General features: G+C 50.8%; 8 protein-coding genes across 17 annotated transcripts; 5 read left to right on the top strand and 3 right to left on the bottom strand.

Moving 5' to 3' along the window:
* The first annotated feature begins 22,148 nt into the window (after positions 1-22,148).
* CXCR5 (C-X-C motif chemokine receptor 5) lies at positions 22,149-33,380 on the top strand. 2 transcript variants are annotated; one of them, XM_065945382.1, is made up of 3 exons: positions 22,149-22,205; positions 26,866-26,871; positions 32,138-33,380. In XM_065945382.1, exons 1-3 carry the CDS (start codon positions 22,149-22,151, stop codon positions 33,197-33,199), a joined length of 1,125 nt encoding a protein of 374 aa, XP_065801454.1. In that variant the 3' UTR covers positions 33,200-33,380. The 2 variants fall into 2 exon arrangements, with proteins under 2 accessions (XP_065801454.1, XP_065801453.1); XM_065945381.1 differs by lacking the exon at positions 26,866-26,871 and having other exon boundaries at positions 32,132-33,380.
* A 1,373-nt stretch (positions 33,381-34,753) lies between these two features.
* Positions 34,754-63,262, bottom strand: BCL9L (BCL9 like). Of its 6 annotated transcripts, none has more exons than XM_065943884.1 (11): positions 62,493-63,262; positions 56,234-56,289; positions 50,375-50,574; positions 47,674-47,775; positions 46,045-46,430; positions 45,194-45,313; positions 41,948-42,158; positions 41,708-41,792; positions 39,324-41,607; positions 38,593-38,874; positions 34,754-38,156 (listed from the first exon to the last, which is right to left on the bottom strand). In XM_065943884.1, exons 4-11 carry the CDS (start codon positions 47,697-47,699, stop codon positions 37,063-37,065), a joined length of 4,488 nt encoding a protein of 1,495 aa, XP_065799956.1. In that variant the 5' UTR covers positions 47,700-47,775; positions 50,375-50,574; positions 56,234-56,289; positions 62,493-63,262; the 3' UTR covers positions 34,754-37,062. The 6 variants fall into 6 exon arrangements, with proteins under 6 accessions (XP_065799956.1, XP_065799955.1, XP_065799954.1 ...); XM_065943883.1 differs by having other exon boundaries at positions 50,375-50,522; XM_065943882.1 differs by lacking the exon at positions 50,375-50,574.
* A 22,353-nt stretch (positions 63,263-85,615) lies between these two features.
* Positions 85,616-87,404, top strand: UPK2 (uroplakin 2). Its single transcript, XM_065943895.1, has 5 exons — positions 85,616-85,691; positions 86,170-86,304; positions 86,490-86,628; positions 86,816-86,886; positions 87,268-87,404. Exons 1-5 carry the CDS (start codon positions 85,616-85,618, stop codon positions 87,402-87,404), a joined length of 558 nt encoding a protein of 185 aa, XP_065799967.1.
* A 7,182-nt stretch (positions 87,405-94,586) lies between these two features.
* On the top strand, positions 94,587-104,127 carry FOXR1 (forkhead box R1). Its single transcript, XM_065946132.1, has 6 exons — positions 94,587-94,647; positions 101,545-101,619; positions 101,714-101,958; positions 102,200-102,426; positions 103,401-103,639; positions 104,099-104,127. Exons 1-6 carry the CDS (start codon positions 94,587-94,589, stop codon positions 104,125-104,127), a joined length of 876 nt encoding a protein of 291 aa, XP_065802204.1.
* Positions 104,128-114,677: 10,550 nt separating this feature from the next.
* On the top strand, positions 114,678-122,380 carry CENATAC (centrosomal AT-AC splicing factor). The gene is made up of 11 exons (XM_065945485.1): positions 114,678-114,845; positions 114,988-115,151; positions 115,546-115,644; positions 118,082-118,148; positions 118,224-118,286; positions 118,606-118,670; positions 118,822-118,927; positions 119,987-120,017; positions 121,787-121,876; positions 121,954-122,086; positions 122,171-122,380. Exons 1-11 carry the CDS (start codon positions 114,726-114,728, stop codon positions 122,244-122,246), a joined length of 1,014 nt encoding a protein of 337 aa, XP_065801557.1. The 5' UTR covers positions 114,678-114,725; the 3' UTR covers positions 122,247-122,380.
* On the bottom strand, positions 122,344-124,180 carry RPS25 (ribosomal protein S25). 2 transcript variants are annotated; one of them, XM_065945488.1, is made up of 5 exons: positions 124,002-124,180; positions 123,673-123,768; positions 122,943-123,126; positions 122,495-122,593; positions 122,344-122,425 (listed from the first exon to the last, which is right to left on the bottom strand). In XM_065945488.1, exons 1-4 carry the CDS (start codon positions 124,002-124,004, stop codon positions 122,499-122,501), a joined length of 378 nt encoding a protein of 125 aa, XP_065801560.1. In that variant the 5' UTR covers positions 124,005-124,180; the 3' UTR covers positions 122,344-122,425; positions 122,495-122,498. The 2 variants fall into 2 exon arrangements, with proteins under 2 accessions (XP_065801560.1, XP_065801559.1); XM_065945487.1 differs by having other exon boundaries at positions 122,344-122,393; positions 124,002-124,179.
* A 111-nt stretch (positions 124,181-124,291) lies between these two features.
* Positions 124,292-127,579, top strand: TRAPPC4 (trafficking protein particle complex subunit 4). Its single transcript, XM_065945486.1, has 5 exons — positions 124,292-124,678; positions 124,857-125,031; positions 126,109-126,212; positions 126,840-126,966; positions 127,235-127,579. The coding sequence occupies exons 1-5, from the start codon at positions 124,504-124,506 to the stop codon at positions 127,311-127,313; spliced, it is 660 nt and encodes a 219-aa protein (XP_065801558.1). The 5' UTR covers positions 124,292-124,503; the 3' UTR covers positions 127,314-127,579.
* Positions 127,580-128,233: 654 nt separating this feature from the next.
* Positions 128,234-134,584, bottom strand: SLC37A4 (solute carrier family 37 member 4). Of its 3 annotated transcripts, none has more exons than XM_065945482.1 (10): positions 134,472-134,584; positions 132,974-133,314; positions 131,915-132,147; positions 131,362-131,605; positions 130,724-130,882; positions 130,391-130,476; positions 129,804-129,917; positions 129,541-129,606; positions 129,041-129,179; positions 128,234-128,933 (listed from the first exon to the last, which is right to left on the bottom strand). In XM_065945482.1, exons 2-10 carry the CDS (start codon positions 133,119-133,121, stop codon positions 128,767-128,769), a joined length of 1,356 nt encoding a protein of 451 aa, XP_065801554.1. In that variant the 5' UTR covers positions 133,122-133,314; positions 134,472-134,584; the 3' UTR covers positions 128,234-128,766. The 3 variants fall into 3 exon arrangements, with proteins under 3 accessions (XP_065801554.1, XP_065801555.1, XP_065801556.1); XM_065945483.1 differs by lacking the exon at positions 134,472-134,584 and adding an exon at positions 134,337-134,459; XM_065945484.1 differs by lacking the exon at positions 129,541-129,606.
* Between the last annotated feature and the right edge of the window lie 3,724 nt (positions 134,585-138,308).

The following is a 138,308-nucleotide window of genomic DNA, read 5'->3' as shown; positions in this document are numbered from 1 at the left end:
TGTCCATAGACCATATATCTAATATTTAAAAGCTATAAGTAAAAAAAAAAAGAAGCTATAAGTCAATACAGGGAACTGAACTGTATTCAATATTGTGTATTAACCTATAATGGAAAAGAATCTCAAAAAGAATAATACATATTCTTTTTTTGACATATATTATTATATATATAGTTATATATGTATGGTTATTAATATATATATATATTTAGTTTTATACATGGGGCTTTCCAGTGGCTCAGACAGCAAAGAATCTGCCTGCAATGCCAGAGACCTGGGTTTGATCCTTGGGTTGGGAAAATCCCCTGGAGAAGGGAATGGCTACACACTCCAGTATACTTTCTTGGAGAATCTCATGGACAGAGGAGCCTGGCAGGCTAGAGTCCATGGGGTGCAAAGAGTCAGACACAACTGAGTGACTAACACTTTTCACTTATCGGTTTTACATATATATATATATATACAGACATATACACACATATATATACATATATACTTTTACTTATTTAATTTTCTTTTGATAATTTTCTTTTTTATTTTTTTAATTGAAGTATAGTTAATTTACAATGTTTTATTAGTTTCAAGTGTACAGAAAAGTGATTCAGTTATATATATATATAAATACATATATTCAGTTTTATATATATACATATATATACTCAGTTTTATATATATTCATATATATATATTCAGTTTTATATGTATAACTGAATCACTTTTCTGTATACTTGAAACTAATAAAACATTGTAAATTAACTATACTTCAATTAAAAAATAAAATTATCATTTGAAAAGAAAATTAAATAAATAAGCAGAAGTCATAAGTCAAGCTAAGAGACTTATTAGATAAAATATAGTCTATCCTCTGTGCCTAGAGATTATCACACTAAGTGAAGAAAGTCAGAAAGAGAGACATATACCATACGGTATCACTTACATGTAGAATCTAAAATATGACAAAAATGAACTTATCTATGAAACAGAAACAGACTCACAGACAAAGAGAACAAATGTGATTGACAAGGGATGGGGGATGGGGAGTGATGGTTTGGAAGTTTGAGGTTAGTAGATGCAACTATTATATATAGAATGAATAAACAACAAGGTCCTAGTGTATAGCACAGGGAACTATATTCAATATCCTGTGATAAACCATAATGGAAAAGAACATGAAAGAGAATAATGTATACCTATGGCTGATTCATGCTGATATTTGGCAGAAACCAACACAATACTATAAAGCAATTATCCTTCCATTAAAAATAAATAAACAAAAGTATATATATATATATCTGTGTGTGTATGTGTGGATCACTTTGCTATATAGCAGAAACAACATTGTAAATGAACTATATGTCAATAAAATACATTTAAATATGTATGTACATACATATAGTCTATCCTCCTACCTTGAGAAATATACCTTCAGAACAACCAGGAGGTCCTGGCTCTAATTTAGAATTCCTGGACTCCTTAGAGTTTCTCTCCAGAATGTGGAGGTTCAGGCAGGGCTGGCCTCTCTCCCTTCTAACCCCACACCTCCGCCCCATCCAGAACAGGGTCTCGGGGGCATGCTTGCGGCCACCTCAACCAGCACATCTAGGTTCCACTACACACCCAAACTTCAGTCACTATTGGCCACTTTTCAGGCCTAGGGATGCACACAAAGATGAGCCAACCTGTCCTTGGGGTGATGGACCCAGGAAAGAGGCCCTTGAAGGCCGTGGAAGAGGGTGAGGGGCACTGCAAAAGGAATTCTAGGATCCCAGGTACATGGACTTGAGGGGAGAAGCCTGGTGGACACATATTCTCTGCTTCCTGTAGGGAAGGGCAGAGCATGGGAGGGCCACAGCAGGGGCCTCTAAAGTGCAGGTGCAAAGCTGGAGTCCCCCGTGCTCCTGTCTTAGCACGCCCTACACTCAGTGACTCTTTATTGACCATTTACTACAGGCTGGACACTGTGCTGCGTACCAAAGCTGCTGTAGACAAGAAGACTGGGTGGTCCCTGCTCTCAAGGAACTTAGACCATTCCAGGGAGGTGAGCAGGAAAGAAAGGAGAAAACAGATAGCAAATATTTATACATTCGGGGGAAAAAACACTATGAGAGAGGGAGCTGCTTGGGCTTGGGTGCAGGTGACCCAGGCTGAGGAACAGGGAATGAGAAGCCAGGGGAGAAGCGGGGAGAGGGAAGAGTGCTGAGTTCAGATGCAACCGAGGACAGGCCAGAGTCAAGAGGGGGTTGTGGAGGGAGGAGAAGGGGGAGCGTCTGAGGATGAGGCGGGAGGTGGGCAGCGGCCAGGCCACATGCAAGAATTTGGATTGTGCAGAAAGAGCATTAAGAAGGGAGAGACTTCACTTACACTTTAAAAGTCTCACTCTCACTGCTGTGAGGAGAAAGGATTGTGGGGTGCAGAGTGGAAGTGGGGAGACCAGTTAGGAGGTGGAGGCGGCAGCTCAGGGAGAGACAGTGGTGGCGGGAGTAAGATGAGGCTGCGGGGAGGGAGATAAGGCCCCAGACAGAGGCCGAATCCAAATGCCTTGGTGATGCTCAGAGGCAGCTGAGTTTGAGGAAGAAGAAAGCGTCAAGATTGAGTGTCCTCTTTCCCTCGCCGTCACTGACATGTCTTGTTTCAGTCACAGCTGCCTCTTCCCCACTAAAACCCTCTGATGGATGTTTTAAAAGGCTAAATAGCCAAACCTGTTAACATGTGCCTCTGTGACATTTCGGAGAAGACAATGGCACCCACTCCAGTACCCTTGCCTGGAAAATCCCATGGACAGAGGAGCCTGGTGGGCTGCGGTCCATGGGGTCACTAAGAGTCAGACACGACTGAGTGACTTCACTTTCACTTTTCACTTTCATGCATTGGAGAAGGAAATGGCAACCCACTCCAGCGTTCTTGTCTTGAGAATCCCAGGGACGGGGGAGCCTGGTGGGCTGCCGTCTATGGGGTCGCACAGAGTCTGACAGGACTGAAGTGACTTAGCAGCAGCAGCAGCTGTGACATTTCCCCCATTCTTTTCTTTTCTTTTTTTTTTTTAAAGAGTTTACTGTGAGAGAAGGAGAAATATATTATGACATCCCTTATATGTGAAATCTAAGAGGAAATGGTACAAATGAACTTACTTTCAAAACAGAAAGAGATTCAAAGACTCAGAGAACAAATTTATGGTTGCTCGGGCGAGGGGAGGGAGAGCTAGGGAGTTTGGGATTGTCAAGCACACACTGCTATATTTAAAATGGATAACCAACAAGGGCCTACTGTAAATTCATTATATCATTTTTCTTTTTTTTTATTAATTAATTTATTTTTGGCTGTGCTGGTTCTTTGTTGTGGCACGGGCTTTTCTGTAGTTGCAGTGAGCAGGGGCTACTCTTCATCAGAGTACACGAGCTTCTCTTTGCGGGGACTTCTCTTGTTGCAGGGCATAGGCTCTGGGGCACAGGCTCAATAGCTGTGGTGCACGGGCTTAGTTGCTCTGATATATGTGGGATCTTTCTGACCCAGGGGTTGAACCCATGTCTCTGCATTGGCAGGTGGATTCTTTCCCCTGAGCCACCAGGGAAGTCCTTATCTTTTTTTTTTTAATATTTATGTATATATTTGGCTGCACTGGGTCTTAGTTGTGGCATGTGGGATCTAGTTCCCTGACCAAGGATCCATCCTGGGCCCCATGCATTGGGAGATTGGAGTCTTAGCCTCCGGACCACGAGGGAAGTCCCTATCCCATCGTTTTTTAATTCTCAAGACCTTTCTCAGTTCAAAACTTTATATTATTTAGCTATAATTTCTTTTCCTTTTTCAAATTGGAAATTAATCTTACAAGGTAGTATTCTTCAGACTGTTGATGGCTACTCATAAGTATTGTGAGGTCAGCTTATTGGGTAGGGACAAGAATTTTCTTTCTAATAGGATAGACTAGGAGTAGAATGGGATAGGATAGAACAGATCAGAGTCCATCTAACATAATAGGGATAAATATTGCTTTATGATCTGTTGTTTTAATTATGAATTTATATTCATGAGTGTATTTACTTGGCTGAGATGTCTCACATATTTCTTACTGTGGGTCATGGTTTGAAAGCTTCTTTATAAACTGTAATGATATGATCTATCATTCAATTTCTTTTACCATTAATATTAATATAAGTCCTCCTTTAGTATGTGCTAAATTCTAGTTCAGGCAGTCAACAAATATTTTTAGCACTTAGCATGTGCTATACCTATACTGCATGGGAGAATGAAACAACAGTTAATAAAAATATAATACTTATTCTCACTCCCAGAGCTTATATAAATACTGAGGTATGTTTTTTAGTTGTCTATTCTGTTCCACTGGTCTTTCTCTGAATTCTTGCTCCAGTGGCACAGTTGTTACCATTGTACTTGTTCATTGAACAGCTGTTAGGGCTAAGCATTGTGCTAAGTGCTTTGCATCCAGTTGATACTCAATATTTTAGCTTGTGGAGAATGGATACCTGTATTGTGTACGGCTGAGTCCCTTTGCTATCCACCTGAAACTATCACAGCATTGTTAATTGGCTCCTTGTGTGCTCAGTCATGCCAGACTCTCTGCAACCCCATGGACTGTAGCTCTCCAGGCTCCTCTGTCCAGGGGCTTTCCCAGGCAAGCATACTGTAGTGGGTTGCCATTTCCTCCTCCAGGATATCTTTCAGATCCACGGATCACACTCATGTCTCTTGTGTCTCCTGCGTTGGCAGGCAAATTCTTTACCACCGTGACACCTGGGAAGCTCCAATATAAAATAAAAAGTTAAAAAAAAAACAATACTCTAAATGGTATTCTTCTCCCCACTCTCCTGGATAAGGGCATTGAGGCTACAGGATGTTAGAAATCTTTCCAAAGGCGCCTATATTAGTCCATTCACGCTGCTACAACAAAGCACTGCAGTTTGTGTGGCTTAAGCAGCAGAAATTAATCTTCCCACAGTTCTTGAAAGTGGAGAGTCTAAGATCCAGGTTCTGATGGAGTCTGGTTTCTGGTGAGGACTCTCCCCCTGGCTTGCTGATGCCCTGCTTCTTGCTGTGCTCTCTCGTGACCTCTCCTTCGTTCTCGGGCATGGAGAGAGAGAGACAGACAGATCTCTTCCTGGGTACAGTCACATTGCGGGTTAAGGCTTCAACATGTGAATTTTGGCGGGACACCATGCCACAACAGGGACACGTCCAGGAAGTGGTAATAGTCGCTGTTGTTCAGTCGCTAAGTTGTGTCTGACCCTTTGCGACCTCTTGGACTGCAGCATGCCAGGCTTCTCTGTCCTCCGCTATCTCCTGAAGTTTGCTCAAGGAAGGAAACTCAAGGAAGTGGTACAGCCAGATTCAATGCCTGGTCTGCTTCCTCCAGAACCCGAATTCTTGCTTATCACCCATTTCTCTCTGACAGGGCAAATCTCATCTCACTATTTTTATTTTCTTAAAAGAAAAAAAAAAAGCTATTCTTGGCCCTTTATTCTTTCAGATGAACTTCACAAATCTCTTTGACACATTCAGCGGTGGTAAAAACAGACGTCTTCACACCACTGAGTCGCCCCATCCAGGAATGTGCTACGTGCTGTCTGTCAGGGAAGTCACGTGCTTGTCTTCACGCTGGTCTCGCGCACATTTCTTGTCAGGGGGTTTTCTGAGGCGATTTTATTTTTAGTTTAGTGCTTCTCAAACTCTGATGTGCATACCATCACCTGGGAATCTTGAAAAGCAGACTCTGAGTCAGCAGGCCCGGGGCAGAGCCTAGGATTCTGCTTTTCTAGCAAGTTCTGGAGTGATGCTGCTATGGTGCTGGGGCCCACACGCTGATCACTGAGACTGTGGTTGTGCTATTTGGAATGGGATTATTTAATCTAATATTTTAGAATCTGTTACTATGATTCTCTAGAAAAGCTAATGATTTTTTTATTTGGCCAGTTTTGCATATCCTTCCCTCCTAGAGTCCGGCAGGCTTGCTTGTTGCTGTGGAGACCAGATGGAGCTGCCAGGGTCAGCAAGAGGGTCTAGGGAGAGGGAACCATCACTTTTATGCTAAAATAAGATGTATGGCATCCATGCCTGGAAGTCTAGGTAACTGGGACCAGTTGCCTGGCAGCAGCCACCCTCCCACCCTCACCTCTTGTGATATTACCCTTCCATGTGATTTAGACTCAGACCTAGCAAATTGTAGAGCTTGGTAGAGAGTCCAGTAGGTGCTCAACTTGCTGGGTGAATTCACTTGCTGGGTTAATGACTCTGGGGCAATCCTATGCCCCACCCTCAATAAACTATTCTTGCTGAGGAAACTGAGGTCCAGAGGGAGATACCGTTTGAGCTGAATTATGGGCTTGATGAGCATGAGAACTCAAGTTCTTGACCTCTACTCAGAAGTCCACCTTGCTCTGGGCCTGAGAGACATCAGAGAAGCTCAGTCCAAGATCAGAACGCAGAGCTGAGAAGAGGCCTTCAAGATCATCTCACCCAGGGCGTCCTAACCAAAGCTGTGTCAGAACCATCAAGTTCCTGGCTGGGCCTCACCCCAGCAGAGTCTGATTCAATAGGTCTGTTGTGGGTGATACAGACTCTGAACAGTCCCCAGGTGGATGAATCAGGTACGGAACCAGCTTGGGAACAACTGTCCTGACCCAATCCTCTTGTTTTACTGAAGAGGAAACTGAGGCTGGGAAGGGAAGCAACTTGCTAATAGCCACACAGAACCATTATGTAGGAATCACCTTAAGACCCAAGCTTCAGGAAATTGGAACCATATCCAACCATGGGCTTCCTGATTGGGAGAGAGGGGAGGGGAAGGGTTGCAGGGTCCGAGGCTGCCTGGGCAGCTAGACCTGGCATCCCATTTTTCCAATTACAGTAGCAGTCAAAAAATGTTTGTGTGAGAGGAGGAAAGCCCGGTTGTTTAAGGACTTTAACTTGAGAGATGTTGGGGCTTGCCTTGTAGCTCGATCAGTGAAGAATCTGCCTGCAATGCAGGAGACTCTGGTTTGATTCCTTGGTTGGGAAGATTCCCTGGGGGAGGAAATGACAACCCATTCCAGTATTCCTGCCTGGGAAATCCTATGGACAGAGGAGCCCAGTGGGTTACAGTCCATGGAGTTGCAAGAATCACACACAACTTAGCGACTAAACCACCACCATGGCAAAATGATTTTAAAAAAGCAGAGATCTCTCAAAGCAGAGAGTCAACAAGAGATTTCCTATCCCAGCTCTGTCACCAATTAGCAAATTAGTTAGCCCAAGGCTCAGTTTCTCCAGCCGTGCTCGTGACTAGAACCCACCCACATAACATAGAGGTTAAGTGCATGGTACTTAGAACCAGACTGGCTGGTTCAAATCCCAGTACTGCTGCTTATTGCCTATGTGACTTTTGCCAAGTTGTTTCATCTCTTTATGCCTGAATCTCATCACTTGTAAAATGATGACAGGGCTTCCTTGGTGGCTCAGTGGTAAAGAATCTACCGACAATGCAGGAGACACAGAAGTTGAGGTTCAATCCCTGGGTCGGGAAGATTCCCTAGAGGAGGAAATGGCAACCCACTCCAGTATTCTTGCCTGGGAAATTCCATGGACAGAGGAGCCTAGTGGGCTACAGTCCATGGGGCCACAAAAGTTTAGGATGCAACTGAGCGACTGAAAACAACAACAAAATAGTGACAATCATAGTCATTTCCTCAAAGGGTTTTTTTGTGAAGGTTAAATGAATGAATGCATTTCCCTGACCTCTGAACCTTGTGCCTTAGGCCAGAATCATTTATCTCTTCTGCTACACTCACTACCTTTGCTTTAAATACCATTGGATTCCTTCCAAATTTACATCTTGAGCTCCTTCCTCTCCTCTGATCTCTACATTTCAATACCCAGCTGCCTGATAGACTACTCCTCTTGGACATCTAATCGGTATCTTAAGCCTCACATGACCCACACTGAACTCTTCATCTCCCTCCCTAAACCTGCTTTTTCCAAGGTTTTCTCTGTCTCAGGTAGTGGCAACTCCACGCTGCCCCATTAGCAAACTACATCAGCCCTTCCTTCAAAACACACCTGGAATCCGACCACTTCTCACTGCCTTCACTATAACCACACTGGTTCATGTCACGGTCACCTCTTACCTGGACTAGTGAAATAGCTTCTTGGTGTCCCTGCTTTCATTTTTATTCTCCTCAAGCCTATTCTTTTTTGTTTTTTCATCCCCAAGTCTACTTTAAAAACTTTTTTAAATGTTATTTTTGCTGTGCTAGGTCCTCATTGCTGCACACGGGCTTGCTCTAGGTGTGGGGAGCTGGCTTCTTACTGCAGTAGCTTCTCTTGTTGCGGAGCACAGGCTCTAGGTACATGAGCTTAGTAGTTGCGGCTTGCGGGTCCTAGAGCTCGGGCTCAAGGGTTGTGGTGCAGGGGCTTAGTTGCTCCGCAGCATGTGGGATCTTCCTTGATCGGGGATCGAACCCACCTCCCCTGCATTGGCAGGTGGATTCTTATCCACTACGCCGCCAGGGAAGTCCCTCCAAGTCTAATCTTAACATAGAACCCAAGGAAAGCCTATTTTAACTAAGTTTATAAAGGTCATATTATGATACTCTTCTGACCCAAACCCTCCAGTACTTCCCAGTTCAGTGAAAAGTGAAAGTGTTAGTTGCTCAATCATGTCAGACTCTTTGCAACCCCATGGAGTGTAGCCTGCTTTTGTCCATGGAATTCTCCAGGCAAGAGTACTAGAGTGGGTAACTATTCCCTTCTCCAGAGGACCTTCCTGACCCAGGGATCAAACCCAAGTCTCTTGCACTGCAGGCAGATTCTTTACTGTCTGAGCTACCACGGAAGCCTCCAAAAGTACTAACTAGGTCCCACCCCTGCTTAGCTTCTGAGGCCAGACGAGATCCGGCACGTTCAGGGCGGTATGGCTGTAGACTCCCTGTTTAGAGTCAGACTCAAAGTCCTTGTAGGACCTATGAAGTTGTATACAATCTGGTCCCACCATCTCTGCTGTCATCTTCTTTACACTTTGCTCACTTTACTGCAGTCAGACCAGCATTTTACATGTTCTCACACCTCCGAAACTTTGTATTTGCTAGCAGAGGCCTGGAACATTTTTACCCCAAGTTAGCCTCTTGGTTCACTCTTGTAACCTTCAAATCTTCACCCAAAAGTCCCCCTTTAAATGTTATGTATTTCCTGGCAGCTCCAGCCCTCCCTCTCCTCCTTTCCAGCTTTACCTTTTTTAATAGTACATGTGTCCTTCTCACAAACTATTTATCTAATGCACTAATTTTCTTATTTATTTTGCCTATTTTCTGTCTTTCACCTTTAGAAAGTAAGCTCTGTAAAGACTGGGATCCTTGTCTATTGTGTTCACCGCTACATCCTAAAACAAAGCCTGCCATACAGTACTGAATACATTCCTGATAATAATTGTGAATACATTTAGTTAATATCTAGTCACTCCAGTTATTCTTTTATCATTTTGGAAACAGTAAGAGTCTGGAAAAGAACAATTTTAAGCATTGACATTTCTTGCTAAAAATTTTACAAACAATACTTATGAGAGCATGCTAAATGAAAAGGCTACAAAATCACACAGATACTATGATTTCAAATTTGCAAGCTATGTAGAAGAAAAAGATGGGGCACAAAAGTTGCATTAGTTTTCATTGTAACAGTACAAGGAATTTCTTGCTATTTTTCAATTTCTTTTAAAATGTCTTAAAATATCTTTTAAGATGCCTTTTAGAGACATCTAAAACAAAAGTTTGACTTACTGAAATAGGAACAACATGACATCCTTTACAGAAAAATGAAGCAAAGCTTACCTTATCTTTTCAGCAGTACCTGGAACAGGTCTGGAGAGAAGGGAAAGCATATTTTTTGGTCTTGATCATAGGGCTTTTTCTGTAAATCATTTATAAAAAAACTGTAAAATAGCTGTATACACAGTGTTCATATACTGTATAATTAGATTTTAAAAATAAGCCTGGAAGAAGCCGCTTTAGAAAAAAAGTCTGGTCCGTAGAAGAGACTCCAACACGAAACAAAACTCCCGTCCTTTAAGTCCTGAAACCAGGAATGCAATTTCAGTTAAAAAACAGTGGGTTCGAGTCCCAGCCCGGGAGTTCAAGTCCCAGTCTGAGTTTTGGCTGGGTTCAAGTCCCATCTGAGGTGTGATGGGTTTGAGACCCAGTGTGAGCTGTACGGTTTCACAAGGGTCCTCTGACCAGCAGCTCAGTGACCTCTGGACAGCAGCAAGGCAGGTTTCTTCCAGGGCGCACCCACACATGCCACATCCCGTGCACTCGTCTCAGATTACAGAAAGGAGACCCTCATCAGTCTTCTGTGCCGCTGGTCCCAGAACCTTCTATGATGTGTTCCAAACCCGGCCCATCTCACAGAAGGAACTGGGCGCATGTGAAACCACGGAACCCAGACTGGGACTTGAACCCATGATCTTCTAATTACAATCACTCACCTGGTCTCAGGACTTAACAAAGCTCAGGTTCTTGATGTCTCATCACAGAAAGAATGCAGTGAGAGACTAAGTGATAGGTAAGAAGTGGATTTATTTAGAGAGAAAGACTCCACAGAGTGTGGGCGAGAGGTACCAGGGTATGAGCTTGTCAGTTTTTATAAAGGTGGGTAATTTCATAGGCTAATGAGTGGGAGGAGTAGTCCAGCTCTTTTGGGGGAAGGGGTGGGGATTTGCAGAACTGGGCCACCACCCACTTTTTGGCTTTTTATGGTTAGCTCAGGACTGTCACCTGTGGGTGGGTCATTCAGATGCTAATATATTACAATGAGGATATAAAGAGGCTCAAGATCATAGACGTGAGAGCTGGACCATAAAGAAGGCTGAGTGCTTTCTTTGATGAATTGATGCTTTTGAGTTGTGGTGCTGGAGAAGACTCTTGAGAGTCCCTTGGACAGCATGGAGATCAAACCAGTCAATCCTAAAGGAAATCAACCCTGAATATTCATTGGAAGGACTGATGCTGAAGCTGAAGTGCTAATACTTTGGCCACCTGATGCAAAGAGCTGACTCGTTGGAAAAGACCATGATGCTGGGAAAAATTGCAGGCAGGAGGAAAAGGGATGAGATAGTTGGATAGCATCACTGACTCAATGGCCAAGAATTTGAGCAAATTCTAGGATACAGTGAAGGAGAGGGAAGCCTGGTGTGCTGCAGTTTCCGGGGTTGCAAAGAGTCAGACAGAGCTTAGTGACTAAACAACAGCAAGGTCCACTGGAAGTCAAATCTTCCGCCGTCTTGGACCCAGTTAGTTCTAACCAGTTCTTGTCATGTCCTATGGCTAGGATATTCTTTTAAAGGTTGCGCCCTGCACCCTTCCCTCCTGTTTCACATGGAAGTTGTCAAGGCCAGTTTGGGCTCCTTCTGCCCTATCCCCAGGCACCTCCCCAGCCATTGTCTTTCCCCACTGCTCAGCCTGAGGAGCCCTCTCTGCTGCTGACCAGGGCTCAGCCTCCCTGGACAATCTCCAGGACAGAGAACTCTACAGCTGTGCAGCCTTGGCCAATGTCCATTTTCTGGGCACTGCACTGATTCATAAGACTCAGTGACTTGTGGCTTTCTCTTCCCCACCCTAGACCCGATAAGGACAAAAAGCATTGTTTCTTTTCCGGCTCAGCCGTCAAGCACAGGGTGACTGCCCTTTCGCACAAGCTGAGCCTCTCTTCCACCACTGCCTCCACAGCCTCCCCTCGGCTTCTAGCCAGAAGCCCTGGAGGGTCACAGGGCTGGATCAACCACTTAGAGGAAAGGAATTTCTCTGCCTGAACCTGAACAACCATAACAGCAACAGCTTACATTCCTTTAGTTTCTAGAAGTAGGATTTTAGATTCCAGAGGCTAGTGACTCAATTATCATGCATGTGTTCATCCATTATTCATCAAACCTCTATGGACTACAAATTCCACTGCCCCGTGTGCCTGGCACTGTGCTAAATCATAATCTAGCAGGACTCTTGTGAGGATGTCTCTACTACAAAGAGGAGTAAGGCAAATGCCTCACTCACCCCATCCCACCTAAAAGAAGCAGTTAAAAAAAAAGTCACTTTCACTTGGCTAAGAGGTCAATGACTTTATTGAATACTACTGTTTTCCTATATTGATCATATATTTATCCTCACAATAAAAATTTGAGGTAGGTATTAGGTCACTTGGGCTCAGCGGGTAAAGAATCCATCTGGAATATGGGAGACACAGAAGACATGGGCTCGATCCCTGCGTTGGGAAGATCCCCTGGAGAAGGGCATGGCAATGCACTCCAGTATTCTGACTTGAACAGAGGCCAGAATCCCATGGACAGAGGAATATGGCAGGCTACAGTCCATGGGGTTGCAAGGAGTCCACGATTGAGTGACCACACATGTAAGATCACTTGCACAAGAGGAAGAAGGCAGAGACTTTCCTAAGGTCACACAGCTACTGAGCCTGTGTTCTTTCTCCTGACCTTGCTGGCAGTCCCAGGATAAACACTGCAGGCTTAGTCCACAGAAAGACTCAGGGAAAGCCAACCCTCGGGGACCCTACCCAGACTTCCCACCTCTCCTCCAATGGCCACCCTCTCATACCCTCTTCATTCCTTCGTTCAGTGAGTCAGTCAATCAAAGACAATTACTGAGCACCTACTAGGTGCAAAGCTATTTGGGACAGTGGGGAAATGGCTCATAAAAGACTTGGTCACCAAAAACTCTCATAGCCTAATAGAAGAGTATACATAAAGAATTATGATGCCAGGTGAAAAGTAAGAAATGTAGATAAAGTGCTAGATCAAGTTCAAGGAGGAAAAAATTACTCTGATTTAGGAGAATCTTTGCAGAGAAGGGGCCCTGAGATGGGCCTTGAGGATATTCAGTTTTGGGTCCAGCAGAGATATGGGGAGAGGACTGCTGAGATTAAAGGAAACACATTCAATAAAAGGTGGAGGCAGGAAGGGGTGGAGAAAGGAAGGGGAAAAACTACAGGAGTCTGTGTGGTTGGAAGATGATGTGCCTAAAGGGTAATAGCAGGCTTAAGTTTTAGAAATAGACAGTGGAGGGACTTCTCTGGTGGTCCAATGGTTAAGAATCTGTGCTTCCAATGCAGAGGGCGTGGATTTGATCTCTGGTAGGAAACCAGATCCCACATGCCATGTGGCATGCGCCGCACCTCTAGAAAAAAAGAAATAGACTGTGGACATTCTCTAAATATTTACTACCAGAAAAACAGTACATTTGGGCCAGATTACAGAGACCAAAATTGCCAAATTACAGAATCTGGTGCTTGTTTTCTTGCTAACAGGGAGCCATTACGGGATTTTCCCAGCATCCCCCTTTGATGGGTAAGGCCAGGTGTCTGCCCCGTCTTGGCCTCTCCCAGCCTCCTCCTCAGCAGCTGGAACCACAGTGTCAGCAGCCCTGTCCCCCGCTGCTGTGTCATCGTTTACTCTCTTTTAAGTGCCTGGCCCACACCCAGCAGCCCCCACACAGCAGCCCAGAAGGCTTCCTTCCTGGGGCAGCAGGGCCGAGTCATTTGGAAACCTCTCTCTGATGAGCTCCGTGATCAAGGTGCTGATACGGCAGGTGGGCCTGCCTCACCGTGTCCCCAGTCTCGGAGGTGAACGCGGCGGTGAGTTTCGTTGGCCCATCACCTCCGCCTCGGCCCGGTTCACTTTCACTGCTGGAGACGGAGACGGAGAAGGTGTGATGTGGATGCCTTTGACGATGCCCGCTCACAGTCCTGCTTCTCGTTTCCTGCCTTTGCCTTTCAAGGCTGTTCTGTCCTGCCCACCCCATTCTGGGCCATCCCAGGTCAGACCCCTAATCTACCCCCTTACTGACCACAGTTCCTTGCTCTAGCCTCACTGTAGAGGCTCTGAGAACGTGTAGACAGGGAAAATGAACTTTTTGCCACTTTTCATCTCCTCTAGAACAAGCGGGCTAACTGCCCCACTGAGGGCTGGTTCATCTCTTGCTCCTTGGAGGGCAGAGCACTGGCTCTGGAGTCAGAAGAACTGACTGAGCTTCCTTTCCTACTGGATAGACTCAAGCAACTCATGAGACTGTCTGAGCCTTGGTTTTCTCAGGACATAAACATACTGTTGACACTACGTGTAATTAGATAACTAGTAAGAAACCACTGTACAGCTCAGGGAACTCGACTCACTGCTCTCTGGTGACCTAAATGGGAAGGATGATCCAAAAAACGGAATGTATGTACATGTATAGCTGATGGCTATGGTTTTTCCAGTGGTCATGTATGGATGTGACAGTTGGACTGTGAAGAAATCTGAGCGCTGAAGAATCGATGCTTTTGAACTGTGGTATTGGAGAAGACACTTGAGAGTCCCTTGGACTGCAGGGAGATCCAACCAGTCCATCCTAAAGGAGATCAGTCCTGGGTGCTCATTGAAAGGACTGATGCTGAAGCTGAAACTCCAATACTTTGGCCACCTCATGCAAAGAGTTGACTCATTGGAAAAGACCCTGATGTTGGGAGGGATTGGGGGCAGGAGGAGAAGAGGACGACAGAGGATGAGATGGCTGGATGGCATCACCGACTCGATGGACATGAGTTTGAGTAAACTCTGGGAGTTGGTGATGGACAGGGAGACCTGGCGTGCTGCGATTCACGGGGTCAAAAAGAGTCAGACACGACTGAGCGATTGAACTGAACTGAACTGAACTAACAGCTGATTCACTTCGTCTTCCCTGGTGGCTCAGGGGTAAAAGAATGTGCCTGCGATGCAGGAGACACTAGTTCAATCCTTGAGTCAGGAAGATCCCCTGGAGGGGGAAATGGCACACTCCAGTGTTCTCCTCTGGGAAATCCCATGGATAGAGGAGCCTGACAGGCTACAGTCCATGGGGGTCACAAGAGTCGGACATGACTTAGCAATTAAATCAACCACCACCATAGCTGATTCACTTTGCTGTACAGTAAATACTAACACAATATTCTAAAGCAACTATACTCTAATAAAAATTAATTTAAAAATAAAGTAAAATAAATAATTAAAAAGTAATTGAGAAAAAAAAAGAGCTGAAGAACTCCTGGCTGGTTTTCTCCACAGGCTTTAGATAAGGTCCTTCTGAGACAAAGCATGGGAAAGGACTTCATAAACTAAATTAATCTGGGAGTGTTCTGATTGCCGTTATTAGTTTGCAGAGATTGAGTTCACATTATTGTTCTCTTTCTGGGAATCTTGTTCCTTTCCTTCAGAGCACTTACAGACTTTTATAAGATACTATAACTACTGAGCAAATTGTTGGCTTGTTGACTGCCGACCTCCTCTCCAGAGTGTAAGTTACGTGTGCAATCAGCAGAAATCATGTTTAGGGTTGTTTCTTTTTATTTTCCCAGTATTGCGTGCAATGCAAGCCTAAAAAATAATGATTTGAGGACCCATTACCCATCCTCCCAAGAGATATCTGGGAGTCTAGTCTGTCTTGTTCCCTGCTTCACCTTGGCATATAGCAGATGATTAAATGTTTTTTGGAAGCTGAAATGACCAAACTTCCTTAAATTCCATCTTTGTTGTGAAGTTCTGTTGCTGAAGAAGCTATTACATTTCCCAGTTTCTCCATCTGTGATCCAAATGCCTAGACAGGCTCCCTGTGCCTCCTCAGAACCCACCTTCCCGGCCTCTTGTCCTTCTCACACATCTTCCTTGGCTCCAGTCCAGACAAGCTGCCCACCATCCTCTCCCCAAGATATGCTTGTACCCACCTACGGACCTCTCCTGGGGCTCAGGCATTCCCCATTCCCTTCCCTCAAAGTCCTGCCTAAACCTCCTTCCTTTCCAAGCCACTTTAACAAGTGTGTGTGTGTGTGTGTGTGTGTGTGTGTGTGTGTGTGTGTGTGTTTTGGCTGCACCAGGTCTTAATTGCAGTGCACAAACTCTTAACTGCAGCTTGTGAGATCTAGTTCCCTGACCAGGCATCAAACCCAGCCCTGTCTGCGTTGGGAGCACAGAGTCTTAGCCGCTGGACCACCAAGGAAGTCAGAATGTGTGTGTTTAATAGCAGTTTGTACCTATGCAGGATTTCTATTTGGAAAAAAGAGACATTTTACATATATGATATCATTCAAGATAAATAGTAGCAAGGTTGGCAGTGCAGGCACTTTATAAGCATACAGATTAGGAAGTTAGGCTCAGAGAAGTTTTATTTGTAATTTCTATACTCAGGGAGTGTACTTAACTTGTGGATGCATTAAAGCAATTTGGTGGATTGAGTTCCACTGAAGAAAAACAGGAACAAGGAGAGGTAGACTAACAGACTGAGAGAGAAGCAGAGACAGAGGCGAGAGACCCAGAGGGAGGTGGGGAGGAAGAAAGGAAGGGTAGAAAATATGAGTATGTCACACATACTAAGAATAAGTAAAGAATAAGTATTATTTGGGAAACATGTGTGTGTGTACACATGCCAACAAGTCTGTGATATAAGACATATTTCATACTGTGGGCCACGGTCAAAGTGACTGGGTTACACAGTGTGCTGAAGGGTTAACCAGAAGGACTTAAGCTTCACAAGTTCTTGTGGAGGCCGAGATGGACAAGAAAGGGGCCAGAGATGGGAGCCATGACCTAAATTTCAGCAGTGCCAGCTTGGGGCCCAGGGAAGCCAGTGCTCTGGGGGAAACCATCTGTGGGTTGTGGTTCCTACTGTGTGAGGTGAGTTGTTCTAGAGCAGTGTTAGTGTGGAGAGGCTGAGAGCCGTGCTGAGCGGGTTGGGCTGTGTCAAGGCCAGCCATCTCCAGGTGCCAATGCCATGTAGCCTAGGGCAGCAGTTCTCAAAGTGTGGGTCCCAGGCCAGCAACATCAACATCACCTGGTCACTTGTTAGGAATTCGAATCCCCAGGTCCCATCCCAGACCTCGGGAATCAGAAAACCTGAGGGAGGGCCCAGCCATCTTTTTAACAAGCCTTCCTGGTGACTCTGAGGCAGGATGTTTGAGAACCACTTTCCTACGGATGCCCTGTTTGGCATTCTGTATTTTATGTGTCTTGGAATATCTAAGCAGATCTGGTCTAAAAGCAGACTTGTTGAAAAATGGAAATGCTGGGCCTCCAGTCCAGGCCTTTTGCTACAAAACCTGGCTTTCTTTCCACAGTTTACACAGCATATTCACACACAGGACATGTAAAGGAATACTAGGTATATACTTCCTACATTGTACCTTCCACACTGCTGGACTTGGCCTGCACTGGGTTCAAATGCATGCATGTATGTTGCTTTGAAGATGTTCTCAAGTTACACGTGTAGATGAATGTGCAGACGGGTGCATGCTGGACAAGGTGCCCCCAGCGCAGAGCCTGAATCCCACCTCCCTCCATCTTCACATCGCCCCTCTGGATGGCGCTCAGCCGTGCTCAGCATGCAAACACCTGATCCAGGCACCTGACGCCCTCTCTAACCCTGGCCACAGAGCCCGCCCCAGACAGAAGTTTCCCAGACACGCTCAAGGCCCCTATAACCTTGAGGCAACCTTGATGTACCTCCCCAGCACCTGCAGCTCATTTCCTCCCCGCAGGACTCCTACCTGTTACCTAATGAGAGAGGAGCTATGCGTGGGTGCTGGCTCCAGCACTGAGAACCTTCACCACCCCACTTCCTGTGTTGATTTTTATTGTGCTTTTGGGTCACTGGTGACTGAGTGAGCTGTTAACACTCACAACTACTTCCCACTACTGCCTGAAGCTCAGTTTCCACATGTGTGATAATGTGATAAAAATACCTAACACATAAAGACTGTTCAGAGGACCATAGGAAATGATGTGTGCGAAGAGCTTAGCAGTTCATGGCACACAGTAAGTACCTGATAAACAGCCCATAAATTTAGGTGGAATTTTCCCCTCAGATGATCTGTCCTTTGCAAAACTGAATCTCTGAGAGAGGGTTGTGTGGTCTGGTGGAGACACTCCCGGGTTTGGTTTCAGGCCCTGTATCTTTGCCCATCACTCTCCCTGAACTCACAAGGGAGGAACTGAGGCTCTGTTTCCTCATACCTCCCCCCCCCCATAAAGTATGGCCACTTTATGCATTACCTGCACAAGGAGTTTTGAGGATTAAATAGAGTTAAATGTGAAGGTAAGGATAAAGGTTAAGGAAAGCGAAATATTAAAATTGTGTGACTTTGTAGATTGGTAAATACTGTATGAAAGTTACTGTCCTATCCTAGACAGATACCCAACACTTCCTTGGGCTGATTTGCTAGGTGGGGACCCGTGGAGCTTTGTTCTGAACTGCTGGGGGAGACCCAGAGAAAGAAGAGAGCAAGATCTCAGTCCAGGTCAGAGAGGCAGCATCCCAGGATAGTGAAAGAATAGGGGAAAACCCCAACCCATTCCTTGCCCCCAGACACTCTGCTGCACAACTTAGCTTTTCTGTGGAATATAGGAAATGAGCTCCAAGACAAGTGATGGAGTCTAATATCGGAAATAAAGAGAAGCAATTAATCCATGAACTGTGAAGCAAAAATCACTGAGAAAAATCCGACTGAGCTGGTATTAAGCCACCATTTTGCCTAAGGCAGACACAAGTCTGCTCTTGTCAGAACCATCAGTGGTTGTTTTGTTGAGAAGACTGGAAAACAACACTTCCTTGGGTAGGCTACCCATGGGTGGGGACTGGGATCCCACGTGAATAAATATAAGCAAGTTGCATGCTGAAATGAAGTTTGGGCTGCCTTATCTGGAAATGTCCCCCTCACACACCGGTGGAACTCCTGCCATCTCCTCTTTAAAATCAAGGGGTCACAGGCTAGGCACTGCCCTCTCAATTCTAGGGTGCTTAGTCTGACTTTATCTGTTTGAAGATCATCTTTTCTCCTAGAGGCAGTTACTCTCTGACCTTCTAAGATAACATTAGAACTCATAGTCAGCAGGTATTTATTTATTTAGGGCAAACCCAGCTGACCATCAAAGGTCAGTGACTGGGACAAGTGGGCCCTGGGCACCTGAAGTATCTCCCAGCATCTGGAGAGATGGGAAGGGCCATCTGGATGGCCCAAGATGCAGAGTAAGTTAAGGGACTGCAGAGGAGTTCGGGAAACAGGCACAGGTTTCTCGTCTCCATGAAACCCAGGTCAGTCACTGAGAAGTCAAATGGCTTGCTGCCCACAGCATCACGGGGCAACCACAGCCATAGCCTGCTGCCACATCTGAGGAGTTATCCTGAGACTCTTACCAAATTCCTCTTCTGAGCCTGCCACACATCAAAGTGAATGGAAAACCCTGGGAAGAATAAGCGAGAAGGCCATGAGAGCAATTCCTACCTTGTCCAATGTACACTCCAACCTCCTCCATCTTCTTGCTGCTGCCGCGCCACCCACCCACCCCCCCCATACCATCATCATCATCACCACCACCTTAACCACACCCATTGCATCTTGAGTAATTATTTCCACACACTTCTTCATGCAGTCCTCATCATCTCCCACACCCCCTACCTCGCACTCTCCCCTCCAAGCACATCAGGTCACTCTATCCAACCCTCCAGAGTCTAGCTCATGTCCTTCTTCATCCATGAAATCTTCCCTGACTTTTGAGAATGGTAGGTCTCTAATGGCATGAAGCAGGCTTCTGTTTTTGGCATTGTTCTGTCAATATTTCCCATCAGGACTTAGATAGACCCAAGGATAGCAGGCTTATCTAAGTTAGCATCATATCAACAAAGGACTGAATCAGGATTTCAAGTTTCCCTTTATAAGTTGAGATGATGGACTGTGTGTGCGTGCTAAGTCACTTCAGTCATGTCCGACTCTTTGTGACCCTATGGATTGGGGCCCGCCAGGCTCCTCTGTCCATGGGATTCTCCAGGCAATAATTCTGGAGTGGGTTACCATGATCTTCTCCAGGGGATCTTCCTGACCTAGGGATTGAAACTGCATCTCCTGCGACTCCTGTTTTGTAGGTGGATTCTTTAGTGCTGAGCCGACAGGGAAGCCCGATGATGGATTGAAACCATTGAAATGAAATTTGTTAGGCATTTTGTCAAGGGGAATGGGAGCCCCCTAGAAAGACCATTTTAATTGCAGCTATGTAGTATGGACAAGAAAACTTATCTTCCTGTATCTTGTCCTAGTGAGATTGTATCAAGACCATTAACCAGAAGTCACACAGAGGTCAAAGAATAGATTGATTAAGTCATCCTGTATTAAAACACAATCTCTTGAAAGGACCAAACTTCTCACCCTTGTTGATGTTTGACTAATACTGGGTGACCGTCTGATGAGGATGTAGTGACAGGAAACGTGAATTTGCTGGAGGTGGGGGAGGGGAGAATAAGAATGGAATGGTTGCTCTTCCCTTCCTATTCCTACATGATTCTGGACATGTGTGTGTGTTAGTCACTCAGTCGTGTCTGACTCTTTGCACCAAGGACTGTAGCCCACCAGGCTCCTGTGACCATAGGATTCTCCAAGCAAGAATACTGGAGTAGGTTGCCAATTCCTTCTGCAGGGGATCCTCCCTGGCCCAGGGATTGAAATGGGTCTCCCACATTGCAGGCAGATTCTTTACCAACTGAGCCACCAGGGAGATTCTGACCAGTTTCCTTAGAGTAGCACAAGCTAAATGGAATATATCCATGGACTGGAGGGGCAGATACTGGGATGGGGGACTGGAAGAATGGGAAGCACGCAGGCAACACTGGAGCAACCCCCTCCTGATGATTTCAGGAACGGAAATGCAGAAGAGGAACTCTGGCCCCTTGTCCTGAAATTCTTCCTCTTTCAAAAGCTGTTAACTGAAGGCACTGAATGGAGATTGAGGAAAGAAAGACCTCAAGACTAAATAGAGAGGCTGAAGACTCCTCCGATTGTTGAATTCCAAGGAAGACGTATCTGTTGGGGATGATGTGGGGGAGAGAAAAGGGGAAGATGCATATGGAAGAAAAGGAGAAGGAGGACACTAGAACAAGTAGAATCCCAGCAAATGGCAATTTGGCTGGAAGGGGAGGATGAGGTGGGACCAGAAAGAGCACATCATGTGTAGGTGCCTCTGTGTGTGTTCTCACTGATTCTGGATCACTGTGGACCTTTCCTGGAAGAAAAAGCACAAAAGTGAGCCTTGGAGAAGTTGATCCCTGTCTACAAAGGAGCTTCTTAAAGGTAGGGGTCCACAGAACCCTTCAACTGCCCTTCAACTCAGGGTAGAGTTGAAGGAAAGGAAAAGGGTTCTGACAAGCCTGTAAGAGCAGCTGCCTGGTGCATTAGAGATAGTACTGAATATGGAGTCAGGAGGCCTGGGTTTCAAATCCTAGCTCTGCCACTGGTTACCTGTAGGTCCCGAGCATCAGGGTCCTCCCCTGTAAAAGTCTACTCTAGCTGGGAAGTCTATGACATTTACCATTTATGTGCCAACCCAGTTCATTTATAGCTGGAACATCATTATTTTTGAGTCAGAAAATGACTCTTCTGTGGCTGTTTTTGTGCTTGGTGATTCGGGTAATTTCATTTTTGTCTGCCAGTAATATTATAGTGTTGTTCCCTTTGAAAATTTCTAACCTATCTCTTTTGAACTTGAGCTGGAAAGGGAAGGGGTTTTGCCCCTGCCTGGACAAAAGGATGATGGCAAATAGGGTGTCCCAGTCTGCCTTGGGCTGAGGGGTTTCCCAGGACCAGGGACTTTCGGTCCCAGGCACTCTGGAGGCTGGGTTGCCATAGTGGTGAGAAAGATGAGGGCTGGAGGCAGCTTGGAGGAGGGGGCCTGCAAGAGCTCACCTCCTGTTCCCTTTCTACGTGGAGTTTCCCATGAAGCACCTCTGACCAACCGGTGTGGCAGTTTTCATTACCAGGCGTAACTAACTCCCTGTTGGGAGGCTGGTGGAGATAAGGGAGGAGAAGTGAGGGGCAGCCTTCAGACCAGTCATAAGCCCCACCTGAGATAACTATTGCCAGGAAAGAAGCTGAAATGCTTGACTAGCACTGATGCTGTGGGGATTTTCCCTTTTTCTTCAAAAAAACAGAAAAGACCCAGTGGAAAAAAAAAAGTGATGAGTTGTGAGACAGGCTTTGGGCGCTATGCAGCCCCAGGAGACAGTGCGCAGTTCATTTGTTTAAATTTGCAGCTGACGGCTGCCACCTCTCTATAGGCTCCAAGCGGAGAAGCTCTCAAAATCAGAGAGTGGCCAGTCTGCTGACATACGGCTACAACCATGAACTACCCCCTCACCCTGGACATGGACCTCATGAACTACAACCTGGAGGACCTGGTGAGTACAGACAGGTCGCCCAGGAATTCTAAATATCCTGGGCCCGGGGCCCAAGGGAAGATGGGATAGTCCCTTCTCACAGTGGATCGGCAGACTCTAGACAGGCTCCCTGGCCCCTGCCTTTTAAGGTTTGATTTCTCATTCCATGGATGCAGCAGATAAATAGAGCTTATGGTTTACATAGACATCCTTTATTTAAAGGGAACTGGAAGGATGGGTTTAGGTCTTGCATCCTCCCTGGCATGTTCTGGGACCTAGAACAAGTCACTTTGCCTCTCAACTCTTCAATAGGATCTCCTCTTCTTATCCCTTAGGGCTGGAATAAGGGGTAGGTGGGAAAGCATGTTGGAACTTTTCTTCATGTCCAGAGGCTGGCACTGCTAGCTGACCGATCAGTGTATATTTAGTCATCTCTTGCTATATGATTGTCTTTGGAGCACAACAGTCTCTCTTGGGTAGAGAAGTTGAGAACCTGGTGTTGGCCCTTAAATAGCTTACGGACTAGCCAAGAAGTAAAAATGACTCACTGGAAGCTTGTAGACAAGGATTATGTGCTTAAACTGAGGAGATGGTTGGCAAAGGAGAGGACCCCAGTGGGCTGGGGCAGGTGGTACTGAGCTGGTATCAAGTGCATGGAAGAATCTTGTGTTAATCCTAGAAATGTCTTAGAGTATGTTGTGGTCTCCCTTTGAAGACTGGGCTCTCTAGAGACAAGGTATTCTTGGGTGGGCTGAAAAAAACAGTCCCCGGCATCACTCTCTCACACCCACCCACGCCTGTCCTGTGAAACAGAGGAGCCCAGTTGGCATGGTCATCACTGGGTCCACGAAAGATGTATGTAGGGGACCACTCAACCAGAGACAGGAGGCATCTGTGTGAGGGCAGCAGAGGACGGTTTGTACGGATCTTTTGGAAACTTTCTTGTGGCCTTTTCTCCCTTTACCCCATGGCCAAGGACACTTCTAGGGGAAGAATTTCTCACTCAGTCTGGATTGGATCATGAAAGGTCCAAACCCTTTCTCCTCTACCCACCAGCTCTCCTGGCCCTAAACGCACCCTGAGATGATCCCTGACTCCCTCTCGCTCCCCTGACTGGAGTCTATACTGTAAATCCATCAACTGTGTTCCCACACTTGCTTGGAAAGTTCTGCCTCTCACTTGCCTAGACCCCAAGACTTGGAAGTATACGTAGAACGTGGGGAGGTGGGGGAAGGGCTAATTACCCAAAGTCTGGCTTCTCAGATCCTAACCCCCAGATAAAAGCAGAGTCAGAACCATCAGTCTGATCAGACCTGCTGCTTAATTTGTGGGACCCGATGCAACCCGAACATGTAGGTCTCCTATTAAGAGATCTGATGCAACCTAAACGTGTAGGGATCCTATTAAGAATTTCAAGACTGTGACAACAGAGCACCAAGCCATGCATGGGGCTCTTCTAAGTGCTGGGTGCTGCGTGCCTGTCCTGGTAGCACACCCATAAAGCTGGCCCTGAGTCCAATCAGATTAAAACCCCACAGCCCTGACAAGGCAACGTGCTCTCGCCCTGGCCCCCAGCCCTGGCCCCTGGCCTTCCCTGATTAGGTTACAGGGCATCTTCCTTTGCCCACAGCTTCAAGCTGACCACGAGCCCTGACCCAGTTGGATATCACAGTAACCAACTCGAGGCCTGGCTGGTTCTGGCTTCTGAGAAACCTCAAGAGTTCCCCTAACAGCACGCCTCACTCCACTGCGTGACCTACTAGAGACAGGTGGTGGCAGGGGGCAGGGGGACAGTGGGGCACGTCCCACATACCAAAGAAAACCCATAGGCCAGGGAGAGAAACCGGTGACTCACTTCATGTCATACCTCAATTGGGTGGTCTCGGGCCAGGGAACCCAGTGGGCCTGAACCACCCCAGCCCCATCAGAGTCAGGCCAGGAGCCAGGAATCCCAGGACTGTCCGGGCCCTGGGCTCATCTTTAGCCAGCTCCTAGTGCTTCATCCCACCTATGCTCACCTCCTGTATATTCTCTCTCTAGGGCTGTTGTCTCCTCAGAAGCACAGACCCTCTCTCCACCCCACCCCCTCACAGCAGGACCTTGAGCAGTTTCGACAGCCTCCCCCACAGCCTCCCCCACACAGGGGCCCTGGGATGTCAGGGTGCCAGAAGAGTCTTGTATGCACCTGCCTCTCACCAAGTGTGTGCTGATTCGTGCTATTCTGCCGGGGGTCTCAGCTCCCCATCTCCCTCTGGAGTTAGTCTGGCTTCTATTCTTTTTGTTTCCTGTTCCCTTCCTTCTCCTTCTCCAAATCAAGCATCAGTTCAGCTTCCCAGAACCCTGAGTTCTAGACTCCAATGCTGGGTTAAGATCAGTGCAGGGACAGGGGGGCTCTTGGCCATAAACCAAGTGTTGGCCATCCTGTCTTCCCTCCCTCTTCTTGCATCTATTTTAAACATCTATCAACTGTTTAAAATGTCCATTTTCTTGAGATGGATTGCTAATTGCCGTGAATGGAGGATCCAAACGGAAGACATCTAGATAGCTAGGTGCCAGAAACAAGTAGCCAGGTCCCTGGAGTGGGCACGCCAGGGACCCATCCTGCTGGGATGGCAGATCTAGGCAGACCAGGAAAAGCCTCTATCCACAGGAAGCTGGACCTGAAAGCATGGAGCCTCCTCTAGATAGAACTAGGACTTGAGGCAGCTCCAGGAGCTGGTCATAAGCTGCATCTCCAGCCCCACCCTGCACACCAGTCATAGAGTAGGGGGAGGCTGGCCCAGCCCCAGGGCCTGGATTCCCCGACCCCTCCCCAGGGATGACCCCCACAAATTATGACTTCAGCGTGATCAGAGCATCACAGGATGCAAAGGCCGTTCACACGCACTGTCCCATTTCATCAAGGAGGTGTCAAGAAGAGGAACCAAAACCAGTTTAGGCTGTTTCTGGGGTTTACCTTGGGGGAGGGGAGGCTCACCCCCCTCCCAAACCAATCAGAAATTCCCAGAGGAACCCCAGTGGAAGGGGCCCCGCCTGGGGGTGATTGGCAGGGTCCGATAAAGGGGAGACCCAGGGCCAGCCTGGGGAGGGGTCGGTGTGGGAGCAAACCTGGACTCAGGCACACAGACCACAATCTCCATCAGGAATTCTTGCCTTCAGGGACGAAGCAGATTGTGACTGGTCCACTCCTCTGGCAGATTGGCTGAAAAAGTGGCCCTGAACTGGCACTGAAAATCAGGACATAAGAATGAGTCTTTTTTCGGGAATGATGGGACAAAATGTTTCCAATCAATACTAATTCGGGATGTGATATCCTGTCCCTTGGACAATGTGGCTCTGTCCCCAAAGTGTAAGTTGATTTGAGGTACCAAGGGGGACCCACTGAAGCCTAGAGACTCAGCACAGAGGTAGAGGTAGCTTAAAGTCTCCACCCAGAACCACACCCAGAGGAGTGTCTTGTTCCTCATGGCCAAAACCCTCGGGTGGAGATGGAAGAATAGCCTGGCAGGGCACTCTTGAAGGCTGGGGGTTGGGAAAGGGGGGAGATGTGACAAATGGCAAGCCAGAGTCTCAGATGGTCTTTAGGGAGTGTGGGCTCTCTAAAAGAAGAGTGGGTACAGACCTCCACCCTTGCCCCTCAGCCCAGCCTCCTTCCTCCAGAACCCCCACCAGATCCCTCAAGCCACTGAAAGTTAGAATAAGAGACGGCCTGGCTGGCCCCACTCACGGCTCCTGACTCTGGCTTGGGAATGTCCAGCCAGGGACATAAAAGGAGATGGAGCCTGTGTGTGCTCCCCACACCTCTTACAGTCAGTATGACTCAGGCCCTTGGAGCCCTGGGCTTGGGCCTGGACTAGCCAAGCCCTCAGCAGCCCTGCCCCCTTCCTGGGGGCTGAGAAGCAAAGTTAGGCTGAGCCATTCCCTCCCTGCAGGCCAGACAACCTGGAGAAGCAACGACTCCCAAGCAAATGAAGATAAGGCTGAGAACCAGCTCAGGGCAGAGCATGACAGCCCGAGATGTGGAGCGTCTGTGAGCTGTGAGCAAGGCACATCTGAGAGCAGCGTCCAGCCTCCTTTCCAGGGCAGGAATGCCTTCCACACACTTGGCCTCAAATATTCCTCTTCCTCCCAAGGGCCCCAACCCATTGTTGAATAGCTAGAACCTGTTAGAAGTTTCTTTCTCCTTTGACTGAAACACCCCTGACCACAACCTCAGCCTGTTCCTCCCGGTCTACCCTCTAGAACCTCACACAATAAGTCCATCCTACCCTCTTGCCATGGGGGCTCTTTACAGTCCTTGAAGGAGCCGGCTCTCTTTGACTCAAGTCTTCTCTTCCATGGATGCCACAGCCAGCGACCTGGAAGCTTTCTCCCAGGGTGGGGATTTCCACACCCCTTAACCAGTGGTCACCCTGGTCCAGCCCAAAGGAACTGGGTTGGTGGCAGTTGCCCACCTACAGGTTTCTGTTCACCTAGATAAGGTAACAGGAGCCCTCCTGGCAGCCACATCAGTCTGTTGACTCATCTGAAGCTTGCTGTCAACAAATTCTCGGGTCTTTTTTCTCATAAACATTTAAGTCAGGTCTTCCCTCATCTGTCCCTGAAGAGTTAAAGTTTGAAACTCCATCTGGGTCTCTACATTTTTCCTGATCAATTTCATCTGGTCAGTTTGGGCCTCTAGTTCTGGGTTGTAGAGAGCTCTGCATTGTCTGAACATGTCCCCGAGCTGTGTCACCCAGGACAGGGCTGAGAGTGAGAACAAAGAAAGGATCCAGGGCAGACCCTGGGGAGGGTCCCAGACACCGACCCCCATCCCCGCCTGCCTGCTGACACAGAGACCCGTCAGCAAATGTTTGTGAGCTTCACACAGGCGAGGGCAGGGCAGCAAGGTAGCCTCATTATTTAAACAAGTCAGATGGGGCCTGGGGGCCTTAATTATCCAGGGAGAGGCCTGGGTCCCACAGGGGATCCAGAGGAAGGAAAGAAGGGCGGAGCAGGGGAGGAAGAGTAACATTTGCAATCCCAAGCATTTTTTTTAAAATTTGTATTGATTCATTTTTGAGTGCGCTGGGTCTTCATTGCTGCATGGGCTTTCTCTAGTTGCAGCGAGTGAGGGCTACTCTGGTTGAGGTGTGAGGACTTCTCGTTGCGGTGGCTTCTCTTGTTGCAGAGCATGGACTCTACTGCACTTGAGCTTCAGTAGTTGCGGCTCGTGGGCTCAGTAGTTGTGGCCCACAGGCTTAACTGCCCTGCAGCCTGTGGGATCTTCCGGGACCAGAGATTGAATCCATGTCCCCTACACTGGCAGGTGGATGCTTAACCGCTGGGCCACCAGGCAAGTCTGCAACCCCAAGCACTGCAATCTCACCCTCCCTTCTCCTGGCACCTCAATACCAGGACACAGAATGTTATATCCCCACTCCTGCCCCTCCCCACTGGTCATAGCAATTTTCTACCTAGATTCCTGGCTCTTGGCTCAGCTTCATCCCAGTCACTGTGTTTTCTTGCCTCCTTTGAGGCCTGGTCCTCAGGCTTTGTTAAGCTGCTATCCCCTGGGCACCTGCTCATGCTACATGCTGTCATGGCCCCACCTGGCTCATGTCTGAGACTATACAGGGTACACACCTCTGTCAGAGGGTGTGTGTGCCTGAGGGCTGTGGGTTCCAGAAACTTGTCATAGCAAAGAATAAGGCCATATCACCCACAATGAACTCCCTCTGGGTGTGAGTCTTGGGGGGCCCCTCCATGCCCCATTCCCCATGATATTCAGGATTCCCGATTTCTGATTTCCCGCTGGACCAGAGTCAGCCTTGTGCGATTACCTCTGTCCATGATTTGGGGAAGGGTAAGGGTGCCGGATCCCCTGGCTGTGGGAAATGGTTTAACACGTGCCACTCCCGGGCCCCAAAAACCATCTGTTTGACACCTCCTGCTGAGCGGTATCGCAGCCTCTCAGCACTCCTCAAACCAGCTTCCTCCATCTTCTCCTCTCTGCCTGAGCATTCTGAACAACCAACTCTCGGCAAGAAAGAAGAGACAGTCCCCCACTCCCCTAACTACCTACTCCCATGTGTGCATGCTAAGTCACTTCAGTTGTGTTCGACTCTGTGTGACCCCATGGGCTGAAGCTCACCAGGCTCCTCTGTCCATGGGATTCTCCAGGCAAGAATACTGGAGTGGGTTTGCATGCCCTCCTCCAGGGGATCAAATCTGGGTCTCTTACGTCTCCTGCATTGGCAGGCAGATTCTTTACCACTAGCGCCACCTGGGAAGCCCTCCCTCAACCCCCTACCCCAGCCATCCTTCTCTAAACCTGGTTCAGGAAATGGGGGCTCTGGGGTCCAAGGGACACATCTCTCTGTGTTGACTTTAACCCATCAACCTAGATGCTTTAGCCAGAAGGTCTTGAGTGGTCCTGGGCCAGGTAGGCTGGCTGTACTGGGCGGTGGGACCGCCAGGCTCCCACCACGAGGTAGATGGAGTCCAGCCCAGTCCCACTGACTGCCAAACCCTGCACCTCTGCTTCTGTCTCCATTGCTTTGTTCTACGTGAAGACAGCTCATCTCACTGCTTTCTCCTTAACTCCTGCTGAATTCCAGAATGAATCAAAGGGTTGTATTCAATGACGATGTTGGAAATAGCTCCCAGTATGGATAGAGAACTCGATAGGCTTGAGGCTGTCAAGAATTTTGGAAGGAGGCAAGACCTGAAGAAGGGTAAGAAGGAGTGTCTGAGTCTCTGCTGGGGCACAGAGAGGAACTGCCTTGAAGTCCTGGAATATGAGGGTCTCTGGTCTTCTTTTGAAACTGCTCTCTGAAGCCCATCTGGCATGTGCAGAACACACGGCCTTGTAAGGGGGACACAGAAGGCCTGCCTCCAGGAGCTCGCCCTGTACCGAGGCCATGGACATCCCGGCCTTAAGTGATGTAATAAAGGCACTTGTGACAGAAGAAGAGAGAATGTACTGGGAGGGCCCAAAAGCTTGTTCAGCTTTTTCTGTAAGACAGTACAGAAAAACCTGAACAAACTTTTAGGCCAACCCAATAATTCCAACCAGAAGAGTTAGGAAGGACATAGGAAGGTGGGATTGACTGGGGCCTTGACAGAAGCATAGAAACAGGTAAGCTTTTGGAAGAAAGGACTCCTCAGCACAAGGAAGAATTTTAGAGAGAGGACTATATTGGAGTGATGGGGGCAGACAGTCAGGAGAGGACTCTAAAGGAGAGGAATAAAGCTATGAAGAGGAAGAGAAGAGGTTTGAAAGGTCAGGGAAATATACATTTTGCAACTATGTAAAGGTCCTGTAGGGGAGTTTAGACCTCACCCTACTTCCCACGTGCTACTAGCAGCAAAGAACCCACCTGCCAATGCAGAAGACACGAGACGTGGGTTCGACATGGCTTCTTCTTCCTTGGAGAAGGGCAGGTCGGGAAGATCCCTTGGAGAAGGGCATGGTAATCCACTCCAGTATTCTTGCCTGGAGAATCCAAGGGACAGAGAAGCCTTGGAGAAGATCCCTTGGAGAAGGGCATGGTAATCCACTCCAGTATTCTTGCCTGGAGAATCCAAGGGACAGAGAAGCCTGGTGGGCTACCGTCCAGAGGGTCACAAAGAGTCAGACACGACTAAATTGACTTGGCACACTGATACTGCAAGCTTATGGCTTTTGAATGAAAGCAGAAGCAAATTCTTAAACAAAATCTAGTATGTGAAACACTGCATGTGACAAGGGTGTCCTGATTTCAAGGAGGCTCTCTCCTTGCCCTCCACCCCATCCCTGGTAAAACCTGCAGAGAAAGTCATGGACTCGTCCTCTATGGGATGCCCTCCAATTAGTTCTGAAATTGAGGGATGTAAGGTACACATCTCTCCCTAAGAAAACATACAGATAAACCTCATCTGGTTTTGAGCACTGCATTGTAGTCTGCTGTGTGAATGCACGCATGTTGGTGTCTTCCAACCTTCTATTGATGAACTTGATCCCAAACATGACTTTTTCTTATAATTGACTTTGCTATTAAATAAGACTAACACATTTTAAATCAACTATACTTCAATAAATTTTTTTAAAGTATGAAACTGGGAAAAAAAAAAAGATAAGAAAATCACTGCTTAGAGGTACCAGGGAACAGTAAAAGATTTTAAGCAGGACACTGATGTAATGAGGTTCGTGAGTTCGAAAACCCATCCTGCCCTCTGTGTAGGAGCTGGACAAGAGTGGAGAAGTTGGTGGGAATGGGACTGTGGGGAGATTCAGGCCTGAGCAGGAGTGTGAAGAAGGGCTAGGGCTTTGGTAGAGGATGCTGAGATTGGGGCAAGCCTATGGCTCTGCCACTAAACTTATGTATCCCCCCAACCCCTTCTTCCAGAACCACCCGCCCCAGGAACCAGAAGGAAAGATCCAGGCTGGAGAATGGGTCTTCCCAACCATTGAGAGCAAGTGGATGACCCCCAGCTGGGGTCCTGGTTAGCAGTGCAGCCACCCCCGCTTGTGGGGAGACCCTCACACTCCAGGAAGGAGGGCACCCAGAGCCTGGGTGCCGAGTCCCTGCTCCCATCCTCTCTCTCCCAGGGGTTCATCATTTCTAGAAGTGTCTTTTTGAGCCCACATAAGTTGGTTATGAGTGGTTTTGAAATGCCGTGGAGCGGGGTCTGTTTAGGGGAGGGGTGGGAAGAACAGAGCTGGGAAGTGAGGAGGAGCAGGTGCAGGGGGACAGCTGTGAGTGAAAGGTATGAAAACAGGCACCCTGCCTTCCTTTGCGGTTTGCTCAGTAAACAACCTGAGTGCTGGCAGGGGGGGTGGGGGGGGAGGAGTGAGCTTCCGGAAACAGAGTGGGCACATGCCCTTCACTTGGAGCCCTCCCCAGCCACCCCCCACCCCCCTGCTGCAGGTATCCACCCCCACACCCCGCCACCACCCTCGTGCCTCCCTTACTTCCTCCTATCGCTCTCCTCTGCCTCTGGGCTCTCTGCTTCCGAAGTGAGAAGGGCGCAGAGCAAGGAGTGTGCAGGTGACAGGGAGTAGCAGGCAGGGCAGCCCAGGCAGTGCCGTGTATTGGTGGAAGTTACATCAACATGGGTTCAAGCAGACCTGTTCTCTAGCAAAACATTGGTGAAACAGAGATATTACATACCTGAGCTTGTTGTGCATGTTAAACAAAACAAGAGGCTCTCACAACAATTTCAGTTATAAGGAAGGCACTCAGGAAGAAGGGGACAAAATGAGAGGAAGCCAACAGCCCATATCCGCATCCACCCCTTCAGCAGGACCCTGGGCTTTAGTAGGGCTTCCCAGGTGGCTCAGTCGTAAAGGACCCACCTGCCAATGCAGGAGCCACAGGAGATGCAGGTTCCATCCCTGGGTCAGGAAGATCCCCTGGAGAAGGAAATGACAACCCACTTCAGCACTCTTGCCTGGGAAATCCCATGGACAGAGGAGCTATACAGTCCATGGGGTCACAAAGAGTCAGATGCAACTGAGCAACTGGGCGCACACGCATGCAGGCTTTAGCACCCCCTGTCCCGTCCAGAATTGGAACTCCTTATCCCAACCAGATTCATTCCCCAAACGGAAGTCCTGATCCCAGACCCCCAAGCCTGCAGCCTTCCACACCTGAGGACTCAGAGATGAGAAATGACGCTCAGGTGCACGCCCTCCAGAGTCCATGTTCCCACACCACGTTCTCTCCTTTAGTCTTCGTCACTACCCAGTGAGGGATGTTTACAGATGAAAACTGAAGTTGGAAAAAGCAAAGTGATTTGTTGGAGGAACACGAAGGGAAACTGGGATTTGATTTGTGGGCAGCCTGGGGGTGCAGGGACAAAAGCAGTTAGCTTGCAGGGTTGCAGGGGAAGGGAACAGGATAACTCTACCAGGGAGTCAGGATCCCTCTCCGAGAGGAAAGACTGGTTCTCAGTTTCTGCTCTCCTGTCTCCTGTCCTTGAAGTACAAGGAATTAGGGAGCTACAATGACAGTACGGAGACCCCCATAAAGGAAAACCACGTCTGCCTCACCGTCGAGGGGCCCCTGCTGACCTCCTTCAAGGCCGTGTTCATGCCCGTGGCCTATGGCCTCATCTTCCTCCTCGGTATGATGGGCAACATTCTGGTCCTGGTGATCCTGGAGCGTCACCGGCAGACGCGCAGCTCCACGGAGACCTTCCTGTTCCACCTGGCGGTGGCCGACCTCCTCCTGGTCTTCATCCTGCCCTTCGCCGTGGCTGAGAGCTCCGTGGGCTGGGTCCTGGGCACCTTCCTCTGCAAAACCGTGATTTCTCTGCACAAGATCAACTTCTACTGCAGCAGCCTGCTCCTGGCCTGCATTGCCGTGGACCGCTACCTGGCCATCGTCCACGCTGTCCACGCCTACCGCCACCGCCGCCTCCTCTCCATCCATATCACCTGTGCGACCATCTGGCTGGCGGGCTTCTTCTTCGCCTTGCCGGAGATCCTCTTCGCCAAGGTCAGTGAACCCCATTACAATGACTCCCTGCCGCACTGCACCTTCTCCCAGGAGAACCAAGCAGAAACCAACGCCTGGTTCACCTCTCGCTTTCTCTACCACATCGGAGGATTCCTGCTGCCGATGCTGGTGATGGCCTGGTGCTACGTTGGGGTGGTTCACAGGCTGTGCCAGGCCCAGCGGCGCCCTCAGCGGCAGAAGGCGGTCAGAGTGGCCATTCTGGTGACAAGCGTCTTCTTTCTCTGCTGGTCACCCTACCAAATCGTTATCTTCCTGGACACCCTAGCGAGGCTGAAGATGCTGGGCAGCAGCTGTGAGCTGGACAGCTATCTCTCCATGGCCATCACCATGAGCGAGTTTCTGGGCCTGGCCCACTGCTGCCTCAACCCCATGCTCTACACGTTCGCCGGCGTGAAGTTCCGCAGTGACCTGTCACGGCTCCTGACCAAGCTGGGCTGCACCGGCCCTGCCTCCCTTTGCCAGTTCTTCCCCAGCTGGCGCAAGAGCAGCCTCTCGGAGTCAGAGAACGCCACCTCCCTCACCACCTTCTAGGTCCCAGCCCCCTCCCCTTTGTTCCTGCTTTCCTTAGGGGCAGGCAGAGATGCTGGGATCATAGGAGCTGGGATCCGAAGAGCTCGCCTTGGCCAGTATCCTCATATGGGGCAGCTGGAGGAACCAACCCCTCTTTCCAGGACATCCTTGCCGGCTCTTCTCCCAGCCCCACATCTAGGCTGGGGTCCAGGGAGGGGACCGCGTCCCAAAGGCAGAGCCAAGGATACCTGTGCCCTTGGACTGAGAGGACCACACTTGCCTTCGCTCATCCTATCCATCCAGAGCTCAGGGAACAACTTTTACTTCTGCCCCTGCCAATAGGGAAAGTCACTCCCCTTCCAGAACATAGTCTATCATCTTATGGACCATATACCTCCACAACCACTCATATCTCCTCACCTCACCTGCCAAAAGAAACTAGAAGCTGAGCACCAGGGGGTGGATGGAGGTTAAAGCCAAAGAAAGGTCAGTTGGCAACAGAGCGTGTGTGGCCTTGACATGTCTCGGTGACTAAGAAGCCCACACATTCTTTCAGGTCACCAGCCCTGCGGTGTTCTGACCAGGCAGAAAGCTCAGGCTGACCCAGTCCACGTGGCTGCCTGGCTCTGTTCAACATGGCGCTGGGCCAGCCCCACGTCACTGGGCCCTGGGAGGTCTACAGACTGAGGGCAGACTCCAGGCACCCTCGGAGACCAGCCAGCGTCCTAGAGAAGATGTAAGGGCAGCCGAGAGGAGCCCAACCAAGGAAAGGAAAAGACTCTCCTTCCCCAGCTCCAAGGAGGCCCAAGTATTCACCAAAGCCGGCTGTCTTCTCTGCCCAGGGCAGAGAGCTCCCCGTGTGGTCCAGGGCCCTGGTGGGTCTGGGAGCTGATGGGGAAGGAGAGAGATGCATTCCCTCCACCCCTCTCCCCGCAAATTATGCTGCCAGAGAAACCCCTGGAGCCACAGAGAGAATCCGACCACAGCAGAGGGGGCACTTAGCCAAGAGTCAGTAGAGAGAGAGACCTCCTGAGGAGAGAGACAGACCTAAAGTGTCCCTGGGGGTCAGCTCACCCAGCCCCCTGCCTGCAGGCCGGGCCATCTCTCTGGGCCTCAGTGAGAGCTGAGGAGCACCCCCTTGGGCTGGGCAGTGTGACAAGCAGGCCTGGGCAGGGAAGTCCCCAGGCTCCAGGAAGCTGAGCCCTGCCCTGAGAGGGTACTACTCAAATGGAACCGGAGGAAGAAGCTCCGCACCTGTCCTGCCCCTGCCCCCTGCCTGCCACCCAGGGAGGGCTCTCCTGCCTCCTCCCCGGCCTCTGGCCTGACCAGATGGGACATCAGGGACTTCTGCACTTGCCAAGGGCACACGTTGGCTGCTCAGGTCCACTCAAGCTCGTCAGCGGAGGTCCCTAAAGAAGCCTCTCTGCAGGGAAGATTAGATCTATAACCCAGGGGACTCTTGTCTTCATCGTGGAACAGTGGAGAACCCTGGGGTCCCCTGTTCCTCCCAGCCTCCAGTAGTAAGCTGGGCAGTGGAGGAGCCAGACATGAAAGAAGAAAGCAAGAAACTAGATGTTTAATTTTGTCTTTTTAATAAAAAGGCACCTATAAAACAGGTCAATACAGTACAGGCAGCACAGAGAGCCCCGGAACAAGCCTAAAAATTGTCTCAAAATAAAAACGAAGAAGATGTCTTCACATATTGTATTTATATATTTATATTTATATATATATATTTATATAATGGTACAAAATGGCTGGGGGAGTGGCCACGGATGGAGGGAAGCTGGCCTGGAGTTCACCTTGGAAAGCTAGCCTGGTGGCAGAGGTGGGAGAGGGACGGGGGGAGGGCGTCAGGCCCTTTTCAGTTTGACCCGTCTCTCCTCTGGGCAGGAAACACTTAAAAGAGTCGGCTCGGGGAGTCTTGGGTCAGGGGTGGGAGGCTCAAGGGCACGGGGCCCAGGTTGGACACAGGGCGGGAACACGTCTGGAGGGGCGGAGGGCAGGTGGCCCCTGAACCCAGAGCCCCAGGCCCTGGCCCTCCGGAGAGGGGCTGGGGGAGGCAGGAGCCCACAGCCAGCCCTGGAGGAAGCACGTGACCTGGCCGATGGGGGACTGAGGACAGCACCAGACTGGGAGAAGCGAGGACAAATTCCCTTTGTATCACAGCTGCCAAAGGGAGAACAGGCCCCCTCAGGTCAGGAAGGCCAGGGGCGGGCCATGGCAGAAGACACCTCGCAGAGAAACGGCCCTGGGTCCTGGAGGCGGGCACGGAAGGCCTCAGCCAGGGAACTGCCCCGCCACCTCACAAGGCAGGGAAGGAAGTGAGAAAAGGAGAAGTGTTTTACTCCTGGGGCCAAGCGGGGCGGGGGCAAAACACCCAACCGTGTATGGCTTCAGCTCTGACCAGAGGAGGGGGGAGCTCTTCTGGGAAAGGGCTGGGGGCTGACTGGAAGGCAGTGGCTGCGCCTGGGTGGGCAGGGAGCCCCGAGCTCTGGGCAGAGGGACCGTGCCAGTGAACCGGGAGGCAGAGAGACGCGGAGGACGCAGCCCTGCTCCGCGCCGAACACTTTCTCCATTCTGTCCTCAGCAGGTGGAGGGAGACAGACTGACTGGGCCTAACCCTTTTCCTTCCTCCTCTGGTGATAGGAAGTAGGTGGCAGCCTGGGGAAAGAGTCAGGGCCCTGGGGGCTACCTGGCCCGGAGCCACTGCAGCAGAGGATGCTCGCGGCCCCCAGGCTACCCCTCCAAGGCTCCACACCCGGGGTGGGGGCCACCTGCTCAGCCTCTGCCTCGTCCTTCTTTCCTTCAGCCCAGACTGGGGACCAAGGACTTCAAGTTCTGGCTTAAGATGTAGCAGCAGGGGACACCAGACATCCACAGCTGGGAAGCCAGGGCCCCCGTGTCACCTGTGTGGGGCTAACACGTGTGCACCTGCACACGCTCTCCTGAATCACTCAGCAGCAGACAGGCTGCCGCCCTGGGAGGTCTCAGCCCTGCTGGGGCCCACCAGGTGGAAGCCTAAGGTGGTCTGACCTCAGTTCAGGTGTGGGGGTAGTAGCTATGTCATTTCACCGCTGGAAGAGGGCACGGGAATGGTATCCTTTCTGGACCTAGAGACACTGCCCTGCAGAGGGTAGGTGTGTCAGACTGCATGTCCCTGGGTCCAGGGGAAATGGAAAGGGCAATCATTTGAAGGGGCGGGGGGTGGACACGGGGAGGGTTTCTTTTATCCTTTTTTTTTTTTCTGAGTGACTTCTATCAAAACACAGAAATACAGCACACGCACAAACCGGCACAAAAGCGCAGCGCTCTATTTACAGCTACAGTTGGCGCCTGCCCACCTGGCCAGCCGCCTGCAGGTTGGGGTGGGAGAGGGGGTCAGCCACAGCAGGAAGAGGAACCGAGGCAGGAGAAGACAGAAGGAAAAAAATGGGGTGGAGGGGGGCAGAGAAACCAAGAGGAGGAAAGTGAAGCTCCAAGAGGAGAGAGCAGTGGGATGGGGAGAGAGAAGACGGGGAGACTTCTCTCCTTCCAATCCAGCCAAGGATTTGATACAGGGATATAGGATACAGGACTCGGACAGCAAAGCTGAAGAGGGTGGGTGCAGAGAAACAGGAAAGGCTCCATAGGACTTGGGAGGAGAAGGGAAGCGGCGGTCCTGGCGGCCAAAATGGAACCAACCCCACCCCCAGATCCCCCACCCCACTCTGCCACTTCTCATAAGCTGCCAGCACATCTGGTTTCCACAAATGCCGCTCCCTACACAAGCCCCCTCCTCCCCACCCCTTGACCCAGGCCATCCCAACACTGGAGGGGAAGAAACTTTTTTTCAGGTTATCATATTTGCAACATGGCCCCAGTTCCAGCCCCTCGCCGGCCCGCTAGAAGGGCAGGTTGGCCATGCCGCCCGGGGCTGGGAGGTAGCCCATCTGGCTGTCCAGAGACACACTGCGCTGCCGCAGGGGGTGGGACACCATGAGGTTCTGCTGGGCCGGGGGGCCCAGGAGGGAGCCTTGCGGGGAGAGCATGTGGGGGGGCTGGCTATAGACCTCACCCCCCACGCCCCGCTGCTTCATCAGCATGAAATTCTGCTGGGTCATGAGGCCCTGCGGGGGGGACATGACCCCCTGGTGCAGGCCGTGGGGCACCATGCCCTGCTGCGGGGGCACACCTGTCCTGCCCAGCAAGGACATCTGTCCGGGGTGGCACATGGACATGTTGAGCCCCCGCTGGACGCCCTGCTGGCCCGGGAGGTTGGGGGGCCGGGAGGGGGTCTGTTCCGCCATCATGTTCTGCAGGTTCATGAGATGCAGATTGGGGGGCTGGGCCTTGGGGGGGTGGCTCTCGCTCTTGGGGAAGTACTGGAGGGTGCTGCTTGGCTTCTCCGAGGGGATGATCCTGGACAAGTCGAACTCGGGGATCCCCGTCGGGGTGGGCCGGATCACCTCGCTCAGCTCGGGGTCATTCAGCACTGATGCCACCCCGGGGAGCACGCCCGGGGGGTACGCGTCGCCCATGCGGCTGGCCATGCTTTTGCCCATCAGGTGCTGCTGGGGGGGCATGGGGCCTGGCGGCTGGCTGGGCAGGTCCTCCGGGGGCAGGGCCATGCCTGAGGGGTAGTGCTGCTGCAGGCCAGGGCCCCCACCCCCGCCCCCACTGGGGGCCAGGGCACCGTGGGGCTGCTGCAGCCGAGGGGGAAAGGGCATCATCTGGGAGGAGCTGGGCACCGGCCCGCAGGGGGCGCTCAAGGAGTCTGGGGCCCCCGGAGCCATCATCATCGAGTTCTGAGGGGGCCCCCCTGTCCCCTGTGCGTTGGGGTGCAGTGGAATGTTGGAGCCCAGAGGGGTGGGGGAGGGCAGCATGGCAGGTGGGGGCTCATGGGACAGGGGCTGCTGGCCTGGCAGGTTCATGCCCATGGGGCTCTGGGCAGCAGCTGAGTTCAGGTGCATCTGGTTGGGCTGGTTATTGCTGATCCCTGCGGGGAAAGAGAAACAGGGATCAGGAACTGGGTGCACCCAGCTGGGGCAGATTCCAGAACTCAGTCCTTTCCATGCCCCAGCCAGGTTGGTGCCAGGGATGTCGGCTTTCATCACTGGCCTGCCCTAGCTGCGAGGGCAGGGACTCGAGGCATTTAGGTGAGAAGCCAAGAGAAGAGACCCAAGCTCTGGCCCAGTTACCCAGGGACACATCAGTTGTTGTTGGAAAGACCACTCCAGTGTGCCGGGCTTGGTTTCACTGAATGACCAGTGGGAACTGTGTCCCAGGACATCACACCCCCTGATGCCCAGGGCCCTCTGGAAGCACAAAAAAGCCAGCGTGACCACAGGGGCGATCGCTGGCCATGGCCACTCTTCGCCCTCCCAGAGCCCATGTGGGCTCTTCTCCATGGGACCCCCTCCCTGTCCTCGCACCTGGCCCAGAGCCCTGCGGTGGTGCCGGCGGGGGTAGCAGGGGCCGGTCGGGCAGCAGCTCGTCGTCTGAGGTGGCGATGGTCTTGATGGCATTGTGGTAGAGCGGGGTGGAGCTGGGCATGGCGTACTTGGACATCTGGGACATCATCAGAGACAGGGGGTTCTGGGATGGCGTGGGGTCTGGGGAGGAAGTGAACGGCAGGCTGGGGTTCACAAGGCCGCCGGGGGCGTTGGCGGGAGGCGCTGAGGAGCTGCTCCGGGGGCCGCTGGGCGGGAGGGCACCTACAGAAGCGGGAAGACAGAGAGAGCAGGGGGGTGGTGACTGGGGAGGCCGGGATGAATTTGGCTGCTCACACTGCAGCTTTAGGAAGAGGTCAGCTCCCAGACCTCCACCTGACTCCCAGGCACAGGTGTCCCGTCCATTTGGGTTCCCCCATGATCACTACAGCCCACCGGCAGTTCCTGTAGTCTCAGGGCCCTGAACAGAAAGGAGATCCTAAATATGACACTCCCTGCTTGAAATCCCTGCTAGATGGACATGGTGCTCCCTGTGAAAGCTCACACATGGCGGCCAGTGGCTGCTCCTCCAGCAGAGGCATCCCACTTCTGGGCCCCAGCACAGACCCCTTAACTCACTCACTCACACACACACACACACACACACGCCGGGCAAGAACACACCCACCTGGGAGGCGAGTCCAGGGCCCACCTGTCCAGCCCCATTGACTCACCCTGCTCCATGTTGCCCAGGGTGGTGGAAGAACTCATGTTCAGAGGCGGCTGCTTGTTCTGGGGGACTCCAGGGCTGGGCATGGCTGTCTTGGGTGAGGCGACCCAGCCTGGAGAAGGCACCGCCATGGAGGGAGACTTGAGCCTGCTGGGTGAGCCAGTGGGCGAACGGACGCTGAGGGAGGAGCTGAGGACCTGGGGCGACTTGAGAGGTCCTGGCGGGTTGGCCGAAGGCAAGGGCACCATCTGTGAGGGAGTCTGGGGTGACTTGAGGTTGGCGGAGGGCGAGGTGACCATGGGTGAGTGTACCTGGCTGAGGGTGGGCGACTTCAGGTGCCCCATGCCCGGCGAGCCCATCTGATTAATACTGATGGTGAGGTCTGAAGGCCGTCTGCCCAGCCCCCGGTTCGGGGCTGAATGCACAGAGCCCGGAGGATTGGACGCAGGAGGCAGGGGCATGTGGCTGAGCCGGGTGGTACCCACGTTTCCCATGGGCATTGAGCTCTGGTCGGGGCTGAACATGTCTTGAGTGTTGCCCATGTCCTGGGGCATGGCTTGGTAGGGTCCCTGTCCCCCGGAGAATCCTTGCTGGCCCTGGCTGGGAAACTGCGAGGGCATAAGCATCTTCTGCGGGCCTCCCATCATTCCACCGCTGTTCTGGGCCCGCACCCGGGCCATCTCCTCAGGACTGAGGCCCTGAGGCCCCATCATGTCCCCAGGGCCCCGCATCTTCTGCGACATCAGCATCTGCTGCTGCGGGGTCATCTGCACGTTCAGGTTCATGTTCATGTTCATGTTCACGTTCATGTTCATGTTGAGGTTGCCGGGCCCCATGGGCGGGTCCACCTCTCTTAGCCCAGACTGCCCCATGGGGGGGCTCAGGAGGCCCCGACCTCCGGCAAACTCCATGCCCATGGGAGTGCCCGCCAGGCCCTCGCCGCCGGCCATTTGCCCAGGGAACATGGCCGGATCCATCTGCCGGTGCGCCTGCATCATCCGCTCCATCTCCATGCCCTGCCCCATGCCACTGCCGGCCATGCCCAGGGGCCGCTGCATGCCCACTGACCGCTTCTCCAGCAGCTGGTGCCGCAGCAGCTCCTCACGAACCCGAGGGGTCATAAATCGCTCTGCTTCACCCTGCCCACCTGGGTAGGGCACCGCATTCTGGGCAAAATTGCCGGGCCCCCCCATAGGGGGCAAGTCTTCGGTCCAGCCCATGCCTGGCCTCACAGGCCTCTGCATGGCATTCATGGGCACCTCCATGGGCATACCCTGCATGCCCCCAAACCCTGGCACCCGCTGCATCTGGTTGCCTGGGAAACGGGGGCCGGGGAAGGGGGGTCCAGCCCGGACCTGCATGGGATCTTGGACGTCCATGGGCCCCCGCAGCTGGGCGCCCATTCCAGGGGGCCACTGATCCCCCGGCTTGCTGTGGTAGGGGGGCGGTGGCCCCCTCACCATCATGCCCCCCATGCCCATCATGTCCTGCAGCGCGCGGCCCCCGTGCAGCCCGATCTGCTCCTCCTTCCTCCGTTTCTCCTCGTAGTACTCTTCCTGCAGCTTGCGCCAGGCCACCTGCTCGGGGGTCAGGCTGTCCTGGCCTAGCCTCTGCATCATCACGTTCATCTGCCCCACGTCCCCGCCCGGGGGGTGCCCCGGCACTTCATGCTCCAGCGGGGGGCCCCCGAGGCTCTGAGTCTGCGAAATCATGGACTGCAAGGGCTCCTCGTATTTCTTCAGCCCGCTGGGCGGGGCCGTGGGTGGCTGCTGGGGCACGGGAGGGGCTGGTGCTGGCGGTCCCCCCTCACCTGCTCCTCCGGGGGGCCCCTTGAGGAAGGGCTCAGTCTCCCCGCTGCGGAGCAGCAGCCGCTCAATGTCTCGAAGCGTCTGCAGGGAGCGCTCCCGGTGCTCCAGCTGCTCCTTGGACAGGCCCTCCGAGCCCACCAGGCTCCGCTGCCCATTACCGGTGGGGGCCTCCCCGAGCAGGGCGGGGCCGGGGGTGCTGCTGGGGTCTCCTCCAGGAGGCAGCGGGTTGTTGGCGGTGGAAGCTGTAGGGGTGTTGGGGTGGGTCCCCCCGGTTCCGCCGCCCGTGCTGGCAGCTCCCACTGAGTTGGGCGTCAGGTCCTGACTGGCATCCTCAGGAGGCCCCTCAGAAGGCAGAGCAGGGGGGGCGCTGCCCGGAGCTGGGGGTGGCGGTGGCGGCAGAGGTGGAGGCTGGGACTGAGGGGTGCCTGCTGATGGCGTGCTCAGGGGTAGCGGTTCCGGGGTGGGCGGCACTTTGGGGGCCTGCGAGAGGACAAAGGCAGACCCATGAGATGGGTCAGGGGAGGCTGTGGCCAGTCCACTGCTCATGGAGCCCCGTGCCTGGACCGGGCGACACACTCACCTGGTCCAGCTTGGCCCGCGGCACGTTCTGCTGGTGGTAGGCGAGGATGGAGTCGGCTCGGCCCTGCAGCACAGCCTCCGCAGCCCTGCACAGGAGGGTCAGGCACAGCCAGCTCAGAGCGCCGGGCAGGACGGAGCCCTCCACCTCACCCACTCCACCCCCAGCCAGCCCTGAACCCCCGCAAGCAGCCAGGACCCCGGGCTGAGGGGTGCTGGGCAAACAGTTGCTGGGGCCACTTACGTGTTGGCCAGGTGGGTGGTGAAGACATACACAAACTGGGAGGGGGGCTTTCCGGGGACACCGCCGCCTCCGCCCCCGGGGGCATCAGGCCGAAGGCCAGGCGGGGGCCCATGAGGAGGGCCTGGCGCGCTGCTCTCACTGAGGGGCAGTTGGGGGGCTTGGCCGGGACCCAGCTGTGGGGCCGCCATGGCTGGGTCTGCTACATTACAATCTGCACAAGAGATGAACAGGAAAGAGGCCCAGGTTTAGAGAGGAAAGCCAAGGGGAGCCCCCGCCCCGCTGTCGCATCCCAGAGGTGCCCAGGGACAGAGAGGCTCATGCCCACGGGGTCATCTGGTGCCACAGTCTGGCATTTTCTCTAGTCTAGCTTCCAGAGACTTGCCCGAGTCCAGTCTTTGACAAGGATGGCAACTGTGCGGATCGCGTAAAGAAGAGACGGAAACCAATAGGCCCCCAGGTGCCTGGCGCGCCCTGACTATGCCTCTGGAAGTGACTCCACCTTACCATCACACCCTGGGAGGAAGGAGTCGGTGCACTCCACTCGAGAGAGGAGGAAACAGCCTCGGAAGGGCGAAAGCACTCCCCCAAGGTGACAGACAGGTGGTGCAGAGCCCTGCACTTGGCCCGGCTCCTACCCCTCCCGTGGTCTGTGCAGCGGGTGTGTGTTTATATGTGCACGCTGGCCAAGTGAGGGAAGCAGGCAAAGAGCTCGTACAACTGATGGTCCAAAAGCTGAATGATGTTCATTTTAGCCTTACCACTAACTGACTGGCAACCTTATCAACAAGATACTTCCTCCCTCAAGGAGTCATTCCTTCATCTGTAAAATGAAACACTAAACTCTAGTCCGGCAGGAATGGGGAGGGGCTGGCCAAAGAAATGTACTTTTACAGCAAATTCACAACTGTGCCACAAACTAAAAAAACTGAGGAACAGAGAGTTACAAGCACCCAACACACTGGGTTCATTCCCCGGGATAGACTGGCCACCCACAGCACTGAGGGAGATTTTCATCCACGGTCACCAACTTGACAGTAAGTCCTAGCCTAGAAAAGATCTACACTTGGTCATTACTGCTTCCCTTGTGGCTCAGCTGGTAAAGAATCCGTCTGCAATGCAGGATACCTGGGTTCGATCCCTGGGTTGGGAAGATCCCCTGGAGAAGGGAAAGGCTACCCACTCCAGAATTCTGGCCTGGAGAATTCCATGGACTGTATAGTCCGTGGGGTCGCAAAGAGTTGGACACAACCGAGCGACCTTCACTTCACTTGCTCATTACTGGGTCTAGTGAGTGGGTGGGCCCTTTGCCACCAGTACACGTGTGGCCCGCAGACAGCGCCAGGACTTACTATTCCAAGTGGACTCCCTTGAACTGGGGAAGTAGCCACTTTCCCACAGCTCAGCGGCAGGCTCCTATCCTTGCAGAAATCTGCTCTGACTCTCCTACCTCATAACGGCCCTGATCTGGACCCTGTCCCTCCAATTTTACATAGAGCCAAAAGTTTAGGGGGTGGGGGACCTCACCAACCTCAATGTGTGAGGGCTCTCCTGGAGAAGAGGAAGATGCATATTCAATACACAGAACTAGGACTCCTGGGGAAAAGCTATAGGGAGAGAGGCAGGCCTTGTTTTATTCTTTCTTTCTTTGTTCTTTCGGCTGCGCCACATAGCACATAGGATCTTAGTTCCCCGACCAGGGATCAAACCTGTGCCTCCTGTGTTGGAAGTGCAGAGTCCTAACCACTGGCAATCACTGGACCAGCAGGGAAGTCCCCGGGCTTTATTTCAATATGAAAACTTCTAATACAATGACAACAACAAAAAAAGCTAACACTGTTCTAAGTGTGTTGCATGTATCAACTCATTGACTCCTCATAACAACCCTAAGAGGGAAATATAATTTTTACAGATGAGGAAACGGAGGCCCTTTTCCATCCTTATACAAATGATAAGTAGAAGATCCAGGATATAATCCAAAGGGGGTCTGATTACACAGTCTGCGCTCTTAACTTCTACATTAACTTCTTAACTTCTTCTTAACTTCTGCCCTACCATTAAAAAGAACTCTTCAAGAATCTAATATCAGTATAACTAAAACAGTAACTGATTGCCGTGGTACTCGGTATGGGATATTAGCAACTTCTTTGATTTCCTTGTGTCTTCATGTTTCTACGATGGTACAGCCTAGTTGTTGTAAAAGTGAACTGAGGAGGGTCTGTTCTATGAAGCAGTGTCTACCCCCATCTACCACAGAAGGGTTTGGCCAGGGTTTCTGAACCACTAGTCAGTCCGCTGGGGGGCAGGGGTACTGGGACCAGGTGATGTTTAAAGTACTGGCAGGCTGACAGGCTGTGTCTGATCCCAAACGCCATCTCCACAGACATGATCTACTCCTTCTAAAAACATCTGCTGAGTCTGTCTCCTCTTTTGCTTCCTAATAACACCTACCTCACAGCACTGCTATCACAATTAAGTAAAACAAAGCAACAAAGTGTCCGGCATAATTTCTCTTCTTCCTTTCTACAGTCCCAGCCTTGGAAAAGTTCCCAGTGTAACTCTGGGAAGTTCTCTGACTAGTTCTTAAGCACTGAGTTGTTGCTCCCCACACACAGATGCAAGTGTGGAGGAAAAGCATCAGATCAACATGCACAGGCTTCCCAAGGGCAGGAGTATGTCTGGTTCTCCCCCATCACTTGTGCAAGGCCCAAATATACACTGATCAGTGCAAGAATGAGAGAGGTGGGCGCCCACCCACACCCACTCCTCGTCTTGGTGATGAGCTCCAGAAGTCAATTAGAGGTTAGGGAAGGGCGCCAGAGGCACACCCAGACTTCTTTAGCATAGCTTTGCAGGGTCCAGCCAGCTGTCCAGCTCCCAGGGATGCTGAACCCTCATTGCCCTCCCTCTACTGACCAGTAGGTGGCAGCAGAGGCCAGGAAATCACGGGAGGAGGTGTAGCCAGTGTGGCTGGAGAGGACACCTAAGGTTCCATCTACTCCACCCAGGTCCCTAAGGACAGGGGGCTACTGAGCACCTGGAAGGCGGGGATTGAGCTGTCAGTGCCGGGAGGGACTGAGTCAGAGATGGGAGAGGAGGGGCGGAGGAGCCCAGGCTCCTGAGTCCTTGCTCCTTTTGGCCCAGCCTGGGTCCTCGAAAGCCCTAGGTGAAGAGAGGGAGGCTCCCTCAGGGCAACTGTTCCCCGGGGACGCCATGGGCCACAGCATCCTGGCAACGATGGGCACTCACTGTGGGCGGCCCCAAGGGGCTTGTCGTCCTCCTCGCTGTCCGGACCTGAGCACCATTCGTCCCCGCTGTACGGCTGCTTCCGCTCCAGCACACAGCGCCGCTTACTCCGGGGTGCCACCTCTGCCCAGGCAGGCAGGCAGGGGTCAGGGTGAGTGAGCGAGTACCCGCGGGGGCCGGTCCTCCCACACCCGGGGGCCTCCCCAAGCCCATTCCCCCAGATGCCCCCCTGCCCAGGGGGCACTGCCCAGGCCACAGGCCACAGTGGGCACTTTGCCAGCCCCTGGCCCCCACCATAACACCATTTGTTTCTGATTTCTCTCTACAGCCTGGCTGCCTGTCTCCCCTCCCCCACCCAGCACCAAGCCCAACGTAATCCCCAACCACAACTGGTTCTAATTAGGGCTGGGGGGGAGGGGGAAGCTGCTGCTACTCTTCCAGGCCCCAGTGCCTGCTCCCACCAGCTGGAACACCAGGAGGTTCCTGGGAGGTGTGTGGGTCCCCACCTCACCCCAGAGCACCTCCCACCTCACCCCAGAGCACCTCCCGTTTCCCTTCTGGGGGCTTTGGTGGGAAAGCAGGAGAGGCCTGAGGCTGACAGACACTGACCCGACGGGAGGCCCCATCACTCTGTGTGGCCCTAAGGATGAAACATCTCCACCCAGTCCTGAGAGAATGAGCAGATGGGTGGGTATAACCGGGGTAGGGGGGGTGTGGGGGTGGTAGAGAAAGAGGCTGCCCCTGCATAAATGCTGTGAGGATTAGGCCAGGGGTGCAGAAAGATCCTCTCCCAGCCCCTGTGTGTCTAGGACGGTGGACGATGCTGGGGTCTTAGGCATCAGGAAATGGGGTACCTTTGGCCTCTGAATCCAGGGATGGGGTCCCAGCCTCTCGCTGCTCGCCGGAGTCCACAGACACGCTCCGCTCCCTCTTGACCTTGCCCTTGAGCGAGCTGAAAGGGGGTACCCCTGCCTGGGGGTTCTTCAGACTTGAGTTGCTAGGTGAGATCTGGTTGGCCTTGGCCCCATGGTTCCCCGCCCCCACGCCCTTCGAGCCCAGGTTGCAGGTGGGTCCTTGGTTCACATTCTGGTGCTGAGATTGGGCCCCGCCATTCCCTGTCTTGCCATGATTGGTCAACTTATTTTCTGGGTGCATTGGCTTGGCTGGGGCAGGGGGGCAGTGGCCGCGGGGGGACAGCGGCGGGCTCCCTGGAGCTTCTCTCCTCCTGGGGTGGGGTAACCTGGGAGGTGGAAGAGACATGAAAAGTTAATCGCAGTGCCAGGGGTGTAGCAAGCCTGGATTTTCATCACCCCATCCTGCCTCACCTAATGGTTGGGGAGGTGGGAGCTGAGTGGCATCTTTAAGACCACCAGCTATCCCCTATCTCCCTCCATGGCTCCTCGGACAAGGGCTGATGCCCTTCTCCACTTGGGGAATGAAGATGGGGCAACCCCTCCACCCCTCCAGTCCCCAAATGAAAACCCGGGCCTTATGTTGGCAGAATCCAACCCGGCCCCTAAGCCCCAGCATCCATCAGACGGCAAGCCTCCATGGCAACCCCCTCCACTAGCACCTGGCCAACTCTTAAGCATTCTCTCTTCAAGGGTTTGCTGTCTTCACACTCCTTCCAAGGCCCCCCAACCTCAACTTCCATGTGTCCCAACACCAGCAGGGAAGGAACCCAGGACCTGGGGGTTACTGCTCCTGGCCCAGCCCCATTTCCCCTTGCGGAAGTGGGAGAAAGCACACCAGACTGTGGTGCCCACTGGTCCAGACAGTTCCCCAGGGCAGGAGGGGAATGCCTTTAGAGGGTGCACCAGCAGGTCTGGCCGGCAGGCAGGAGCAAGAGGAAAGGGGGAGGGGACTGGTGCATGGAGCAGACTGAAACCAAGGATTCCTGCAGCCTAGGCTGCGGGCCCTTTAAGCTCCAGCCCGCTCCCCCCACCGCCTCCCCCTCCCCGGAGACCTATTAATAGCCGCTGGAAAGATCACATCACGGGAGAGGATATTTATCCCCCCTCATTCCACACCAGCTCAGATTTATTTCAGCTCTGCTGTCCTGCTGCTGCCGCCTGGCCCTGTCTGCCGGCTTCTCCCGGGGAAGGGGAGGGAGGCAGGCACCGCCCCTCCAGCTCCCACCCCCAGCTAGACCGAGGCCAGAGGGCGCCAGCGGACCCGACAGCGGGGCCGGCGGGGGTCTGCACAAACCGTTTTTAAGAGGAAAGGACTGGAAGGGACTAGAACTGCAAGCTTAGCTGCTTGCCATTCCCTTCTGTCCCCTGGGCTCAGGCGCTAAAGCTGTGGGCTCCTGCCTGGGGGCAGGCATTCCGATTCTGACCCCCCTTTAGCCCACCGGTGGCCGAGAAGCCAGGTACCCAGGGGGTCTTGCTCTCCAAGCCTGCACGGTTCAGCCCCATCAACACTGGGCCCATCCCTTCCCCTCACTCCACACACACATCCCGCCCTCCACGACACCCACACACCTTGTCTTGTTAGCCAGGATCCTCATGGCTCCCACACACAGTGGGGCTACGGCCCCTGTGCGTGCCCAGGGCCCAGCCAGGTACTCGGTACTGGAGCAGGGACTGCAGCAACAAGCCCCAAAGAGAAAACTTGTGACTTGGGGAGGGGGTGCGAGGAGGGGAGGGGAGACGGGAGGACCCAACAGCCCTGGGACTAGGGTACTGGACAGGGTAGGGTGGGAGCGGCCGGGAAGGATTCCAGGTCGGGGTCTGAATCCATCCCTCCCGCACTTTACCCTCAGGGAGCTTGCAGTCTCTAGCAAGGCCCCCGGGGCCGCAGGGGCAGAATTCACTAAAAAGATACATTGCCAAGGTGCCCGCGTGGGGCGGCTGAGAGGTCTGTCAGGCCCCTGGGGATGGGGGGGGGGGGGGACTCCCGCCCCCCCAGGCACGCCCCTCACCCGTGGAGGGGGCGGGGGAACCCCTGGCGCCCCGCCCCAGCGCTGCGCCCTGCCCCCGGGCGCCGGGGCGGGAAGGGGGCCGGGGGTGGGGGCGATGCCCCGCCCCCAGCTCAAGGCCTAGCCCGTGCCCATCCCAGCAGGCCCGGGCGGGCAGCGAGAGGCCTGGCGGGGCCTCGGGGCTGCAGCTGGGCTCTTCTGGAGACCAGTAACGCTGGCTCAGATTCCTCCCCGACCGCAAGAATGCAGGAGCCTCCCCTCCCCCCGCCCCGGCACCCCACCCCGCCCCCTCCGGCAGAGCCCGAGCGCAGAGGCAGAGCGAGCGAGGGAGCGACAGAGCCAGCGAGCCGGGGAGCGGGCCACAGGCAGGGCTGCAGCGTGCCTCTCCCGGCCCCGCACGCGCCGCCCCGACAGACCCACGGCCAAGGGCGGCGAGGGGCCGGGCGCGCGCCGCGGCGGGGCCCAGGTTCAGCTTCGCGCCGGGCGCCGCCAGGCAAGAGCCCCGGGAACCCACCAGCACCCGAACTCTAGACTCACACGCACACACACACACTCGCAGCTCACACGTGGACGGGGAGACAAAGACACGCACGGAGCCCAGGAAACTAGAGGCGCGCTCAAACGCCGGCCCGCGGAGGTGTGCGGGATGGCTAGGGAGGCGCCGGCCGAAGCAGGAGCGCAGAAATAGCCGGGGGCGCACGTTTCCAGAGGCGGCCAGAAGGCAGAGAGGGGGCGCGTCGACTCATTGGACAGATGAAAAGACTGAGGCCCGACAACAAGGGAGCCATAGAGAGCTGAGCCCGGTAGTGACAAAGGAACACACACGGGGTCAGAGATACACCAGCCAACAGACTTACACAAACACGGAAGCCTCACCCGACTGCCCCCGGTCCCGTCCCCCCGCCCCTCCCGCAGATCCCAGGAAGGGGCGGGGGGGCGCGGGGGAGGAGCCTTGGGCCGGGAGCTCCGTCCCGGTGACAGGCCCAGCCAGACACCGGGGCACATTCCCTGGCGGGCTGCTGCAGGCCGGGCTGGGACCTAGGAGGCCCTGTGGGACACCAGGGACCCTGTGGGAGTCTCACTCTAACTTAACCCCAGGGCACATTGGCCTTCTCAGCGGAAGATTGCTCCGGTTCCAGGCCTGGCTGAACAGCAGCCGGCGGCCAGTCCCCAGGCCAGTCACGTCGGGGGAGAGATGCGGTGGAGGGCTTAGGGGCAGGCCCATGACTGACAGGTGTCCCAGGCTTCCCCCTTCCCCACCTCGCTGATCCTCAAAACTACCAACCACCTGCCACGGCAGTATTTCTATCCCCATTTCACAAAGAGGAAACTGAGATCTGGGAGAAGGAAGTCAGAGGCCCCTGGGTCGCATGACCATTACATGGGCCTACCAAGACCCTGTTCCCCCGGTGTTTCCCCCACACTGCAGTGTCCTCCCCTTCAGTCATGACGGCGTGTCTGTGCCTGCATCAGACAGATGGGCTTCCAGTAGGGCAAAGGCTACCCACTTTCCTTTCCTCTGTTTACAGCTTCAAATATTGGGGCATTTAGCAGTTTGGGAAGGGGCTGTTAGAAAATTCATCCTCTCCAGGGTACTCAGTGGGGCCAAGGCTCCTCTCCAGAAGAATCTTTGAGTTGCCCTCCTTTCTAGGACTCCACCCCCTCGCTCCCACCCAGCAGGACGAGCTGAGTCAAGTACAGATGAGTCAGGACTTTCCCATCTCACACCTCCCCCTTTTGCCCCTCAGCAGCCTGCCCCAGATCACAGAGACCCTCCTGCTCTATGTACTTAGAGTCCCCGGAAGAGACCTGGAAAACCCTGGGGATGGGGCAGGAACAAAGTGAGGGGGGCTTCCTGGCACCAGGCCAGGAGCCCCTGAGGGGGGTGAAAGGGATGCAGCTCTGCGAACACAGACCCGGGCTCCTCTTAGGGGGTGGGGTGGGGTGGGGAGCAGTGACATGCTTACAAACAGGGAGGAGGTGCCAGTCACCCGAGTGAAGGGCCAGGAGCAGACCCATGAGAATGGAGCCCAGGAGGCTGCTGAGACAAAGCCTGCCTGAGATCTTGCCATCCTGGTGAAACGTGGGGGGGCAGGCCGGGGGCGGGGAGCAGTGACCTAAGGGTCAAAGTGGACCTGACCTCAGCTGGGGGAGGGAGACCAGGAAGGCTTTGATGGATGCCCAGGACCTCCAAGGTGGGACAGGCCAGCTCCCTGCTCAACACAGAACTGCCACAGGTATAGCACACAGCAGTGGCCACTTACCTCTGTTCAGCGGCTCCCACCTTGGGAGCCTCTGCTTGATTTGCCTACCAGCACACCAGTCTCAAAGCCCAGCTCCAAACCACCCCAAAGAGGCACTGAGAACACTGCTTGGAGGGTCCATGCTTCCGCAGGCAGTGGACAGACGCCTCTAGAGAGGAAATGGGCAGCTAGGAACCCTGTGTGGCTGAAAGAACAGAGACCTGCTGGGAGTATTAGGGGTGGGATCCTTGGCCACTGGCCTAGGGAGAGGCAGCACCCAAGACAACAAGGTTCTGAGTCCCCTTTCTCCAGGGTCCCTAGAAGCTCTCCCCTATCACCCAGGTCACTTCCTCTTCCTGAGGTGGTGACTCAGCGGGGTGGGGAGGTCAAGGATTCCTAGCCCAGCAGGAAATCTGCTCAAGAACCAAGGTGTTGCTGGGGACCCTCTGTGTGGGGACTTCCAGGGTTGGGGGGCCTTCCCCTCAGCCTGGTTCCTAGCAGTTCTCCCCACTTCCCCCCACCTCCTGCCAAAGGAGACCATGCAAATCAACCATTTTTGTCTGGGAGTTTCCAGCCCCACCCCACCTGAAGCCCCAAGGTGATGTCTGGCAACCCCAGCCCTGCTGGGACATGGAAATTCCTGGCCCCAGACCCTCCAGTCTGGGGTCTTTGAAGGGCGCTTCAGGGGTGAGGGGTGGATTCGGCCCTTGTGGAGACCACCAGGCTAAGTAGCATTGCCTAGACAAGCTAGAGGTCGCCTCACTTGGCTCCCGTAGCCAGGGCCCCTGTGGCCAGGCCTCAAGAAGCAGTCACAGCCTGGCAGTGGGGTGCCCCCAAAGGCTACTGCCCAATCCCTGGCTGCTCCCTCCCCCCAGGGGGGAGGCGGGGGAGGAGGTGGGGGGCACAAGGAAACAAGACAGGGCAGGAAGCCCAGGCAGGCGGCGGGCACTCTGGGCCAGGCACAAACAGCCAACACAGGAAACCACAGCCCACCCCCGCCCACCCCACCCGCTCAAAGCTCTGGGAGAAAGGAGTGCCAAAAGCCTGGTACCCCAGCGGGGGCAAGGGCCAGGGGTTAGCCCGGGGCAAGGGAGGGGCAGAGGCTCTCCAGCCTTCTCTCGGCCCCAGACCCCACCTGGGGAGGGGGAGAGGAAGCCGGGCTGCCAGGGAGGGTGCTGCCTCTTTAAATCCACCGAAATCCTGAGCTAGGCCCAACCCAGCTCTGGTTTCACAGGAAGGAAAGGCGCTCAGGAGCCAGTAGGGCAGGAGGTGGTGGCTGGAATTAGCCCCACCGGCCCAAATATATCTGGTCTCCGCCTGCCACCCCTCTGGCACTTCCTGCCCCCTGGCACCTGCACCGCTGTGGGGGTGGGAGAGGGTCTTGGGGCTACTCCCTCCCCTGTGGGGGACCCCGGGCTCTCCAGGGGCCCTGTTGCTGCGGACACGTGGTAGGAGGTGGTGTCTCCAGCCCGATTCCCAGAAGAGACGAATGGACAGGGCAGCTCCCTGGGGACCGTCACCTGGCCTCTATCCTCCAAGGGGTTAATCGGACCCTTTTCTGGGGGGGGATTAGGGGTGGCCCAGGAACCTCCTCCAAACTGCCTGGCGGCTGGGAACAATGGGGCCATTGTGGGAGTTGCGGAGTGCGGGCAGACTGCTGGCAAAGGCAGCGCACCAGGGGCGGGCCCTCACCCAGAGCCCGCCTGCCCGCCGGGCTCTCTCCCCCAGGTGCTGCCCGCGACAGAGACATCCTCCCAGCCCTCACCTCGCCAGCCGGCCCCAGACTCCTGGCACCGGCAGTACCTGGAGGGCCCTCCAGCCCTGCCCACGTTGCCATCCAGACTGCCATGACCCTACAGGAAGCAGGGGCATGTGCACCAGGACGGGGTGGGGGTGGGGGCTGACGAGACAGGATGTGTGCCTGTGATCCTCCTGCAGGGAAGACAGGAAGGCCACATGGGGTTTCTGGTGTCAGTCCTGGCACCCTCAGGCCAGAAGGGCTTAGGGGATTCTGAGAGTGGTGACAGGCAGGGCCCCCTGCCCCCAGGCCTCAGTTCCTAGGCTCATTTCAGACCTGCTCCCTGAGGAGGCCTAGCCCTAGCAGCCTTGCTGCCCTCTGGGGCCACGACACGGCAGGCAGTGAGTGATGCAGTGGAATGAGAGGTGGGTTTGCAGTCCAATCACATCCCACCAGCTCTGAATGACAGGACTTTATCCATCCCTTCAGCCCTTAGAGCCTCAGTTTCCTCATCTGCAGAATGAGGATCAATGTATCAAGTGAGATGCTAATAGCGAAACTAGCCAACAGAATGCCTGTGCCATAGCCCTCAACAAACCACCTCTGGCCATGATGCCCCCTTATTTACCCCCTACATGGCACCCAAATCCATGGGCATTTGGTAAAGATGGGCACTGTCGAGAGATTTGCTCTTGATGGCTCAGTCGATAAAGGATCTGCCTGCAATGCAGGAGACCTGGGTTCGATCCTTGGGTTGGGATGATCCCCTGCAGAAAGGAATGATTACCCACTCTGGTATTGCCTGGAGAACTCCATGGACAGAGGAGCCTGGCAGGCTGTAGTCGATAGGGTCACAAAGAGTTGGACATGACTGAGTGACTTTCAAGACATTGGGCCCACAGGCATCATCTCAGTGGTATCAAGTACAAAAACTTGGCTCCTCCTCTGTCCTCACAGAGGCCAGGTCCCTCGGGCGAGAACTCCTCTGGGCCTCACTGGGTTTATCAACATTCAAACCCAGAGCCTGAATCCAGAGAGCAGTTATCCACTCTCTTACCCTCAGGGCTGTCTCAGAACCCCAGGAGAAAAGCAAAGGGGAGTTTCCTTCCAACAGTGGCCACATCCCCTCCACCAGCCACCCCAACCCCTTGGCAGTCTCCCTTCAGGGTCTAGGCTGGGAGGAAGCAGGAGCCTACTTTGTTACCATGGGCCTCTTTAAAGAGTGGAGGGTCTGAGAAGGTAAGAAGAGCAACTGGGACACGCAATTCTGAAAGTAGAGATCCAGAGAGAAGACCTATCCTCTTCTCAGCTAAAGAGGCCTGTCCCTCTTGGGGTGGCTCCACAGCCCCCAAAGGGTTAACAAGGCCCTAAAAATAACCTGCTCCCAGCAGGACCCACTGATTGGAACCCTCCAGCCATCTGTTCCCATTTTCTCCTGTTCACATTGGAACATATGAAACCAGCCCCAGAGCCCCAGCCCGATCCCAAAAATAGCCCCAGCCTGCCCAAGGAACAGGCCTCAGGGGCTGGGCAAAGGCAGCATGGCCGGCCCAGCAGTCAGGCATGGCTCAGGCCAACACTGATGCCTCACTCCCAGGCCCATGGAAGGGAAGAGATTCCTCTGTTCCCAGAAAGAAGTGGTGAGTAGAGCCAGGGGCTCCAGCCCACCTGCCTTGGTACCAGGCCAGAGAAGATCCCCAGGAGTCCTGGAATCCCAGGCACTCTGCCATATCTGATCACTTTTACTCCTGAGAAGACCAAACCACGTGTCTGCAGAGCTTCCCTCCTGGTAGGCATGCCTGCTACCCTGGATCCTCACCCAGAAGTTCCCAAGCCTTAGCCCCTCCATCATCCCACTCTCATCCCAGGGCCTTTGGGAGCCTTGCTCACCCAGAGTCACTCAGCATTCTCCCCTGGCCTGCCCCAGGGCACACAGGGTTGAAACAGAACATTTCCCAGCCTTGCCCACATGTACTCATGTGGGCTACCCATGCATGGGTAGCAGAGGAAAGGGTTCCGGGGTTGTCCTCTGGATGCTGATATGACCCCACCCCTCCTCTGGGCTTCAGGATGGACTTCCTGCCCATCTGTGTGCAGCAGGTGCTGGGCCTGCCCATCTGGGCTTCTACACATATCAGAGACCTTGGCATTGCCCCGCCACACTCAGGGAAAATGCCGTGGGCCCCAAGGCAGGCCTGACAGCTGCCATCCGTGTCACAGCTCCTCATGCTACTCTTCTCCCCAAGGAAGGTCCCGGACCCCTCAGGCCAGGAAAGAGAGGAGGCAGCCATTTAAGCCACTGAAGGAGTGTGTCTTAAGGGCTGTTCAGCCTGGTAAAGGAACAGAGCTGCAGGAGATGGGATGGTGGGAGGGGTGTTGAAGCGGATCTGAGCTAATAGCTTGGGGGAGGAGGGGCTCAGCCCTGAGAAGTGCTGGGCGATGGGGAGGCAGGCAGGCCCTAAGCCCTCAGACCCTTCTCCAGGCCCACAGCTATTTCCCAAACTTGCAATCATGATGCCTGCCAGCACCAGCAGTGGGGAAACTGAGGCAGCAAGAAGGTGGGTCTGGAAGGCTATTAGAATCTAGGAATCTCAAGCATTGGAAAGGCTGTTTCTTCCCCACCCCTATCTCTCCCTACTAAAGCCTCTGGGAGGACCAGGAGTTCCTACGACTAATAATAATTAGGAAAATCTCTAATATTTATTGAGCATTTACTCTGTAACGTCAAGCTGCTAATCACAGCCATTATCTAATTTAATTCTCTAACTTAGTACTCTACAAGAAAAGTCTCTTATCCCCACTTTACAGAGAAGAAAACCAAGGCACAGGGACATTGAATGACTTGCCTAAGGCAGACAGTCCAAACTTAGAAGAGTCAGGATTTGCACCCAGATACTCCAGCCATTTGCTCTTAACCATTTCACAATACAGGTTCGCCCTGGTGCCTCACTCCCTCATTCCAGACTCCCTCCAAACCTGAAGCGCAGCAGGTCCTAGCCAGAGGCCACAGTTCCTACTCAGGGACGAGATCAAAGAGAGGCCACAACTCCCCGCCCCCTCTACCTAGGTGCCTGGCCCGCTGGGGCTCTGAGAGTAAAGTTCTTAGGCCACCCCAGCCCCGCCCACCCCCAACCTGTCACCCGTCACCCATCCAGTTCCCTAAGAGTCTGGGGAGGGAGCCCAGCCCAGCAAGTTACCATGACAATAGCACAGGCCCCTGCTGAGAGGCCCAGAGGCTGAGGAGTCTGTGGCCCCTCCCACTTCGCAGGTGGGGGTCAAAGGTCAAGTGGGACTCCACTTGTGATGGGTGGAGTCTCAGCCCCGCCCCCCACCTGCTCGGCCACACCTGGCCGCTGCCCCCCAGTGTTTTCACTGCCTGATTGGAAGCAGGACCACTTTCCCCCCAGTCCCTGGGTGGTGGTTGCCTCCAACAGGGAGGGTGGGGGGATTCGAAGCCCTTCCCTCCTGAGGACAGTCTAGAAGGGCCTCCTCCCAGTCCTGTACTTTCTCCAGCTTTCCCTAGTCTGGGATCCTACAGGCGTGTTTGTTGTGAATTCAGGGAGTTGTTGCTAAGTAAGGAAGAAAGGGAGGGAGGGAGGAGGGAAGGAGGGGGTGGGGTGGCAATAGGGAGAAAGTGTGCGTGTGCCTGCGTGCCTGCATGTGTGCGTGCCTGCGTGCCTGTGTGTGTGTGTGTGTGTGTGTGTGTGTGTCTAGGAGCCAGGACAGAAACCACGTTACTGTGGCTGGTGGCCACCCTGGCTTTGACTCAGCCAGCTCAGGCCAAAGCCAGCAGGCAGGGGGTAGCAGGCACTTGGGATGATCAGGAAGGAAACCATACCTTGCCCTCCAGGGGTGACTGGGCTGGGGCTCCCCACCACCTACCCCGGCTGGGACTTTCACTGGGACTGCGGCTTCAGCACTTTAACCCTTCCTGCCCGGGCCCCGCCCCCATCCCCACTGGGTCCCAGGTTGTAAGCTGTCAGCACCCCCTCCTCTGGGGGAGGAGAATGAAAGGAGAAGTAGGGGCAGAGAGCCAGGAGGAGGGCGCTCAAGACAAAAAGCCAAGCAGGAGGCTCCGGCAGAGGCAGGCAGAGCTGAGCGCAGAGGGTGTGAGGACACACACAAGCACACAGACCTCTCACCTCGGGATAACGCGTGTCGGGCTCGGGCTCAAGGGTGTGATCGGGGCTGGGGCTCCCTGTGGAGAGAGGGTCACAGCTCGAAGCCCCGGGCCAGCAATCTCTACCCCTGCTCCTCCCAGAACCCCAGCCCCACCCCCCCGCACGCACACCGCTAAGCATGTACACAGACGGGCTTGTAGCTCCAGGAAGTCCCGGAGCTACTCGGACACCACCCCCCCTCCACGGCTTCTGTGGATTGGCCGGGAGCCAGGCCTGACCCAGCCGCCCCACCGCACGGCTCCCCCTCCCTCCCCTGGAAGCAGGAAAGGAGCAGGCCCTGGAGATGCCTTAGGGCTCAGCCCCAGGGTCGGGGGTGGGGTGGGCAGGACTCCCCCGTCCTGGCCTGAGGACTTGGGTGTGAGGGATGGATGAGAGGAGGCCTGAGGACCCCAGCTTCCAGCACCCGCCACCCTGGGGTTATCCTGTGTCAGGGAAAAGAATGGCGTGTGTCCTCTGTCCCTGTGTGGCCTCCCTTGTCCCCGGAAGACTCCAGTCCTGGGGACCGGGCCTAGCTGGGAGGGCCTGGAGGGAGAGAATTGGGCTTAGCAGTTCAGCAGGAGGGGGCTGGGTGAAGCTCCCACAGGCAGGCAGGCGGGAGGGAGGCTGGTGGCTCGGCTCAGTTTGTACTGGGGGTCAAAGGGGAGTTCTTTTCCGAAGAATTCTGGGACAGAAGCCAACTAGAGCAAGCTGCTAACTACCCCTCCCTCCCTCTCTCACTGCAATGGGGGGGGGGGGGGGGCGCTGTCCCTGCCAACCAGACTTAACCCTCTCCAGCCTGTGGTGTGCCCAGGGCCAGGACAGGGGGTTTGGGGAGGGGACCTCCTGCTGGGCCCAGCTTCCCATTCTAGGTGGGGAAGCGTAGCGTGCCTGCCAGAACATGGGACCACCAGTCCCCATCTGGTACTGCCCTGTCCTACCATCACCTGGGTGACTTTTCTGGGCTCATCTCCTGAAGGTGTCTGCAGTGACGGGCGTGCAGGTCTCAGAGACAGAGATTGAGAAACAAACTGAAGATTCCTTGCCAAGGCCCTCCCCCTGCTGGGTCACTGAGCACTGTACCAACCTGTGCCCTTACCCCTCCCCTCCTCCCAGAGGCCATGGGAAGGGGGGTTAGAAGGAGACAGCTTCTCTCTCTGCTCACCTCTGCTGCTGTCTCCATAGGCCCTAGACTCCGACAACCAGCCCCTGCCCCAGCCCTCTTCCTTTTCACTGACTTGCTACAAGTGCTTCTAGAAGAAAGTAGTCAATTATAGCCTGAGGTCCCAGGATGGGAAATTGAGTCATAGCAAGGCATCAGGGTTCCAAGTGCCTGTATCCCGTGCAAATATGACCATCACAATTTTAGCTTTGGCACAAAAAAGAAAGCAAGCAAGCTCCCCCTAACAACCTCTCATCCTGTAGAACACACGATAAAGGACTGTAGAACAAGAAGGACTTCTCAGGGTCAAGGCTACAATGGCAGCTGGCCCCATACCCAATGCTTCATATTTGTGGGGTGGTATAACCCCCCAAGAGACCAGGCCCCTCTGTCTTCTGCTCAGGCTGGAAACATGAGTGTCTTGTTTTGTTTTGCTGTCTGCCCCTAACTAGCAAAGTCAACTTTTCTGAAAGCTCCCAGGTCTGGTGAGGCTGGCTGTTTCTTGTCTCCAGTGAAGCAAGCTACCCCAAGGGCGGAGGTGGGGGGGTTAAGTCCCTTCCCCCATCCCTTTCTGGAGAGCACTGGGCCTCCCTGTCACAATCCCTCCGATAGCACCAGGACAAGAAGAGGGTGGACTGGGAGCATCAGACCCCTTGAGATGCTGGGTGGCTGGGGAGGGCAGAGGAGGAGAGTCCAGCTCTAGGGACAGTTTATCCCAAAGTCTCCCCACTGCACACTTTCTCTCCAAGGACCACAGAACTGCCAGAAGCCTTGGCCTCCCTCCAGAAAACCTCCCTTTCAAAGGACAGAGGACTTCATGTCCCAGGGAGCTGTGGGGAGACCTGTGGCTACACCCCCAGACGTGTTCTGAGGGAGGAGGATAGAGGCGAGAACAGAGTGCGCTGAGTGTGTGCATGTGCACACACACACACACACACACATGTGTATCAAAGACACAACCCCAGGCACACACACTCCTCAGACACGTGTACCTGGGAGAGAAACAGACGCAACCCCCAAACACACACAACCAAGATACCTCTTTAAAATAACACAAACTCTCCAAAACTGACTCCTTCAGACACACAGAGGTGCCCACACTCATAGAGAAAGCCCAAGGGGGCCCAGGAAACACAAATGACGTCGGCTGGTCACACAGAACTGCTGACAGAAGGTAGACCCACATTGGGATACACGCACGCACACACACACACACTGAGTAGTATGCACATGGCCATGTGCTAGCACAAACTCTCTCTCTCTCACATACACACACACCCAGGCAATGCACAGCATGAAGCCAGATTAGAGCACTAAATTCTGGGCTAGTGGGGAGGAGGGGAGTCAGAGGAGGGTGGAGAAGTGCTCAGGGATTTCAAAACAATCCTGGTTTCGAAATGCTGGAAATGCTGGATTCAGGGCCATTCTCAGTTGAGGCTGGGGGTGGGGGGAGGGGAGGAGGAGGGGCAGACAGGCCAGCACAGGGCCACCAGCCTGTGGGAGGAGGGACTTGGACAGAGGGCATCCCGGCCCCCGGGGATGGGGACTCAGCCAGACACCAAGGTTAGGAGGGGCAGGTGGCCAGGGCCCAGCTGGGAGGGCCGGGGTGGAAAGGAGGCGGAGAAGGGGAGGCCTCTGCTCCAGCCACTGCCTGGAGAAGTCGGAAGGCAGCAGGGAAACTGCCTGGGCCCTCCCCGTCTACCTGGGGGCAGTGGTGGCCACCTTCTCCCTGGCGGAGTGGCAGCTGGTTCCCCTTGGCTGCCGGCTAGCAGAGCCCCAAGGCAGGCCTCAAGCTACGGGGTAGAGGGTGTGGGAGGACAGCAAGGGCCTGCGGAGGGTCAGGGACCCTCCTTGGGACCCAGGGCCGCCCCCCCCCCCCCCCCCACAAAACACACACTCAGGGCAGGGTAGGGGACATCTCCCAGGGAATCCGGAGCTTCTCCCCTCTCCATGGGGAGGGCCAGCCCTTACTTAGGAGGCTGAGGCAGTACTACAGACCCCCACACCCAGGAAGTCACCCCTCTCCTCCCAGGGCACCAGAATGTCCTTACCGCCCCTCCCCCAACCCCCAGGGAAAGTCTCTCCCAGGGAGGGGCGGTCAGGCCAGGCTGGGGGTGGGGCTCTGGAGGCCCGGCCCTGGCACCCAGTGGAGGAAATTCCAGGCAGTAACTCCAGGCTGCCTTCAGGGCGGCAGAGTGACCGGCAGCGGATCCAGCGCTGTGGCTTTCTTCACCTCACCCCTTCGCTCCTAGCTCTGGCTACCTGGCCCTCCAACTGGGGGTTAGAGGGTAAGACCTGGGGAAGCTTGGCATACCCTGGAGGAACCTCTAGAGGAGCCTCAACTGGCCCCTTGGCCTGTCAGAGCCTTCGGGAAACAGATCCGTGGGGGGACAGCCCCCGCAGTGTGGCTGCGGGTGGGCAGCTGGCGGGGCTGGCAGGCAGGGACACAGATGCCAGGTTAGAGCAGCCAGGCGCTCAACAGGTTGAGCCAGTCCCTGGAACAACCAGCCCCACCCTGGGGAGAGCAGGCCTGGCAGAGGCTCCCTGCCCGCGGCACCCAGCCTGTACCCGCTTGGCTCCCACGGCTGCCCACTTTCCCACGGTGTCATCCCCTCTGCCCCCTCCCCCCCCAAGTTAGCAACCTAGCAGAGTCCAGGACTCCTGGCACCAGGAAAGGGTGCTGTTTTCCGGCACCCCTGGGTGCCCAAGCTCTCAGGGTGCCTCACTACCAGCAACCCAGGAGCCCCCAGAAGAGTCAACATGGCATCAGGCCAAGGAGAACCCCCAAGCACCCCCCACCTCCTTGGAGGCCTCTTCCAGTCCTGGGCAGACTGGACACCCAGACACCCTGGCTCCCCGCAGCTGCCCGCCCAGGGCACTGGGACAGAGCGGCAGCCTGTGGCGCCAGAGGCCTTGCAGAGGGCCCCCAGTTCCCGCCTTGGACTCCCTGGAGGTGGGGCTGCTGTTCTGGGTGGCTCCTTCCACTCCTGCCAGAGCTGTCTGCAACCCTGGTCCTTTCCTTCCACCCTACTCCTGGGCTCCACAGAGCTCCATCCCAGCCCCTCCCCCTGCAGGCAGGCAGCCCCCTTTGCAGGCATCTCCTTTAATCTAAAGCAGGTGCCAAGCATTCCAGCCCTTGCTGAGTCGACACTGCCACCCACTAGGCCTGTGCCCAGAAGGCTATTGCCCTGCCTGTTCATGGAAGTTGAGTCCCCAGCCCAGGGCTCCTGTTTAACTCACGTACCCAGAAGTTGGGAGGAAGAAACTATCCAGAGAAAGCATGAGTGCCCAACACAGACTCAAAAAGCAAGTTCACTAGGTCCCACATCATCACTGTTGTGATCACAAACACTAGCCCCTCTCTGGGACTCTATCATCTCTTCCCACCTGGACCCTCAACCTCAGTACCTGGAGACTCATCCTGAGTCTCCATATGGCCCTCCAGAAGCTGTGTCCAGCTTGAGAGCCCTGATAGCCCAACCACAGGAATTACTCTGTATCCAAGACTATATATAGTCTCCCCTTCAGGAGAGAATTCTCCCCAACATTAACCCCTGCCCCACCCCAATCTGGAGCAACACAGGTTAGCAAAGAACCTCCAGAGGGAACTGGCCAGAAGGCTGATCTTCCAGGCCTGGTGCTCTAAGGCCAAGGAACCTGATCAGCTGAGGGAAGGCAGCACCATCCGTCCTGATACCAGACCTCCCTGCCCCTTACCTTTCTCTCCCATTCTCACTCTGTCCTGAGGCTTCTATCAGCAGGCACCTCAGAGCTGATACCAGAAAGACAGGGCCTGAACATGCTCTTCCCCTGGGGCCATGAAATCACGGTCCTGACCTAGAGAAGGCAGCCAAGCCAGTGCTGGGGGGGCAGCAGACAAGCCAGGCAGCCCCAGCCCAGAAGAAGTGGCTGATCCTTGGAGAGGCTGAAGATGGGGGAAGAGCAAGGGGAGCGGAAGCCCACCCACCCTGCAGGTCTCATTCAGAGAGCTGACCTCCTCCAGAGGCATCAGCAGGGTTACAGCAGACACTGTGTGAAGACAGCTTTCCTAGGTAAAACAGGAAACCAAGGCCAAAGATCAAGGGGGCCTCCAAGTCCCTTTCCCAGGGCTCAATCACATGCCCAGCTCACCTCTCCCAGATTAACACTTTTCCTCCCTGCATCAGAGGCCCCCCTAGACACAGACACAGACCCACACCCCAAGTAGCAGACAGACAGAAGGAGGAGGGAGGAGGGGGTGTCAGAAAAACCCGGAAGGAAGGAAGCTGGACAGACAGACAGAAGCTGATCCTGGCTTCCCTGCTCCAGAGAGACACCCTCCGAACTCCCTGACCGTCAGGGACACCCTCTCTCTCAGCTCCTAAGAGGACCTCAGTGTCCCCCGAAACCAAATTCCAACAGCCCTGGCACAGGGCATACTCCAGCCAAGCAAGAAGCCCTAAGCCTCCCTTCTCTTCATCATGTTACTCTCCCAAGAGCTCTCGGGACCAAGGCAGGCGCCATCCCCTCTGAGCCTATGCAGAGACACCTCCAAGGAACTGTGTGACTGCCCCACCCCCCAACCAAGCCCACACCAGAGTCTAGGGGAGACTTCTCTAGTCACAGCCCCTGCTGCTCCTAGACAGTGCTTGGGGGCAGAGGGGAACCCCCAGCAATCTCCAATCCCAGTGCACCTCCTTCCGGAGGATCCTATCAGCCAGGAGAGGAGTGCTGGGGGCTGAGACCCAAGGGGTTGGTGAGCCTGGGAGGGGGACTACATCTCCCAGAAGCCCCCAGGGCAGGGTTGCTGCTCCAGCTGGCCCAAGGCCGGCCTTGTTCTCTGCGCTAGGGTGGCAGGGTCCCCTGGCTGCCCCTAAGCCCTCCCCACTGTGCTCTGGGGCTGCCAACCTGACTGGGGACCCAAGAGTAGCCTCCGCTAGCCCTGGGGGCGTCTCCCACCCCTTACACAGCCTGAGGGTGCGTGCCAGAGGGCCAGAGACAATCAAAGTGTGTCCCCCCTCCCCAGTTCGAACTGGATCTCCCTCCTCGCGCCTCAGCTGGCCTGACAGGACTTTTCGCCCTCGATCCCAGTCCACCCCTCACCTCGCGCGGGTCGGGGGTCCTCACGCCAGGCCGGAGTTGGACGCCATGACCAGGTCAGGGTCGGTGGGTGGATTGGGGTCCTCCTGCTCGCCAGTTGGAGGTGCGGAGGAAGGCGGGCAGGTGGTGATCTTTTGATCCTGGACGCCTTGATCTCAATACCAGCCCGGCCCTGGAGTGGGTATCCGGGGGTCGCTGGGAGCCTGGGTTCCTGCCTCCCAATCGCGGAGCATGGTCGTGGGCGCCGGGCAGCGGCTGGAGAGCGCGCACACCCGCCCGGCTCGGGGCTCGGGGCTGGGGTCTCGGCCCCAGCCTCACGGCTCCGGCTCCTGCTCCTCCTCCCTTCCTTCCTTCCTTCCTTCCTTCGCCTCCTCCTTTCACTTTCCCCGAGGCCCGCGGGGAAGGCGGGCGCGGGGCGGGGAGGGGTCTGTCTGGGCGCTTATTGTTGGTCGGACGCGGAGGGTCCGGGTCGCAGCCCCCGGGCGGCGCGGCGCCGGGGAACCCTGGCGTGCGGGTGTCCGGCCGGCTGGCTCCGGGCGGCGGCGGTGGTGCAGCGGCCCCGAGTCCGGGGCATGTCCGGCCACTGGCTCCGCCGCTCGCCGCCGCCTTCCCGGGCTCCCCTGCGCTGCCGGAGCCTCGCTCGCCCCTCCACTCGGCTCCGCTCCCCAGCCTGAATAAGCATCGGGGCTCTCTGGCTGCCTCCTTCTGCCTTCATACCAGAGCCCGGAGAGGCCCCTGTCAAAATAAGAGCTCCCCCATCTCGCTCGCCTCCTCGCCCAACCCGGCTCCCCCAGCCTCCCAGTGGTCTGACTCGGTAAGGCGCCCGGCCGGCTAGCGGGAGGCTGGTTGGCCGGGGGGCGGGGTGGGGGCTTCTATCCCTCCCTCCACCGCATTCCCAAGGACTGGGGAGGAGACGTGCTAACATCTCAGGCTGGGGAGAGGTTTGACAAGCCTACCTGCCTATCTACAGTGATTGGAAGCAGTGGGAGTTGCCTAGACCTCCCCACCCCACAACACACACACACACACACACGCACACACACACGCGCACACACACGCACACACACACACGCACGCACTCCACTAGGTCCCCTCTTCATTGTACCCACCCACATTCATTATGTGCTGAACATCTCTTTATTCACTTTCCTATATACTCTTTCCTAGTAGACCATGAGGTCCTTGAGGATGTGGACTGAATTTTTTCATCTCAATCCTCAGCAGAGTGCAATGTGGATACTAATAAAGTGTTTGTGAAAATGAAACCTTTGTTTTCCCAAAAGAATTCTATCCCAGTCTCAGAGTGCTAGGCAAAAACACCCAAGACCCTACAGGAGAATAGATCCAATGAAAAAGAAGTAAAGGACTTTGAAAAAGCATTTCACATAGGTTATATCAGTGTTTGTCAAAAACCTGTGGGAAAGATGTTATGGCCCCAAGACACTGATGAGGACACCAAGGCTTGCATTAGTTAAGGACTTCCTCAGGGTTACAATGATCGATCGAAAGTGGCAAGCTCAGGACTAGAGTTTGGGTCTCTTTATCCCAGGGTACTTTCCCTGGATCCCACTGTCCCCAAGCACCCAGAATTAATACCAAGAAGGAATAAGCATGGACACTTCAGAAAGGAAGGACACTAGCAAGCCCTTTTGCTCATGCTATTTGATTCCTCTGAGCTCTCCCCTGCCCCTGACCTCCTACACTTTTGACCAACTATTACATCTACGTCACCCAACTGAGTACCTACTTGCATGTTTTATCTTGACTCTCCTGTGTGCATGTCTAGTTGACCCAAAAGATTCTTGAGGGCCCAGACCATGCCTTCTTTGCCTCTACATAAACCCACAGCACTCAAGTGCTGGGTTCATAATAGGGATCCAGTAAATACTCACTTGATGGGTTGATGGTACCTGGAGTTGAGCACTGAGCAAGGTCTGGGGAGGCCCAGGTAAAAAAGGGGGAGAAATCCTGAGAGAAGATAACACTCCCTGTGGGTGCCTAACGTTGACATTTACAAAGCATTTTCATATACACTATCTCTTGATTCTGCTTTGAGCCAATCAACAAAACTTTGACAAATGTCTATTATCTGCTATGCTAAGATCAAGCTGGGTCAGGGATTGAATCATCACAGCTCTATGAGGTAGGTATTATTCTCTCTTAAAGGAAAAGAAAACTAAAGCCCAGTGAGGCTCAGCTCTGGTATAAAAGATCTCAGAGCCTAGGATGGTACCTGACCATAGAAGTAGGGTTTCACCTCCTCTCCCCTCTCTAGGTCCTGAGGGTATAAGATGAGCCACAAGACAAGAGGGTTGTTTCTCAAAGAGGATTTGCTTGTTAGAAGGAAGGGTCCATTCAGTTACTTGGGTCAGTTTCCCATTTACATACGTGACAAGACACACGGGCTTGTGATTATCTATTTGGCACCACGCGGCTTCATAGCAGGTCCAGAAAACAATGTTTGTAGCAGGGAGTGATGGCCATGTTGCAAGGGGTCAGTTAATTGTGGCACACGGTAAGTTTCAGTGTATTCGGCACGTCCCGTGGAGCAGCCATGTAGAGCACTCCCTTGGGTGGGGCTGTGACTCATTGCCCCAGCGTAGGTTCCAGGTTGGGATGCGGAGCCCCAGCTCTGGGCAGCCACGAGTTCTGGGTGGAACCCTGGAGTGAGCGAGGAGGAGGAGGCCCGCGGCCCATTGCTGGAATAGAGTGGCTCCCTCTACTGGCGAGTTCTGGGAATCACCGTGTGTTTTCCCGTAGCTCTGTGTCACTGTGTCACGAGGAGTGTCACAGGTGTGTCAGCGAGTGTCGGTGGAAGTTCGGGCATGTTCGTTGTGTGAGTGCCTGTTCATTCGTGGTGCAGTGTGGGTGAGCCAGCGTTACGCGGGTCGGTTTCTGGAAACACAACGTGTACACACAACCACATTTTGTAATGCAATTGATTTTTGGGGTGGGGGTAGGGGGTGGGCGGTGTTAGGTCTATTGATTATCTGGGATTTCTACATGGGATGACGAGGACGAAAGGACCCTCCAGCTGGTACTCATCGCCGACCTCGGGCAGGTGGGAGGAATTCTGAACTAGGGAAACAGTTCCTGGGAAGGGACTCTAGCCCCTAAGCTACGAAAAATCCAAGAAAGGGTTAACTTTGAACCCCCCACAGTGACTTCAATCATTGGCTCAGGGCACTGTCAGTCAGATTTCTGGGGCGGGGCTTGTGGGGGCCGCCTTCAGACTGCCCAGCGCCCCTCACTTGCCCCTAGACCCCCAACTTGGTTTCACCTCTGGGCTGCTGCCACACCCCCCACCTTGATGAAGACACCTTCCTGAGCCCTGGAGAAGGAGCGGATCTGGGCATCCTGGCTTCTCCACTCACTCCAGCTGCCTGGCTTCCTGATAGATGGTGATTATTATATAATAGACCTGCTGGACAGAGCCGTGCCAGAGCTCGGAACACTCTGCCCCTCCTCGAAGCCTGCCCCAGGGCCTGGCACCAGCAGCACAGGGCCCGCCGCCCAGCTCGACCGGCGCCCCCGGCACCTCCTTCACTCCGGGGCGGGAGACCCCTGGGCCACCCTCCCTGGTGGCCTTTGGGGCCACGTCCTGGGATGGGGCGGGCGCCCAGCAGGTCTCAGGGTTGGCCCGCGGAGTAAGGTTTTACCAGCGCCTCTCCAGAATTGTGGGACCCACTTGGTCCCTTCCAACCTGAACTTGAAACTTGGGGGCCAATAGAGGTGGGGATTGGGGCGCATGGGCCAGGGTCGGATTGGGGAAGGAGTTTGGAAAACGTGCGGGGGGCAGGGAGAGAGGGAGGCTGGGAAAGGGGGCCGGCAGGGGCAGTGGGGGAGGGACTCTTATCCTGACAGGGCTCCCGCCTTCCCCGACTGGAGGGTTTGGAAAAACTGAGCAGGCAGCCAAAGCTTGGCTGGAAATTCTGCAGCCCACCCTCCTGGGGACACAAAGCTGCAGGGTGGAGGCAGGGCTGCGGGGAGAGAGCACGACCCCGGGGAGGGCAGGGCCTCTTTTGGGGCTGGGGGCCCAGGGGCCAGGTCCCTGGGGAGGGGGTTCCTGGCGCTGTCTCCCTGCAGTCTGCTTACCCTTGTCCTCTACCCCCTCCTTCCCCCTCCTCCCCCTCCCCGGCTCCAGCCTTTGCAGATTGCGGGCAGACTTAACTCCTTGAGCGCCAGCCCGGTGGACTCTTAGGTGGTGACGCTTGTGAGGGAGGGCAAGAGGGAGGGACTCCAGACCCCACTCCCACCCACGGCTTAACATCTTATGGTCCAGAACGCAGTCTCTGGAACTCGGTCTTGTCAGAGCCCTGGAAAGCTGCCTAGTCCTCGAAAAGCGACCCACAAAAACCGGCACCTGAGAGCTGCGTAACCCAGCCCGCTCTCAGGCCAAATCTTAACTGTCTTACCCTCCCCCGCCACCCTAACCCTCGGTGCCTCTTCCTCCTCCCTTCGGCCGCCCTCCCGCCGCCACCCCCACTAGTTGCTGCAAAGAGCCCTGACAGATAGAAGGCTGCGGGGAACCCGGAAGTCTGGGTGCCGTGGCGGCCTCGGCGTTCTCCTCATCCCGCCCGCGAGGCCCCGCACAGGTGACCGCAGCCCGGGGCCTCTTTGGATTCCAGAGGGCGCCTTCACCCATCTTCAGGAGTAGCTACCCAACCGAGGCGGGGAATGCTAGCCTCCCCCAGCCCCACCTAGGACAAGAGCCCGAGGAGCCGGAAACCCTGACTTCACTTCCACCCTAGCCCCTCTCCTAAGCAGCACTTCCTCCGCCGTCAGATTTGCGCGCCCAGTTCGGCCACGGAAGACTCTGCCTGAAGGCAGTGCCTCAGTCTAGGCAGGAAGGGGTTAACGGAGCTTCCAGGCGCCCTGTGAGAGCCAGGTGAGGCACCGCCCATCTTGGCCTTCAGGTGAGCGAGTGGGGTAGCGGAGAGACGCGGACCTCGGGGCTGCTCTTTTGCCCCCTGGTGGCTAGACCTGGACTAGCAGTCTCTGGCAAAAGATGCGCTCAGGTGGGGATTGGTGGAAGGAAAAGAAAACTTTGGAGACTGCTCAAATACTCCTGCAGGAACAGAACCTTCGGAGAGACAGAGGATCCTCTGGGGAGGCTGGTGGAGCTTCCACAATCCCTGCCATGCCATCCCCACTTATCAGGCTGCCTCAGTCACTTCCAGATGTTTGCCCTAGGGACTCTACTTGTGGGTCCCAGGTGCTCAGACACCTGGAGCAGGAAGACACCCTATCCTGCCAGAGTCTCAACCTAATGAAGGGGGGGGGGGGCAGTAGAGGGAAGCTGTCCCTCATCTTTTCTATGCTCCAGGCCTTCCCAGAACACCCTGCAGTCTGCTTCCCTCCAGACCCCAGCAGCAAAAGCAGACCTCTAGCCAGGCTTCAACACTCCCATCAGCTACATGATCCCCCATCAGTGTCCCTCCCCTCAAGCTCAGTTGCCTTCAGATTTCTCCCCCATAAAGGAGGCCTCTTGATGGATTCGAGGTGCTCACAACCATTTCCTCCTATCGCAGGCAGGGCTAACGCCCTTCCTCCCCTCTACCCAGAAACCCTCCCAGGTTACCGAAGGTTGTGACCTTCAAGGGTTCCTGTCTCCTTTTTTCCCCCTAATTGCCCCACTTCCTTCCCTCTCCCATTTCCCATTATCTTCTATCTAAGACTTCCTTTCCCATAAGCAGTTCACCTAACCAAGGACAATCCCCTCCTACTTGGAGGCTATGATATCTGACTCCTCCAGGAATCCTTCTCTAACATCTACTTATTTGTTCAAAAACTATCTATTGAGGACTTCCCTGGTGGTCCAGGGGTTAAGAATCTGAAGGCCAAGGTAGGGCACATGGGTTTTATTGCTTGTCGATCCCTGGTCTGGGAAGATACCACATGCAGCGGAACAGCTAAGCTGGTGCACCACGACTACTGAGCCAGTGTTCAGAGCCCTTGCTCTGAAACAAAGGCCGCCGCCGAAATGAGAAGCCCGCCGACCACAGCTACAGTAGCCCCTGCTCATCAGCCAACATGCGCAGTGGCAAAGACCCAGGCCAGGTAAAAATAAAAATGAATTTTAAAAATAAATAAGTTTTTTAAAAAAGAGAGAGAGCGCCAAGGCTGCATTCCCTAACAATCCATTTCTATTAAGTTCTCCAAGTTCCAAAAGAAAGGAGACTGGCCTGAAAGCCAAGAGCATATGACCTTGGACTAGTCAGCCTCATCTCTGGACCTTAGTTTCTTCAAAAAACAAGGGAGTTGGATGAGCTTATCTGCAGGTTCTTTTTTTTATCAGGAAGATAGTGGTTAAATAGCAGGCTTAGTTTGTTCAGAGAAAAACAATCACATGGCTCTGGCCAGCTTGGGAATAGAAGGCAGAGTTCATAAGCCTAGGAGAGGCTGGCGGAGGCAGGGCCCAGAGAAAGCCACTCGAGTCACCTCCTACTCCTCACTTCCCAGGTCGCCTGGCAGTTGTGAGTCCTGGGAACATTTAATTCTTGTCATCAACTCAAAGCAAGCGCCTTTCTGAGGTTGTGCTAGGAGGGGTGAGCCCTGGGTGACAGCACCCCCTAAATATCAATATAATGCAGCTGCATTAATTTGCTCTTCCCTCACTCGGCCATGTCCAACTCTTTGTGATCCCCTGGACTGCAGCCTGCCGGGCTCCTCTGTCCATGGGGATTTTCCAGGCAAGAATACTGGAGTGGGTTGCCATTCCCTTCTCCAGGGATCTTCTTGACCCAGGGATGGAACCTGCAACTCCTGTGTCCCCTGCATTGCAGGCAGATTCTTTATGATCTGAGCTATCAGGGAAGCCCATGTAGCACCATAGAGCTTTTATTTTGAAGAGATAGGATGTTTAGAGGTAAGGAAACTGAGGCAGAGGGTGGTAAAAGGACAGGCCAAAAATCACATGGCTGGTGAGTGACAGCTGGAAGGGTTGCCCGGGTCTCCTCATTCCCAGTTCAGACTCTTTCCACGACACCACTGCAGCACTTGCTTCCAACTTTCCATTGGACTTCTTCCTGCATCTGGCTCATTTCCCTGTGAGGCCATAAGATCTGGGAAGGCAGGCTTGGCCTCCTTATCTGGACGTCCCCCAGAGCCTGGTACATGGCTCTGAACAGAGGGAGGGGTGCTCAGAACTCCCAGTCTCCCAGCCGCCCTTTCCTTTTCATCATGACCCTATTTACATGCACGTAGGTCTCTGACTCAATCTAAAAAGGCATCCCAGGATTGCGGACAGAGCCTTGGGCCAGGCATATTCCCAGGCCTAAAACCTGCTCTGTGACTCTGAGCAAGTTGATTAACTTCCCTGGGCCTCATTTTCACCATCTGTCGAGACCTATAGCAAATTCTAACTCTTGGAGCATTTGTAACTTGAAATCTCAGATTATGATGTGTTTTTAAAAGCTATAACTCTGAGATAGGGTAAAAGCTTAACCTTTCTGCCTTTTTGGGTTTCCTCAGTGGCTCAGATGGTAAAGAGTTTGCCTGCAATGCAGGAGACCTGGGTTGAATCCCTGGGTCAGGAAGATCCCATGGAGAAGGAAATGGCAATCCACTCCAGTATTCTTGCCTGGAAAAATCCCATGGACAGAGGAGGCTGGCAGGCTACAGTCTATGGGGTCTCAAAGAGTCAGACACAACTGAGCAACTAACACTTTCACTCCACTTTCTGCCTTTTTGTAGGACCCCATAACCCCAGGACTGTCTGCTCTGTCCGCAGAAACTAGGTGCTGCTTGATGCAGGCACTGATACCATGACACCGTGCCAGGTCTTAGGAAAGTGACAAACTTGTAGCCTTGAGTATATTCTGGGGTCCCAAATAACAAGAATAATTTCAAAAAGGAATCACAATTTTTACTTGTATCTTTTTTTTTCCTTTTAAAAAATTTTTATTGGACTATGGTTGCTTTATGTTATTTTAGTCTCTACTGTGGCACTACTGGTAAAGAACCTACCTGCCAATGCAGGTTAGATGTAAGAGACTCCAGTTTGATCCCCGGGCCAGGAGGATCCCCTGGAGAAGGGCATGGCAATCCACTCCAGTATTCTTGCCTGGAGAATCCCGTGGACAGAGGAGCCTGGTGGGCTACAGTCCATGGGGGTCACAAAGAGTCGTACAGGTCTGAAGCGACTTAGAACAGCACTGAACAGCAAAGTGAATCAGCTGTATGTATACACATAGCCCCTCCCTTTTGGACCTCCTTCCCATTCAGGTAACCACAGAGCATTATTTACTTTTATCTCTTGAAAGTGATCCAGTTCCTAACCTACAGCACATCTTGTTCACATTCCCTTTCCTTTTCTTTTCTTTTTTTTCCCCTTTCCTCTTCTATTCTGCTAAACCTTGCAACAGTTAAATTGCTCTCTGCAAACCCTAAATCAGCCCCCTTCTCTGCCTCTCTCTGTTCTTTGTATTCAAAAAGGTTTTCTGTCTCTTTCACCAGTCACCTTCTTTTTCCTTTTTCATAGAGTAGCTTAGCCTCTCCGGTTTCATTATTTTCTTTTTTCCTTCACCCATTACCCAGATTCTCCCTAACACACATGAAAGTGTGTCTCCTGCCTCTCTAGTTTATCTGTCACCTCCTATTCTCCCAGCTCTATGTTACAAAAGCCCTGAGCAGGCCACAACAAGATTTCCAACAGCAAGTGAGGGATAAAATTATCTCAGGGGTGAGGGGCTGCAGGGCAGAGGGCGTCTGAGAACAGTCATTGGTTAATAAGTTTTTATCCTGTAACAGATAATAAAGGCACTTGCCCTAAAGGAGCTTATAAAATGGGGACAACTAAAGAACAATAAAAGATGCTAAATCATTAAACCATGTGGGGTTGATGCAACCAGTGCAGGTTGCATCCTTTGGTAGACATGGAAGAGAAACAAGAAACTGACCTCAGGTGCGGGGGAGCACAGCGGCCTCAGTGAGGGGCGCAGATGGAGCTGAAGCAGGAGGAACACAGATCCTGGTGGGAAGGGGTCTCAGAGACCAATTACCTAGCTCTAATTCTTTCTGATTCTCAACTCTGTTAACATCCCAAGCAAGCAGTTTATCAGCACCTTGATGAAGATCTCCAGTAATGGGGCAGTCCATTCCACTTTTGAACATCTGTTTTTCCTTCCTTTGAGCTGAATTCTATCTCCTAGTGGTCTCTATTCATTAGTCCATGAATTACCTCCTCGCCCTCCATATATCTAAGCTCTAATGATTTCAGACTCTTCTTTTCTCCGGCCTAAACATTCCCAGTTCACTAATGTTTTGCCCACAATGACACCCGGCCAACTTAAAGTAAAGTAGGACTGACTATCAATCCTCTCCTTTATTCCAAAAACTATACCTCTACTAATATGGCTTAAACTTGGGTTCACTTTTGGTGACCATGTTACGCTGATGACTCAGACTGAATTTACTAAACCCCCTGATTCTGTTTTACTTGAAATGCCTCTAAGACACGTGTAGTCTGTGTGTTGCTGAGATCTTACACAGATCTCTGATCATTTCATCTTGTTAGGTTTTCCTGCCATTCTACGCATGGAGATGATATTTGGATCCTTACCCTGTCTTTCAAAGCATTTACTATACCTCGAGGTTTACCTCTGTGAAATGTGAAACTATATTTTCATATACACTATCTAAAAATATTTAACAGGACAGAGATGAAGGCGAGTCCTAAAGCAAACAAATGTTTCTGGTTGATACCAGTCCATGTCATACTGAGAAGCAGAAAGATCCAGGGTCTTGTAGGTGGAATGGGTCAGATCATAATGAACCTCACAAGCCTAACAGAAGATTAAGAAAGTCAGAAGGCTCAGAACCAGAACAGATTTTTTGAGTAGAAGAGTCACATGGAAGCAGACTATAGGTATAGCAACAGAATAAAACACTAACTGTGGAAATCCACAGATCTGGACTTGAGTCCTACCTAGCCTTATTGCTTACTAGTTGTAGAACTTGGACAAATTAACCACTCTGAGCATCAACTCCTTCTTCTGTAAAATGATACCTACCTTATAGATTAGGGTGAAGATTAAATTAAATGACATATATGAAGAGCCTAATACATAATGGTTGTTCAATAAATCAGGCTTCCCAGATGGCTCAGTGGTAAAGAATTCACCTGCCAATGTTGGAGACGTGGGTTTGATCCCTGGGTAGGGAAGATCCCCTGGAAGAGGAAATGGCAATCCATTCCAGTATTCTTGCTAGGAAATCCTATGGACAGAGGAGCCTGGCAGGCTACAGTCCACGAGGTCGCAAAGAGTCAGACATAACTGAGCATGCACACTCAATAAATCAGGTAGAGAAAAACGGAGAGAAGAAAGCCATGTTTCAGATGGGTTTGGTTTCTAAGAGGAGACTATCTTTCTAGGAGGCCCAGGAGAGAATGAGGCTATAGGGAGAGCCCCAAATGACTCACTGGGCACTTGGTCTCAAGTCCTTTAGACGAAAGGGTATAGGGATAGAAGCAGATTCTCCTCTTACAAAGAAGAGTTGATACCTCTTGATCTCTAGCTACATATGGAGGATGACAGAGAGAGGACTCACAGGTAGCACTAATGTTTTTATGCTGGGTTGTCATGAGTAAGTACTGTAAGGAGGGGTGATGGTGTTCAGAAGACCATGGAGTGAGGTCTCTGAGGGTGAGTTGGGAAGTGAACGAAGGACTGTACCATGCAGGATATCCCAGAGCCACACTGATTCTGTTTGGGACAGAAGAAACTGTCTGATCCCGTTCCCCCACTCCCATTTCCTCCCCCCTGGTCAGAACTGAATAGAGATGAGACCTTCCATCCACTTTCACATCATTGACCTCTGTCCAGAGCTCACTGGAACCCATAAGTGTGTCCCTCCACAACTCTCCGCTTTTCTACCCTGATGTCAGAAGGAACTCAAGCTCTTGTCCAGCCAATAGACTCTAGCTTGTTGCTACAATCCTGGACTTGAGAAGGACAAGATGAAGGGGAAGGTGTAGAGACAGGGGTAGGCAGGGACAAAGTAAGCTGCAAGAGAGAAGCAGAAAAGCTGAAGGGGTGGGGGGGGGAGTGGGGTAAAGGTGAGCACCATAGGTACAGAAAAAGGCAGACGGATAGAAGGGAAAATGAGACTCAAGGAGGGGGCAGAACAAAAGATTTGCCGAGAAACTGATGAAGTGCAACTGAGAAAACTGTTTCCATGGTGACAGGTCCAGAGGAGGGAGTAGGAATATAAATCGGATTATGAGTTGGGGGGGTGGAGAGCGGGGGTTGCTCAAGACCCAGAGGCAGTGTCCCCACCTCAGGCTCTCCCCACCAGACCTCCCTAACCCATAGGACTGCCTTTCTCAGAGGTCTTGGGGAGCGAGGAGCGAAGGAGGGCCCCAGGCGCCCCCCTACCCCGGGCCTCCTCGGATCTTGGAGAGTTCTCTCCATTGACCCTAGTTTCTGTCATTCTACCTCTTCATCAGAGCCCCACAGTGAAGAGGGGAGGGAACTTGTTTTAAGCACCTACTATGTGCCAAACACTGTGTTGGGCACCTCAGGCGTTATTTCATTCCATCCGCAGCGCAGCCTTTGGAGGTAGGTTTGATCGCCTCCACTGGTAGGCAGGAAACTTCGAACAAGGCCCCAAGCTGGCAAGCAGCAGCCGGAGTGGGGCGCAGTGGGGCCCATCTCCTCCAAAGCCATTTGCTCCCTTCCTGGCCCACTGCCTACCTTGCAGAACCTATGTCGCAGTCCCTGGCTTTTCCTGCACCCCCTTGGGACTGGACGGGGCAGGATGGGCGCCGTTGAGGGTGGGGAGGGGTGGGGTAGATGAGTTAGGGGCTCTCATTCCGTTCGGAGAGACAGAGTTGGGGAAACCGCAGGCAAATACACCACAGCAGCCAGACTCTGGGTTCAGTGGGAGGCGCTGGGGTGCTCTGAGCGCAGGGCTGGGGGAGTGGGGAGGAAGAGCTGAGGTGGGGAGGACCGTGGGAGTGGGGGAAGCGCAGAGGCCAGACCATTTCCGGCAGTGCTGCGGAGGAACTCCAGCGCGGCCACGTGGGGAGCCGGGGAACCGGCGGTCTCGGTTTGCAAGTCTCTGAGCTAGTGAGCCAGAGGGACCCGGGGCTGGTATTTGGCTGCAGGTCCCTGCAAGTGAAGTGCATGGAGGGGGCGAAGTGGGGCGCGGCTCCCCTCCCCCTCCTTCGGGCTTCTGTACAAATAACAGTTTTGCAAAGGGCACCGTACCTGATGCGCATATTAAACAGGGCCTGGGGAGGTGGGAGAAGGCCAAGTCTGGGGCTGTGGCCTGGGCAGTTCTGCCAAGACCACCCCTCCCCCTCAGGAGGGTGCCCTGGGACTCAAGGGGATTCTGGCCCTCCGGCCCACCTGGCTACCTTGAAACAACTCTCTCTCTGGGGGCTGGCTTGAGCCACACCCTAACCAGGAAGTGTGTGTGTGTGTGTAAAATGTGTGTGTGCTTGTAGTGACTCCAGCTTGTCTCTGAGCTGGAGATCCCAGGTCCCTGCCCCCCACCCCTGTAGAGAAGGTTGAGGAGGGGGACCGGGCAGGGGCGGGCCTGGGGTGGGGGTGGGGACGGAGGTAAAGCTTCCTCCTGAGGCCTGAAGGGAAAGCTGATCTAGATCAACCCACTTCTGTTGCTTCAATTCACACCATCTCTTCCACAAGCCACCAACATCCAGGATGGCCCTCCTGACCCTCCTTCCCTGTTCCTATCATAGGTTCCAGACCCAAAAGAGTGTGGACTGCAGGGGGGCGGGGGGGGGGTGAGAAAAAGAGCTTCTTCCATGTCCTCCTTCACACCTGCCCTCCCCAGACTGTCTGGTCAACCAGCCCCTCGCCGAGCCTCAGACCCAACTCCTCCCAGACCTGCCAGCCTTCAACACCCTCGTGCCCAGCCCCGTCCCTCTCACTCAAGAGTCCCCTAGCCTGAAGCAGTCCCCATGACTCCTACTTGCCACATGCAAAGAGCACACGTCATGGCTCTTTATTCGCTGAGCACCAGCTAGATGGGGAACATGCCTCCTGGAAGTGTTCTCTTTTCTGTTACTGGGATACCTCTCCTGGCTCTTCTTTTTTCCTTTTGGGAAGCTTCTCAGTCTTCTCAGTTGGCGCTGAAGGTAAAGAACCCGCCTGCCAATGCAGGAGACAAAAGAAACTCAGGTTCAGTCCCTGGGTCAGGAAGATTCCCCCGAGAAGGAAATGGCAACCTACTCCAGTGTTCTTGCCTGGACAATCCCATGGACAGAGGAGCCTGGCAGGCTACAGTCCATGGGGTCGCAAAGAGTGGGACACGATTGAAGTGACTGAGCGTGCACGCACGCACTCAGTCTCCTTTGCAAGCTCCTCTGTTCCTCTGCCCATAGTATTGGTGTTCCCTAGGTTCTCTCCTTGACCTTGTCCTCTTGCTTGGCACATCCTTCTCTCCAAGGCTGCAGCTGTCACACCTGAACTGACAACCCTTGGGGCTCCAGAACACGCACCCGCCCACCTTCCATACACCTCCACCTGGGTGTCCTCCAGCACCTCAGCTCAGCAAGTTCAATGATCTCCACCCTCTTCCCACAAATCTGCCCCTCCCACCCCAACACATGCCCAGCTAGTGACACTGCCATCCTCCACCCAGCTGCCCCAGCCAGGACCTGGGAGGCATCCTTAACTCTGCTCTTCACCCCTCTCCACAGCCTTCCCAGCCCAACCATCACCCCCAAATCTCCTCTTCTATCATCTTTTGCCTGGAATCTTATCTCCACAGCATGTCAGAGACGTCCAAAATATCTCCCAGCTGTTCACCCAACAAAATCTCTGCATTGCAGCAAAAGCCATCTTTATAAGATACAAATCTGATCATGATGCTCTCCAGTTTAAAATTTTTCAGGGGTTTCCTTTTAGCCTTAGGATAAAATTGCTTAGAACTTTCCTGGTGGTCCAGCGGTTGACAGTCCAGCTGCAATGCAGGGGACATGGGTTCAATCTCTGGTCCAGGAAGATTCCACATACTTTGGAGCAACTAAGCCCATGCGCCATGACTACTGAAGCACAAGCACCCTTGGGCCAGAATTCCACAAGACGAGCCACCGCAGTGAGAAGCCCCTGCACCACAACTAGAGTAGCTCCCATTCGCCACACTAGAGAGAGCCCACCTACAACAATGAAGACCCAGCACATCCAAAAATAAAGAATATTTTAAAAAACTAAAATTGCTTAATGGGGCTTACAAAACTTCTCATCTGGTCCCAGTTACTTCTCCAGCGACTCTCTCAAAATCCACTCTAACACGCCCCCACCCTGCCCCCCACTGATGGGCCCATTCCCTAACCTTGGTTCCTAACAGCCTAGAACAATCTCCCCTCCCCACTCCTCCCTCACAGCCTTTACACTGCTAATTCCTACTCAACCTTCAGGTCTTCACTTAATCACCACTTCCTCTAGGAAGCCCTTTATAACTACCCAGGCCCCTTCTGTGAGGTGTCTCTTTGGCAAGTCACTTAAGTTCTCTGACCTTAGATTCCTCATTAATGAAATAAGGAGAGAGACTTCCCTGGTGATCCAGTGGTTAAGACTCCCCGCTACCAGTGCAGAGGGCTCCAGTTCAATACCTGGTTGTGGAACTAGATTTCATATGCCACAGTTAAGAGTTTGCATGCCACAGATAAAAGATTCCTCATGATGCAGCTAAGACAAGGCACAGCCATGTAAGTAAATATTTTTTAACTATTTAAAAAAAAATAAGGACAATAATAATAGAGGTTATCATGAGGATTAAACAAGAAAATAAACATAAAGGATTTAGCACAGTGCCTGGCATGTTGTAAGCACTCAGTAAATAATAGCTGTTACTATTACATCTTCCACTAAAACCCTGATACAGTGAGTAGTGGCCTCTTCAGTTTCTCCCACTGGACCATAATTTAAGGGAGAACAATGTCTTGTTCACCTCTGAATGTCCAGCACTTAGCACAGTGACTGATGCAGAGGCATTTAATAAAGATTTATTGAATAAATTAATTCAGGCCATGATTATTTCTTGTATGGATTAGCTTTCCTTCAGCCTAAGGAGAGGCTTAATTACCCCACAATCAAGCCTCCACCTACTCTTTCAGTAATTTTTCTACAACTAGAATGAATTATTCGACTTCCCTACTGAAACCCCGTCGGAGGCTCCTGCCGTCTGTGGAAAAGGCAGGGCAGTTGCTCCCTCACCTGTGCACCCACTCCTCCCAGGACAGACCCTCCTGCCCAGGATCCCACCCACTGGCTGCACTGAGCCCCTAGTTGCTTCCACACCCTCCAACCTTTCTGCCCCAGCCTCAAATACCTTTCCAACGTCCTATGTCCCAGATGACACAACCTGGGGACTCCAGGGCAAAGCTGGCCTCAGAGGTGTATATTGTTTGGCTCACAAAGTGCATTTTCCTAATATATATTTAGCTTAAAATTTGAAAATATGATCATTTTACCAAAAAATTCAGATTTCTGGCTTCTCCTGAAAAAGTGCAGAGGCGTGACCATACTATGTTCCCCCTTCCCCAGATCAACTCTTTCAGTAGATGGAGCTCATGTTGCTACACTCTCTCCAGTTGGCCCCACCTGGTTTTACTACTTCTGTTATCTGCCTGGACCCTGGAGACACTGGGTCTGCAGCCCCTGCCAGCCTCACAACACTTTGATCCCATCCAGCTGCAGTGAAGACCTTGGCTCTGTCTCCTCAGCAGCCACCTAGACAGCCCCCGTCACCTGGTCCACGAACCCCTGCTCCTTCACTTCTCCCACGCCTTGTTCTGCCTTGACTTCACTGCACACCTGCTTCTTCCATCCTCTTTCCTGTCCTATCTATTGCTCCTTCTCGAAACCAGTCTAGGTCTTTTCTCCATCCCTTCACTCTTGCCAATACCCTCAACTTTCCATGCCTTGAAAACCCTAATCCTGAGTCACTACAACCAGACAGTTTTATCATTTCTACGCTCCAGCTGTTGAGCAATTTGAAAAACTCCCAACATGTCAAGGTCTGTATGATGCTTAACAGTATGTGTCAACCAGGCTGGGCCATGTTGCCCAGATATTTGGTCAAACCATTATTCTGGATATTTCTGTGATGGTGTTTTTTGGATGAGATGAACACTTAAATTAGTGGATTTTGAGTAAAGTAGATTCTCTCACAATATGGGAGAAGGTTGAAGGTTCTAATGTAGCAAAGGTGACCTCCACCCTCTCCCCACTAGGAGGAAGGAATTCTGCCAACAGACTGCCTTTGGACTCCAAAATTGCAACTCTTTTCCTGAGTCTCCAGCCTGCCAGCCTCTCCCATCAGATTTTGGACTTGCCAAGGCTCCACAACTTCATGAGCCAATTCCTTAAAATAAATCCGTCTATATATACACATCCTGTTGGTTCTGTTTCCCTGGAGAACCCTGACTGACACAGTCCGCGCCCCTGAAGACCAGTGGTCCTCACTCTCAGCTGTCTGTTTCCTCCAAACAGTCTTCCTCAGGCTTCTTGGTAGCTGTGTCTTCCTCTCCCCCAACAGCTCTTCGGGCCCCAAACCTCCCTCCCCCATGAGCTTTCTCCTTTCCAGGGAAAGCAGAGACATTCAGGAGGGAGCTCCCTTAACTTTCTTCTTTCATCTCCCAGCCTTTCCCAACCCGTTTCCCCCCACCCCCGCCCCCCACCAAAGGTATAAGATTTCTCTGCACCATTGCTCCTATTCTCTTCTCTGCTGGAAAGTGTCATTCCTACCGCCACAGGCCAATACCTCCACTTCTAATCTGAGTGCCATCTTCTCCCTCCTCCGGGAGCCTCCCCGTAAATTATACCTTCCCTTCTCTTTATCTTTAGTTTATGTTTTAAACATGCTTTATTCTATTTTATTTAAAAAAATTTTTGGCTGCATTGCAAGGCATGGCATGGCATATCATGTGATATCTTATTTCCCCAACCGGGGATCAAACCTGTGCCCCTTGTATTGGAAGCATGAAGTCTTAACCACTGGGCCACCAGGGAATTCCCTCTTCAACTTTAAAAACAAAACAGATGAGATTGTTCTGAACCCACAATTCCCTCCGGTTATCTGTCTCCTTCCCTTTGCAGCCAAGTTTCTTCAGAGAGAGATCTACACAGTTCTAACTCCACCTACTCCCAATTATCCCTGAACTCTTACTATCTGGCTGCTGCCCCGCTCACCTGCAGGAACCTACTCCGAAGGACACACAATACCCCTCAAGATGCTAGGCCCAGGGACATTTTTTTTTAAAATATTTATTTATTTGGATCTGCTGGGTTTTAGATGTAGCACTCGGGCTCTCTAGGTGCAGTATGTAGGATCTACTTCCCTGACCAGGGATGGAACGCAGGCCCCCTGCCTTGGGAGCATAGAGTCTTAGCCACTGGACCACCAGGGAAGTGCCCCAGGGACATTTTTGAGTCCTGGACTTCAATCCTGACCGTCATACCATCTGACACTTCCTTTGCAAAACCATCTATCCACTTTCTCCTGGTTCTTTTCCTAAGGCTCATTCCTCCTTCATCAGCTCCTCTCCCTCTGTCTGTCCTTTAGACACTGTGTTCCCTAGTATTCTGTACTTGACTTTCTTATCCTTCCCTTCCACCATGGTCTTCCAGGACTCTTCTACATTTCTGCTTTTTAAAAATTTTTTATTGTGTGGAGTCTTTGTTGCTGTTGTGGGCTTCCTCTTGTTGTGGCCAGTAAGGACTATTCTTTGTTGCAGTGCAAGGGCTTCTCATTGTGGTGGATTCTCTTGTTGCAGGGCACGTAGGCTTCAGTAGTTGTGACTCACAAGTTTAGTTGCCCCTTGGCATGTGGAATCTTCCTGGATCAGGGATCAAACTAGCATCCCTTGCATTGCAAGGCAGATTCTTAACCACTGGACCACCAGGGAAGTCCTTACATTTATGATTTTAGCCATTGTCCACCTTCCCTTTCTTCATCCCAGACTTCTCTCCTGTGCTCCAGACTTATATACTTTCACTTCACTTGACTTCACATGAAAATGTCGCTTTCATCTGACTTGCCCAAGATATTGGTGAAAAAAGTGAAAGCGATAGTCGCTTAGTCATGTCTGACTCTTTGTGATCCCATGGACTGTAGCCTACCAGGCTCCTCTGTCCATGGAATTCTCCAGGAAAGAATGTTATCAAGTCTTGCATAGCTGCTAATCTCCAAATTTAGTGGCTTATAAAAGCGAACATTTACTCTGAGAATCAGGAATCTGAGTAAGACAGCCAGTTGTCTCACGAAGTTTCAGTGAAGGTGTCAGTCTGGGCCACAGTCACCTGAAGGACTGACTGGGTCCGGAGGATCTGTCTCCAAGCTCGCCCATTCACATGGCTGTCTGTTGGAGGCCTCAGTTCCTCCTTGGATCTTGGCAGAAGGCCTCAATTCCCTGCCACGTGGACCTCCCCATGGAGGTGCTCCCATATCCTCCAGGGTGAGCAATCCATGAGAGCAAGGGGGAAGATGCAACGCCTTTTAGGACATAGCCTCAGAAGTGACCTACTATCATTTCTGTCATATTCTATAAACCAACCCTGACACAATGAACCAGTCTCTTACCTGCTGCCAATCCATTCCCACACTGTTTCCAGAAAGATCTTTAAACAAGTAAAACTCCTCACAGGCTTCCTGTTTTCTTCAGCAAAAGAATCAGGCTCCTGGCTTCCTTGGTGGTCTAGTGGTTAAGAATCCGCCTGCCAACGCAGAGGACACGAGTTTGATCCCTGGTCAGAGACGATTCCATGCCACAGAGTAACTAAGCCTGTGCATCACAACTACTGAGCCATCACTCTAGAACCTGTGCTGCACAAGAGAAGCCACCGCGATGAGAACACAGCACAACTGCAGAGTAGCCCCTGCTCGCCGCAGCTAGAGAAAGCCTACAAGCAGCAACGAAGATCCGGCCCAGCCAAAAATAAATAAATCTAAAAAAAAAAAAGCCAGGCTCCTCAGCATAGCTTACCAAGCCATTGGTGGCCTAACTGATGGCTAGAGCTCTCACCATGTTCGTCCTTGAATACGTCTTTCTAGCCAAGATGTATTGTTCACAGCTCCAGGAGGTGTCGGGATAATTCACTTCTTTGAGTCTTTTCTTGTGCTGTTCCCTTTTATTTTGGAATATCCCTTTCCACTTAGGAAGGCTAACTCTGCAACCCTCCAAAAAGCAGCAACTTGAGAGCAGGAGTTGTGTCTTGTCATCTCTGTATTTCATCACCTGGTGTAGTACCCACCATAGAGATGTTGTTCAACAGATATTTATTGAACGAATAAGTGTGTGAGCAGACTGTTCCCTTGTGCCTGGTACCCCTTCGGTACGTGTGTTACAGCTGATCCACCACAGTCACTCACCCCCACCCCCGTCCCAGACTACCCTTCCTGCCCAGCCACCTCCTTTGCATCCATGTGTGCATGCTCAGTCGCTCAATCATGTCCAACTCTTCACAATCCCATGGACTGTAGCCCGCCAGGCTCCTCTGTCCATGGGCTTTCCCAGGCAAGAATACTGGAGCAGGCTGCCATTTCCTCCTCCAGGGAATCTTCCTGACCCAGGAATTGAACCCACATCTCCTACATTGGCAGGTGGATTCTTCACCACTGAGCCACCTGGGAAGCCCTTACATCAATGACATAGTTGGAAAAGCAAATTCTAAATTCTATCCCACCTCATTTTTTGCTCACTCTGAGACCTTCAGAATGTTATTTATTGCCTCTGAGCCTCTAGTCTTCTTCTGCACCAAGGGTTAATAAAGAAGAGAGGATAAGATAAATTACTTAAATTAATATTTATTGAACCAGATACAGTGCTAGGCACTCTTAAATAAATTACCTTGAGTGATAGTCATAGTATCCTGATGAGACAGATTTTATACCCTTTCTATGGAAGAGAAAACTGCAGCTCAGGGTAGTTAGGTAGTTAACTTGGTCAAGGTCAGAAAGCTGAAAGATTTGAAGGAAGTGGTTGTGTCATGGGCAATATTAGAAAAAAAAATAAAGAAGCATCCAGTTACATTCTATCACTGAACAACTGAGATTTTCTTACTCTGACAGCCTTTTCCAGCCTCATATCTCAAGGACAGATGCTCTACCATTCATCATTGGACCAACACTTGGTGAGCTCTGCATCTGACCTCTAGACCCAAGTCGCCAGGGTTTCCCCCGGTCTGCTACTATAGATTCTGACAGTGGTCTCTACATTCCTTTTGCGACTTTATTTTTAAAGCATTTTTACATCTGTCATATGTTGCTAGACAGATGGTAAGGAAAGAGTCTTCCCATTTTATAGGTGAGAAAATTGAGGTTCAACGTGACTCACCTAAAGTTACATGGCAGTGCCCCTCAGAGGTTGACATGCCCATGGAACCAAGTGGACATGTTCTTCTAAGTGACTAAGAATGGCACTGCCAAAGGAGAAACAAAAGTGTAATATGTCAGGCAGACCTGGGTTCTGATCCAAGCTCTTTTGGTTGCAAAACTACCATAGTTCAATTTAAAAAGAATGAAAGAAAGGAGGGAGGGAGGAAGGGAAGAAGGAAGCAATGAAGGGAGAAAGAGAGGAAGCAAGAAAGAACCACAGTTTAGAGTTTAGAAAGAGTAAGTCTGTTTCAGGAGCTAATCTTTGGAGCAGAATAAAACAATCAAGAGCTCCTGGAGGGCAAAAATTTATCTTACCTTCATATCCCTGGTGCCTAGCACAGTTCCAGGGACATAACTGGTATTTAATAACTATTTGCTATTTGGAAGGAAGGAGGCAAGGAAGGAAACTTGAGTGAGTTGAGAATCGAGAAACCAAGAGAGAGACAGCCTAGAAAGAGTGGCTCCAAGAGAGAGACCCCAGGCATTTGTGGCCCTGGCTCGATTTCTGTAAGCCATGAGGAAATCCTCCAGAGGAACAGAGTGCTGTGGCTTTAAATGACTTCAGCGTTGTCAATGAATCTGCTCTGCTAAAAGAGTTATCCTCTTGCTCCTGTGCTTGTCCTCCCCCTCCTCTCAGCTCCCCAAACCCTTCTCGGTGGCTGTGATGGGATAATTAGATGCGAGAGCTCAGCACAGATGATGCTCCAGTTGCTTAGCAACTAATGGTTTCCATGGAGACCCCAAAGCACAGCCTCCAGAGCAGCCAGTGAGCAGCTCGGCAGGGCAGGGAGAAGACGCAACTCTCAGCTCCTCCAGAAACCTGGGGAGGGCTAAGGGTGGGGAAGGGGGGAGGATTGAAGGGAGAAAGGAGGGTTTAAAGGCACAGGCCCCTCTTATTCTTTTAAAATCTGGTCAGAGCTCTGTCATCCCCTACCCTACTCTGTCCCACTCATAATTTCAGATGGAGATGGGAGCTTAGGAGTAGACACAACATGACCCAGTCTGCAATAAACCCAATCTCTTCTTTCTGCTGCTGGTTTGTGACTGAGATGGGAAGTGATCTCTCCCAAGCCCAAGTGTAAACATCCTCCTGGCTGGGGATGGGATTTGAAGAGTACTAAGAAGATCCCTCACCCCTGGAATTCTACCATTTAGTCTGTTCCCTCTCTCCAAAGTTCTCAATGTGCCAAAGATCCTCTTTCATTTTGCAGAATAATGATCAGATCTTATCTAAAAGGGAACAAAAGCCAAGGCGCAGGGAAAACAGAATTCATTTCTTCACCCAAAGGCAGCCTGTCCTGGGAGACAGGGGAAAAACACCTGACTCTGATCTCCAGCAGAGGATCCAGAGTGTGTGGCGGGGGAGGGAGAGGCCATACTAAGCATCTGGTGTGTGTCTCCCAGACTAGCATCAATCAACCTTACCTGGAAGCTCGTTAGAGATGCAGAATTTCAGGCTTCACCTCAGACCCACTGAATCAGATACTGCATCTTAACAAGATCCCTGGTGATTCACATGCACATTCAATTTGGAGAAGCGCTGGTCTGAGGCCCTCCCACTCTCCGCTTTGGTCCAGGAGTCCTGTCTTTACTGTCACTCCCTGCTCAAACCCCAGGACGTGAGCGGACTTTCTCACCGTGGGGCTAAGGACACACCCTCACTAGCCCCTCACTTCCCTGGTGGGACCCTGGCCCTTTTCTGGGCCTGGGGGAGCCACAGTGGCTCCACGAGCAGAAAGACACACATAAAGGCTCTCTGCAGAGGTCTACGACCTGTCCTGACAAAGTATTCCACGTTCCACAAGTGGCTCTGACTGAGTCTCAGTTTCCACATCCACGAAAGGAGCCAATAACATCCACCGCCCGGGCTGGCGGTGAGGGTGAGTTGTAGAGCAAGCAAAGCGCCTGCTAGGGCCCAGAAGAGGTGCTTTCTCCTCCTCCTGTCGTCTCTGCTCACAACTCCTTCATGGCTCTCTAACAAAGCACAGGGGTGGGAGGGCCTTTGGAGAAGTGTCTCTCTCATTTTCTCCCCGTCTCTCTCTCTTTCCTTTATTTTCAAACAGTTCAGCAAATGTTGTTGACCAAGGCTGATCCCCACTGGGCAGGTCAATGCCCAACTCTCCGATCTCTGGAAGTCCTCCGTGGCATCCACTCTCCAGAGGAATGGGTGCTTCCTGGCACCCATACCCCTCTGCCTCTCCCAGAGTTCAGTGCCTGGGCCTCAGTGGATGCCAAGAATTGGGGCCCTGGGCTCTGATGCCCCGACCCTGTCCTGCTGGTTTCTCTGTTTCTCTCCCGTTCCTGCCCAGCCAAGGCCCTTTCAGGAGCCCCTCAGGGTGACTCCCCTCTCCCCACACACCAGGGCAAACTCAGTACTTGCCACCCTCCTGGGAAGACCCCCACCACATGGGGGGATGGTCCTCTACAGGTCGGACTCCAGATGCTCGTGCAGGCGGGAACACTCGTGCTCTTACACGTGGGTGTCCCAGAAGGACTTTCCAGCCCCACCTCAGTTCCCCTGCCCCTCTGCATTGACTAGGCCACCGAGATCCAGCCAGGCCCTCCCCCTCCTGGCCTGAGGGCCAGCTCCCCATCCTGAAAAACCTGTCTGGGGGCCTCCCCTGAGGCTGTTGGTGCCCAAGGAGCAGGTCGGGCAGGATTCCCCTCGAGCCCCTCCCACCCCCCCAGGACAAAACCAGACAGCCCCCCGGGGCAGGGCCTCAGCTGCCTTAGGCAGTCACAGCCCGCCAGCACCCAGCCCAGCTCCCAGCCCAGCGATGGCATCTCCGCGGCCTGTGTGGACCTTGTCTTGGATTCTGATTCTGCTGGCTGTCCTGGCCCGCGGGGCTGCAGGTCTCTGCCATCTCTGGCTGGGGTGGGGAGGGGTTTGGAAGGGGGTTTCTGGAGAGGAGGCACTGTGCCTTCCAGGGCTGTCAAAGAGGGGCTGGTCTGGCCAGTTGGGGCTGGGGAACTGGTGATGGCAGTGACCAGGCATCAGTCACTGGGCCCAGGGCACACGCCTGTCCCCTTCCAGACCCAGGAGGCAGGCAGGAGTGGGGAAGAGACCAAGGCTTTCGACAGGGGTGGGGTTGGGAGCTGCCCTCTTCTAGCACCCCTGCATCTGGAGGCTTGGAGGAGTACCCAGCTTCTGCAGCCCAAGCCTGCCACCTGGTGGTCCTATGGGCAAAAACTCGTGTTCTGCAAACAGACCACGGAGTGGAAGGGACTCTTCATCCTTAGAGAGGACCCCCAAGGGTGGAGCGGGATAGCTGATCTGTTGGATGGCGAGAAAGGGATTGATCCTCCCCTGAACTCCTTTCTGGCCCCCTAGCTGACTTCAACATCTCAAGCCTCTCTGGTCTGCTGTCCCCAGTGATGACGGAAAGTCTGCTCGTTGCCTTGCCCCCGTGTCACCTCACAGGGGGCAATGCCACCCTGACTGTCCGGCGAGCCAATGACAGCAAAGGTCTGCTTCCCGCTCCCAGGCACCCCCTAGTCCCCAGAGATCCCTTCCCAAGATACCCGGGCATCCCTCCTCCCACTCTCCCTTCCTGTTGACCCCCTTTCCCCACCATCCATACTCTAAATACTGCCCTCCTCCTTGGGGTCTTTCGAAGCTTGACCCTACCTTTCACCACCGATTCCCCCCAGTGGTGAGATCTAGCTTCGTGGTGCCTCCATGCCGCGGACGCAGGGAGCTGGTGAGCGTGGTGGACAGCGGGTCTGGCTTCACGGTCACCCGGCTCACTGCATACCAGGTGACAAACCTGGCGCCAGGAACCAAATACTAGTAAGTACCAGAGCTGGGTCCTGACTTTGGTGGGATGTGGTGAGTATGGGGGAGAGAGCGGGGGCACAGCTAACAGAACAGGCCTCTCCTGGGCAGAGCTGTGGAGAGGGAGGCCTGGACTCCCTCATACTCTAAGTCCTGGACACTGACCAAGGATTCTCTCCTCTCCCGAACCTCACCACAAAAGCGTTTCCTACCTCGTGACAAAGGGGGCATCCACCGAGTCCAGCAGAGAAATCCCAATGTCCACACTTCCTCGTGAGTAACGTCTCAGGGCCCCAGAGCCTTCCCTGGCCCCTCTCGCCCCAAACCCCACCTGCCCCTTCCTATCCTCCCTTAGCTTCTCTGCCTTCCTCTATCCTCACACTGAGCCCCTGGCATTTTAAGTGGCCGCTGACACATTTCCCCACACTGCTAAACTTTGTGGGTAGTGACTGTGTCCGATTAATTTCTGAATCCTCAGTGCCTCACATAGGAGACGCTTCCTAAATGTTTATCTGATGATTTGTTGGTTGGTTGGATGAATACATGGATGAGGGGAGAGCTGGCTGGATGAATGGATGAGGGGCCGGGCTGGGAGCCTTGGGCAAGGTGGGGGCCCTTCCTGCCTAGAACTGCCTCCCTCCTCTCTTCTGACAGGAAGGAAGGCAGAATCCATTGGGCTGGCAACGGCCCGGACAGGGGGCATGGTGGTCATCACGGTGCTGCTCTCGGTCGCCATGTTCCTGCTGGTTCTGGGCTTGATCATTGCCCTGGCACTGGGCGCCCGAAAGTGAGGAGGACAGCACCAGGCAGCAGGCAGCAAGTCCAAGGCACTGTCTGTGTTCTCAGCCGGGGCGCTGCGTCTGCTCCTGCCTCCACTGCTGAGAAGATGGCCTGCTTCCAGGCCAAGGCACCAGGCCTGGGCTCCCTCAGAGCCGTCATCTCCCCTCCCTTCTCCACTACAGCCCTTTCCTCCCTCCGTCCCCTTCTCATCCCCAAGTGTCCCCTTGGCCCAACGCTCCCTATTACTGCCCTCACCCCACTCCTGTCAGAATTGGTTTTTCTCCCATTTCACCTCTTTCACCGCTCTACCCCTGACAGACAGGACTTTTTCCCTCCCTCAGTGAGTTTAGTCCCTCCAATAAAGCCTGAGGCCACGTTGCTGTGTGTGTTCTCTTCAATGGGCTCCACTTTGGGCTTCCCTGGTAGCTCAGCTGGTAAAGAATCCACCCGCAATGCGGGAGACCTGGGTTTGATCCCTGGTTTAGGAAGATTCCCTGGAGAAGGGAACGGTTTCCTACTCCAGTATCCTGACCTGGAGAATTCCATGGACTGTATAGTCCATAGTGTCTCAAAGAATCGGACATGACTGAGCGACTTTTACTTCACTTTCACTTCGGGCAAACGTACATAATCTATGTCCAGGTTGCGACTGTTCCCAGTCTTCTCTCTGCCCTGAAACCCCAAAGTTACTTTTCCCAGGAAGCAGGAAGGTGCGATGAGATAAAAATCCAAGAGTCAGAGTTCTCAGACCCACACTTGGACGGTAGGTTTTGCACCATCCAAGGGCCCTGGGGTGGGAGTGAAGCCAAGGCTGGGATCCAGAGGCCTGAGGGCCTTTGTGGTAGCCAGGAGAGCAAGGGGAAGTGCTGCAGAAAGAGAGGCTCTGAACAAAACAACAACCCAGAGGGCCAGGACTTCCCTGGTGGTCCAGTGGTTAAGAATCTGCCTTCCAATGCACGGGGTGCTGGTTCGATCCCTAGTGGGGGACTCAGATCCCACAACTAGAGAAGTCCAAGCACCCTAGAGCCTGTGCTCTGCAACTAGAGAAAGCCCTGACTTTCTTCATCATGATGAATAACCAGCACAGAGAAGGGAAAAAGCCAGAAGGCTGCCAGAGTGAGACCCAAGGACAGGGTTCTGGGGATGGGGCAGGGAAGGGGGGAAGAGGGGTGACAGTTCCAGGGGGAGTGAAGAACAGGCTAAAGGGCACAAGGGGAAGAGAGAAGAAGTGGAACACCCTGCCAGAGGGAGCAAAAGTGGTACTGTGAGTAACCGAGGGGGCAGTGGGAGTGGTCACCTCATTCACTTGTGTTCTCCCCAATAAATAATTCCTTCTAAGGATCAGTGATCTTCGCCTTGCTCTTAGGGTAAAGACCAAAATTTCTGTGGTGCCTTTCAAGGCCAGCCCTGGGTCTGTCCCCTACCTCCCTCTCAGCTCTCACTACATTCCTTCTAATGTCTTGCCTTCCCTCTTGCCCGAGGCCTTTGCACAGACTCTTCTTTAAGCCTGTGTGCGTGCTAAGTCGCTTCAGTCACGTCTGACTCTTTGCAACCCCGTGGACTGTAGCCCACCAGGCTCCTCTGCCCATGGCATTGTCCAGGCAAGAATACTGGAGTGGGTTGCCATTTCCTACTCCAGGGGGTCATCCCAATCCAGGGAAGTCTTGGGTCTCTCACATTGCAGGCAAATTCTTTACTATCTGAGCCACCATGGAAGCCCCTTCCTGAGGCCTATACTACTTTTAAGACCAGCCACCCCACCCCCAATTCCATTCTATTTGCTTAGTTAACCCAGCTTCTCCAGGGAAGCCTTCTCTGACCTCTACCCCGCCCCCACCACTAGGTTGGGTTCTCCCATTCTGTCTTTCATAGCATTACTATTGTTTATTACTATGTTAATGTGATTATTCAGTGATCTCCCCTCCAGACTTTATGTTCCCTGAGAGTTGTCTCTTTGCTCCCAAGGGCCTACAGTACCTTTGTGGTGCCTGGGACATGGTGGATATTCAATATATATTGTAGAATAAGTGAGCAAATGGATGAATCAACAAGCCCCTGAAGAGAAGGTGGGGGACTAGGAAAAGTGCCAAAAATTCTGCAAAAACAATAATAAATGACACAGAATTAGAAGATCCTGGAGAGGGAGGCAATGGAAGAGAACAACAGTATTTATCAATTCCACAAACACTAACTTAGCATTTATTGTGTGCCAGGTGCTAGAAATAAACTGTGAAAAGACACTCTTCCTCCCTCATGGAACTTACAGGGAATTTAGGGGAAAAGAGATTCCCCAAAGTGTGAATAGGTAAATACATTTAATAAAAAATTACAATAAGTGTCATGATAGATGACAGGAGGTGAACATGGGACCCTCCTTAGTTTGGGTGGGTCCAACTCCCCTGAGGCCTGAAGTTAGGAAGGAGGGTCAGGGAGAATCCTTTAGGCCCTTCTTCCCATCCTAACTGTACCAGCCAAGGGAGGTATGGTGCCCACTCTTCTTGTATGGTGGGAAGAGCATCAGTTGTTGTTGTTGTTGTTCAGTAGCTAAGTCTTATTAACTCTTTGTGACTCCATGAAGTGCAGCATGCCAGGCTCCTCTGTCTTCCACTATCTCCTGCAGTTTCCTCAAATTCAGGTCCACTGAGTCTATGAGGCTATCTAATCATCTCATCCTCTGCTGCCTCCTTCTCCGTTGGACTTCAATCTTTCCCAGTATAATGGTGTTTTCCGAGTTGGCCCTTTGTATCAGGTGACCAATGGTGGTAAAGAACCTGCCTGTCAAGCAGAGACCCTGGGTTGGGAAGATCCCCTGGAGAAGGAAATGACAACCCACTGCAGTATTCTTGCCTGGGAAATCCCATGGACAGAGGAGCCTGGCAGGCCCCAATCCATGGGGTCCCAAAAGAGTTGAACATGATTTAGCGACTCAGCAACAACAAGAGCATCAGACAGGGTGCCAAACTGTGCCACACATTAGAATCATCCAGGAGACTTTTAAAAATTCCAACACCCAGGCCATATTCTACACCAGAATCAGAATGACTGGGGGTGGGAGTCAGGCATTAGTACTTTTTAAAGATCCCCACGGAATTCCAACATGCAGCAAAGTTTGGAAATAACTGATATATACATTATTTATTTATTTATTTTCAATTTCCCTCCTGCCTGCGCTCTGCTTCTAGAGTTCTGTCAAATGGATGTGGGTAGGGGGATGATATAAACATTTTAAAAATCATGGTAATACAAATGTAAAGGGTGGTTCAGATGGTAAAGAAATTCGCCTGCAACTCGAGAGACCTGGGTTCGATCCCTGGGTTGAGAAGATGCCCTGGAGGAGGTCAAGGCAACCCACTCCAGTATTCTTGCCTGGAGAATCCCCATGGACAGAGGAGCCTGGCAGGCTCTAGTCCATGGGGTTGCAGGGAGTCGGACATGACTGAGCGACTAAGCACAGCACAGCACATTCATTCTTTGCTTCCCCGGTGGCTCTGCTGCTGCTGCTGCTAAGTCACTTCAATCACGTCCGACTCTGTGCGACCCCATAGATGGCAGCCCACCAGGCTCCCCCATCCCTGGGACTCTTTTGGCAAGAACACGAGTGGGATGCCATTGCCTTCTCCGCCCTGGTGGCTCAGCGGTAAAGAGTCTGCCTGCCAATGCAGGAGATGCAGGTTTAATCTCTGGGTCAGGAAGATCCCCTGGAGAAGGAAGTGGCAACCACTCAGTATTCTTGTCTGGAGAATTTCCACGCACAAAGGAGCCTGTTGCGCTACAGTCAGTCCATGGGGTGGCAAAGAGTCAGACACAGCTGAGTGACAAAGCACACAATACAAACTTAAAATTTATGATTTTAACCATCTTTAAAATATATCTATTTGGCTGCCTCGGGTCTTAGTTGTGGCACAGGGGGTCTTTTGTGAGTTCTTCACTGAGGTGTGTGCGTTTCTCTCTAGTTGCCCCAGGGATGTGGGATCTTAGGTTCCCGACCAGGGATCCAACCCAAGTCCCCTACATTGCAAGGCAGATTCTTACCATGAAAGTCCCTATTTCCATGTTTTAGATACTGTGAATAGGCAGTCTTGAACATGGGTATAAAGATCTATCCAAATCTCTGATTCCAGTTCTTCAGGGTATAAACCAAGAAATGAGACAGCTAGATCATATAGTAATTCTTTTTTTTGAGAGCCTGCACCATTTTACATTCCCACCAGTAATTCACAAGGATTCCAATTGCTCCACATCCTCGTCAACACTTGTTATTTCCTGTATTTTCTTTGTTTATTTTTATAATAGCCATCCCAATGGATATGAAGTAGTATCTCATTGTGGTTTTTATTTGCATTTCTCTACTGTTAATGATATAAAAGCACATCTTTTCATGTGCTTATTGGACATCTGTATTTCTTCTCTGGAGAAATGTCTATTCAAGTCCTTTGCCCATTTTTAAACAGGGTTGTTTGGATTTTTTGATGACTCGTGGGAGTTCTTTATACATTCTGGGTGTTAACCTCATCATAGATATGATTTACATGATATTAACATTCTCAAATGATACATTAATTTAAAAGGGGCTATAAAAGGGTAGATGCATTACAATAACTTTTGATATAAAACAAAATGAAACACAGGAAAAAGATTGGAATACTATACATCAAAATGTAATTAATTATTATCTCTGGTGGATAACAAGAATGATTTTTGTTTTCTTGTCTTTTTCTTTGTGCTTTCTATATTTCCAAGTTTTCTGTATCAGACATGTATTATTTTATAACTAGGGAAATTATCATAAATTTACTGTTATTACTGATACTAAAGGTAGGGTGCCAGTAAATTTTTTAAAAGGAAATTGTTGTTTTAACCATAGTTAAAACAATATTTATTGAGGGTCTCCTATACACCAGGTACTACTCTCAAAGCTTCCAGTCTAGTAGGCAAGCAACTGGCAACACAGTACAGGGTGGATGGGCTCTGATGGGAAAACCCAGAATGTTCAAAGGAACCAGAGGGGGCTGCCTCACCCTCTGGCCAAATATGAACAATTTAAGGATAAAACAAATACAGTTCTGAATTATAATCCACTCTGTAACATAAGAATCAATCCTTTGAGTCCATATTGATAACAAACAAATATGAGATAAAGAAAAGTTCTTCTTTACAAAAGAATGTGCTGTGCTGTGCTTAGTCCTGTCTGACTCTTTTGTAACCCCATGAACTGTAGCCCGCTCTGGTTCCTCTCTGTCCATGAGATTTCCCAACCAAGAATACTGGAGTGGGTTGCCATTTCCTTCTCCAGGGGATCTTCCTGATCCAAGGATTGAACCTGTACCTCCTGCATTGGTAGGTGGATTCTTTATCACCTCGCCACCTGGGAAGCTCTTACAAAAGAATGCCAACTAAATAAATGGAGATAGAATGATAGATCTAGAAAAATCAGGGAACTCCCTGGCAGTCCAGCGGTTAGGACTCTGCTTTCACTGTCATGGTCAGGGAACTAACATCCCACAAGATGGGAGGTGCAGTCAAAAAAATAACTAAATAAAATCATCATTTCACACTCATCATAGTAACAATTGATTTAGGCAAGAATCATAAATGGACACTAGAATTAGTGGGTACAAACTTGATGAGAAACAAGATTTTAGATCACTTTAATATATCTCCCCACAAATCACTTACTAACTACAAAAGAGAAAAAAAAAGGTACATTCACAGTTGAAAAACATAATGGATACCACTAATAATGAGACAAACTGACATCACGGGTCTCTTAATGTGATGTACTAGTAAGGAAACAGCATCTCTTCTCTGACATTCTTGCCAAAATTACATAATCTAGTTGTGAGGAAACAGAAACCTCAACTAAAAGATATTCTAACAGAATAAATGGCCTATACTCTTCAAATGCCAATGTTATGAAAGATTTAAGTCTGAGAAATTGCTCCAGATTAGAGGCTAAAGAGACATAAAAATTAAATGCCTTGCATGATCCTGAATTGGATTCTAGATAATAAAACAAAGTCATATAAAGCACATTATTAGAGCAATTGGTGAAAGTTGAATAGGATCTGTATTTTAAACACAGTATTGAATCCATAAGGGCTTCACTGGTAGCTCAGTTGGTGAAGAATCTGCCTGCAATACGGGAGACCTGGGTTTGATCCCTGAGTTGGGAAGATCCCTTGAACAAGGGAATGCTACCCACTCCAGGATTCTGGCCTGGGTCACAGTCAGACACAGCCGCACTCGGCCTCTGTGATGGCCCACACTCTGTCTCTGAATCTGAATAAATCTACTTCTTACCTATCAAAACAAAACAAACAAAAAGAGAATCGAACATGATTGAGCCACTTTCACTTTCATTGAATCCTTGTTAAATTTTTAAATTTTCTCATTTCTGGTTATGTAAACCAATATCCTGGTTTTCAGGAAATACACACTGAAGTATTTATGGGTAAAGGGGCATAATGTCAGCAAATTACTCTCGAGTAGTTCAGAAAAAGATAATGTATGTCTTACACAGAGAGAAAAACAAAAATGTGATAAAACGTTAATAATTGGTATAATTTGTTACAGGACTTAGGTATACTGGAATTTTTTTATAGCATTCTTGGGACTTTTCTGTAAATTTGAAAGTATGAAGAACAAAATTTAAGAATCACCATTCAAAAAAATGACAAAAAATTCTTAAAATATCATTTAATCCCATCTCCACTTTACACTTACAGATGCGATCTTGGATAAACCATGAAATCCTCCAAACTTCTAGAAAGTAGCTACTAATACCATCGCAGGATCATTCTTGATTGGTAGGCTGATTTACCAAATAAAAAAAGAGCTTGGGGCAAATGTAGAGGGGAAAGAGAGCCTGGGATCCCTCCCTTCTGAATCCCCAAGGTCCCCAAACCCCAAAGTGAAAGCCTGAGGGCTTGTGGAAAAGGCGGGCCGGGGGGGCGCTCAGTGCAGGCCCGAGAGGCCGAGGGTGGCAAACGAGGCACACCTGAGCGGGCTCCACTCATGTCAATCAGCGCCAGGGGATTTAAGAACGTGCCTCCCAGGCCTCAGCCTCAGTCTCTCCCGACTCGCCCACCCGGTGCCGCCTGGCCCTCCTCTTCCTAACCGTGGACCTGAAGCTGCAGCACGTCGACTTCTGGGCCAGCCTCCATGGCCAGGTCCCGGGGTTGCTGGAGTGGGACATGGGGAACGAGTCCTTTCTGGCCTTTACCACGTCGCACCTGCCCTTAGCCGAACAGAACCGTGAGTGTCCGGGACCGGGGTGGCGGGGGATGGGCGCGCCGCGACGGCTGAGGGCGGCGCTCGCGGGCGCGCCAGGCCGGGGCTCCGGCCCCTTGACCTCCTCCCGGCCGCCCTCACGAGCCCCGTTACGATGCTGCGATTCTGGACTCCTCGCCCGCTTTGCTGCGCCCCGACCCGCCCCCCACCCCCACTTTTTCCAAGAGGCGAGGGGGCCCAGCCTCGACGGGAAGCCCACGGAAGGCAGGGGCCTGCCTGAACACTGCTTTTCCACCCTCGTTCACGGGCGCCGTCGCGAAACTTTCTAGGTCTCTTTTCAGTCTTTTCTCCGAGGCGCCTACGCCGTTTGGGCACACTACGGGTTTCACTCATCTTTCTCTTAAAAAAAAATTTTTTTTTTAATCAATTTTGTCTGTGGCCGTATCCCCCTCTTAATACATTGTCTGACATCTAAAGCCGCTCAGTATTTGCTGAATGGATAGTTGACCGTTGTCTTTTAAAAAACTTTTTTTAGTTTGGTTCTCAGGTGTTGAGAGTTGAGGTAATTGCTTACTACCTTCTTGATATATCTGTTTGGGCAGAGTAGTTGGATTAACTCATTTTCTTCCTTCAGTCCCCACCCTCTTTCCTCACTTACCACACTCCCAATTCATTTAATGTCTTTATAGATGTATCTTTGAAAACTGTTTAGCGTTATTTTGCATTTGTAGGTAACCTTACTGTACATAATACTCTTTGCTTCCCCCCCCCATTCACATTGTTTTTGAGAGTTATTTGGGTTGCTAAGTGAAGATCTGATTCATCATTTCTGAGAGCTGTGTGATATTCTATCTTCTGCATATATTATTTTTTCGTATTTTAATTTTCATTACTGACGGAGACAAAACTCCATTGGAACTCCATGTCACCATGAGTAATGCTGAACATTCCTGTGTCTTGCTTCAAGACATGTTTACTTTACTTATCAAGTGACTTCTCTGGTGGTCCAGTGGTCAAGATTCCACAATTCAGGAGGCCCAGGTTCAATCCCTGGTTACTAAGATCCTGCATGCCACAAGGCACGGCCAAAAAAAAGAGAAATATTAATTGAGCACCTCCAATTTTCCCAGGCACTTTTCCAGACACTCTTGATACACCATGAGCAAAACAGACAGGTCTTCATGGAGCTGATATTCCACTGGAGTCACACAGGCAGTTCATATTAATATATATATACACACGCACACACACGTGTGTGTGTATGTAATATATATTGTATATATTAGTCGTGGCATGTGGGATATAGTTCCCTGACCAGGGATTGAACTGGGGTACCTTGCATGGGGAGCATTAAGTGTTAGCCAATGAACCACCAGAAAAGTCCCAGGAACATATTTGAGCACAGCTGAAGGAGGTGAGATGGTGAGCTGGACCATATTTAGTGGAAAAGTTTCTCAAGCAAAAGAAATAGCCCGTGGGAAAAGTCCTCAGAAAGGAATATGCCTGGAGTGTTTGAGGAACTTGTAAAGAGGTTAGTGAAGAGTTCAGAGGGTGTGGAGCATGGAGCAGAGGTCAGGAAGAGCCCTCTTCCCCTCTGAGGGCATTAGGGTTGACTCTGAGTAAGGTTTAGTATGGTTGAAACGTTTGGAACAGTGGAGTGACCTGATTGCCAACATAGTGAGTGACCTGTGCCATTACATAGGGTGTTTATACTGGGTTTAATGTCCTATTATCACTGTCAAGATTTTTAATAATTTTTGAACAAGGAGCCCCACATTTTCCTCTTGCACTGGGCTTTGCAAATCACATAGCTCATCCTGAATGATCTATAGTCTGAAAAGATCATTGTGGCTGCTGGGTTGAAGTATAGAGAGACTGGGAACCAGGAGACTATTTAGGAGGCTATAGTAGTAATCCAGACAAGAGCTGACGGGGGACTGGACTACCAGGGTGGTGGTGGAGGATGTGGTGAGAAGGAACGAGCTGTCTTGATGGATTGGATATATTATGTAAAAAAAAAAAAAAAAAAAAGATTAGAGGATGACTCCTCCAGAGCTTTTGGCTGACCAAGTTCAAGGTTGAACTTGTACGGAGATGTGGAAGATCTGGGGAGGAAAATCAGGAATTCTGTTCTTTACATGCCAAGTTTGAGATATTTCTTAGATATCCAAGTAGAAATGTTGAGTAAGCTGGTAGATATGTTTTAATTGTAGAGAGAGAGGAATTTTGAAAGTCTTTGTTACACGTGTGACATTTAAGGGGAGAAAATAGAGTGAGCCCTAGGGGGCATTGCATTCTAAAGAGATTGGAGAGAAGAGAGATAACCAACAAAAACTGAGGAAATGACCATTGAGAATCAAAACTGAGATTGTCTTTTCCTGGAAATCAAGTGAAGAAAGTGTTTCAAAGAAGGAGTGGTCACAGGAGAGATCAGATCAGGGGTGGGCTTACTTGGAGTTATCAAAGCAGAGCCTTGAGTGTATGGTTTTGGTGGAGTGCAACCTTAAGCATAGTGGTTTTGGGGGAGTGTTGGAGGAGTCTGATTGGCAAGAATTTTTAAGAGTAGAAGGGAGGAGAAGTGAAGACAGACAGTACAGGCAATTTTTTCAAGGAGTTCTCCCTCAAAAGAAAGCAAAAATATGGAGTAGTGGCCTGGCACAGAAAGTGGGAGCAAAAGTTTTTGTTTTTTAGAAAGTAGTTGTATTTCTTTATTTGACTTCACTGAGTCTTAGTTGCAGTTTGTGAGATCTTTGGCCTTTGTTGACATGTGCAGGATCTTTAGTTGCAGCATTCGGGATCTGGTTCCCTCACCAGGGCTCAAACCCAGCCGCTTGCATTGGGAGTGTGAAGTCTTAACCACTGGACCACCAGGGAAGTCCCAACAAATTCTTCTTTTTAATAAGATCAGAGAATTAACAGCATATTTGAATGCTGATAATAGTCCAGAGACAGAAATTAATAACAGAAAAGAGTGGTTGTTGCTCTTGCTGTTCAGTTGCTAAATGATGTCCAATTCTTTGCGATCCCATGGACTGCAGCACTTGAGGCTCCTCTGTCCTTCACTATCTCCTGGAGTTTGCTCAAACTCATGTCCATTGAGTTGGTGATGCCATCCAACCATCTCATCTTCTGTCTCCCCCTTCTTCTCCTGCTGTCAATCTTATTAGCATCAGAAAAGAGAGGAGACAGGAATTCCCTGGCAGTCCAGCTTTTTGGACACTTTCACTGCCAGGGCCAGGTTTGCTCACTGGTTGGGAAACTGAGATCCCACAAACCTCCAAGAGCTCCCCCCACCAATAAAAAAAAAAAAAAGGTACATTTTGTATGCTTGAGGAGGCACGGAGCCACCTGTGTCAGAGCAAGGACAGAAGGGACAGAGGCCTTATCCTTTGATCCACTGAGATCACCAGTCTGATGATCCTATCACCATTTTTCTTGCTGTCAAAGAGTGGAGTTAGAGGGGAAGTCCTCTCTTTAACCTGGAATCCCGCAGTCAGACACAATCACTCTCTTGCATACACCCATCAGTTCTTTTGGCTCTGGAACACTTGCTACGCCAAACCACAACCCTGATTAAATCCAGCTCTTCCAAACCAGTGCTCCAAAGCCATAGATCAGTGGATTGGTGTTATCACTGGTATCAAAAGATGGTTGGTGTTGAGAAGAAGATGGCTGGAAAGGGGAGGTGGTGCAACACTTTTACAGGGTGCAGCAATGAGGTTATGGAGAGGTTGCAGTTATTGATTCAGGTTATTACACTGAGAAGGACTGTTTATATTAGGATGGAAGGCAAAAATTGGGGAGCAGAAGAATTAAAAAAACCTTCGAGGCCAGGGTCTTTGGAGAATCATCTATGTATCAGTTGAAACAGCCAAGATTTAAGGCAGGAGTATCATTAGTGACTGTGAGCTGGGAACTAAATTCCTTTAAATGAGAGGGAGTGGACCAGAGTTTGGTAGGTGATGGCAGCAGTGAAGATTAGTGCATAAGTTCCTCTGTTAACTAGAATAGACACACCCAGTGGCAGACAGTAATCTGTAGTGCTGCTTGATTATTCTTCACCTGTACCAGTTGCTATTCAGATCTGCAGTGTAATAAAGGATCCGGTTTCACTGCATCTTTGTCAATGCTTTTTTCTTGCCTGTTTTTATAATTCTTGTCAGTTCCATGTAAAGTATTATCTCATTCTTTTATTGTGCTCCTCTGACTAGTGAGGTTGAGTGTCTTCAGATATCCCCTCCTTCTGATTACTGATTTGTATCTTTTACCCACAAACAGATTTATTTTTTTGATTTTTATTTTTTATCTTTTATTTTTTGATTTATTTGTAGGTGTTGTGTGTCAGAGAATTGGGAGTTTGGGAGATGATTTTTTTTTTTTCTGGTTTATCATCTATTGATTTTTTTTTTTTTCCCCTTGTGAGTTTTACTGTGCAGACCCTTCTAATTTTTATGTGTTATAATATCTGCATTAAATGTATAGGTTAACTTGGGAATAATTGGCAGCTTTATTATTGCTTTAGTCGCTAAGTTGTGTCTGACTCTTCTGCAACCCCGTGGACTGTAGCCAGCTCTGACTCCTCTGTCCATGAGATTTCCCAGGCAAGGATACTGGAATGGGTTATTTTACCAATCCAGGGATTGAACCCGCATCTCCTGCAGTGGTAGATGGCTTCTTAGCACTGTGCCACCTGGGAAGCCAATTGGCATCTTTAATAATATGTACTGTATGTCTTGGTTTATTGAACTCTTTTAGGTCTTCAAATAGTAATTACATCTTTTTCACATAAAGGTCCACATTATAACTTTGGTTGTTATTAGAAACAGTATCTTTTTGGAAAAAACTTTATTTTCCAGATTCTTAATGCTGGTATAGAGGAACAGTGGTGATTAGTATGTTGCTCTTGTATCTATCAAACCTGCTGGACTCTTATTAGTTCTAATTATTTTTATTACTATATCAATTTTATATGGTTTTCTATGCGAATCTATTTTTTTCCCTGTAAATGATTATAGTTTTGCCTTTTTCTTTCTTATATCTCTTACTACTTTTTCCTTTCTAGACACTGAGGTTTCCAATAAGTATATCATCATTTTCCAGACAAAGACCTAGATTCTTCTGTAATATGACACTCATGGGGACAATGAGGAAGACAAAACCAGTTCCCCCTAACTGGACCAGAAGCCAGATCCATACCAAGCAGCTAGCTCTAATATATACCTGATTTACTCTGATGAGCCCACTATGTATCCATTCATTAATTTAAATTGAGCTCCTCCCATGTCCCAGGCAGTGAGGGAAACAGACCTGGAGACAGACTCTAAGCAAGCAGTTAGAATAAAATGTGTGCTATGTGAGTGTTTGGACAGATAGAGAAGGCTGCTTTAGAAAGATGTTTAAACAGACTTGATGGATGAATAGCAATTAATGAGGCAAGCAGGAAGGGGATTTCCAGGAAAGGGAACAGCTTATGGGAAGACCAGGAGATCCAACCAGTCCATCCTAAAAGACATCAGTTCTGGGTGTTCTTTGGAAGGACTGATGTTGAAGCTGAAACTCCAATACTTTGGCTACCTCAAGTGAAGAATTGACTCATTAGAAAAGACCCTGATGCTGGGAGGGATTGGGGGCAGGAGGAGAAGGGGACGACAGAGGATGAGATGGCTGGATGGCATCACTGACTCGATGGACATGAGTTTGAGTAAACTCTGGGAGTTGGTGATGGACAGGGAGGCCTGGTGTGCTGCGATTCATGGGGTCGCAAAGAGTTGGACACAACTGAGCGACTGAACTGAACTGACTGAGGATCTTCCTAGATAAGGTCTGTTGGAGATGCATGGAGAGCCTGGAGCCAGGGCCTTATAGACTATCTTAGGGAATTTAGATTTGGCCCAATGGCAATGGAAAACCATCAAAAGGTTTGCAGTGAAGGGTGGCAACATTGAATTAACATTTTAGGAGATCACTCAAAACTGCAATTGTTGTTCAGTTGCTCAGTTGTGTCCAACTCTTTACCACCCCTGGACTGCAGCATGCCAGGCTTCCTTGTCTTTCTCTGTCTCCTGGAGTTTGCTCAAACTCCTGTCCATTGAGTGGATGATGCCATTCAACCATCCCATCTTCTGTCACCCCCTTCTCCTTATGCCCTCAATCTTTCCCAGCATCAGGGTATTTTCCAATGAGTTGGCTCAAAACTGCAATATGATAAAGAAAAGGTAAACAGAAATTTTAGGTTACAGGCTTGGACTGGGATGGTAGAACTTGGTGATTGATTGGCTGTGGCTCTATGGGAAAGAGGAGACAAGAATGATTTTCACTCACAGACACAGAAAACAAGCTTATGGTTACGAAAAGGGAGGTGAGGGGAGGGATAAATTAGGAGTTTGGGATTAACAGATACATATTACTATATATAAAATAGATAACCAACAAGGACCTACTGTATAGCACAGGGAACTATGTTCAGTATCTTGTAATAACCTATAATGGGAAAGAATCTGAAAAAGAATACATATATATATGTGTTGTTGTTTAGTCACTAAGTTGTATCTGACTTTTTTTGACCTTGTTGACTGTAGCCTGCCTGGTTCAAGTGCTTGTGGGTTATCCCATAGACAGTTATATTTAAGGGCTAGCAGAGAAGTCTAAGCTAGAAATAAAGATATGGAAGCTTTGAGTTTATAGATGGTGACTGACTGAAGTAACAGGCATTAATGAGATGGTCCAAGGACGTAATGTGGGGTGAGAAGGGAAGGACGCAAAGGAAAATGAGAAGGTCAGAGAGGTAAGGGGAAACCAATAGGATAAGACATCATTTCCCAGGCAGGACCCACAGTCACCTCCCAGGGAGGCTTCAAGGCCCAGAACCCTGGGGCCACAATGGAAATCCTAGGATGTTTTGACTCTCTCTCTTTTTCCCAGTTGCCAGATATAAACTCCGAATAGTTGAGCCACCAATGCTACCTCTGGGGAAAAAACCCAGCCCTGATAAAGATGGTGAGTGGAGGGAAGTGACATGGCCCTGTGGCCTGGGTGGGACACCCAAAGTCCTTGAGCTGTGGGTCACAGTCTCCTTTTTTCTCTACTACAGGTCCAGATTTTGAGCCCAACCTGTGGATGTGGATAGACCCCAACATCATGTTCCCCTTTGGAAAGCTGGAGGTCCCAGAACCCAGTAAGGGGAAGAATCTGACAACCACAGCTACCTCCCTTCAGCCAGTCCCAAAAGAAGACTTTGCCAAATGCCCGGAGGCCACAGAGGTGGAGTCACTGTCGCCTCCTGGAGACCAATCTCCCCCTTGGAAGCGGTTTGCCACCTCCCCCAGCAACTGGGAGGTAGGGATTTCTGGGGTGGGTTCTAGGCAGGGGGTGGTGGGCCCAGGGATGACGCAGCAGAGGGCTCTGTTTTCTTAGGACTGACAAAGGGTTAATGGGTTCAGAAATTAGCTGTGCCCTCCCTCTCCTGGGTTGGGGAGAAGCCCAGATGGTGGCCCTGGCCCACCACCCCTTCCTGCCACCGCACCCCTGGAGTCGAGACCATGGAGTCAGGACCAGTTCCTACTCTGTGCTCCTCCAGCTCACAGAAGAGGAGGAGGCCGAGGACCAGGATGACCGCTCCTCTGTGGCTCTCCCATCCTCTCACAAACCGGCCGCCCTCCAGAGTCGGAGGCTTCGGCAAGCCAACAGCCAGGAGAGGAGGCCCTGGTCCCGGCCCCCTCTCAATTACTTCCACCTAATTGCACTGGCATTAAGAAACAGTGCCCCCTGTGGCCTCAACGTGCAACAGATCTACAGTTTCACTCGGTATGTGCCGGGGGCCCTGTGAGGAGGGCGAAGGGAGGGGGCAGGGCCCTGTTCTGATACCTTCCAGTTGACCCAGGGCCCTGGGCTGCTGCCTCAGTTCCCCAGAGGATGTATGTATCCCAAAGGATCCCCAGGCTCTGGTTCCAGGTTGTCCCCGAATGTGTGTCCTCACCTCACATAGGATAGCCACCACCACCCCTCACATCTAAGAGACTCCAACCTTTCTATAAGCTTAGTTCTTTATATATTTTTTTTAAGTTTTTGTTACAATATTGTTTCTGTTTTGTTTTTTTTGACCATGAGGAATGTGATTCCTGAGCAGGGATCAAACTTGCACTGCTTGCATTGAAAGGTGAAATCTTAACCACTGGACCACCAGGGAAGTCCCTATCTTAGTTCTTCAAAACATACTTTCACCTGGGTCATAAATTCTCTCATCTTCCCTCTCAAGATCCCCCAGCAGTTTTTCACGTTTTCCCTTTGGACTAAACTAATCTGGCATGGCCTGTCCCCCAGGGACCCGGAGAAGCCAAGCTGAGAAAGGATTTACATTGCTTTCTGACAGTCAGGTTCCCATGAGTATGAGGAGTTTTTCAGGCCTTTTCCCTCTGTTAGAAGAGTCAGAATCACAGAATATTAATCCTCAAGAGGTGTCCTCCTTGACCAGGATTCCTCTGACAGGAGCTGGTTGGCCTGATTTCAGGTCTGTTCCAGTTGTCAGTCCTGAGCCCTTGGAAGGAGGGAGGAAGGGAAGCGAGCCTGGGAGTGGGAGCAGTACTGAGTTCAGAGGGCGAGGCTTTGTACCAGCTGCGCCAGTCACAGGCCTAGTCAGCACAGTGCAACGTGGGCCAGCTTCTGCGTCACCACCTTGAGAGGAGGGCTGAGGGCTCCTGGCCCCTGGGTGAGAGTGTTCTCCAGGAGAAGTGTCTTCCAGAAAGACCACCCCTCTCCTTACTATTCCTCCATGTCCACAGACAACATTTCCCCTTTTTCCGGACGGCTCCTGAAGGCTGGAAGAATACTGTGCGTCACAATCTCTGTTTCCGAGACAGCTTCGAGAAGGTGCCGGTTGGCATGCAGGGTGGGGCACGCTCACGGCCCCGATCGTGCCTCTGGAAGTTGACTGACGAGGGACACCGCCGCTTTGCAGAAGAGGCCCGTGCCTTGGCCTCCACCCGGCTGGAAAGGATCCGACAGTGCATGAGCCAGCCAGGTGTGAGGCCTTGTCACACGCGAGGCCCAGGGGAGGGACCTAAAGATCCCGACCCGAGGCCGGGTGTGCACGGAAGGAGCCAGGGTCACACCAAGGTGGAGGGGGGGGCAGTTTCTGGAGGAAGGGCAGAGGCCAGAGGTGTTCTGAGATGCTGGGATAGTGCCTGCCTGAGGGATCCTCACATACACAAGCATGGAACGTGAGGTGTTGGGAGCTGAGGGAGAAACAGCTGGCGCTGCTCACAGCCCCACAGCCTGGGGAAGTGGTGACCACACGATGTGAGAAGCATGGTATGGGAGACTCTCTGCAAAAGGGGGCTTTTTCCTCTCCTGGAGAACAGGTGGCATTTGAGCTTGAGAGAAGTACGTACATCATCTGCCGTGAGAGAGCGTTCCAGGCTTAGGGAACAGGAGCTGCAGGGGGCAGATAGATCCCTTTGACTTTCTTCTTTCCTTTCAGATGTGATGTCCTCCCTCTTTGACCTTTAGTTCCAAGAACCAACTATCAACCCATGCCTTATTAAAGTAATCTGCAGCAGCCTGGTGTGTGTGTGTGGTCTGAGGATGAGGTAGCAGGGGAGGTGCAGGTCAGCTCTGAGGTTGGACATGGGTTGCCTTCAGAGATGTTGGATGCTCCAGAGGCAATGGACCAGTTGCCTGGTGTGCAGCAAAGGGAGCCCATACTCTTCTTTCCTCAAAGGAAGAAAATACTCAAAGTTCTTCTGGATCTCTCTTTTTTTTTCCCCCTTGGGAGATGGCTAGCATAAAGCAGCCAGCCCTGCAAAAGGCCCCCCAAATCACCACCCACTCACAGGAATGGATGTAATCAGCTGGGGACAGTGAGGAGAGCCCTAGGGAAACGTATTGTTTATGGAATAGTTGAAGGGAAGACCTTCTGGGAAGCCATGAGGGAGCAATGAGAAAGAGGTGAGAGGAAAGAATTTCTTTGTTAAAACAATTTACTTTTGGCTGCGCTGTGTCTTCATTGCTGTGCTTGGGCTTTCTCTAGTTGCGGCAAGTAAGGAAGGGCTGGTAGCTAGGCTGGTAAAGAATCCGCTTGCAATGCAGGAGACCGCAGTTTGATTCCTGGGTCGGGAATATCCCCTGGAAAAGGGAACAGCTACCCACTCCAGTATTCTGGCCTGGAGAATTCTATGGACAAAGGCCTCTCACAGAGTCAGCCATGACTGAGCAATTTTCACTATCACTGTTTGCAGTGCTTGGGCTTCTCATCACGGCGGCTTCTCTTGTTGCAGAGCACGGGCTTTATGGCGGGCTCCCAGGCTCTTGAGTACAGCCTCAGTCTTTATGGCACATGGGCTTAGTTGTCCTGTGGTATGTGGGATCTTCCCAGACCAGGGATTGAATCTGTGTCCCGTGCATTGGCAGATGGATTCTTGACCACCAGGGAAGTCCCAAAGGAAAATAATTTCTTGAGAAAAGGAGTAGCTGGGCTCAAGCCTCATTTTTCCCACTTAAGCATTAGAGGGGAGGGAAGGGAACTCGGAGCTGAGGGGCATGGCCCTTTCATACCTCTGGGTTCCGTAGAAGCCAGAGCACGTGGGGATTCAGGGTCTCCAGAGGCTATAGATCTCAGCTGGGCTGAGGTGGCTTTCTGGATTGCAGGAGACTGTGTCCAAGGCAAAGCCAGCTGTCAGGATCAGACCTGAGCGATAGGGAGAGAAGCCAGGGGGACGGATTAGAAGGGAACAAGATTCAGAGCTGTATCAGGATGCCACAGATGTTCCCCACAGTGCTCAAACATGATTCTGGGTTTCCCATGGGGCTGAAATACCTGTCCTTCTGCTGCTCCCCCTTACTCCGAAGCTGGTCTGCACAGAAGTATGGCTCCAGCCTCAGACATGGCCCCAGGGGACTGGTTATCACTCCTCCCTAGAGGTGGCAGTGGGTGGTGCTTGAGTCTCAGGAAGGGCGCACCTTGTCCGTGCAGCTCCCCGGCCTTTGTGGTTGGTCAGGGTTGAGATAGTCTCACTTCTCCTTTCCTCCCTGGTCTCCTTCCTGGCTCTCAGCTCTGATGTAGCCGCTTGTTTCTCCTGCATCCTCATTGCAGAAGAACGTGCCTCAGGCAGCCATTTTCTCAGTGTCTTGATGAGGAAAATGAGTTAATGATGGTTTTCTTAGCACTGTACCAGCGTGGAGATCGAGGGGGATGGAGTAGAGTGCTTCCTCCTGAAACTGATACACAGTTCTAAATAAAGGGTAGCTATTTTATTGCTCATTGTGATGTCTGGTTAGGATACCCTCTCTGCTCCAGGAGGCTGGTGGGCTAGTAATAGCCTCTATCTACTTTCAGTGCTTGGCAACTCAGTGGGAACTGGGACCTTGCTATTGCCAGCAGTAGTCTTGTTCTCCATCTCTGATTCCCAGCTCAGCTCCCTCTCAGCAAATCACCTGTCCTCTCTCACTGTATCATTTTTAGCACAAGTTTTCTTAACACTCCTAAACTTCCATTTCTTTTGCATGCAAATCGGGGATAATAGAAGTACACACAGATTTTGATTTGGGAACTACATAGGACAATGCAAAGTGTATACTCCTATGTCTGGGATATTAACATTAACACTGAGTGCTTACAATTGGACCAAACATCATTTTATGTGCTTTTGCAGGGTTAATCCATACAATTAAACCTGGATGAAAAGCCTTAATTAAGGTGTAGTAGGTACTGTTATTCTCACAGGTGGCGCTAGTGGTAAAGAACTGGCTTTAAGAGACGCAGATTTGATCTCTGGGCTGGGAAAATCTCCTGGAGGAGGGCATGGCAACCCACTCCAGTATTCTTGCCTGGAGAATCCCACGGACAGAGGAGCCTGGCGGGCTATACAGTCCATGGGATTGCAAAGAGTCTGACACGACTGAAGCGACTGAGCACACATGCACTGTTACTCTCAGGTCATTGAGTGTGATGGTCATTATGTTCAAGGAGTTGCCTTCATTTTTGTAGTCTATATCACTATAAAATCAGACTGCTTCCTCCCTGGTCTCTGAAAAGTGCTATTGTTGAAAAGTACAAGCAGTATCCCACCTGACCAACATCTCTACCTTGGAAGAAAGGCCCTAGTTCGTGCGTGGTTTGCACATTTTTGGTAACAAAAATGAAGTCTCTCCCTGGTCACCAGTCTATCACCAGAGCCATCTCTTCTCTACAGGTTGCAGCTTTGCCTTCATTCTGGAACATGCACTGAAAGTAGTGCTAGGCCAAGGGCTCTCATTGTCCCTGGGGGGCACTCTGGTTGTGCAGTGATTTGGGGCATAAGGCCCAGGAGTGTCCAATGTCAGTGTGGGAGACAGTGTCTCACCTTGAAGAGCTGACCCTTATACCTAAGATCTTAGACCCTTATACCTATAAATGAGCTGAGCCAAGAACCTAACCTGGTTTTACATCTAGGCAGAAACTATTTGCTGTATTGTTTTATTATACACTGACTTTTCCAGGAATGCAACTCTTATGTAAAATGAAGGAAGACTGTCCTTTTTTTCATTTGGAAGTTTACCAAGAGTTATTTGCCATTTTGGAAAATCACTGACAGCAAAGCTGCTCTGGTATTTAAGTCACCAGTACCATATCCCTGTATTGGCCTGTGTTTTATCTGTTGTGACCACAAGGATTCGACATGTATAAACAAATATGTGGTGGTGTCAAGGTAGCCAGTATGTTTTCAAATATAGTTTATCCATTAGAATATACTCTTATTATAAATTTCTCTCCCGTTATTTTTATATTACAGAGCATTACAGTTTATTTGTTTAAAATTTTATTATGATTTATTTTTGGCCATACTGGGTCTTCATTGCTGTGCATGGGCTTTCTCCAGTTGCGGCAAGCAGGGGTTACTCTTTATAGCGGTGTGTGGGCTTTTCATTGTGGTGGCTTCTCTTGTTGCGTAGCTTGGGCTCTAGGGCATGCAAGTTTCAATAGTTGTGGCTCCCAGACTCCAGAGCTCAACAGTTAAGATGCATGGGCTTAGTTGTTCTTCGTCATGTGGGATCTTCCAGGACCAGGGATTGAACCCAAGTCCCCTGCTTGGCAGGCAGATTCTTAACCTTCAGACCACCAGGGAGGTCCTCCAGTTTGTTTGTTTTTAATGATACGTATAGGTAGGTTATTCTGTCAGCAAGGTTTACTTCAGGGTGGTAGAGATGGTTGTACAGGACTTCGCTGGTGGTCCAGTGGTTAAGAAACCACCTGCCAATGCAAGGGACATGGGTTTGACCCCTGTCCAGGAAGATGCCACAGGCCATGGGGCAGCTAAGCCCATGTACCACAACAACTGAAGCCCACTTGTTCTAAACCCTGTGCTGAACAAGAGAAGCCAAGGAAGTGAGACACCTGAGCACCTCAATGACGAGGAGCCCTGGTCGCTGCAACTAGAGAAAGAGAAAGCCCATGTGTAGCAATAAAGATGGTCTTAAGAGTATTTGCTCCATTCTAGGGTGTTAAGGCTAATGAAATAGAAAACCACCAAACCAAGGAATGTATAAGTCCTTGTTCCAGAGGCACTTGCCCTCGGTGACCTTGGCAACCACTGAGGAAAATACAATGGAATAAGTCCCTTTCATGTCCAAACTCCAGAGCGTAGCATGGGGCCCATTAGGTAGTAAGAATGCTGTTTGCTATTACTTGTCACTAGCAACTTCTCTTAACAGAGTCTGTGTTCTCTGGAAGCACAGAGAAGAGAGCAATTAGCTTGAGAGGAACTGGGGAAGCCTTCTCACAGAGACATGAGCACAGGGTATTTCTTCCAGGTCTGGAAAACAACAGCTAGTTCTTCTCCAGAAGTGCTTGGAGGCAGCCCTGCCCTGCTGGGTGAGGGGTCAGGATGCTTTGGGCAAGCAGTTGAGGAGGCTGGGGAGGTGGGGTCAATCAGGGAAGAGAAAGTGACTGGTGCCAAGAAAGAGATGACAGACTCATGCAGATTCCCGGCTGGAGCAAGTAAAAATCTGCCTTTCTGAGACTTCCCTGGTGGACCAGTGGTTAAGACTCTGCTCTCAATGCAGGGGGCACAGATTCAATCCTTGGTTGAGGGATTAAGATCCTGCATGCACAGCCAAAATAAAGTCTCCAGTCACTGGAGAAAAACAAAACAAGTATACCCGCCCCCCCCCTTTTTAAGTTTTTGGCTGTTCTGGGTCTTCATTAGTGTGGGGGCTTTTCTCTAGTTACAGAGAGCAAGGGCTTCTCATTGTGGTGGCTTCTCTTGTTGCAGAGCGTGGGCTGTCTGCTCAGGCCTCAGTAGTTAACAGTGCCTGGGCTCAGTAGTTGCCTCTCCCTGGCTCTAGAGCACAGGTTTAATAGTTGTGGCACATGGGTTTTGTTGCTCCACAGCATGTGGGATCTTCCCAGACCAGGGATCGAACCTGTGTCTCCTGTATTGGCAGGTGGATTCTTTACCACTGAGCTACCAGGGAAGCCACCAATTATATTCTTTGAAAAAAAGAGAACTGCCTTTCCCTGGCCCACCTGGAGTGATTTTCTCTGGACTGTCTGGATGCTGTTTTTTTCTTATGTGGCATCCACCAGAAGGGTCGAGGGCCACGTCATTAGTGTCATTGACTCTGGGCCCACCCAACACACTGCAGCCAGAGTCCCCTTACCGACCGCCCTTATCTATACAGGTCCCAGGAAGAAGAGGGTCCTGACTCCTAAGCTCTGGTTTCAGCTGATCTGGCCTTAGCTTGCCTCACCTGTACTACGTACACATCTTTATCCCTGTCCACATTCTTGTTGATGTTTGGTTTAAGCCACAAGTGGATCCCAAAAGGCAACAGATCAGAAGGAAGGAAAACAACAATATAGCCTTTGTGGGAAAAGGAACTCAAAGAAAAATCTGCCTTTGCCCATTTGTTCTCTAATAGACTATTATAGTCCTACACCTACCCCCTCTTTTTTGTTCATTCAACAACTATTCATTTTGATCTTTCATTATGCCAGGCCCAGTGCCAGCTGCCAGGGATAGAGTGAAACCCAAAATGACTCCTCCCTCACAGATAGCAATCCCCCTCACAGTCTCAAAGGATATTAAACAGATACGCTAATAATGTACAATGATGATCAATCTTAATGAGGTAGACTTAGGTTATTGTGAGAGAGACAATATGGATACTCAACTCTAATTGGAGAGGAAGTCAGAGAAGGCCTTTCTAAGAAAGGTATTTTAACTGAGACCTGTTTAATGAGTAGCCAGACTGAAGCATGGTAAGGAAAAGTGTTGTAGTAGGTGGGACAGAATAGACAAAGCTCAGGAGGTAGGAACCTCCTCACCTTGGCCTGTTGAGAGGATGGGGATGGGCTACAGAATATGGTAACCAAGGTGATGTTGGGAAGGGAGGCAGAGACCAGACCCTTCTAAGCTATGACATGAAATTGAGAGGTTTGGGTTTTTTCCCAAGTATAGCGAAAAGTAATGGAAGTAACTGACATAACTCCCTTTAATTTTTAAAATGATGCTTAGCTATTCACTGAAGGTGACTTGTAGGGGCAAAAGTGGAAGCAGGAAGCCTGTAGGGAGATGACTGCAGAATCCAGATGGCAATAGAAAGGGGGAGAAGCAGCCCAATTTGATGCTATAGGGTGGAGACAGAATCGACAGGTCAACAGGATTGATTAGATGAAGAAGAAAAGAGTGACTCAGGTTATTTGTTTGAGTGACCGGGTGAATGAGTAGCAGGTGTGAGCGGTTCTGTGTTTAGAATCTGAGACATCGCAGTGGTTATGTCAAGATGATGATTGTTGTAAGTCTGGAGTTCAGAAGATAAGTCTGAGCTGAAGATGTAAACACATTTGACAGTTAGAGGGATATACAGACAGTATTTAAATCACACTCAATATACTGATGTAGAAAGATATCCACAATGCATTTGTAGGGTGAAAAAAACAGTAGCAGAACAATATGTTCAATATGATTCCAAATGTGACAGAAGCTATGTTTATATAGATACACATATGTTGTTGAAGCAGAAAGTGCCTTGAAGAAAATAGATATCGAACAGTAGTAGTCATCTTTGGGGACTAGCAAAGAGATGGAGGCCAATCTTTTTTATTTATAACCTCAGTACAGTTTTTTTTTTTTTTTTAATAAGAAATTACTTTTTAGAACTTTAAAATAAACTTATCCACTAGGCTGTTTTGTAGTTTGATACTATTGTTAGGGAACCATTGACTGAAACTGCCCTCCTTGACCAGGCACAATAATGACCATTTGCTTAAGTTATCTCACAACAGGAGGTCCTAGTAAGGAACATGGTGCTGCCACCAAAAACTGGGAGAGTTTGGGAGGGGCCAAAAGGAGAAAGGAGATGCCACAATACTGTCCTACCAACCTCCCACAATCCTTCACACTGGAATTCATGTTGGCTGAGAGATTCGTGGGCCACTAGAAAGGACCCTGAGATCAAATATGGGTCAAGCAAGATGACTGGCCAGAGACAACCTGGAAATGAATTCTATGACCATAAGTGCTAGTGGTAAAAAACCCACCTGCCAATGCAGGAGACTTAAGAGACATGGGTTCAATCCCTGGATCAGGAAGATCCCCTGGAGGAGGGCATAGCAACCCACTCCAGTATTCTTTCCTGGAGAATCCCATGGACGGAGGAACCTGGCAGGCTATAGTCCATAGGGTAGCAAAGAGTCGGACACAACGGAAGCAACTTAGCACTAGCACCATAAAACCTGGAACTGTGAGCCAGGTGGCAGAGGAGTTCTGTGTTCCCTTACCTCCTGCTCTCTGCCCAGCTGCCCTTCCCAATAAAGTCTCTTGCTTTGTCAGTACATGTATTCCCTTGGACAGTTCATTTCTGAGTGTTAGAAAAGAGCCCACTCTCAGGCCCTGGAATAGGTCCCTCTTTCTGCAACATAATTAGGAGGCTGTTAGCTGCATGTTTCTGAGGCTCTTCCCAGCACAGATTACTACCCCATGGGCATGTCAACACAAGGGTTCCTGGAGTTTTGATTATTTTAATTTGACAAACGTGCATTGAAGACCCCTTTCTGCTAGTTCTGCCAAGTCAGGCATGACCAAAACACAGTCCCTACACTTGATCTTTCAACTGTTAGATTTTCAACTGACTAATGAACAAAATGACAACAAGATGAGCAAAGGATCTTGGAACTGAAAAATTAATTCTGCAGGATCCACTCTGGTAGGCTTGACAAAAGGGGTGACATTTCATTCATTCAATCATGAATTGATCCATGAGTTTATGAATAGATTGAGGTATTACTATGTTCCAGACAAAATCACCAGCCTTTTGGAAATTTCATTCTAGTTCATATTTCACAGCAGTTTCATATTTCTATTATATATAATAGAATTAGGCAGAGCTGGAAAGAAGTAAATTCTAGGCTGAGGAACCAAGGGCTGGAGATGCTAAAGTGCAAAGAAGCTGTGGAACTGTAGGAATATTGCCTGGAGAAGGGGAGGGGCGTGTGGGGTATAAGACTGAAAAGGAGGTTAGGAAATTTAGTGTAAAATTCTTGCTGCAAAACTTAGATACTTCTTGAAGGCAATTTAGACATTAAATTAATCAGGAAAGTCATTTTAGAGACTACCTTCAGACCACAGTCTGGAGGATAAATGGAGGTAAAGTACACCAGACACTTGGAAACCAGTCAGAAAGATTTTACATGAATCAAAACAAGAAAGGAAGGGAATTGAAATAAAGTGTACTCTGTGAGTGTAAAAGGTGGAGAACAGATTTTGAACATCTCAGAAATCCAATAAGACAACTTGTGCAGGGTAGATGTGGGGACTAAAGGAGTGTCACAGACAACTCACTCCAAAACTCCAAGCTTTATCTTGTTGGTATTATTTTCTGGGGGGATGAAAACAGGGAATGATCTGAGGAGAAAGATGGTGAGTTCCATTTCACACAATCTAGTTCAAATGGCAGCCCAATAAATAGTGGAGGACTTTAGAGAAACAGTTTCAAAAGCCAAACTGCAGAGGGCTGAGAAGTTAGAATTTGAAGCAGACAGTGTAGACTACCTAATGCAGTTTTGGAACAAATGACAGAGACAGATGAGATAGCTGGGTTGATGGTTGGGGTGTGACAGAATGAGAGAGCTTGGTAAGTCAAGTGAAGTAATAGGTTGCCATGAGAGTGTGGTGAAAATATTTCTGGGTTCCAGTGGGTAAAGCAAAGCCAAGAGGACCTAAGAGCTAGATCAGTGATTCTTTTTTTTTTTTAACAACTAGGTTTTTATTGTTTATTATTATTTATTTATTTTTGGTTGTGTTGGAGCTTCCTTGCTGCATGCAGACTCTCTAGTTGAGGTGAGCGGGGGCTACTCCCCAGTTGTGGTGCATGGGCTTCTCATTGCAGTGGCGTCTTTTGTTGCAAGCACCGGCTCTTGGCACGTGGGCTCAGTACTTGCGGCACACCGGCTTAGTTGCTTCAAGGCATATGGAATCTTTCCAGACCAGGGATCGAACCCATGGTCCCTGCAGTGGCAGGCACATTCCTACCCACTGTACCATCAGGGAAGTCCTAGACCAGCAATTCTTGACTAGTCATTAGAATCACCTGAAGGGCTCATTAAACCACAGATTGCTGGGGCCTACTCCAGAGTTTCCAATTCAGTAGATCTGGGGTGGGGCCCAAGCGTTTGTATTTCTAACAAGCTCCCAGATGCTGATGCTGCTGACCTGGAGGCCACACTTTAAAAATTTTTAAACCTTTAAAGGAGCAAAGTATTTAGCAGCTGGCAAATGATGAATAATTTTCTCAGTGAATGGATAAGGGTGCTTATCCATTATCCCTGCAGTTAAAGACTAGCTGGAAGGTAGGGCCACAAGGGAGGGTAGAAGATAGTGGTCAGAGAAGAACTTCAGAGTTTGAAGTCAGAGAAGGTGCAGTTTTTGGTGAAAAAAGTCCAGGATCACCCCTGCCAGGGGAGTGAGGAGAGGTCAAGGAATTGAGAACTGCAAGGGTCATTAAAATGGATCACATCTAGTGAAGGCCTGAGTCTAAGCGGAAGCTCCAACAGGAAGTCAAGCTCTGAAGGGGAGTCTGCCTAATTTCTGGGTCTGAATTATGTAGAGTTGACTGTATATACCCACAGACATTGTAACCCATGCAGGTTAATGCACCAGTACAGGTAACACATGATCAGGGAAGCTGGGGACCCTGTGACAGCTCTGTTTGCCAAGTCCTACAAATAGAGTCTGGGCCAGGTCCCAGCTTTTTTGGAGGTAGCTCTAGTGTGTAGATCACAACAGTCTGGGGATTTCAGCCCTATGAGTTCTTAAGGCAGATAGACAGACAAGGAAGGCTGTTGACTCTAGAAGTGACTTGTAAAGAATAAAGTTCCACTAGTTTAGCATGTTTACAGATTAAAGATGTCAGCAATGATTCTGAACCCTTTATAGCTTCCCCTTTACAGCTTTACAGGGGCAGCGTTCAGATCGCCCCTGTGGGGGCATGGGTGTGAGTGAGTAGGTCTTAGATTAGGCCTTCCGCCTTGTGCTTCCAAGAGGTCACTGGTGGCTCAGACGGTAAAGAATCTGCTGGCAATGAGGAAGACTGGGGTTCGACCCCTGGGTCAGGAAGATACCCTGGAGCAGGGAATGGTAACACACTCCAGTATTCTTCCCTGGGAAATCCCATGGACAGAGGAACCTGGTGGGCTACAGTCCTTGGGAACACAAGAGTCGGACACGACTGAAGCGACTTCAGCATGCACGCACATACAGAGTTATTGTGATCACAGAGTACGTGTAAAGTTCTGGACACACACTGAGCACCCTATAAACACGAGTTACGATTTGTTACATTGCACGGGTCCTTGTCAGTGTTCCCGATACGTGTGTGGTCTCCCTTAACTATTGCGGGAGCTCTTTCCCTTCACCTTTCCCAGCCAGACAGCATTTGGCGCTGTTGGTGACTGGTTGGGCTTGCGCACAGGGAAGAGCCGGGAGAAAAGCGTGCGCAGCAGCGAAAGACTTGCAGTGGCGCCTACCAGCCGCTGGGGGCGCGGGGCCCCGGAGTTCTTCCGCCCCCAGAGGTCAGAGGTCACGGGGCCGCGTAGGAGAAGCTTTGCGTCGCGGCTTCCCAGTCCTGGCCAGATGGCGCCCGCGCAGCGTTGTCCTCTTTGCCGCCAGACTTTCTTCTGCGGTCGCGGGCACGTCTACAGTCGCAAGCACCAGCGGCAGCTAAAGGTGGCTTTGGAGCGACTCCTGCCGCAGGTACGGACGGGAGGCTGGAGGGGACCGTGGACGGCCTGGGGCGGGGCTGCGGGAGGGGCTGTGAAGGCCCGAGGGGGTGGGATCTGGGGATCCCGCCGGGGTCCTACTTAGCCTGTCCGCCTTGGCATCCTCTCCGCCACAGGTGGAGGCCGCCCGCAAGGCCGTTCGCGCCGCCCAGGTGGAGCGTTACGTGCCCGAGCACGAGCGATGGTGCTGGTGCCTGTGCTGCGGCTGTGAGGTGCGGAAACACCTGAGCCACGGAAACCTGACCGTGCTGCACGGGGGGCTGCTGGAGCATCTGGCCAGGTGAGCGCCGGGCCCGGAACCCCTCACAGCGGTAGTGTATTAATAGGTTTATATTAATCTATAAATTAATGGAGGGAGGGTTTAGGGTGGGTGAGAGGAAGAACGTTTTTGTGATTTGATAAGATTGGATGATTCAGTCATCTTGTAGGCATGGCCAACCTTGAGGGTTAGGCCTAGTGGTCTCAGTGCTGGGGATGGCCATGATTGGACAACTGGCTCCATCAAGGTTCCTTCCCATCACTTCCTCTCAGATTGTCACATTTTTATTGGAAGGGGGAAACTGGAGATCTTGAGGAAACTACTGTCAGTATTCTCTCAGCCTTGCCCGGAGACCCAGGTGTCAGTTTGCATTATGTAGTCTATCACTGAGATTACTTGTCCTTTCCATTCTCAGTCCAGAGCACAAGAAAGCAACCAACAAATTCTGGTGGGAAAACAAGGCTGAGTTCCAGATGAAAGAGAAGTTTTTGATCTCCCCCCAGGACTTTGCTCGGTGAGTCATTCCTCCACATGATGAGGTAGCAGAGTGTGGATTCTTTGCATCTGTGTCAGGAGCTTCCTGTACTAATTGTAAAGTTTAGTAAGGACTTCATCAGTGACCATGGTCTTTGTAGCACTCATTATTCTAGGCACCATGTTGAACACAAATGAGAAATGACAGAGTCCTTGAAAGGTTTATAATTTAGTTGGTGGGGGAGGATGGTGGGATTTACAATATATTTAGCAAATAGAGAAGCGTATAATAAAAGCTGACCATAGTCAACTACTTTAATATGTAACAGAGAGACTACTAAGTTTCTTTAGAAATAGAAGATGCTTTTTACAGAGTGCAAAAAACTGATGCTTACCCAGTGCCCACTTTACAATAGATTTAACTGGCCTTGGAGGGCCCCAACTACCTGGAGTGCAGGAAGCTTGGCAGCACAGAGGGGCTGAGTTGTGACTGCCTCAGAAAGAGGACTCAGGCAGCCTCACATCACCCGTTTTATTGGGACTGTATTGAGATTATGGAGAGTGGAACCCAAGGGGATCCCAAAGTTAAAAAAATACATAGTGTTTATTATTATTCCTTTCTACTCAGTGTGGAGAATAATGAGGAATTAAGAAGTACTTAAACCCCATCACCTTGTCTTCCAGTCTGTTGTTTGGGCCGGGAGGAAATAAGAAAGTGGCCAGGAACGTCCCTGGTGGTTCAGAGGTTAAGACTGCATTCCAGTGCAGGGGGTTCAGGTTCTTGGGAGCAGAGATCTCACATGCTTTGTGGCCAAAACAGAAACAATATTGTAACAAATTAAAGACTTTTAAAAAAGTGGTCCACATCAAAAATTAAAAAAAAAAAAAAGATACTGAGGCCACTTACTTGTCATAGCCTGACCCAGCTCTATATAATTTTTGGTGGATGAATAAAGGGTAGTTAGCAGAAAGGTTATAACTGAGAATTATATGGATGGACTCTCTGAACTTTTTATTTAAATATAGTTTTGATTTTTGAACTTTATAAATTTCAAGCTCACACAAGACTAGGTCAGGCCAGGCTTGACTGATTTGACCCGTAAAGATACAAATGAGCCACTTTTAGATTCAGGCAGCTTATTACTTACATAGGCAGTGAAAAGAGTAAGCCCAAAGTGCCAGCTTCCCAAGTTGTCCCACACACCAGAAAGGACCACAGTGATACAAATAGGGCTGGGTGACTGTAGCATGAACTGTGGGATACTGTTGTTGGGGAGCCGAGACTAGACTGCAGCTACAGGCTTTATATCTGCAGCTCTGAGAGCAGAAAGCCCCATACCCCATCAGAACTGGGAGTTAATGAAAAACTGTTTCGTAACGGCCTCCTCTGAGAGATAAGGAGACCAGTGGGAGATGGCCTCCTAGCACTTCCTTTCAGACCTCCTGTCCTCTTGTGTTCCTGGAGGATCATTCAGACCTTTTGTCAAGACTTTGATTAAGTTGCAGTTCAAGGCTTTGCCTGTAAGGTCTGCCAGGGCACCATGGTAGAGCCATTCCCCTATATAAATGTTTTACATATTAAAATTAGGCAAAGACAAGTTATCATATAACTCAAATTGGTAACAATGACAAAAGAATAAGAATTAAAGTAACATCTTTAAAAAAAATTTTTTATGGGGGGGCGGCTGCTCTGGGTTTTGGTTGCAGCGTGAGCACTTTCTCTAGTTGTGGAGGGGGGGCTACTCTCTAGTTGCAGCCTGCAGGCTCCACAGTGCTGGTTCAGTAGTTGCAGGGCACGAGCTTAGCTGGCTCGCATCATATGGGATCTTCCAGGACCAGGGATTGAACTGGTATCACCTGCATTACAAGGTGGGTTCTTAACCACTGGACCACCAGGGAGGCCCAGAATTCAAGCAACATTTGAAAACAAAAATCTGTACACCCTTAGAAGGATATTTTCCAAGGATTAAAGAACTGCAAAGAAATCTTGAGCTTTACTTAGTAGTCTTGTTGACAGTAGTACTGATACTATGCAGATATCTTTGTGTGTATTGTAGGATAAAAACTATTGCAAATATATTGTCCCAAATATGGGACAATTTGGACATCAGAAAAGGGTAACTGATTTTTCTTTTTTAAAGTATGGTAATGGTTTCATAGACTGTTCCTTTTCCCAGGAAATGCATGCTGAAAAATTTAGAATTAAGTCTCATGTTCTTGAGAGAAAGGAAATGTGTTTGTAAGAGAACTGGAGCCAGTATGGCAGAATGTTAACAGTGGATCTGGGTGAGAGGTACATGGGTGATCATTGTACTACTGAGATTTGGTTTCTGGAGGTCTGACACTATTCAGAATCTAGAGAAAAATGATCTACTGAGGATCTTTTCACAACTAGCAGGGATTGGGATTCTGGGGTGACTTGTCCCTTTCCTTTTTATTTATTTATTTATTTTTTTTTTTTTCCCTTTCCTTTTTAGATTCAAGAAATCCATGGTGAAAAGTCTGGATTCCTATGAGGAAAAAGAGGATGAAGTGATTAAAGAGGTGAGTTAAAGGAACGGCCTCTGAAGGACCCAGCCCCATCTTCTGGTACCTGTCTGAGTCACCCCTCTCCCACAGATGGCAGCTCAGATCCGAGAGGTGGAGCAAAGCCGGCAGGAGATGATTCGGTCTGTCTTAGAGGTTGGTTTCCCTCGGAGGAGCCAGAGCAGTATCCAAATCCACTGATTTCCTGGTTCTCCCAGGTCCAGCATTTCACCTACCAGCTCTTCTGATGAAAAATTTATGGACTCCATCTGCTTGTCTTGAATTCCTGTCCCTGCCCACCAGGGGGCAGGCCTTATCAGTGGAGAAAATGTGGGCAGGGCTGGGAGGGAGGGAAGTTGCCAGATGGGGCAGTATCCTCAATTTGTCAATTTGTTTACTTCTGGAGGTGGGGAGCATGGCTTAGGCACATTCTTAAGCATTCTAGACACATTTATTTTTCCTGAATCAAACTCAGCCTCAGACAGTGCCAGACCCAGAAGAGGGCTCTTCAGCACCTGGAAGCCGGAAAGGGACTAACAGGTAAAAGACTGTTAGGAAACCTCTTATTGGACGTTCTGACATCTCAGAACACTCTGTAACTTTGATTGAGATATGGAAACAAATCTTTCTTGCTGTCCTCATGGCTCAAGGACCTAGTCTGCCAGCCTGGCTCCTGTTTTGTCTTTTCCAGCCAAGTAGCCTCCACCTCACAGCAGCCCTCATACTTGAACCTGCCACCAGCCCCAGAGCTTGACTGGATGGAGACAGGACAACCTCTGACATTCATTGGTCATCAGGTACAATGGATAAGCACGTTGGGAAAGGGCTAATGCCCCCTCAGTTCCCAGGACACCCATCTCCCCTGGCTTTTCTGTATATTCTGGCTGTTCCTGTGTTAGTAGGCTTTTCCCTCTTGCTGCCTTGTTCCATAGTATCATGTTCTCATTCCTCACCCTCCATGGTATCCACACTACCTACATTGTCACATAGGAGCACCAACTCCTAAATCATCCTGTGCAGAATCCAGTTCCAGCTCAACACAGGGACACTTACAGATACCCCACAGGCACCTAACCCCCACCACTCCTCTTTCTAGTAACTATAGATGGATTATCACCTCCTTTTTTTTTCATTTCTCACATTCCCTTAATGAGTATTCCCACCTCCTTTTTTTCCTCTCTCACATTGCTCAGTGAGTATGCCTTATCTCCTGAATTTGGCCTCTATTTCACCTTGGAACAATCTCTACTCCTGCAGTCTTGTCCCAAACACCTCATCACCTGCTATCTGTACATCTTATCCTCCAGCCTCCTGCTATGCTCTTTACTTTTGAACATGTAATTGCCATTTTTTAATTGAAGGATAATTGTTGGTTCCTGCCATACATCGTGAATCAGCCATAACTATGTCCTCTCCCTCTTTAACTTCCCTCCCACTATCTTAAATGATGTCTTCCTTCCCTTCTCTACTTACCCTTACTTTCCCCTTCAGCTCAGATGTCACTTTTTCATGAGAAACTTATGTCATACCATGTAAAAAGCTGTGCATGTAATTTGTGTAATTCATACTTAGTTCTCTTCCCCAGTAATATGTATGCTCTGTGAGGAAAGGGTTTTGTTTACCTACCATGTAGTAGGCACTTTTTGGACATCTCCAGCCTGAGCCCTTGAGTATGGTGGGGACAAGACTTGTCTTTCAGTGATTTACCATGCTCTGTGAGATTTAACATAAACTCAGTGCAGCATTAGCATTGTGGCAGTGGTTCCATCCACCTCCTGTACAATTTCTTCTTCTAGGCTGAGTATCCTTATCATCTCTTGGCTTTCTTTTAATTCTCCCCCCATTTCCCACTACAGGATACACCAGGAATTGGGAATATACACTCAGGTAAGGCCCATGGCAATGTTTCTCAAACTGTAAGAGGTTTTTTTTTTTTGAGTTGTAGGTCTTTCACTGGTAGGAGGGTACCCCGACACCTGTGTCAGATGCATCTAACTCAGAAAAGTAACAGACATAATGTTTACCTGCTTACCAGATGTTTTTTTTTTACCTTTCATATCTAAGATGTTTTAAAATTAGTAAATGTGTTGGGACATGGTAATTTTTTTCCCTTTTTATTGTTCTTAATTTATTTTCTTATCTAATTGGCTACTTATTCACCAGGGATGTTTTACTTGGCAGTGAAATAGTATATGATAATTTTGCCAACATTTGTTATCTTTCTTGATGTCTTTCTCACATCTTTTTTGTATTTTTTTTTAGTATTAGCAGCTTTATTCCCCCCCCCCCAATTACTTTTATTGGTTGGAAGCTAATTACTTTACAATATTGTAGTGGTTTTTGCCATACATTGACATGAATCGGCCATGGATTTACATGTGTTCCCCATCCTAAACCCCCCTCCCACCTCCCTCCCCATCCCTCTGGGTCATCCCAGTGCACCAGCCGCGAGCACTTGTCTCATGCATCCAACCTGGACTGGTGATCTGTTTCACACTTGATAATATACAGGGACATGGTAATTCTTATGTGGGTTTTTGTTCAACCTCTGTGTTTTTAAAAATAATACGCTTAATATTTTTATATTAAAGAAAAACCATAGCATTAGACCTGCCACAGCCACACAGCCTCTTTGTGTTTCGCCTAAGGGTAAAAAATATTTTGCTTGAAAAATGGAACACTGCAAAACTTTAGCATAATAAACATGTTTTTCAAAAAAAGAAAAGCATCTGATGAAGAAACTATCTTCAATATATGAAGACCTCTCAAAACTCAACAGCCTTCCCAGGTGGCACTAGCGGTAAAGAACCTGCGTGCCAATGCAGATTTAAGAAAGATGGGTTTGATCCCTGGGTTGGGAAGGTCCCCTGCAAGGGTCATGGCAGCTCACTCCAGTATTCTTGCCTGGAAAACCCCATGGAGAGCAGCCCAGTGGGCTACAGTCCAGAATCAGACACAACTCAAGCAACTTAAGTGCAGCACAAAACTCAATAAAGGCATATAAAAAGGTGGTCATCAAAATAGCTACAACTATGGACTTATCTGGTGCTTCAGTGGTTAAGGCTCTGCACTCAATGCACGAAGTGTGGGTTTGATACCTGGACAGGGAAAAAGTTGACCATGTCACACAGCAAAAAAAAAAAAAAAAAAGTATGTATGCAGAACTCTTATAAACTGCTGGTGAGAATGCAAAATGGCATAACTACTTTGGAAGAGTTCAGCAGTTTCTTTAAAAGTTGAAAAAATCTAAACATGCCCCAGCAAATGTGAACAATTCAAAGAATACTCAACAAGGAAGGAATGACTGATACATGCAACACACAATCTCAGAATACGCTAAAAGGTAGGCAAGAGTACATATTATATTTCATTTATGCAAAATTATAGAAGAGGCAAACTAATCTATGGCAACAGAACACACATCAGTGGTGGCCTGGACCTTGGAAAGGGGTATAAAGGAGGTGTGCTAAAAAATAATTTAAAGGGGCACAAGGATACACGGCGTGATTTTACTGCAAACATTTCAAATTGTACACCTTCAATGTGTGCAGTTTGTTGTTATGTCATGCCCCCAATAAGCTTAAGACCCTCTAATTCCCATGGTCCAGAAGTCCTGAAGTGTTTTCATTTCTGCTTAAAAGGTCTTCCTTTTCCAGGTGCCACACCTCCCTGGATGGTCCAAGATGAGGACTATAGCTCTGGGAACCAACAAATAGGACCATCCTATGAAGAGTTTCTTAAAGAAAGTAAGTTAATACAGGAATGGTGATGAAGGCTTCCTACTCTTTAAGTCTTCCTACTCAAATAAAACTACTCATTGTAGAGGAAAAACAGAAACTGAAGAAGCTCCCACCAGACAGAGTTGGGGCCAACTTTGACCACAGCTCCAGCACCAGTGCTGGCTGGCTGCCCTCTTTTGGCCGGGTCTGGAATAATGGACGCCGCTGGCAATCCAGGTATGAGCCCAGTGTCAGGACCCCAACCTGCTCCCACCGTGGAGATCTCACTCTTTGTGCTGCTAACCTTTCATTTCTTTTCAGGCATCAATTCAAAACTGAAGCTGCAGCAAGAAACAAACAGCAGTCACATAAAGGAAAAAAGCTAATGGCTTCCTGATGTATTTTCGACCACTATAAGGCTCGAAGCCAAGACAACAAATCTGTTACATGCTATTATCCTGTAACTGCCTTTCTTAGGAAACAGACAAACCCACTTATTTGATTTAATAAAGTTTTATTTTTCAAAATGTACAGCTGGTGGGACCTGTTTTAAAAAAAAAAAAAATCAAATCAGAACTACAGACCCTTGTGAAGGGGATGTGTGCTTCATATAGGAGCCCCAGGTTCACAAATCTACCAGCTCACCTGTTCATGCATCTTCACCAGCAGCTGGGGCATCTCCACCCTTGGTGTTTCTGGTGTAAATCACTTGAGCTCTGTGCTTTGAAACCAGTTTAATAAGTCCTAGAAAGAGAGAATAAAATTTTCACACAATAGTACTATAAAAACTCAACAAACTAAAAATGCTTAATTTAAGCATGAATTTACAAGACATGCCTACATTTCTTGGTGTAATCTAACCTGACTCACCCCTTAAAAAGAAGGGACTCTACCAGCTCTTGGGATGGCTACCCTCACAACACTTTACTGTAACTTGAAAATCACTGTTTCCACTTAGGTACTACAATAGCCTAGATAACATGCTAGAATTGTATTGCTAACCTCCACCTACTGCATTTAAAATGGCTAACATGGTCAGCCCAAACTAAGGTGCAAAAAGCATACAAACCAGTACAACACACCCTCCTCTCACCTTTACTAAGGAGTTCCTGAAGGGCTGCTCTGGCCAGGGAACCACGAATCTTCAGTCTCTCAGAGACAACAGCTGGAGTTATAAGCTTATAGTTGGGAACTTCTTTACAGAGTTTGTCATATGTTGCTTTGTCAAACAAGACTAGGTTATTGAGCTTGTCCCGAACTTTGCCTTTGGACCACTTCTGCTCACCAAAAAAAAAAAAAAAAAAAAAAGGAAGGAAGAAAAAGGGGGGAAAAAAATCAGTGCTCTTCAAAGCACCAGTAATTCCCTTCTCTGGAACAACCTGACTCAAAGAATTGTTACACGGTTGCAGAGTTATACAAGAGTGGGTCTGTCCTTTGGGCTGCAGAAACCTATAAAATTCAGAATCTGCAAACACAGCAAATGAAAGCTCAACTAATCATAGAGCCAAGTTCAAAGTAAAAGAGACCTTGGTTATTGCTGAAGGCATCGGAGACATTACGTTGGGGGGGAAATAAACTATCTTTAAGGCTTTCGGATATTGGCTGAGCCCCACTAGCCCAATTAAAGTAGCTCATTTTTCATTTCCGAGTAGCATATACATCCCCATTCTTTGTATGAGTCAAAACCAAAACAGTGATGTGAGTGTAAACTCTTAATAACCTGACTCTAAACCCCACAACCTTACAAGCCATTTGTTACAGTATAGGGAAATGAGACTAGACGCCCCCAACATCCCTCACCGTTTGAGGGGCTTTACTCCTACCTTCTTTTTGGCCTTGCCCCCAGATTTGTTCACTGGATCTTTGTCTTTCTTGGCCGACTTTCCGGCATCTTTCTTCTTCTTGTCGTCCTTGGGCGGCTGTAGGAGAAAAGCCGGAATGCGGCCACGTCACAAGCCCTTCACGCTCCCGCTACTCCTTCGCCCGCCACCCTGCCCAGACTCCACTACCGGAGCACATGGGGGAAGCTACAGCCCTCCCATCTCCACACGTGGCCCGGCAGTTGTGTGAGCCCTCCGCCGATGCTGCCCCAAACGCGCGCCGGCACCGCCTGCTCCCAGAACCACACCAGTTTCCCCTACACCGAGCTCACCATAGCGAAGGCCGGAGAGCAACTGCGACCACTGCCGCCTCGCTAAGATGTCGGACAAAAAGGAAGTGCGCCCCGCGAGCAAGCCCAGAAACCTCCGGCCGCAGCGATTGCTTCCGGGACAAGGGGCGGAGCCGCGCGAAGGAAGTCCGGAGGCACAGGTTGAGCTCAGGCCCGGAACTGTTACCTCCGCAACGTCACACTCTCGGCGTTATCCCTGACTTTTCGATTTTGCGGCCAGTTCTGAGGCAGTCACATTTTACACTTTCCTGGCGCTAAGATCCGGTAAAAAGGAAAGGAGAACAATTTTATAGGTCCCGGCATCTAAAGTCCCTGTGTTAGTGGCACTCAGGCGTGCTCCAAGTGCGGAAGCGTTTCAGCGGGCCCCGCGGGCCGGGGAACGGAAGCGCGGCCTGAAGCGCCGAGAGCAGGTCCCGTGCTGCGCTTCCGGGGCGGGGCCGGGAGGAAGAGGCTGTGTCCTAGTCCGGCAGCCTCGGCGGCAGCTATGGCGATTTTCAGTGTTTATGTGGTGAACAAAGCTGGCGGCCTTATTTACCAGTTGGACAGCTACGCCCCACGGGCCGAGGCTGAGAAAACGTTCAGCTACCCGTTGGATCTGCTGCTTAAGCTGCACGACGAGCGTGTGCTGGTAGCTTTTGGCCAGCGAGACGGCATCCGGGGTGGGTTAGGCTCGTTCCCGGGGCGCGGGGTTGGGGGGGAATGAGGCGGGGCCAGGTGCTGCCATGGTGGGCTGTTATCTCTGGGAGGGGGGCGGATGAAATTGGGGGCTGGGTCATTTGTACTGTTGGCGGGATCCGCATTCTGAGGCTTTGTTGACCCTTAGCTTCGCCATTGCAGTGGGCCACGCAGTGCTGGCTATCAATGGTGTGGACGTGAATGGCAAGTATACGGCCGATGGGAAAGAGGTGCTGGAGTACCTGGGCAACCCTGCTAACTACCCAGTGTCCATTCGATTCGGCCGCCCTCGCCTCACCTCCAATGAGAAGCTCATGCTGGCCTCCATGTTCCACTCGTAAGTCGCACAACTCTTCCTAGATTCTGTCCGTCAACTCTTGGCTCATAGCCTGACTGCACTTGATCTTAGCCATAAGGCCGAGAAGCGATCACAGCCTGACTGGATTAGTGTAGCTCTGCGCTCAGAGACTTGTTGACTGGCGGTGCTTACCTTTCTCTAAAAAAGTAACACAGCCCCTCAGCTGTGTCCCACTCTTTGTGACCACCCCCTGCCATGGACTGTAGCTCACCAGACTCTGTCCATAGAGTTCTCAAGACAAGAATATTGAAATGGGTAGCCATTCTCTTCTCCAAGAGATCTTCCCCACTCAGGGATGGAACCTGAGTCTCCTGCATTGCAAAGGTGTTCTTTACCATTTATTTGAGCCACCAGGGACACCCCATCTACATAAATCCATTCCATAATTGTGGGAGATTTTATTCCTTGGCTAAACCTTTGCTTGTTTTTCTGGTTGAGCTTGAGTAATAGAAGAAAACTCATATTTATGACCGGGGTCAGAGCAGTCATTATCAATTGGCCTGGTGAGGGGAGTCCACCTAGTCATACCGAGTGACCTGAACATAACTATAATTTTTCTTTAAAGTAAATTTTCTCAGGGCCAGCCAGTTAGAGCCATTTGAGGGGTGAAATCCACCAAGGTAACCCAGAACTACTAGACATAGTTAATTGGTCACAAACCCAACAATTGGATTGATTTATGTTCATCTTTAAAGTAAGGTGATTAAATGATCTTTAAGATCTTTTCCTGCTGTCAGTTGTATTATAAGATGTGTTGGATATGCATGGTCAGCTGGTGGATAAATATGGCATGGTAATCCCAGAGTGTTAATTTTGCCCAAAGTTTTCAATGTAGTATGTTTTGTAGCAAAGTGTGATTGTAAAATACATGCAGAGTTCAAATGAATTCTTATAAAATTTTGATAACTGGTGCCAGGCAGTTCACACTGCTGCTTCTATTTCAAGCTGTAATTTAAGTGTTCAGAAGATAAGGGTCACCTCGGTGGAAAAGTTTGAGAAGCACTCCTCCCTTATAGCAATGAGGTGCATTCCCAACTTTGCCTTTCTTGCAAATAGGCTGTTCGCAATCGGCTCCCAGCTGTCTCCTGAACAGGGCAGCTCAGGCATTGAGATGCTGGAGACAGATACATTCAAACTGCACTGCTTCCAGACACTGACAGGTACGCGCTTCCAGACAGGCCAAAGGCATGTGATGGGTCTGGTTGGAGGAAGGCATTGACCAGAGTTAGCTCTGGTAAGCAAGGGGGTGGTGGTTAGCTTTTTCTGGGACAAGTGCACAGTTATTTGTTTTGTGACTCTAAAGCCAATATTTAATCTTGATGCCAGTTTTGTCCATGCTCAGCCCTCGTTATCCAGTGCGTAGATAAACTCACCTTAGTGTTCTCTCATGTTGCACACATTTTGGAAGGTGTAAGGGTTGTTCCAAAATAAAATTGGAATGCCAGTTGAAAATGGCCTTTGGATCCTGAGTGGCATTGCCTCACTTCGTGAAGGCAGAGCACGGAAAACTGCCTGAGTTTGTTCCCTGCCTGGCACTTTGTGCTGAGGGGCACCCAGGCCAGAAGTAAGCAACAGAGCTAGAACCCAAAGCCTAGTCACTCAATCAGCTGGGTGGTGCTATAAAGTCATTTCACTTCTCTGCTCTCCCCTGTAAATTCACAGTCTTGCTTTTCATGCTTTATGAGGCAATAAGGATAAAATAAAAATGAGCATATAAAGTGCTGTACAAACAGGACAGTTTTATTTGCTGATTCTCTACCCTTTGGTAATCATTGGTCCCTCTCCAGGGATAAAGTTTGTGGTGCTGGCGGATCCTAGGCAGGCTGGGATAGATTCTCTTCTCCGAAAAATTTATGAGATTTACTCAGACTTTGCCCTGAAGAATCCATTTTACTCCCTGGAAATGCCCATCAGGTAAGCGGTCCCAGTTTGCAGATTCTGGTCAAAGCCTCCTTGTTTCCTCTCCCTGTATTTGCTTCCCCAATGTCATTTTGAAGTGTAATAGTTATTTTTAAATAAAAAGTAACTAGCCTTTCACTTATTCTTTTGAGAAAGCAAGGACTTTGCTTGAGTTTGATGGCCTTCAAGCAGAGTTTCCACTGGCTCTGCCTCTGTACCCACCGTGGGGAGAGAGCCAGGCCTAACACTTTGTCTTTACTTGTGCCTCCTGGGCCTGGCCTAGGTGTGAACTGTTTGACCAGAACCTGAAGTTAGCCCTTGAGGTGGCAGAGAAGGCTGGAACCTTTGGACCTGGGTCTTAGACTGAACCTACAGTGGACCCCACCAAATTCTTAAGAGATCCTACAGCAGGAATCCTGCGGTTTCCACTTTGATGGAGATCCCGGCAGCATTGTTAGTGCACTTGAAAATGGGAGGATGCTGAGCCTGATGACATGTTCTGATCCCAAGCCTTAATACCATTCTCTTTTTCCTCCTATATCTGTCATGGTTCTACTTCCCAACTCTGTACAGATTATTTATAGGAGGTAGGCCCATAAATGTTGTAATAAACATTCCTTTGAGCTCAGTGTTTGCTATCCTAATTGATGGTTTGGGGGAGAAAGCCTCAGAAGGGGAAACAGGAATGATAAGGGAATTCAAGGAAGCTGAGATACTGTGTTCCAGTAGAAAACAAAACAAATATATATTCATTAAGTGAATGAATGAACATGGGACTTCGAAGCAGCAGTCTTGGATTGCCACTGACTTCCTGGGTGGTGTGGTAGTGATGACGATAATGAAAACAATGATGGAACATTTATCAAGGGCTCACAGCCAGGTTTTACTGCTTTATCTCACTTCATCCTCTCCCTTAGCTCAGGATGTTCATCCTGTTTGTGTTACAGATGAGATTTAGCAAAGTACAAACTCTGCTTCGAAGTCTCAAAGCTAGTTACCAGTAGACCTTGAACCTAGACTTTCTGACTATACTGTCTTTCTGACTATACTGTTGCCTCCCTCCAGCAAGTTATTTAAACTGCCTGACACCCAGTAGCATCATCTCTAAAATGTACATTGAATTCTGCAGTATGAAGTTGAAGGCAGAGGAAGCAGGAGCTTAAAGGAGTCCATTTACCCTTCAGCTTTCCCTGGCTCTCTTGGGGTAGAGAATGCAAGTATTGAGTATTTTTCAAAGCTGTCTCTGTATTACACCTTTTGAAAGAATGATTCACTGACAAGGTTAGTATCAAATCTAGTTTTAATTCTCTATAACAAATCTTTCTACCCTCCCACCTATTATACCCTTGGTATTGGTGAGAGTGACCTTTTGGCCCTGAACTCCAAAGTATTGGCGGGAGCAGTAGCCTCCTTGCTGAGGCCTTCTGGCAGAAGTCTTGGGCCATGGCTGCCCAGCTGCTGCAGGCAGGAGATGCCTCACCTCAGGTGAGGATGGGGTGAGATGGAGACAGGGTGGGGCTCAGGAGAGGGAGAAGGGTATAGGAGACTTCCTGAGTGCAGGGGGTTCCTATTTGAAGGCAGGAAATAGGAGCTAATGGAGTCCAAGAACAAAGGTTGTCCTTTAAATAGAGATGAGATGAGCTGGGACCTCATTAACTACTGATAACTTCCAGTGCCATGTAGATAAGGGAAAAGGAGCAGAAAGGGAAAGTCAAAGGTGCTAGTGAAGACGGCCCCCTCCCTTCTTTCCCTCCCTACCCCCACGGAGGGGAAAGGCCACAAGTAGGATAGGATGCTCTGGAGCCTGCACTGTCCTCACTCAGCCTTCTTGGGCACTCGGCCCATCTTGGTGCGGATGTTTCGTAGAAGGAAGAAGGCACCTGTGCTGGCCGCACAGATCACCTCAGCCACCCAGAAGGCTGTGCTCCAACTGTAATGTTTGGCAATTGTGCTGAAGGGCAACCCAGCCAGAAAGCCGCCCACTGTCAGGGAGGAGAAGAGCCCGTGTCACCGTGAGGCTGGAGCCAGAGGGGTTTAATCCAGCCCCTTGCTGGCCTGAGTGCAAGGCATCAGTGGGGGTATCACTTACCATTGGCCATGAGTCCCACAATGGCATGGGAGGTGCCACACAAGTTCGGAGGGGCACACTCATTGGCTATAACTCCAAACAAGGCGATGGGACCATAAGAGGAGAAACCAAACACAGCTCCCAACACCAGGATCCAGAGCTGTAAGGGCAGTGCAGGGTGGCAGTTAGAGTCTGAGAAAGACTGCTACCTACCTGCCCTTGGCACAGGAGAGAGTGCTTGGCCCCAGGAACAAATAGTTGTAAGGAGAAAGTGGCTCCCACATACAGACCACTTCCCAATACAACTAACTGACTACAGACTGGAGGAGCGGCGGCCACACTGAGCCAACCTAAGGGACCTTTGTGGGTAGGTGAGGAAGGTAGAGAAGCCATCCCTCTTGAGTTAGATGCTGTCCCCTCTCAGGATTTGTGCAAGCCAGATTGGCTGGGGACAAGGCAGAGCGGGGTAAGATAAAGGTGAGTTAAGACCAAGAGAAAAACCAGAGATAAAGATGGAGCACCTCATTCTCTGTAAAGCCTGTGAGCTCAGCAAGAGGGTGAAGAGCCGGAGTCCAGAAAGCAATATCCTAGAGGAGCACAGAGAGGAGAAGAAACCAGGCCCAGAGTCAAGGAGGGTCACCAGAGTAAAGAAGAGGGGAACTGAGGTACAAACAACTGACAAGGACAGTCTGAGGCAGAAAAAGGCCAGGGAGAGGGAGGGAGAGTCAGTGGCCCTTGCTTTCTCATCCTTGTCCCTGCTGTGAGCCAGGCCCTCTTTACTTACCTTGGGGGAGTCACTGGTCACAGTGACCCGGAAGAGGTACATGGATGCCGTCATGCCAGCCATCATGAACAGCAGCAGGCCATGGCGGGGATTCCCGTAGATGGACAGCCCTGCCTGTGGGCACAGTCCTGGCAATGTCAGGCCCCAGGAGCAGCAGAGAACCCCCACCCCTGGACTCTGACACAGCAGGCCTCTGCTGACTGGTCTTTGGCAATCCCACTGCAGTTCTTGGCCCAGGGCAGCTCTGGGAGGCCCTGGGACCTGCTTATTATGTTCTGAGGCCAAACTCCACAACATCCCTTCCTCCACCTGGGCAGGCTTGAGGACATGGGCTGGCAGGCTGCACCCGGTTTTCCTGGGGCTGTGGAGAAGCTAGGTGGAGAGAAATGCCGGCTCTCCTTGATATCAGTTAGCTTCAAGTCCACATTCTTAACGAAGAAAAATATCCTGCAAACATTCCCGCCTTACCCAGCCTAAACCAGCACATGCCAAGCTACATGTGCCCAAGGCTCACACTTCTGGTGTCCCAGTCATGCTGGGAAGATTTAAAGGGACCCTCCTCCTTCCTGTCCCTTCTGCCCACTCACCTTGGCCATGGCCCGGTCTGACAGGTAGCCAGCTGCGATGCTGCCTACAAGGCCCCCAACCTCCAGGGCACTCATGTAGGAGCTACCTGCAGTGAGGAGTTGCAGTGGGAAGAGGGAAAGGGAGGGTGGAAGGGCGTTACACCTTGGGGTTGTCCCAGACTGGCTTAAACCCAGATAGGCACAGGGTCCCCAAGCGTGACTGACTACAGCTGCCTGAGTAGTGTCCGGCCTCAGGGAAAGAGGAGAGGGGATAAAGGGAACTGGCCCTGAATTTCCCATCCCCTGCATTGGCTCCTGCTCCCTAGGCCTGCCCCATCCCAACACTCATCTCACCCACGAGGGCAGACTGTCCTCTCTCCTGGATGAGGAAGAACTGGCCCCAGTCAGTACAGCATGTCTTTACTCCAAACACCACAAGGTAGCCAGTGGAGAGCACCCACAGGTAAGGAGTCAGCAGCAGCTCCTGTAAGGTGCTCTCCTCCTTCGAGGAGCCTGGGGGTGGGAGAAGGCCAGGCCTCAGACTCTGCTCCAGCTGCCCTGCCCACCTCAAGCCCCCACCACTCATTAACTAGCCACAGGGACAGAGTCCATCCACATAGCCAAGGATCAGCACAACCCCTCACCTACTGTTCTGCCCTCTCTCCTCCACTGAATGTGAGGACCAGTGAGGATAGAAGAGGTACCCAAGACACTTAAGCTTAGGATGCTGTCCACACAAGGAAGTGTGGCTCTGTTATAAGGAAGGACCAGTCCATAACATGAGTCATAGCATTTGTTGGCTCTGCCACTTGTCTGGCACTTAACTGTCTCTCAGGATGGAGTTTTACTTACTCCCCAACCCACTCCATCACCATCCCTCCCCTGACATCCATTGGCTAGCACAGGGCCAAGGATACAGCCGTCTTCAGCGACAGTCTGCCAGGTGAATGATAAAGGAAGGTTCCCAGAGGGTGGCTTTGGTGGGTACTCACCCTTCTTGCCCTTGGAGGGGGTGGGGTCCAGGTTTTGGAGTCCAACATCAGCAGGTTCATTGTGGATGAGCAGGAGACAGAGGAAGGAGACAGCTACACACAGTGCCCCAGACAGGGCCAGCGTGGTGCGCCAGCTGTAACTCTGAGCGAGGATGGTTGCCAGGATGGGGCCCAGCCCTCCAGCCAGGTTCATGCTGGTTGACAGGATGGCCCACCAAGTGCCAAACTGAGATGGCTCAAACCACTGTGGGGCAGAGAGGAACAGAGTAGGTGCCCAGCCTCCAGTCCATACGGAAGGTGGGGTCAGGTGGGACAGACCCAGGAGCTCACATTACAGGAAGGAGGGAGAGGGCACTTCTACTTGGCAAGGCCAATTCCCTCATCTGCCACCTGATCCCACCACATTCAGCCTCCTAAAATATCTTGACAAGCAACAGGAGCTGGGCTGAACTCCTGAGGAAACTACTCTGGGGTGGAGGTGCTGGTGCCCCCATGTAGTCTTTAGGTGTCGTCTCTGCCAATCTGAACCAGCTCCTCGGAAGCAGACACTCACCTTCCGCAGGACCTTGCCACATGGGGGCCAGCCCAGCCCCTGTGCCAGGCCATTGAGGAACCAGAGAGCAGCAAAGACAGGCACCGCGGAGCTCCAGGAAAAGGCTACATTGACCAGGCCAACCAGGAGAAGCCCAGAAGAAAATAGCCAGCGAGCACTCATCTGGTCAGACAGCACCCCGCTCACAAACTTGCTGATGGCGTAGGCAGCGGACTGGCTGCTGGTGATGAGCCCTGCAGAGGAGGGGAGCAGGGAGCAGGACACCTGGGGGGTTAGGGACAGGGCAAAGGCACAGGAGGGTGGAGGAAGTCATGGGGTCAGGTGTGTAGAGGTGCCTGGCAGGGTGAGACAGGTTCCTTCCAAGAGGAAGGATTCCTGACATTCATTCATGGTGCCAGGCTATTCCTCCTATCTCTCCATTAGCATTAGCCCCAGGCTGACCCATGACTTGTCAGCCTCTTGAAGAGCTCTAGCAGCAGCTGTCAGGTGGCAGGACAGCCCCCCTCCCTGTGATTCTCATATACCTGATTTCCCCCTCACCCGGCCTCTCGCAGTTCTGTTGCCCCATCTCTGAACATGGGGCAAAGGCTTAGAATTGAAGTCAAGGACCTTATTCCTCCTGAAGGGATAGCCTGCTAGACCACATGGAGTCATTGTGCCAACTCCGCGGTTCCAAGTGCTCACAGTGTCAGCAGCCAGCACTCACCCTGTGGTCTAAGCCTGCACCCACAAAGTGCAGAAACTGCTCAGAATCCCCCTAACACACAGTGCCTCAGGGATACCTGTTGGTCACAGGCACCCGTGCATGCACACACATGCGCACACACGTCAGAATCACAGCCGTCAGACATGCATAGACCATACCCCCAGTCCTTTACCAGTGTCCACTGACATGGATCTCAGAGCTTCTTCATCCTGCACATGCGCTGTCCCCTGGCCTCAGCTATGCAGACAATCCACACATATTCCGTGCCTATACCCACCACACTGCACAGACACGCAGCTTGTCCTGCTGGTCCTGTGTTCTTGGGTCCACCACCCTGCCCTGCCAGGACTCACCCAAGTCATCTTTGTCCAGAGGGATCTCCTCCACCAACGACGGCATGACAAAGGAGAAGGTCTTGCGGTTGAAGTAGTACAGGCTGTAGCCTCCAAACATGGCCGAGAAGATCACGGTTCGGTAATAGCCATAGCCTCGGGCTGCCATGGTGGCAGGGATCAGGCCTTACTGGCTGGGACACAAAGTCTCTGACCACGGCTGGGGCTGGCGGGCTCTCAGTGCCAGGTCTGCTGAGTTAGGCTTTTTCTGCTCCCTCCTCCACCCAGCCTCCCAGGCTCCCTTTATAGCCTCCTTCTGGACAATCATTAAGCCTGGGGCGGCTCCTAGGGAACCCGGTGTCCTGAGGGAGACAAGAAAATAGATTACTGACGCCCAAGCTGTGGGGGCTGGAGGGGGTTCGGGAGGGAAGGCAGTGTCCCTGATCTAGGCCAGCACCCGGTGTCCCCAGGATTTCTTTCACGGCGCTTCCGCCTCGGCGAGCCTGAGACCAGCGGTGATTAAAGACTTAACCTAATTACTTTTGTCTCCTTGCGCCCAGGGGAGGCAGGCGTGGAATGATCTAGCCGGCTTCCTCAGCCACTTACCTCATTCATTCAGGGAAAGTTTATTGAGGGACTACTGGTTGCGAGGCACTGCACTAGGTGCTGGGTTAGTTTCTACACATACACATTCAATCAGACACGAACGCCAAACAACCTCACTTCCAAGTCTTCCAGAGCTGACTTCAAGTCCTGTAACTCCTGATGTTTTTTAGCACACGGTGGGGTGTAACTGTGTATTATAGTTGCAGAACTGTAAGTAAGGCGAGGCAGGAGAAACTCCCCAGCTCAAGACACAGTGTCACATCGAAAGCCCCGCTAGGGGCTGAGGTCTGATCGCCTCTACCCTTGACGTCAGTATGGGTTCCGGTCTGGCAGGCTGGGGCTTCAGGGACCGTGACCGGACGGCCTGTGGGCGGGAAGGTGCGGCGGCGGACTGCCGGCGCAGTGCCCAAGCTCCCCGCTTCCCAGGGCCCCGGCAACACGTCCCTGGCTTTTCGGCTCGGTGGGGAAAGCAACTGGAGCAGAAGGCGTGGGCGCAAGCGGAGCAGTTGGCCGCTCGGAGGCCCCAAAGGCCCCTCGCTTCGGCGGCCGAGTGGCTCGGCCTAGCGGGGTGGAACCGAGCGGTAAGAAGGGGAAGGAAGGAGCGAGGCGGCGTGCTCTCGGCATCTGCCCAGCCCCGTGTCAAGCTACCCAGGACACCCGACTCCGGCTGGGAATGGACGAGGGCCCGAGTGCAGGGGCTGGAGTGGTGCGGAGACCCCAGGACTCTGCAACACAAAGGAGCCGGCGCGAACTGGTCCCAGACAGCGAGTGCCCCTACCCCTGAACCGGCAGTCGCAGAAACAGCTCTGTGTGCAGTAGAAAGTTGGGCCTCGGACAAAAGAGCGCAGCACCTGAGACTCGCGCTCCAGTCCCGCCCTCAGGAGACGCCCCTCCCCCGCACACCGCCCCCTACCTGAACAGAGGTGGGAGCCGGGGTAGCAAGGGGCGGGGCCGGCCGGGCCTGTCGGGCGCATGCGCCTGCGCCCTGGATGGGGCGGGGCCTCCGCCTGCGACTTGCAGTCCTGAGAGTCAATCCTGCTCTAATGGTTTAGGTTTAATCTTGCGGGTCACCCTGGTCCTCGGAGGAGGACAGCGCCGCTTAGGGGTTGGAGTCATATGTTTCCTTCTTAACTGATGGGCTTCGAGAAACCATATTTTAGTAAGTGCCTCCCGCTACCAGTCACTGTTCTCACATCGTCTGGGAGATGTCTTGTGTTTTCTGTAAGAAATTAATGCAGGCCTCAGTGAGCACAATGTGAACATTTATTTTGTGGTCAGACTGTTGGGGACATAGTTAAAATAGCTGGAGTGTTTAAAGTGTGGACCCTGAGTAAAGCTTAAATTTGAATTCCAGACCCACTACTTCGAACAGCGTGACCCTGGATAATTAATAATCTCTATTAGCCCCAGTTTCTTACCAACCTCATAGGGTGATAGTGAGGGTTGAACGGATTTAGAGCTCCGAAAATTTAGATAACTGCTTTCACCGAGTATATAAAAGAATTGCTGAAATTATTTTAAGTGCTTCAAAGTTGAGAGTAAAGCTGTGTTTTGTTTTGTTTTTTAATCAATTATCTATTTTTTGGCTGCTCTGGGTCTTCAGTTGCTGTGTGGGCTTTCTCTAGGTGTGGTGAGCCGGATCTACTCTCTCATTTTGGTGTGCCTGCTTCTCATTGCGGTGGCTTTGCTTGTTGCTAAGTATGGGCTCTAGGGTGCATGGGCTCAGTAGTTGTGGCAGACACAGGTTGCTCCATGACGTGTGGGATCCTCCTGGACCAGGGGTCGAATCCGTATCCCCTGCACTGGCAGGCGAATTCTTAACCACTGGACCACTAGGGAAGTCCCAAGAGTAAAGCTCTTTTAGAGTGATGTTAAAAATACAGCTACAGGTCCAAAATTGAGTTGCTTTTGCTAAGCCCCATGTTATCAAAGGGAGACTTCAATGCAGTTTTGCCTCTCCCAGAAATGGGATCTTAAATAAGTTAATCAGGAGTTGCCTGATCAGTACTAGTTATGTCATCTACCTGATAGATCCTCTACCATTCCCTAAAGGAAAGTAACCTGGTAATAACCAATCTGCTTTTTGCCTAGTTTAATTTCTTGTTCCCTTAATTTCTTGTTCCTTCTACCTATAAAAGCCTTTCATTTTGTACAGCTCCTCAGAGTGCCCTTCTAAGTGCTAGATTGGATGTGTCCTGATTTATAAATTGTTGAATAAAGTCAATAAGATCTTTAGAATTTACTCAGTTGAATTTTGTTTTTTAACAGCAGAAAAACGATCAGGAAAGGGAAGAGGTGGAGGAGAGGCAAGATAAGATGGGACAATTTGTGGCTGAACTTGATTAATTGAACAGATATCTACTGAGCCAGAGCCTAGTGTATATCAGGCACCGGTGCTTTCATGAGGTAGAGCCCAGGGCCAGGAAAACGATTCTCTCCAAAACCAAGGCATATTAGAATCCATACTTCACCTAGCAGACAGGGAGCCATTGTTCCCCCCCTCACTTATTGTTAGGGTATAAAATAAAAAAAGGTATGAAAACAAAAAAAAGTGCAAATCTTAAGCGTACAGTTCAATGTTTTGTTTTTTTAAAAACATACATTAATGCCCTTGTAACTACTGCTCAGATTAAGTTAACTTTCCTATCACTTTATTTTAGAAATGTTCAAACCAATAGAAAAGTTGCAAGAATATCCTTCACCTCTCAAATGTTAAATTTTTTGCTATGTTTTGAAAATCTCTGTATAACTGTACATGTGTTTGTTGTTCAATCATTTGAAAGTTACTTGAAGGCATTGTGAAGCTTCACCCCTCTATATTTTTTAGCCTGTATTGCCCTAAGAACAAGGGCATTCTCCTATATAACTAACTACAATTCTCACATTCAAAAAATGTTTTTGTTAATATATAGTCCATATTTAAATGTCTCCAATTTTTCCAAAGATGTCTTTTAGAGCTTTTAAAAAACCTAGAATCCAGTCAAGGATTATATATTGCATGTCAGTCAGTCAGTCCAGTCACTCAGTCATGTCTGACTCTTTTCAACTAGCTTTGAATAGCAAGGAGAGATAAGAAAGCCTTCCTCAGTGATCATTGCAAAGAAATAGAGGAAAAGAATAGAATGGGAAAGACTAGAGACCTCTTCAAGAAAATTATAGATCCCAAAGGAACATTTCATGCAAAGATGGGCACAATAAAAGACAGAAATGGTGTGGACCTAACAGAAGCAGAAGATATTAAGAAGAGGTGGCAAGAATACACAGAAGAACAGTACAAAAAAGGTCTTAATGACCCAGATAACCGCAATGGTGTGATCACTCACCTAGAGCCAGACATCCTGGATTTCAAAGTCAAGTGGGCCTTAGGAAGCATCAGTATGAACAAAGCTAGTGGAGGTGATGGAATTCTAGCTGAGCTATTTCAAATCCTAAAAGATGATGCTGTAAAAGTGCTGCATTCAGTATGCCAGTAAATTTGGAAAACTCAGCAATGGCCACAGGACTGGAAAAGGTCAGTTTTCATACCAATACTGAAGAAAGGCAATGCCAAAGAGTGTTCAAACTACCACCCAATTGCAGTCATCTCACATGCTAGCAAAGTAATGTTCAAAATTCTCCAAGCCAGTTTTCAAAAGTATGTGAACTGAGAATTTCCAGATGTTTAAGTTGGATTTAGAAAAGGCAGAGGAACCAGAGAGCAAATTGCCAACATCCACTGGATCATGGAAAAAGCAAGAGAATTCCAGAAAAGCATCTACTTCTGCTTCATTGCGCTAAAGCCTTTGTGTGGATCATAATAAACTGTGGGGAATTCTTCTAGAGATGGGAATAGCAGACCACCTGACCTCCCTCCTGAGAAATCTGTATGCAGGTCAAGAAGCAACAGTTAGAACCAGACATGGAACAATGAACTGGTTCCAAGTTGGGAAAGGAGTATGTCAAGGCTGTATATTGTCACCCTTCTTATTTAACTTAAATGCAGAATACATCATGCAAAATCCCAGACTGGAGGAAGTGCAAGCTGAAGTCAATATTGCCGGGAGAAATACCAGCAATCTCAGATATGCAGGTAATACCACCCTTATGGCAGAAAATGAAGAGGAATTAAACAGCCTCTTGATGAAAGTGAAAGAGGAGAGTGAAAAACCTGGCTTAAAACTCAACATTCAGAAAACTAAGATCATGGCATCCATTCCCATCAGTCCATGACAAATAGATGGGGAAACAGTGGAAACAGTGACAGACTTCATTTTGGGGGGCTCCAAAATCACTGCAGATGGTGACTGCAGCCATGAAATTAAAAGATGCTTGCTCCTTGGAAGAAAAGCTGTGAACAACCCAACAGCATATTAAAAAGCAGAGACATTACTTTGGCAATAAAAGTCCATCTAGTCAAAGCTGTGGTTTTTCCAGTAGTCATGTATGGATGTAAGGGTTGGACCATAAAGAAAGTTGAGTGCCAAAGAATTAATGCTTTCGAATTGTGTTGTTGGAGAAGACTCTTGAGAGCCCCTTGGACAGCAAAGAGACCAACCAGTCCATCCTAAAAGAAATCAGTCCTGAATATTCATTGGAAGGACTAATGCTGAAGCTGAAACTCCAATACTTTGGCCACCTGATGCGAAGAACTGACTTATTGGAAAAGACCCTGATTCTGGGAAAGATTGAAGGCAGGAGGAGAAGGGGATGACAGAGAATGAGATGGTTGTATGGCATCACTGATTCGATGGACATGAGTTTGACCAAGCTC

Source organism: Muntiacus reevesi, chromosome 9 (genome assembly GCF_963930625.1).
Source record: "Muntiacus reevesi chromosome 9, mMunRee1.1, whole genome shotgun sequence".
In the NCBI taxonomy this organism is placed as follows: Eukaryota; Metazoa; Chordata; class Mammalia; order Artiodactyla; family Cervidae; genus Muntiacus; species Muntiacus reevesi.
Note: the sequence above shows the minus strand (reverse complement) of the source record. Positions and strands in the feature narration are given on the sequence as shown.

Excerpts from the sequence above, each read along its gene's own strand:
- CXCR5 (XM_065945381.1), top strand. The coding sequence starts at position 22,149 with ATGAACTACCCCCTCACCCTGGACATGGACCTCATGAACTACAACCTG. Across the intron at positions 22,206-32,131 it reads ACTACAACCTGGAGGACCTG|TACAAGGAATTAGGGAGCTA; the intron begins GTGAGTACAGAC and ends CTGTCCTTGAAG.
- BCL9L (XM_065943884.1), bottom strand. The coding sequence starts at position 47,699 with ATGAGGATCCTGGCTAACAAGACAAG. Across the intron at positions 46,431-47,673 it reads ATCCTGGCTAACAAGACAAG|GTTACCCCACCCCAGGAGGA; the intron begins GTGTGTGGGTGT and ends TCCACCTCCCAG. Across the intron at positions 42,159-45,193 it reads GCCCCTTGGGGCCGCCCACA|ATTGTAATGTAGCAGACCCA; the intron begins GTGAGTGCCCAT and ends TCTCTTGTGCAG.
- UPK2 (XM_065943895.1), top strand. The coding sequence starts at position 85,616 with ATGGCATCTCCGCGGCCTGTGTGGACCTTGTCTTGGATTCTGATTCTG. Across the intron at positions 86,629-86,815 it reads GCGCCAGGAACCAAATACTA|CGTTTCCTACCTCGTGACAA; the intron begins GTAAGTACCAGA and ends TCACCACAAAAG. Across the intron at positions 86,887-87,267 it reads CCCAATGTCCACACTTCCTC|GAAGGAAGGCAGAATCCATT; the intron begins GTGAGTAACGTC and ends CTCTTCTGACAG.
- FOXR1 (XM_065946132.1), top strand. The coding sequence starts at position 94,587 with ATGGGGAACGAGTCCTTTCTGGCCTTTACCACGTCGCACCTGCCCTTA. Across the intron at positions 101,620-101,713 it reads ACCCAGCCCTGATAAAGATG|GTCCAGATTTTGAGCCCAAC; the intron begins GTGAGTGGAGGG and ends TCTCTACTACAG. Across the intron at positions 102,427-103,400 it reads CAGATCTACAGTTTCACTCG|ACAACATTTCCCCTTTTTCC; the intron begins GTATGTGCCGGG and ends CCATGTCCACAG.
- CENATAC (XM_065945485.1), top strand. The coding sequence starts at position 114,726 with ATGGCGCCCGCGCAGCGTTGTCCTCTTTGCCGCCAGACTTTCTTCTGC. Across the intron at positions 114,846-114,987 it reads TGGAGCGACTCCTGCCGCAG|GTGGAGGCCGCCCGCAAGGC; the intron begins GTACGGACGGGA and ends TCTCCGCCACAG. Across the intron at positions 121,877-121,953 it reads TGAAGAGTTTCTTAAAGAAA|AGGAAAAACAGAAACTGAAG; the intron begins GTAAGTTAATAC and ends TACTCATTGTAG.
- RPS25 (XM_065945488.1), bottom strand. Across the intron at positions 123,127-123,672 it reads GGGGCAAGGCCAAAAAGAAG|AAGTGGTCCAAAGGCAAAGT; the intron begins GTAGGAGTAAAG and ends TTTGGTGAGCAG. Across the intron at positions 122,594-122,942 it reads TCAGGAACTCCTTAGTAAAG|GACTTATTAAACTGGTTTCA; the intron begins GTGAGAGGAGGG and ends CTCTCTTTCTAG.
- TRAPPC4 (XM_065945486.1), top strand. The coding sequence starts at position 124,504 with ATGGCGATTTTCAGTGTTTATGTGGTGAACAAAGCTGGCGGCCTTATT. Across the intron at positions 124,679-124,856 it reads CCAGCGAGACGGCATCCGGG|TGGGCCACGCAGTGCTGGCT; the intron begins GTGGGTTAGGCT and ends TCGCCATTGCAG. Across the intron at positions 126,967-127,234 it reads TCCCTGGAAATGCCCATCAG|GTGTGAACTGTTTGACCAGA; the intron begins GTAAGCGGTCCC and ends GGCCTGGCCTAG.
- SLC37A4 (XM_065945482.1), bottom strand. The coding sequence starts at position 133,121 with ATGGCAGCCCGAGGCTATGGCTATTACCGAACCGTGATCTTCTCGGCC. Across the intron at positions 132,148-132,973 it reads TCTGGACAAAGATGACTTGG|GGCTCATCACCAGCAGCCAG; the intron begins GTGAGTCCTGGC and ends CCTCCTCTGCAG. Across the intron at positions 131,606-131,914 it reads GTGGCAAGGTCCTGCGGAAG|TGGTTTGAGCCATCTCAGTT; the intron begins GTGAGTGTCTGC and ends TCTGCCCCACAG.